This window comes from Peromyscus maniculatus, chromosome X (assembly GCF_049852395.1).
Source record: "Peromyscus maniculatus bairdii isolate BWxNUB_F1_BW_parent chromosome X, HU_Pman_BW_mat_3.1, whole genome shotgun sequence".
Taxonomy (NCBI): Eukaryota; Metazoa; Chordata; class Mammalia; order Rodentia; family Cricetidae; genus Peromyscus; species Peromyscus maniculatus.
The window spans coordinates 45,711,754-45,855,932 of NC_134875.1; positions in this window are offsets into that span (position 1 = coordinate 45,711,754).

Genomic DNA, 144,179 nt, shown 5'->3' on the forward strand with positions numbered 1-144,179 from the left:
CTGGAGCTAGGCCTGTAGATGTGGAGATGGCTTAAGGTAGAGGCTGGTGTTGGCAGTGAACTGTCTCATGTTAAATTAGAAGAGTAACTCAAAAGCTACCCAGATATTTCTACTTCCTCCTTTAAAATTGCTGGCATTCATATTAGGAGTTTTGCCTTGGAGATTTTATATACATATCTATTTAGATGTGAAATGCATATCCCTGAGGCACTCCCTTATTGGTACTTCTCCCAAAGGAGAATTTGGCTAAGTCAGTAAAATTATACTGTTTGTTACAATATTTAAATAGTTCATCTTGGGGTACTCATAACTACTTCCACAAGCCTCTTAAGTGTAGTGTGGAACTTCATATTTATCCCTTCCACGAGACTTCCAGAGTTCCTCATGACCTAAAGCTAAAGTGTAAATAAGGAGTCTAATACAGAATCCTCCACATATTTAGTAAGTACTATTAATTCTCTGGTGTTTTATTGGAACTGCTTTAATCCAGATAGACCTGGATTGGTGTTTATATGCACATTTATGTTCAAAGTATTTTTGTTTACTTTCATTTTTATTAAATTATATTTAAAAAATTTTATGCTTCTTTTCTGTATTTACATCACACCGCCTCTTTCTCTATATTCTCAATTAAAAAATCATTATTGGCCACCCAAAGGTATCTTTGATATTACAGCACTAAGCATCCTTCTGAGGATATTTCATATTCTTTGGTTATTCATCATTTTTGAAGAAGCATATTGGAGGCATGGACTCATACATCCCAGGATGTTCTAGAATTTAACTTTTAACTTGATTCTCTTTTCTTTGATTTTCTTAGTTCTGGAATTACAGACATTCAACACCACGTCTGGCTCAGTTATAAGTCTTTTATTGAGTAACAAAAAATTTTGGTATGTGATTAATATACTTTCATCATTCATCTTGTTAATGAAACCTAATAACTCACATAAGAGTCTATCTGAATTTTTTGAAATAAAATAGAAAATATAAATCTGAGATATTTTAGACTATTTAAAAAAGTCTGAGATATGTTACAAAGGAAAAAATAAAGTTTTTTCTCTAATATTATTTAGCTTTATTTATAAAACTTTAGGTATAATGTACATCAGAGAAAGGTTTTATGTGGAAGTATAGACAAGCTTGAATGGCCTTTTCTCATTTATGGGTAAGTTTCTTAGTTGGTTGTTGTTCATTCATCAAATGAAGTAATTTATAAACCATAAATGTGGAATACACTCATAAAAAGAAAGCCTCCCATTCAAATTTCATCAATTAGAAGATTACTTATACTTCTATTATATAAGAAACAGCATGTTAATACTTAAGAGCCCAAGTGTTTTTGAAAACTGTCAAGCAAGTAAGAAAATTGAGAAAGTCGAGATAATTGAGAGCAAATATCAGTAAAGGGCAATCCATAGATGCTTGCAAAAAGAAGCTTTCAGGTTCATTAATTCTTCTTCCATGGACTAATGACTATACTAAACTAGAAATGAATCACTTTAAACAAAATCAAACTTCTGTTGGTAATAGAAGTAAAAGCCTAATGCATAATAATGAACAGATGGCTATTTCTGTCTTTGCCATCGTCTGTCCTTGCTCCCTAAAGTCTAACATAGAGAATCACTCATTTAGAATGAGCACCAAGCTAAAAGATATTTCCAATGTTCCCAATGATAGGGTTGTATGCGTAAGAATTGTAAAACACTTAAAAATCACAAACATACCAGTTGTGGCTCATACCCCATCAGAATTTATGATGTAAAGGACTCAAATCTGATGTTTGAGCCACAATCACAAATTATTCTAGTGAGACTCCTGATCAGGAGCAGCTAGACTAGTCTAATTTTCAAAACAAAAGACAAATGTCTTCTATAACAGAATTTGATATACTTTTCCTGTAAAGAACATGATAATGAACATATTTTATACCATTCAGAGCACATGCCTATCATGACTTCACAATTCTGTCACTGTAATGACATACTTACATAATGCACAACCATAAAACCTGGTGGTGTACCAATAAAACATTATTGAGAAGTCGTCTGAGGGGAGCCAGCAAACATGGTGAGGTAAATTCTCTCCTCCATAAGAGCAGGGAGAAGGAGGCAGAAATCCACATAATCAACTTTCTTAGAAATATAGAGATCCCTCAAAAACCTGTAGCAATTGAAATATTTATTCAAAAAAATCAAAGCTGTGTCTTAGCAGCAGCATTGTCTCTGTGGCATTTTAATTTGCCTGTTGTTCCCCTCCTGTCCTCTCCCTGTCCAGGCAGAGAAAGCTGCAGCTCTCACTGTTGGTGAGAAGAAATGATCTCACAGTTAGAAGCCAAATGCAAATGGAGCCCCTTTGATGTTTCTTCCCTGTGACTGGCATTAGTCAACTTTTCTGGAGGTTCTTTAGAAGTTTCCATGTGTAAACATTTACTTGTCCAATTATTGAACTCTTCCAGAATAAATAGAAATGACCCCTGAGCTGGGGAGATGACCCTAAGGTGTGGTCAATAAAGTTCATGTGACATGAAAATCAAGGGGATAAGTGTAGATGTGGAAAGATTTAAACAGGGGTGGGGACTAGGTGTGAGAGAAAAACTGAGGTTGGAGTTGGCTAAACAAAATTAAGGATATAGGTGATAAAGTCCATATAGAAACCTATTACATTATAAACTAACTACAAAATGTAATTAAAATAAAAGATTTTGACCTGAGGTATCCTGTATGATTGGATAATTCTCCTTCTCAGAAGCCATAGGTATTTGAATAAAAATCCAAGTGCTAGGTGTAGCATAGATCCCAATGAGTTATTTGCAAAGGAGGCCCCAGAGGCTCCAAAACTGTGCTATTATTCTTGGTTGCACATTAAAATTCAGTGATAAGAAACTATTTCTAAAGTCACAATACACTTTGGATATAGGACACACAGGAATTAAACTGGAACTAAGCCCTATTGTTCTTCCTGTTGGTTATATTTCAAGTATATAGGAAGGGCTAGTTAGGCTTCTAGGGAAGGAAAAAAATCCATCAATAGCCTTACCAAACTGTGGGCCCACTGTGACACAAAACTGACCTGCCAAGCAAGACAGGCCAACTGTTGTAATAGAAGCATGTCTGAATAGGATGTGTGCAAGTTAGCTTTAATTGCCAAGGTGGCGAGGCTTAGGATAACCTGGAAAGAGAGTCTTAAAAAGAGTTATCTAGAACAAGTTGTCCTGTGAATATGTCCGTGGAGAATAGTTTTTATTGTTAATTGAGTGTGAGCAGCATCATTTCATGGTTCAGTCCCTGAACTGTGTAAAAGTGAATAAAGCTAGCTGAGCATAGCAAGTAAATGATCAAGGACACACTTTTTCCCTTGCTCTTGACTGTTGATGTATGTAACTTGCTAGCTTGAAATGAACAGGTTTGCTAGTGCACACAATATCATTCAAGACTGCCAAAATGTGTAAATGACCAAAAATATCCATTAATGGATAACCTTGAAGACATTACATGAAATGAAATAAGCCAGATATAAAAAGGCAAATGAGATACGATTTGATTAGATATTTTATTAGAGAGTAGATATGATTCTACTGATATCAAGTTTCAAGTGAGCAGGATTTGTACAGGCAGTAAAGAGAATGATAGTTGCTGGGCAGTGGTGGCACACAGCTTTAATCCCAGCACTCGAGAAGCAGAGGCAGGCGGATCTCTGTGAGTTCAAGGGAAGCTGTGAGAGTGAGTTCCAGGACAGCCAGGACTATTATATAGACAAACCATGTCTCATAAAACCAAAAAGCAAAGGAGGGAGGAGAGAGAGAGAGAGAGAGAGAGAGAGAGAGAGAGAGAGAGAGAGAGAGAGAGAATGGTAGTTATGAGGATATATGTTTTTATATAGTCATAGCATCTATTTAAAATGAATGAATCTTTATGCTGTAATAAATAATATTTTTCTTTGATTTTTTAAAAATGTTTATTAGTATATGGGAGTACATTTTATTTATTTATTTGTAGAATTATTGAAATCTGGTGTTGGTGATGGATCTGAAGACCTTGAGTATACCATGCATGCATGTTACCACTAACATATACCTCCAGATCAAACACCTTATTTGATTCTGTGTCCTGTAAATAGTTTTCAAGCCGCCCTTAGACAAGTTGGAAGATTGTAAAATTGTCACCTTGTTTCTTTAGTGTTGAGCAATTGATGAGGGGGACGGCCTGTAGCTTGCATTCCTCTGTATCATCTTAGGGGTGAGCACATTTCCTAGGGCCTTTTTAAAATGCATTTAATTTTTTTCATTTTACATACCAACCATAATTTCCCATCCCTCCCCTTCTCCCACTTCCCCACTCCCCACCCCCCTCCCCCATCCATTCTTCATAGAGGGTAAGGCCTCCTTTTAGGGAGTCAAAACAAACTGGTGTACCAAGTTGGGACAGTACCAAGCCCTGCCCCCCTGCATCAAGGGTGAGCAAGACATCTCACCATAAGGAGTGGGCTCTAAAAAGCCAGTTCATGTACCCAGGATAAGTCCTGGTCCCATTGCCAGAAGCCCCACAAACAGATGAAGCCACACAATTGTCACCCACATTCAGAAGGCCTACTTCAGTCCCATGCAGGCTCCCTAGCTATCAGTTGAGAGTCTGTGAGCTCCCACTAGCTCAGATCAGCTGAATCTGTGGGTTTCCCCATCATGATCTTGACCCACCTTGCTTCTATAATCCCTCCTCCTTCTCTTCAACTGAACACCAGGAGCTTGGCGCAGTGCTTGACTGTGGATCTCTGTATCTGCTTCCATCAGTTACTGGATGAAGATTCTATGATTACAATTAGTGTTTTCATCAATCTGATTACACAGGAAGACTAGTTCAAGCACCCTTTCCACCATTGCTTGGAGTCTTAGCTGATGTCATCCTTGTGGGTTCCTGGGGATATCCCTAGCACGAGGTTTCTCCCTAATTCCTTTATGGCTCCCTCTGTCCAGATGTCTCTTTTCTTTTCTTTAGTCTTTGCGTACAATGTTGTTTTATCCTGTTGCTAGTGTTTTTTTTCTTTTCTTTTGTTCTATTTTGTTGTGTTCTTTTTTTCTTTTTTTAAATTGTTTATAAATGTTTTTTTATTATTATTTTACACCATTCAGTTCAACATAATAGCCACAGATTCCCCTGTTCTCCCCCTCTCGTCCCCCCCTTCCCCCCAGCCCACCCCCCTTTCCCACCTCCTCCAGATCAAGGTCTGCCCCGAGGACCGGGGTCTACCTGGTAGACTCAGTCCAGGCAGGTCCATTCCCCCCCTCCCAGACCGAGCCAAGTGTCCCTGCATAAGTCCCAGGATTCTAACAGCCAACTCATGCAATGAGCCCAGGACCCGGCACCAATGCACAGCTGCCTCCCAAACAGATCAAGCCAAATGACTGTCTCACGCATTCAGGGGGCCTGATCCAGTTGGGGGCCCCTCAGTCTTTGGTTCATAGATCCTGTGCTTCCATTCATTTGGTTATTTGTCCCGGTGCTTTATCCAACCTTGGCTTCAACAATTCTCGCTCATATAAACCCTCTTCTTACTCACTAATTAGACTCCCAGTGCTCCACCAGGGGCCCAGCCGTGGATGTCTGCATTCAGATTCCTCAGTCCTTGGATGGGGGTTATGGCACAACTATCAGGGTGTCTAGCCATCCCATCACCAGAGTAGGTCAGTTCCTGCCGTCTCGCGACCATTGCCAGCCGTCTTTTGCGGGGGTATCTTTGTCTATCTCCGTGGGCCTCCCTAGCTCTCTGCTTCCAAATCAACAAAATCAGAAATGAAAAGGGGGACATAACAACAGACATTGAGGAAATCCAGAGAATTATAAGGTCATATTTCAAAAACCTCTACTCCACAAAACTGGAAAACCTAAAAGAAATGGACATTTTTCTGGATAGATACCACATACCTAAGTTAAATCAAGACCAGATAAACTATTTAAATAGTCCAATAACCCCTAAGGAAATAGAAACAGTCATTAAAGGTCTCCCAACCAAAAAAAGCCCAGGACCAGATGGTTTCAGCACAGAATTCTACCAGATCTTCAAAGAAGAGTTAATTCCAATACTCTCTAAATTGTTCCACATAATAGAAACAGAAGGAACATTACCAAACTCCTTCTATGAGGCTACAATTACCCTGATTCCTAAACCAAACAAGGATACAACAAAGAAAGAGAACTACAGACCGATCTCCCTCATGAACATTGATGCAAAAATACTCAATAAAATACTGGCAAACAGACTCCAAGAACACATCAGAACAATTATCCACCATGTTGTGTTCTTTTAATTTCTGTGAGAGAAAACATTTCCATGTTACTGACATCCTCCCAAATTTTGAAAACATATTTTAAAAGCTCTGATGTTGCTTTATACTTTCTAGAATACATATCTCTCCTTTTGATTACTTTCTAAAACTACTCAGAATTTATTTAGCTCCCCCATGATTCCTGAACCATGAAAAGTAAATTTGGATGATTCCACTGATATGTTCCATAAAGATGGATAGAAATTCCTTCACGCATTATGATCTTGAGTTTCTTTCTATTCTCTTTAATTATATTTTAAAGTTGTACAATTATGATATATCTGAAGAAGCAGGACACAGCCTAAAGCTGAGATATGTTCATTCTTTTCATGTACTAACAGTTTATGCTCTACCCAAGATTTCAATTAATTTAAGTCATTAACTACCTCAGCTCTTTTCTTCTAGTCACCTTGATTATACAGTCACAAAACTGTAAACCAGTGCTCATTTAGAAGATTCATTTATAGTAAAAATGATTTCTCTGGAACTTGATATTAATAATCATAGCTCCTGTTTATGAGAATATTTAGCCTACCCTCATTATCATTATTTTAATCTTTTAGTTTCTGTGAGGGGACCAGGGATCATTTGGCTTCACCACAATGCTCCCTTTCTGACAACTAGAATACATAGGGGTATCTATAGCCCATAATTGAATACAAATGGACAGTTATCTCAAAATATAGCCTACTTGTGGTTTAGAATAAAATAAAATAACATCTATCTCACCAGAGCTAATTACAAATACAACTTTCCTATATGAAATACTGTGTGTCTTAAAAGCATAAAGTTACAAACTTCTCAGCCTCACACAACTCTCTATCTTAGAATTGTCAATTTTTTTATATTCTTAATTGTGGTGATATTTTATTTGTGCTAAAATGTGATTATTTTATATTTATATGTTAATAAATAAAGTTGCCTGGAGATCAGAGGTCAAATAAACAGAAGTCAGGTGGTACTAGCCCATGCCCTTAATCTGATTACATGGCAGACAGAGTCTCTGTGTGATCAAGGACACAGCCAAGCATGGTGACATGAGCCTTTCATCCCAGTACCAACCATAGAGACCTGGAGGTCTGTATAGACAGGCAGTGATGAGGAAGTCATAAGGCTGAACTTAGAGCCAATGAGAAGGCAGAACAGGAAGGTGATAAAAGCACAGGTCAGGTAGGAAGAATCTCTCTCTGTGGAAGCTATTGCTGGTGGTAAGCTAAGGCTAGTCATGGCTATTTCTCTGATCTCTTCAGCTATTACCTCTATATTTGACTCTGTGTTTCTTATTTAATAAGGTTGTTTAGAAATTCATCTACTCTTAATTTCCTTGAAGGAAAACATTTATGTACCTACTCTCATATTAGTTTAGTGGGATGACTGTAAGAAACTACTACAAAGTGTACCTGAGAACACTACAAATATATCCTCCGTGATTGACAAGGGTGGGTGTTTGAAGTAATATCAACAAGACTACTTATATGGATCTTCCTGTCATGTTTGCAGCTTCTGGTGGTGGACAGTGTGCCCACAGTATGGCAATGTGTTCACTGAGATTTAGTTATATCCAATCCAGTCTTCGATTCTATCATCACATGGTGTTTCTCGTTGTATGCCCTTTGTTTGTTTCTTTTATAAAGAAATCCATTATTTTGGATTCTAGCCCACCATAATGAACTCTAACTATAAAGACATCAATTCTAAATATGTTCAATTTATAGGTATTCGGGCATTAGTACTTCAACACAATTTATTATAGGGGTTTCTTGCTTACTTTTCTAATGTTGTGATAAAACACCATGGCCAAGGTTTCCCTAGAAAGTTTGGGTTATGGTTTCGGGGAGTTAGAGTCCATGATGGTAGCAGAGGACTCACATCTTGATCTACAACCACAAGGCAGAGAGAGAAAAAACAGGAAGTACATGAGTCTTTTGGGACCTGAAAGTCCACTCCCAGAAACACACCTCCTTCAACACATCTCTAATCCTTCCCAAACAGTTTCTCTAACTGGCCTATGAGGGCCATTCTCACCTCAATGACTACATTCCACTCCCTGACCTCATAGGCTCCTGACCATATCAAAATGCAAAATGTGTTTACCACAACTTCAGAAGGCCAGCCCTTAACACAAGGGAAGTCCCAAATCCCTTTTGAAACTGAAAGCACCCTCTTCACTGTAAGCCCCTGTAAAATAAAAAAGCCAATTATATCCTTCAAACATACACTCTCATGGAATATACATTACCATTCCAAAAGGAAGGAATCAGGGCATAGTGAAGAAATACTGCAGCAAAAATGTTCAAAATCCAGCAGAACAAACTCCAAATCTTGTAACTCCATGTCTGATGGGCTTAGATGTCTCCACTATTCCAGCTTTGTCTCATGAAACATACTTTTACTCTCTTGGACTGGTACCATTGCCTATGTGGAACTTTCTTTGGAAGATATCCCATGGCTCTAGCACCTCTGACATCTTTGGTCTTCAATGCAGTTCAGTCTTTTATAGCTTCACATAATAGCCTCTTAGGGCCTTCATGAAGGGACTTTACTGCCACATGACTGACCTCAACAACTATCCTTCATCATAAAGAAATATTCTACAACCCCATTACTCATATATCCTTCATGTTTAAGGACGCTGAGAGCTCACATCTTGAACCCAAGTAGGAGGCAGAGCTGAAAGCACTGGGAATCATATTTGTCTTTTGAAATCTCCAAGTCCAACCCCGGTGACACACCTCCTCCAAGACTACATCTGCTAACACTTCCCAAACAGTTCCACCAACCGGGTTCCAAGTATTCAAATATCTGAGCCTATGGGATCATTCTCTTTCAAACCACCATACAGATACACACCAATTAATAACAACTACCAAAGTAAAAATAAACAAATGATTAATTCCATAAAAAGCACCAACTTTTTCAACTATTTTGAGAAGCATTACTGCAGACATCTTCATTAAACTGTATATTTCAGCCATATAGAAAATTGGTAAAGGTTATAAGACATCTTAGAACAAATAAATTCTAATTACCTTTGTCATCAGTTATTAATGTCAATGCTTTTCCAAAAAAAAAAAGGAAAGAATTTACAGATTAGTGCAGATTGTCATATCTGACAACAGGTTAGGACCCTGTTGCTCACAATTGCTTTCACACCTCCGTAAGGATATGGGGAACATTTGAGAAAGCATATGGTGGAACTGACTTACTGAAAACTTCTCCCTCTTTCTACCTATATGGTAGTAGACTCATAGGAAAGAGAAATAAAATATTAAAGAAAAGAAAATGAATTTGATTACATTTCTGAACAAAATAAGCTTTGCTTTAAACATAGTATTTCCAATAAGCATGAGAAGATACTAAAACTTTATCAATTAATGAAACATGTATGTAAACTTAATAGTATGGAATTTTCCACTTGGTAATTTTATATGGCAAATTATAACAATTCCTTAAAAATTTAGAGGATTTCTGGCCCCTTTGCCAGGAATTGCTTAGAAATGAAAACTTAAAATGTAAATCTAGGCTTCTCCAATATTCAAAATTCCAGAGTTAATAAAAAGTGTTTGTCTTAGTAGTAGCAAATAATCTATTTATTTAGCTATTTTTTCTTCCCAAAGAGAAAATAAAATTTTAAGACAGTAAGAAGAAACAATTTTATACTGTCTAAAATATTTACCAATACATTTAGAATTATGACCAAACAGTAAGTACTCAGAAAATGTCTCCCTAATAACTAAACAAACTATGGAATCCTGGGAATAACAGCTATTTACTCCATATTAAACTTTGCACGGTCTTAATATTTAACTAGACTTTAAATAACTTTTTCTTTTAATTAAAACAGGATAACAAATATAAAAGAATATAAACTGTGAAGTCCCTTTCAAATGTAATTAATATAATTAATGAGTTGATAAATGACATTTTCAATAAATGAATGCTTTTAAATCCTTATGGGTCATTTATTCTTCCCCTTCTGATTATACTACAATATTTGATTTTTTCACTATTATTGTGGCTTCTTTTATTGTTTTCTTAATCAATAAAGCTTGGGAGTCAAATATTAGGGAATAAACCCGATTGATCCATGCAGTAATGGAGAAATGATCACCTGATCCTCTTCTCTACTTTCCCCAATTGAAAAGACTTTGCATCATTTAAGACCCTCCTTATTATCTTTGTGCCCCTCTATCCTTCTTGAGTCGGCCAGAAAACTCTATGATGCATGCCATTGGCAGTCTCAGAGTGACAACACAAAGAAATCTTCTGAAATACACTATATTAATTTTTATTATAAAATGACTTTCAAATGTCTTTAAACTGAAACATATGGGTAGCTGTAAGAATAAAAAATTCCAATTGCAGTGATAATGTAGGACTTGTTTTTTTTTAAATCAAAGCTTACCATAATCCAAATACATTTTATGAATAATCTATTTAGTAAAATTTTATATAACAAATCTGGATGAAATATAAATTAATGCGTTTTAAGTGATGATCCCTTAAACCTAGAAACACTTAAACTTTTTTTCAGTGAAATCTAGATAATTTCAGAAGAATTGACACTATGATAGTAATTATCCTGAAAGTAAACCAGAGGCATGGCTGTCAGTTAAATACTGGTTTTATTTTATTTAATTTTGGGACTGGGGAAACACAAAGAAGCATGAGCAGAAGCAGAGGTTACATGCAACAGAAATAGCTGGGAGTTTATTATCTTGTTCCCAGGCTCATGACATCACCCATATAGACTCTTCATTTTCTTTCTTTCTTTTTGTTTGTTTGTTTTTTTCACATTTTTAATTTTTTTATTTTACAATTTAATTTAATTTTACATATCAGCCACGGATTCTCTTATTCTCCCCCCCTCCTGCTTTCCCCCCAGCACACCTCCCATTCCCATCTCCTCCAGAGCAAAGACTCCCCTGAGGATTGAGTTCAACATGGTAGATTCAGTCCAGGCAGGTCTAGTCCCCTCCTCCCAGGCTGAGCCAAGCGTCCCTGCATAAGCCCCAGGTTTCAAACAGCTATCTCATGCACTGAGCACAGGACCCAGTCCCACTGCCTGGATGCCTCCTAAACAGATCAAGCTAATCAACTGTCTCCCCTATTCAGAGGGCCTGATCCAGTTGGGGGCTCCTCAGCTATTGGTTCATAGTTCATGTGTTTCCATTCGTTTGGTTATTGTCCCTGTGCTTTATCCAACCTTGGTCTCAACAATTCTCGCTCATACAAACCCTCCTCTTTCTTGCCAATTGGACTGACCATGGATCTCTGCATCCGGTTCCCTCAGTCATTGGATGGGGTTTCTAGCACGACAATTAGGGTGTTTGCCCATCCTATCACCAGAGTAGGTCAGTTCGCCCAATGAGAAATGGATGAGATCTACATGAACAACATGGACGTGAGTGGGGGTAGTGAAGGGCAAGGGTGGAGAGAAAGAGAGCTTAGGGGAGCAGGAGTTCCCAGCTGGATCAAGAATAGAGAGGGAGAACAAGGAATAGGAGACCATGGTAAATGAAGACAACATGAGAATAGGAAGAAGCAAAGGGCTAGAGAGGCCCACAGAAATCCACAAAGATACCCCCACAATAGACTACTGGCAATGGTCGAGAGATTCTTCATTTTCTAGTCGTGCTCCCTCCACTCTTTTCTGTGAAGACAGGTGTACTCATGTAACATAGATATGAATACCGTATTCATGTTTTATACCTTCTAATGATGTACTATTTGCTTAAAAATGAGGATCGAATTTGTTACTGTGCCCTTTAAGATGCCTCACAGTCCTATTTCTTTGCTTCTAATCCCTTTTCTCAGTATCTTTTTTCATCACTGTTACTATTCCTATTAGACTGCCAGGCTCTGGTTATGTTAGCCTGATATCATTATCTTACCTTTCTCAGTAACTCTTCTCCTGTTCATATGATAAACTGCAAATACATTTTAAACAGGTTTAGACCATAGCAAAGTTTAGCAGAACTATGTTCCAACATAGTTGTCCCCACATGCACTATTTTCTCTACTGTCAATATCCCTGATAAAGAATATTTATTCCAACTGGAAATCATACATTTAACATGTGATCATCTCTACTGAACTATACTTTACATAGGATAAACTCTTGATGTTACAAATACTACATAGTATGACACAAATATAACAAAAATCTGCAATTGTCAGAATTTTCTGGTTTCACTGACCCCAAAACTCTCTGTGCTTTCCTTACTCACCTCTCCCCAAGAGCTCTACTTTTGATTACTTCTAGACTTTTATTGTCTCCATGTTTTCATCTTTAATGGAATATCATGAAATTAAAATTATTCAGCACTATTGTCAATTTAGTTTGGCTCTTTTTTGTAAGCCTTATATACATTTAACCTTCCTTTTTGTTTTTCTTGGGACTCTTAACTGTATTCCATTATCTGAACCTACACACCACAGTTTCCAATTTAGCTATGAAGGTCATACTATTTGTTTCCAAGATTTGGAAAGCATTTATGGACAGACATTTATGTCCACATGTTTTTGATATCACTGACTAAGGAATATGATTATGCCATAATATGATAATAGCATATCTAGTTTTTAGGCAGCTTTCAAAGTGGGCACACCATTTACATAACCATCAATAATGGAGTTCTCATTGCTCTGTATCCTTGCCAACAACTGGTGTTGTCAATGTTTTGTATGTTCATCATTTGAATAGATATGAAATACTATTGTTTGATTTTGTTCTTTGCTGATGACACCTTATCTGGGTCATTTCTTCACATATTCATATATTTTATGTGTATGCTTATTGATGAAGTCTCTTTTAGTCCTTTGGCATATTTTGTTTGATTTAGGCATATGTTTTGTGGTGTTTGAAGACAGAGTCTCACTCCATAGCTCAGTTTGTCCTGAAACTCACTGTGGAGATCTTCCTGCATTAGCCTCCCAACTGCTTGAGTTGTAGGCATAAGCCACTATGATTGGCTCTTTTGCACATATGAAAAAGATATATATTTTTGGTGAGATTTAAGATAATCTTTGTGTAAGTTAGATAACATTCTGTGTTATGAAATATACATCTTTTATGAATACCTTCTCCTAGTTTCTATTTTGCCTTTTTCATTCTGCTGATAACGTATAGTATAAACAATAAATGTTTAAATTTTTCTTCAAATTAAAATTATGACTATTTCAATCTTTGGTCATGATTTTCATAATGAAAATGAGACTTCTTATTAATTAAGAAAGTTTAATCTATGATTTAGGCTTGCTTTTAGCTAGCTCTCATAACTTAAATTAACCCCTTTTCTATTCATCTATGTGGTGCTCTGAGGCTTGTTTACCTCTTCAACATACTGCCCATTCTTCTTGCTCTGAATCTCATGGTGTCTCCTCGTGACCCTACCCTTTTTCTCCCCAGCATCCTATGTGCTTTGAAATCCTGCCTAGCTATTGGCCATTCAGTTTTTTTTATTAAACCAATCAGAGTGACACTTCTTCACAGTGTACAAAAAGATTATTCCACAACATTTAACTTTTGAACATTTTGTTCATTCTTAATTTTGAATTCATGCCAATGATCTATTTTCAATTTATCTTGTGAGGATTGTGAAGTATTTATCTAGGTTCAATTTACTGTATGTTTATGCCCAATTTTCTCTGCTGCCTTTGTAAAACTGAATGATCTGTTAAAGATATCTGAATATAGAAATTGGTAATCAGTTTATGGGTACTGTAGAATTTAGCAGATGCAAAATTGGCAATAGTAAATAAAACTGAAATTCTAAGGCTAACTACTTTAAAAACTTTCTTGACTTTTCTAGACAAAATTAGAGTCCTTTTTTGCTTCATTTACATTATACTCATTCCTCCATTATGGCTTTACATTATTGCATTTATTCATTCTCTGTTTATTCATTCTCTTCTGTATATACAATATAGCAGCAATGTTCTTGTTACAAACATGACGATAAATATTTGTCCAATGACTAAATCTATCAACATATCCACCAACAAATCTATGCCAGTAGGTATTTAAACAGTGACGAAATATCAAAGCTTTTACTTTAAATAATTACCCAAAACATAAAATGTAGTACATTTATTACTTATATTATGTGTATAAGCTCTGTTATCCATAGTATAACAGAAAAGGACAAATTAATATTTGTGTCTACAGTACACATATCTCATTTCTTAAGATATTTTTACTTAAATTAATATACCATAGATAATGTTAATTGGTGTTCATGTAAATTTCATATGCCAAAGTGACTACACACAAATTGTTTTTAATGTGATATGCAAATATTTATACTTACTATGAACATACATTTAACTATAAAATGAGCTGGAATAATTGTCGGAGCCTGCTGACAGTTAGCTGGATAGCTGGGTAGAGGTGTGTGAATTGTAGAGTCTATGAAGAAGACAGAAAAGTGTTGAGAGGTCTACCAGTCAATGCCAGACAGTCCCGAGTTTATTTCACAGCCAGCTTATATACAGTCTTGAAGGACAGAGGTAGAACAATGCACAGCACAGGCATTCAACAACTATCTATCTTGCCTTGCATCAAGGAGCAGGCAGTTTCATTTTCTATTTCAATGTACCTCTGGCTGGCATCAGGAGCCTGCATCTAGCTAGACAGTATATTCCTTCCTGTGGGCTAATCAGGACTTTATCACAGCCCTTCAAGGAGACTCTGTTGGCTAATCAGGACTTTCTCACAGCCCTGGAGCAACAAAGCTTGAACTCTATTGACTCAGAACAGATTTCAGATTTAAACTGGGACACTGAGTCAAATGTGGGCTCCCACAGATAACAAAGACAGAATACTTACAGAATATCAGTTCTAGAATTTATGGACTATGTTGTTTGGGAACAATAATGCATTTGGCAACATAAGACTATGTCATTCTCAAATAAAAAAGCATCTGATTAAATGCAGTGAAATGTACCAATGTTATGTAAAATGAGATATGTGACAAAGGGGAAATCCAAAAGGCAAGTTTGATTTGTGACTTTTCTCAAAGCACCTAAGTGTTCATAGAAAGAAGCTAAAATGGTAAAAAACTGTTTTCCAGATCTCATATTTAAAGGAGAATATATGGAAATATGTGCCCCCCAGAGTAAAATTCCTAGTAAACACTCTAAATTAAAACCCTGAAGGGTACACATAAAGAGCTAGTGTGAACTTGGAAGTAGACTTGCTATCATGATAATTTAGGATCAACTTTAGACAAATTAAATACATCACACTATAATCTACTCTTGGCCTACTTGCTTTCCAGAAGCAAAATTAAAATGTCCCTAGATCATAGAAAAATCCAAAGCCTCAAGTAATCTCAACTATTGTTCAAATACAGTCAATATTCAGTAAAAAGGCCGAAGTTAAAAAATTGATGAGAAATGAATAAAAATATATCATATAAGTGAATTAACATATTAGCTAGATATTTACTTGTAAGACATAATCTGAAAATTGAAACAAGTTTAAGCAAGGACTGCACAATAATAATACAAATAGATCTGTTAATGCTGAGGTCGAAATCTTATGAGGTTCCTTTCCTAAACAAAGAACTACAGGCACCTAATGACCACTGAGAAGGGGAGAATCAGCCCTTCAAAGTAATTAGGCTCTAATTGGTTATCTAATCAAAAGTGGTCAACCCTGAAATCATATACACACAAGCCACAGTATGTGGACATGTCAGGTTGTGTTATATATTTATGTTCGTATATGTCTGTCTATCTATCTATCTGTCTGTCTGTCTGTCTGTCTATCTATCATCTATCTATCTATCTATCTAATTTATATATATATATATATATATATATATATATATATATATATATATAATTATCCAAAAGAGATGATAAATTTGAGGGGAAGTATAAGGAATGCATAAGAAGAGTTTGAGGGAGGAAATATGAGAGGTGTTGTAGGTAGGGAAGGTAAGGGGCAAAGTGATATAAATGTACTTTAATATTAAAAGATAAATTCAATGGCAAAGCAAAGAATTCAGGAGATAATTTGGAACTGAAACAAACAAACCAAAATCAAGTAATAATCCTAGAATGGCCGGGCGGTGGTGGCGCACGCCTTTAATCCCAGCACTCGGGAGGCAGAGCCAGGCGGATCTCTGTGAGTTTGAGGCCAGCCTGGTCTCCAAAGCGAGTTCCAGGAAAGGTGCAAAGCTACACAGAGAAACCCTGTCTCAAAAAACAAAAAAAAAAAAACAAAACAAAACAAAACAAAACAAAAAATAATCCTAGAATGAGAAACAACTAAACCTAAGAAATTTTGAATGAGTTTACCGGCATTTAGACATAAAAAATAACAAAATAAATAAATTGAAATATGAGTGAGAGTTGAGGATAAATTATTTTAAAAACTAGAAGCAAATGAATAAAAAGAGTATGTGATACCTATTGGGTACAGGGGAGAAATCTAATGCATATGCAATTGTCACCAAAGGAGAACAATGCAAACCTGGGATAGAAGCAAGGCTTGCAGAGACAATGGCTAAGAATTTGCCAATACCTATAAGTTGTATCAAGGTACAGATTCAGTCTGCTAGAAAGTACAAGCTGGGCTCATGTGAGATAAATGAATAAGCATAGCTTGACATATCAGAGTCACAACTTCTGAAGATGAAATATATACATATTTTTATCTTTAATTAAATCTGTTCATTTGTTTTACATCTGTCTGCAGTTATTCCTCCCTCCTCTCCTCCCATTCCCTCCTCCCTTCTCTCATCTGTCCAATCCACTCCTCCTCTGTTCAGAAATGAGTAGGCCTCAAATGGTATCAACAAAACATATCAAGTTGAGGTAGGACTAAGTTCCCCGCCCCCACCTTTTGTTAAGGCTGTGCAAGACTACCGAGTGTGAGGAATAGTTTCCTGGAAGCCAGTGAATGCTTTAGGGACAGGCCCTACTCCAACCAATAGGAGTCTTACAAGTAGTTCAAGCTACACTACTGTCACACATATGTAGAGGGCCTAGGTCAGTCCCATGCAGGCTCCCTAGCTGTCGTTTCAGAGTCTGTGACCTCCTATGAGCCCAGGTTAGTTGTTTCTGTGGGTTCCCTTATGATGACCTTGGCACTGCCCTGGCTCATACAATCCTTCCTCAGTCACTTCAACAGGATTCCCCAAGCACAGCCCAGTAGATCTCTGCATCTATTTCCATCAGTCACTGGATGAAGGCTCCTTGATGACAATTAGGGTAGTTAGCAATTACAGGAGACAGTTCAGGCTACCTATGCATTATTGCTAGGAGTCTTAGCTGAGGTCATGCTTGTTGATTCATGGGAGTTTCCCTTGCACCAGGTCTCTACCAAATGCCCCTCACATCAAGGCATCTCTTTCATTACTCTCCCCCTCCATCCACCCCACAACTCAGTCCTTCATATTACCATCCTTGATGGCCCCCAGTCTACTCAGTGTGTTACCCCTTCCCAGGGAAATCCATACATCATTGTTCCCCTTTGGGCCCACCTTGTTTCCCTAGCCTCTTTGGGTCTCTTGATTATAGCACGGTTATCTTTTACTTTACAGGTAATATCCTCTTATGAGTAAATACATGCCATCTTTGTCTTTCTGGGTCTGGGTTATCTCACTGAGGATAATTTTTTCTAGGTCCATCCATTTGCCTTCAAATTCCCTGATGCCATTTTTTTAACAGCTGAGTAATACTCCATTGTGTAAACGTACCACTTTTTTTTTTAATTCATTTTTGGGTTGAGGGGCATCTAGGTTGTTTCCAGGTTCTGGCTATTATGAATAAAGCTGCTAAGCACATAGTTGATCAAGTGTCCTTGTGGCATGATTGAGCTTCCTTTGGGTATATGCTGAAGAGTGATATAGCTGGGACTTCAGGAAGCTCAATTCTTAATCTTCGAGAAACTGCCATATTGATTTCCAAAGTGGCTGTACAAGTTTTCACTCCCACCTGTAGCTTGAATTTTTCCTGTCCTGCCTAGCCCATGGTCAGGACAAATCTGTCTCACCTGCCAATCCCCCAGCCGCTCAGACCCAACCAAGTAAACACACAGAGACTTATATTTCTTACAAACTGTATGGCCTCAGCAGGCTTCTTATTATCTAGTTCTTCTATCTTAAATTAACCCATTTCTATAAATCTATACATTGCCATGTGGCTTGTGGCTTACGGTACCTTACATCTCCCTTGTCATGGTGGCAGCTGGCAGTGTCTCTGCATCAGCCTTCCACATCCCAGAATTCTCTTCTCTGCTTGTCCAGCCTATACTTCCTGCCTGGCTACTGGCCAATCAGTGTTTTATTTATTAACCAATCAGAGCAACACATTTGACATACAGAACATACCACAGCACCTACCAACAGTGGAGAAGTTTCCCCCTTGTTCCTCATCCTCTCCAATACAAGTTGTTTTCAGTGTTTTTGATCATAGCCATTCTGATAAGTATAAGATGGTATCTCAGAGCCATTTTGATTTGTGTTTCCCTGATGAGCAAGGATGTCCAACAGTTTTTTAAGTGTCTTTCTGCCATTTGAAATTCTTCTGTTGAGAATTCCCTGTTTAGCTCTGTAGCCCATTTTTTAATTGATTGTTTGTTATTTTGATGTCTAGTTTCTTGAGTTCTTTATATATTTTTGGAGATCAGCCCTCTGTCAGATGTGGGCTGGTGAACATCTTTTCCCATTCTCTAGGCTGCCATTTTGTCTTATTGACAGTGTCCTTTGCCTTACAGAAGCATATTCAGTTTCATGAAGTCCCAATTATTAATTGTTAATCTTCATATATGGGCTACTGGTGTTCTATTCAGGAAGTTGTCTCCTGGGCCAATGCGTTCAAGGCTACTTCCCAATTTCTCTTCTATCAGATTCAATGTAACTGGATTTATGTTGAGCTCTTTGATCTATTTGGACTGGAGTTTTTTGCAGGGTGTTAGATAAGAATCTATTTGTAGCCTTCTACATATTGACATCCAGTTATATCAACACCATTTGTTTAATATGCTTCCTTTGTCCTCTGTATAATTTTGGCTTCTTTGTAAAAAAAAACATCAGGTGTCCTTAGGTGTGTGGATTTACATCAGAGTCTTTGGTTCAATTTTATTGATTCACCTGTCTGATTTTATGCCAATATCATGCTATTTTTATTACTATACCTCTATCATAGGGCTTGAAATCAGGGATGGTGATATCCCCATAAGTGACTTTATTGTACAGGATTGTCTTATCTATCCTGAGTTTTCTTTCCATATGAACTTGTGTATTCTTTCAAGGTCTGTAAAGAATTATATTGGAATTTTGATGGGATTGCGTTGAATCTGTAGATTGCTTTTGGTAAGATGGCCATATTTACTATGTTAATCTTACTGAACCATGAGCATGGGAGATCTTTCCATCTTCTGATAACTTTTTCAATTTCTTTCTTCGAAGACTTGAAGTTCTTTGGAAGTATTTTTTTAAATTATAAAATTAGTCAGAAATAAAGCATAACCTTTATAGGTTGGTTCATGTTGTGTCTTCAGCTATATCCCTTGAGATAGTTTCATTTTATAGTGTTAACATAAAATGTTAACCTGTGAGAAATTTGAGGAGATCATTTATACATACATATATAGTTAATATTATACATATGTCATATGTGTCATAATTACATATTCTTAATTATTGAATTTATGGGCTATTTCTGAATATCTGTGTTTGTTTTGTATTCTTAATTAAATACCTGACACAGCTTTCCACCTTTAGATTTTTAAGATATGTGTCAGCTTGTCTCTAAGATTTTACATGGTTAAAGTACATATTTATCACCTCTGAAATGCCTGTTTTATGTTCTGGTCAAGTGACTAAACCCTGCCCTGAATGTTAATGTTAAGGAAGTAGATAAAGGCCAAATCAGCCATTTTCAATTCTTCTGCTGAGGATTCTCTGTTTAGCTCTGTAGTCCATTTTTTCATTGGATTGTTTGATGTTTTGATGCCTATTTTCTTGAGTTCATAATATATTTTGTAGATCAGCCCTCCGTCAGATGTGGGGATGGTGAAGATCTTTTCCCATTCTGTAAGCTGTCATTTTGTCTTATTGACCATGTCCTTTGCCTTAGAAAAGCCTCTGTTTAAGGTGGTCCCATTTATTAGTTGTTGCTTTCAGTGTCTGTGCTACTGGTGTTATATTTAGGGAGTGATCTCCTTTCCCAATGCATTCAAGACTGCTTCTTACTTTCTCTTCTATTAATTTCAGTATAGCCCGATTTATGTTGAGGTCTTTGGTCCACTTGGACTTGAGTTTTGTACATTGGGATAAATATAGATCTGTTTTTATCTTCTACTTGTAGATATCCAGTTATGCCAGCACCATTTGTTGAAGATGCTTTCTTCTTTCCATTGTGCAGTTTTGGCTTCTTTGTCAAAAATCAGGTGTTCATAGGTGTGCAGATGAATATCAGGGTCTTCAATTCAATTCCATTGGTCCACATGTATTGAGAGCTGCTGGTAGCAAAAGACCATGGGAATATATAGCAAGTGACAGCTAGAGTTCAGAAGGTCATCCTATCAGAACTAAGGGTTCTGTTAGAGGAAACCATCATGCAAGGCAATGTGGAATTACTGCCTTTTGAAAGAATTGGCTGTTTCTTGTTATAAACTTTTTGTCCAATAACAACTATGATGATCCTCATTTACCGTTCATTTTCATGTTATATGTACATGTAATCTCATAACTGCATCTCAATCTTATAGGCACACATAATTGTGGACAGTCTAGAAGATGGTTTCATATTTAACTGTACAAGTTTTATGAATAGAAACATACTAAAACATGTTTCATACTAGGTCTATTGTCCCATGTGGACTGTAGACATTTAGAGGTCTTGTTCTCCATCCTTAGCCACTGACAAGGCAAATATTGGCCAAATGAAATGTCCTTGTGGAAGTTTCACAGAGTGAAACAGCAGGTGCCTGGCCTTGTTGGATCAAAACTCTTCAGAAGAATTATAGTGAAGTAGAAGTGACAGTGCCGCTGTCTGGCCTTGGCATATCTTAGTCCTTCAAGAGATCAATAGCGTCTATGTTGTTCTAAGCATCCTCCACCGGCACCTCCCCCCTCTGATTTGAAAAACAATTACCATTTTGTATTTATTCTACACCAGTTTTTAATGCAAGATATTAGGCTCAGTAGACTAATTATGTATAGATCCTGAGATTTAAGTGATTAAAAGAAAAAGGCTGTTAACTGACTAACCATGTCTGGATATTATTAATTATATAAAATAGTATATGTATTCCTTGCCTTTTACTTAAATCTCTCATTGGTTTAATTTCTTCCCTTGTAACCCTTGTAGCTATCTCTTTAAGAGATAGCCAGAACTTTTTACAACCTACAGCTGTTGTCAGTCACCAATTAAGCTGACTAAGTCTTTGCCAAGTGTGACTCTTATCAGAATACATGTCCCTAATAAGTTGTTAATGAACAGATTATATATATATATATATATGTATATATATACATATATATATATATTGTGTGTGTGTGTGTGTGTGTGTGTGTGTGTGTGTGTGTGTGTGTAGATGCATGATTGGGGGAGCAAAGAGAGGATGAAGATGGAAAGAACTAGGTAGAAACATGAGAGAACAGCAAAAGGGATAGAGAGGAGATAAGTATGTGAACAGAAAAGAAGCTGTATAGATAGAATTGAATTAGAAGAACAAAATGAAAAAAGTGTATTGTAGCTAGAGTTTTCCTGCCTTGCCCACAGTCAGGACAAATCTTTGTCACCCGCCAGTCCCACAGCCGCTCAGACCCAACCAAGTAAACACAGAGACTTATATTGCATACAAACTGTATGGCCATGGCAGGCTTCTTGTTATCTAGTTCTTCTATCTTAAATTAACCCATTTCTATTAATCTATACCTTGCCACGTGGCTGGTGGCTTACCGGCATCTTCACATGCTGCTGGTCATGGCAGCGGCTGGCGGTGTCTCTCTGCCTCAGCCTTCTGCTTCCCAGAATTCTCCTCTCTCCTTGTCCCACCTACTTCCTGCCTGGCCACTGGCCAATCAGTGTTTTATGTATTGACCAATCAGAGCATACAGACCATCCCACAACAGTGTATGGACTAAAGGACTCAGTGTGGTTAGATTCATTTGATATCCCTCAGATGAGTATCCTAGCCACTTGTAGTTTTTGTTTTGGACCCTGGCAGGCACCTGTGAAGAATTTGATACACACGTCAATTTTTATGCCAACACCAAGCTGTTTTTACTACTATAGCTCTATAGTAGAGCTTAAGGTCAGGGATGGTGATGTCTCCAGAAGCTGCTTTATTGTACAGAATTGTTTTAGCTATCCTGAGTTTTTTTTTCCATGTGAAGTTGAATATTGTTCTTTCAAGGTCTGTGAAGAATCTCAAATGGCTGAAAGATATTTAAGGAATTGCTCATCATCCTTAGCCATCAGGGAAATGCAAACAAAAACATACCATCTTACACCTGTCAGAATGGCTAAGATCAAAAACAGTGAGGACAGCTTATTATGGAGAGGATGTGGAGCAAGGGGAAGTCAGTATGGCGGTTTATCAGAAAATTGGGAATCAATCTACCTCAAGACCCAATGATACCACTCGGGCATATACTGAAGGGATGTTCAATCATATCACAATGACACTTACTCAGTTATGTTGATAGCAGCATTATTTGTAATAGCCAGAACCTGGAAACAACCTAGATGCCCCTCAACTGAAGAATGGGTAAAGAAAATGTGACACATATACACAATGGAGTACTACTCAGCAGTAAAAACAATGACATCATGAAGTTCGCAGGCAAATGGATGGAAGTAGAAAATATCATCCTGAGTGAGGTAACCCAGACTCAGAAAGACAAACATAGTATGTACTCACTCATAAGTGGATACTAGATGTAAAGCAAAGGATAATCAGACTACAACCCACAGCTCCAGAGAAGCTAGCTAACAAGGAGGATCCTAAGAGGAATTCATGGATTACTCTGGGAAAGGGAAATAAATGAGATCTCTTGAGTAAACTGGAGATAAGGGAGGAGCAATAAAGGGTAGTGGGTGAGGGATGAGAATATAAGGGAACAGGTTGGTCAAGCTGGAACAGGGACAGAGTGGGAGAGCAATGAAAGAGATATCTTGATAGAAGGAGACATCATGGGGATAGGGAGAAATCTGGTGCTAGTGAAGTTCCAAGTAATCCACAAGGATGACTCCAGCTTAGACTACTAGCAATAGTAGAGATGGTGCCTAACTTGGCTTACCCCAGTAATCAGATCAGTGAATACCCTAACTGTCATCATAGAGCCTTCATCCAGTAACTAACGGAAGTAGATGCAGAGATCCACAGCCAAGCACCAGGCCAAGCCCCAGGAGTCCCTTGGAAGAGAGAGAAGAGGGATTCTATGAGCAAGTGGCATCAAGATCATGATGGGGAAGTCTACAGAGACAACCAAACCAAACGAATGGGAACACATGAACTTTAGACCAACAACTGTGAAACCTGCATGGGACTGGACTAGGCCCTCTGCATATGGGAGACAATTGTGTAGCTTGGTTCTTTTGAGGGGCTCCTGGAAGTGGGACCAGTATCTATCCCTTGTGCATAAGATGACTTTTAGAAACCCATTACCTATGGAGGAACACCTTGCTCATTCTTGATGCAGGAGGAGGGAAGGGTTCTGCCTCAACTGAATGTACCAGGCTTTGCTGACTCCCCATGGGAGGCCTTACCTTTTTGGAGAAGGGTATGGGGTGGGTTGGGGGGTAAGACTGGTGGGGAGCAGGAGGAGGGATGAGAAGGGAATCTTATTGAGTATGTGAAATGAATAAAAAATTTCTTAATAAAAATATGCCCGATCGCTTACTCATTCATAGACTATGGTAAAGAATATATGTATACATAAACATGTGTGTACGTGTGTGCGTGTGTGCGTGTGTGTGTGTGTGTGTGTGTGTGTGTGTGTGCCTTGAATGACATTAAGAAGTAGTATGTTTTTAAATCATTTATTTTTGTATGTGTACATATGTGTGACTGTGTAAGTGTGTCATGTGTGTGCCAATACACACAGAAGCCAGTAGAGGTCATTAGACTCCCTGAATCTGAATTTTCAGGTGGTTGTGGGCCATGGTGCTGACCTGGGTGCTGGAAACAAAACTTACGGCCTCTTCAAGATCATCAGACATTTTTAACCACTGAGTTATCTCTCCAGCCCTAAAAATTTTAATTTTGAAAATATCCAAGTGTAGTTTGTAAATAAGGCTTTATTTATCCCATAAAAGATAATTAGGAGGGAATGAAAGTAATTCAAAGTAAATAGTTCAGTGACATTATCTTGCATGGCGATGATAAGTGTAGTGATGAATTATGAAAGTATTTTGCATGATTCTCTTTGGAATGTCCATTCATTTATGATATTCTGTCACATCTGTTGTTTTCTCTATCAGTGTATTCTAGCCACTTTGATTTCTACCCCTGTAATGTAGAATTCATGATTTCTTATGCCATATGAGCAAAGGTAATATTTCTGGGGATATTATAATGAGAGCCACCAGTAGTTCACAATCTTTTCTCTAACTTTTTAAAAGTTGCTGTATACAGCCCTTTTCTCTAATCTGTTCTCAAAAGGGGTTATATGCTTGCTGAAGCCTTATATAGTAAGGCTCATCATTAATTCATTTCATTTGTTGCAATCACTATTTGCTTCCATGAACACTTTTCAGAGACAGAATGCAGAAAAAATCAGTCTCTTCAGTATTAAGTGAAGGAAAGTGCATTTCTCTACCCAGTAACTGGCTTTCTGGTGTTTGGATGCAGCCAGCTTTTAAAAATATTTGGACACTGTCATCTTTGCTTATGTTTTTCAAAAATCTGTATTTGCCCTTGGGGCATGATAGTATAGCATTCCTAATCATTATTGAAGCTAGACAATATATTTTCACTTGATCAGCAATATAGTATTTCATTTACAGGGAATCTTGGAAGAGCCATTGACTGGCTTAGCACCCATGTTTCCTTCCTAATAGTATACTGATAATGCAAGTTCATGTTGAAATAAAGCCACTACTACCTGTGCTCCAAAGTACTAAGAATGAATAGAGCCAACTGTGCATCCCTTACAACCTTCTTTAGCCTTTAGCTTGTGGCAAAACCTTTATTCTTCTTAGTCTATTTCAGCATTCATTGATTTTTGTGGTAGAACCTAAATTGTCCCTATACAGGTACTTGTTTATATCAATTATTCAGTCTTGCATATTTTCCCTATGTAGCAATTGAGTCTAGATATTTAACACTGATTGTGACTGAGAACATTTTCTTTTGAAGTACTATTCATCAATTTAAAACAATTAAAATTATTGAACCATCTTTGTTTTGAAGCAAATGTTACCTTTCTATAACTTCTACTCAAGAGCTCGTTTATGTAGTGGGATTAATTAATTAAGGAAAGGCACTTTTCTAAATTTCCTCACTGATATTCTGCAACTTGAATTTATAATTGCCTTAGGAAGTGTTCTGCTAAAACTATTTTTTGAAAGAGCTGAAATCTCAAACAACAGACCATGTTGAATGTAAATTAAACAGTGCTCTTGAGCAGAAAATTAAATTGGTTCCATGACATGGGTTTTAAGCAGCCCACATAATATAAAGAGTGCTGCAAGTGACTGATAAACCTGCACACCCAATTGACACCCTACCTTACTGATAACCAGTGAGAAAAATTAGAGTAATGTGCATAAGCATATCTCATCCACATTCTTTTATTCTATTATCTAAACAGGCCAGGAAATATTTTCAAGTAATTAATGACACATAAGTCAGGAAACATCAACAGGTTATATACTTTTACAATACTGTTATTTAGTTTTTATTGGAAAAATAACCTACTCACCAACTCACCACAATCTTAGATTTAAAACTCATGTTTAGTAGTTCATAGTTGCTCATTATTAGAGTATTTTACAATGAGAATAGAGAAAAATATAGTGACCAACCTACTATAACTTCAAAGCACTAAAACTTGACATTACCCCAAATTGGCTTCTCAAGGCTCATTCACATTTCCTGAACTTATAATATAGGTTATTAATTTTTTATATTATAAAGTAGGGAAATATTCTACAGAACAATTAGGAAAGGAAATAAACATGGTCTTCTCAAATATATATCAAAGAATGATTTTCTACCCCAAAGTTAACATACCAATACTCAGAACCTTGCTTTATAGAAGAATGGAGTAATACACACAGTACCCTTATCCCACCACTAATTCACATAGCATATTCTACCTGTTTGTCAATTTCTGACATTGTATTAATTGCTGCAGCCTGTTGTTCTTTTCTCAACTCTGAAAAGGCAAGTTCTAGGTTTAATAAGTGATGATTATTTGTATTCCCAGCAACAACCATATTTCCTAGGGAAAATGTACTCAACCAATAAATTGATAATTTAACATACAGTGTACATTATGAGGAAAAAAATAGAAGTTAACCAGTAACCAATGTCTTAAAGAATAGACATTTATGATTTGCAATTCTGGAGGCTGAAAAATTTAAGGTCAAAGTGCAGGCAGATGCATGATCATGATTGTGCTGTCTTCATCATATACAGAGAGTAGAAGAGTTAGAGGAGGGAGACAAGAATGAGACAAAAAACCCTCTAGTTTCATGAGAACCCTATGAGTCCATTGTGAACTCAATTACTTCTCAGAGGCTCCATTTCTAAGTACAATTGTGTTGAGGTTTACAGCAAAAACTCAATTTGTATGGAAAATAATTTAAAAATAAACTTAAGGATGTTTTGGTTTGGTTTTTTTCAGTAAAGCACATTGAACCCATCACCTCATACATGATAGATAAGCACTCTACCTGTAAACTACATCCTCAGATAAAAAGAAATGTAATTTCTGATTGAAAGATCACTTCAGGACTCTATGATCTTTCATATTATTGGAAAGAATGCTGATTTTTAGGCACCCCCACAACCTGAGAGAAGACAACATTCTGATCAGTAACAATACTGGTAATCTGAATTTACATAACTTAATAAAAAACAGATTTTGATTGCCTCTGAATCCTGGAGACAATGACAAAAGGTATTTCCCTGAGTTGTAATTTTTTGCCAGACTTAATTTCAAATTATTTTCTTTTGTAATCAAGTCTGTCTTCTGTATTTCATTTACCTATTGCTCTTTTTTTTTTCTTTTTGGTTTTTCGAGACAGGGTTTCTCTGTGTAGCTTTGCGCCTTTTCCTGGAACTCACTTGGTAGTCCAGGCTGGCCTCGAACTCACAGAGATCTGCCTGGCTCTGCCTCCCAAGTGCTGGGATTAAAGGCATGCGCCACCACCGCCCGGCCTACCTATTGCTTTTTTAATTGGATTTGTAGACATCATCATAACTGTTGACTGTAAGTGGATATGATATGTCTTCACTTTAATTTCTAGACATATATTAAAGAACAAGCTGTTATTTTTCTTACTTTATTGGGATTGCCAAATGCTCAAGTAATCAGAAAAATAAAATGATGGAAATTAAAATTATAATTGTATTCAAAACACTGTTTTAATATATATAATAATATATTATGTAAATCCAGAACAAATGATCTCCTATGGACTTTAGTCATCTGAGTCAAGTAATAGGAAAATAAAACTTTGTTAAGACAGTTTGGGAATTAGGCCATGGGACACCCCTAAAAGTATTAATTACTCATTTCTAGTATAGTCAACCAAGTTCCTCCATGTAATTCTCTAAAGTAAGCTAAGTAACTTTATTTGACCCAAATACATCTTCATTTGTATGAATGGTTAATTGGATGATTCAGTTCATTTACTCTTCTATTTAGCTGACAATTACCATACATACTTGATATGGATTACCTCTTTTCAACAAAATGACATTTCACTGTAAGGCAACACTGAACACAATTTATATTCTTTAATTACTGAGAAGGCACCTCATGATCTATTTATAGGACCTCAGGGATATCAGTGAATATCAAACATCACAATGATGGATAAGTGATGGTTAAGGAATCAATTCATCAGAATTTCTTATGATTTCAATACAAACTATCAGTTTGAACATATATTACTTGGTCTGAATCACTGTAATATAGTATGTCAAACTCTTTAACAATATTTTTTATTTATTCTTTGAGAGTGCCATACAATGTACTTTGAACATATTCATACCCATCAACTTTTCCTCTCACCACTTTCTCAACATTCTTACCCTTTCCCACACAAATTTGAGAAATTTTTCTTTCCTCATTAACTCCAGTATCTTTTGCCCAGCTAGTTTTGGGTTTGGGACATATTCTAATATGATACTCTGTTCACTCAGGATTCACATCATTACAAAAAGCAAGCAAGCAAACAAACAACAACAACAAACCCCCAAATCCTCCAACTCTTTCTCCCTCTCCCAGAAGCTATCTACATCAGCTAGGGATCAGATTTCATGTCTACCTTCTTTGCTTCTGTGCTGGGATTTTGTCTAGCTGGACTGTGTGCAGGTCCTGTGCATGCTGTCACAACTGCTAGGAGCTCATATGTTCACCAGCTCTGTTGTATATGGAAAAAACTGTTTCTTTCCTATTATCCACCACCTCTGGCTCTGATAACGTTTTGGCCCCTTTTCTGCAAAGGGCAGGGAGTATGATGTTAATGTCCAGTTTAGATCTGAATACTCCAGTCTTTTGTTCTCTGTACATTTAGCACCTGAGTATCTCTGTGTTCATTTTTGTCCCTTGCAGAAGCTTCTCTGATGAGGACTGAGAGATACTGCCATGTATGGTTAGATCAGTGAGTCAGTAAGACTCATTATAATACTACATCCATGTAGCAGAATTGCATTGAGTGCTCTCCTAGAGCCTACAACCTGTCTAGACACAGGTTCTTCACCTCTTTAATAATGCCAGATATTGACTCCATCTCATGGAGTATACCTTTGAGTCAATCAGAAAGTTGTTGATTATTCCTATAACATTCATGCCTCTATTTTACCAGTGGGCTTACCCCATCATGCCAGTCGTTGTTAGAGCTTGCACAGTTCACAGGTGATTGAAATTAAGAATTTTTTCTCTCCTCTGACAGCATGCATGGCACCTTCCAGCACCATGGATGCTACCCAGTAGGAATGAAGCTTGCATATAAATACCATTGCTATGTTCTGTGAGTGATATCTTCCACTATAGGGACCATCATGTTTTGGAGGATATCCCGGAATATTTCAAATAGCCTGTATTTTTTGGGAGTCTATAGGACCCCATTAGCTAATAACTCCAAAGAGGTAACTTATTCCTGGTACTGGGGTTTTCATTTATTAGATGTGATGTAAAGTTAGGGTATTGTCCCTGTGTCATACAGTAAGTCGATTAAACCTCCTTTCATACTTGAATGCATTTTATGAACTTCACTAGTAGCAGATTTCTGATAACTAGTAGAGGCCAGCCTGGTCTACAAAGGGAGTTCCAGGAAAGGGGCAAAGCTACACAGAGAAACCCTGTCTCAAAAAATCAAAAACAAACAAACAAACAAACAAAAAGTGATTCAGAGCATAGTGGGAAATTTTCTCTCACCCCTTTCCTTAGTTTAAATATAAATAAGTTTAGATGTAGAAACTAGTAAATTATTTGTTAAATAGTCTGGTGATATCATAAATATGATGACTTTTCTTAAAATCTAGTATGTATAAGTTTAAATCTAATAACTTGCATGTTTTTTTAAATAGCATCACATAGAAAGTCACAAATATATTTAGATATCAAACCTACCATGTATGTTCTGTGTGTTTGTGGTTGTTATTCTTCAAAGTTAATTGTAGTGGGTAGCCATTCCAGCTTGGTTCTGGAAGTTCCAACCCCCATTGAGACTCTGGCAACTGTCACGCCTACGAGGCGGGGCGAGGGGAGGCGCCGGGGACCCGAGAGCTGGATGGGTCAGCGCTCTCTCGGTGCTGGGACGCTGACCGGTGCAGATTGACTGTGCAGAGCTCCGGAGAACACCGCTGGACTGCGTTACACCTTCCCCAGACCCTGCGACCTACCCATTACTTAATTTGTGAGTTACGCCATTAAATAAATATTCTTTTAACTATGTGGAGTGGCCAAAATAATTTCTCCAATAGTTAATTAATTAATTAATTTTACATTCTAATGGCAGTTTCTCCTCCCTCCTTCTCCCAGTTGCTCCCCCCCTCCCTGTACCCACTTCTCCCTTTCTATTCAGAAAGGAGATGGCCTCCCATGGATATTATCTACAAAACAAAGCATATCAAGTTGCAGTAAGTCTAAACACCTTCCCATGTATTAAGGCTGGGCTAAATGACCCAGTATGAGGAGTAGGGTCCCTAAAGCCAGTAAAGGAGTCAGAGACAGCCCCTGATCCCACTGTTAGGAGTCCCACATGGAGACTAAGCTACATAACTGTCACATATATGCAGAGAGACTAGGTAGGTCCCATGCAGGCTCCCTGGTTGTCAGTTCCGTCTCTGTGAGCTCCTATGAGTCCAAGTTGGCTGATTCTGTAGGGTTTTTTGTGATATCCTTGACCTCTCTGGCTCCTACAAGCCTTCCTCCCACTATTCAGCAGGCTCTCCCAAGCTTGGCCTAATGTTTGACTATGGATCTCTGCATCTGTTTCTACCAGTTGCTACATGAAGCCTCTCTGATGACTATTGGGCTAGGAACCAATCTATGAGTACAGCAGAATATCAGTAGGCATCATTATATTGATATTTTGTTGATATTTTGTTTTTCCTTCCCAGTGCACCAAGGCTGTGCAAGGTGTCACACCACAGGCACCAGATTTCCAGAAGCCTGCCCATGCACCAGGGACAGATCCCGATCCCCCTGCCTGGGTGCCCCCCCAAACAGTTCTAGTCAAACAACTGTCTTCTGTGTCCAGAGGGCCTAGTCCAGTCCCATGGGGGCTCCACAGCCACCAGTCCACAGTTCATGGGTTTCCACTAGTCTGTCATCTCTGCGCATCTTCCCATCAATAGACCTGCCTAGGCTCAGTGAGCTGGGCTCTGCTGACTCCCCATGGGAGACCTCGATTTGGAGGTTGTGGGGATGCAGGGTGGCTTGAGAAAGAGGTCTGGGATGTGGAAGGAGGAAGGAGGGAGGAGGGGGGTTTGTAGATAGCATGAGGAGTGAGTAGATAATTTCTTAATAAAGAAAAATAAAATAATATAAAATAAATAAATAAAAGATATTTTGTTTTTCCTCCAGTCGTGTTTGGTTCTGTCCTAGGTCTCTAGGCCTAGTGCTCCAGACAGTGTCACAGGCAAGTTCATGCTTTATGGCATGAGTCCCAGGCTAGACCAGTCATTGGCTGGCCACTCCATTAATCTCTGTGCATTACCCCAGCACATCCCATAGGCAGGACAGACTGTATGTTGAAGGTTATATGGCTGGGTTGGTGTCCCAGTCCTTTCAAAAAAAGCCTTGCCTGATTATAGGAGATGGTCAGTTTAAGCTATATATCTGCAATTGCTAGGAGTCTTAGCTGGGGTCATCTTTGTAGGTTCCCTGAGAGTTTCCCTTGTACCCCGTTTCTGCCTGACCTCCAACTGCCCCCCTTTTCCAGTCAGCTCTTTAAGTACTCCCCCTCCACTCGATCTCTCATGTTCCCATCCTCACCTGCCTCCAGTCTACCCACAAAATGTCTTGTTTCCCCTTTCCAGGGAGATCCCAGTGTGTCCCCTTGGGCCCTCCTTGTTACCTAGCCTCTTTGGGTGTGCAGATTGTAGCATGGTTATGTAAATGGAGGCCCTTTTGTCCCTTCCATTCCTGCAGCCACTTTTGAAATAATAACTCAGAGGCTTAATATTAATTTCAAACTGTTTGGCCTATTGCTTAGGCTCATTACTAACTAGCTCTTACAACCTAAATTAACCCATTTCTATTAATCTATGTTTTGCCATGTGTCTCAGGGCTTTACCTGTGTTCTAATACATCGTGTTCCTCTGGTGGTTGGCTGGCTTCTCTCCTGACTCTGCCCTTCTTCACCTTGGGCATTGATATAGGCTAAAGCAGCTTCTTTATTAGCCAATGGCAATAAAACATATTCACAGCATACAGAAGGACATCCCACAGCATGGTTAACTTTTACTTTACGTCTAGTATCCATGATGTCATTGTTTTTAACAGTTGAGTAATACTCGATTGTGTAAATGTACCACATTTTTATCCCTAGTTTGTGAATTCATTATATTATTAAACTTGAATAATTTGTAAGGAAACTCACCAATTATGAATAATAAATTGGTATTAATAACAGAAAGGACCTGAAATGGCTTCATACAGCCTAATAAATTTAGTGACTATGAAACAACTGTCCAATCACTGTTTATGAAACTTTTTTGATGATCTTTAAAATTGTGCTCTGTTTGGGACATGATGGTGTTGACACATATAAGATTATTCCAGAGTAGAATTAGTTCTTTCCTATTTCTTTGATTTTTTTCCCAACCTCAGGCTTCTCTCATAGTAAACAGATATCATAACATTGCTATTGTCTTTCCTTAAAAATCTCACGTTTATGCTTATTCAAGTGTGCAGTAAAAATGCACCATTATAACAACTCATTTCTTTCTTTCCCAGAATTCAAATCAGAATGTGTTTGGAAAGATGTTTGGTGATTTTTTTTTTTATATTTTTAAAAATTCTTACTTTTAAGAGTTTCATAGATGTATACAATGACATATTATCATATATAGCTCCAATTTTCTCCTCAAACTGTATGTACCTCCCCAAACTTTATGTGTTTATTATTTTTAATAACTTACTAACTTCAGTTAGTATTGCCAATATGTGCATGGGTATGGGACCGTTCGATGGGCCATGGGAAACCTACATATAGCCACATCCTCAAAAAAAATCTTTGATTCTCCATTCCCAACAGCTATCAGTTTCCACCAGCTTCTAAGAACAGCATGGTGCCTGATGTTCCTCTATCCCAACTATGATACGATTTTTGCTGGCTTGATTTTGGACAAGTCTTGTGCATATCACTACAGCTGCTGTGAGTTCCTTAGTAGCTGTGTCATGTCTGGAAGAGATTGCTTAACAACACCTTTCTTCATTTTCTAGCTCCTTCTAGCTTCTTTTCCATAATGTTCCCTGACCCTTGGTAACATGGGGCTTAATATTGATGTTTCATTTAGGGCTGATCCCCTCAGGCTCTAATTCTCTCTACTTTAACCTACTGTTTATCTCCATATTGACTTTGTTCTTCTGCAAAGAAGTACTTCTCTGCCCACAGTTGTGAGTAGCCCAGATTTATCGGAACAAATGCAAATATTCAGAAAGCAGTTTGACTGCATGGCCATTCAGCAAAATATCATTAAGTTCTAACTCCAGCCATGAGCTTTTGACCACAATTACAGTACCAATCCTGAAATCTCTTCCTATAGAGCAGGCTACAAATTTAATCAGAAAGCAGTCAGTAACTTCTAAGAGTTGTGCCACTATTGCACCAGGGAGAACATCTTGCCTGGCATTGCAGTATTAAGCATGAACAGTTCAGTGATAAGCAAGAGCTCTGATATATTTTCCATGACACCAGTGGTTGCATATACCTTCTATTATCATGAAAACTTGGAAGCAGGCAGGATGTTTCTAGGTCAGTTTGAGATTGTGTTCTTTGTATCCTGCAGTGGAAGTGTATGATATATTCAGTGACAGGTCTTACCTTATAGCTGTGATGGGTAATCAATGGCAATAGCTATAGCCTGTGTTGTTTTAAAGATGTCTGGTGCCTCCCTGACTAACAATTCACAGGGTCATATCCTGTGGCTTGTACTGTGATTTCCATTTAATGACACATGTCTTCTGAGAGAACCCTTGTCCATCCGTGCAGAGTAATTTCATTCAAACTCTTTCTTAAGTTGTATTTGTAAAGTAGCTTGCTACCTAGTGTTTTTCCATAGGCTTTTCATAACTACTTAACTTTGGTTAACCCATCCTCTATTCCTTCCTCTACTCCATCCCCTCATTCTCACTTCCACTAAATCCTTTAACTCCCTTGTCATCCCTTCCTTTACTTAACATATGTCCTACTTTACCTCCAATTATTTTGTTAAGTTGAATTGTAAGATAATAATATTTCACAGAGATTTTTGTAGGGGTATTTACTCTGCCCATGACCCTGGGCTATACTGCCCAAAGGAGGCGGTGCTTCCTGCTGTTGTAAGTGACCTCTGAGGAGTTGAAGGGACACATGCCCCTTCTCCCTGCTCCTGCCTGAAAGGTGGATTCACTCCCATTTAGATCAGAGAATGACTTCTGCTGTCTATTACATTCTGTAATTGTGAGTATATTTCCCCAATTTATATATTAATTCTGTTATCCATTTAACAGACTCATGTGGATTGATCTTAATAGCTTTTCATATCTTTGCCTTCAGTTTATCCCTCTCCTTCACACTCTGATTTCCTCCACACTTCTGTTGTCTTCCTGGTTAAGTTTTTCCATCCCCAGAATTCCACCTTTCTATTTTGGTTTTACCTATAATCTACTATTTCCCTCATTTAAAGTACCTTCCTGGCAAAAGCCCCCTTTCTGGTTTCCTGTCTTGCAGTTGTGTTCCAATTAAAGTTAGGAGCTGCATATGAGACAGAACATACAATGGTTGTCTTTCTAGGCCTGAGTTTATATATATATTCCCAGTTCCATCTATTTACCTGATATTTTCATTATTTCATTTTTCTTTACAGTTGAGTAATATTCCATTCTGTATGTATACCATATTTTTATCCATTCCTCTGTTGATAGAAATGTACATTAATTCCATTTCTAGCTGTTTTGAATGAATCAGTAATGAACAAGGATGTACAAGTGTCTTTGTAGTAAGTGTCCATTAGATTTATGTCCAGGGGTGGTATATCTGGACGGATCACATGGCTGCTCTATTTTTTGTTTCTGAGAAGCCTTCAAGCTGATTTCCAATGTGGCTACACTAGTTTTCACCTCTGCCAACAATGTGTAAGAGATCCCCTTTCACCACATTTGTGCTGGTATTTGTTCTGATTTATATTCATGGTAGTGTTCATTTTGACTGAATGAGGTGGAATATTAATTTTTAATTTGTATTTCCCTTATGGCTAAGAAAACTGAGGCCTTTGAAAAGTATCTTGTGGGCTGTTTGCATGTCTTCTTTAGAGAAATTTTTATTCAGTCCAAAAGCCCATTTTGAGTTAAGTTATTTTCTCAATGATTAGTTTATTTTAGGTCTTTCTACATTCTAGACACTAATCCTCTTCAAAAGCAAAAGATGTCTCTCCAGTCCCAGGATTTTTAATATTTTACCCTTTGGAAATAATAAATGCTTAAGAGACATGTTTAACCCAATCTAAACATTATATATGATATATACATGTATGCATCACAGGGAGTTAAGAATAAAAAATAATATAAAAGAAGAGTAAATTTAGAATTGTAACTGTATTGTAAAACCAAAATAATTGGTTTTTAAAGTTCACTGTACATGAACATTATATAGAGTTTTTAGTAAATTGCAGATAATACTTTTTGGATTGGGATGAGCATATATAATCATAATCATCACCACAAGTGAGTCAACTAAAGGTGTGTTTTATTGATTCCAAAAGTGGACCCCAATATCTCTAAGAGAAGAGCTTTACCTGAAGATGCTCCTAAATATAAGCATATTGAACTGGAGAGCTGAAGTAATTCAGCTAAAGCACCACTTGTGTCTACTACAAGGTCTATGAAAGACATTTGAAGGACATGCTATTTACATATATTCCATTTATCAAAAGCAATGATCTGTAGATGAGATAAGATTTGCGTGGTATTTGCACTTTATCATTTAGAACAATGCCATTTAGAATCAAATTAGAATCAAAGATGTATTCTAAAGCTTTGTAGTGAGAGTACAGGCTAAAACAAGACATATATGGATTAGGTTATCTGCATAGCTAAATTAGTACCCATTTTTCCTCTAATAACCTGTCAGTTTGGGAATAATAAACATTTTCTGGTAAGAGCTACGACTTCCAATGGAGTTTTCAGTATTTCACAGAGACCTGAGACAATTTCTATTATTTATATTTTGCACTCAGCTGACATAAAGTTAAGACAAAAAGGACTGAAGACTCCATGCCACTAAAATATGCTGCAGAAATATATTCTGTAACATATTCAAATCAATTTTGTGCAAATTTCCTTTGAGTTTTAAATGTTTCAAAATATTATCAGTGGTAGATTAGTAAGAAAAAGCATGTTTTTCAAATCTTTGCGGGAATAAGAGAGTTAAATGTGATCTTGAAGTATAAAAAGATCCAGAAAGCTTAACTAATGGGATTTTGTGACAGAATACATTTAGATGGGAAAGCAGACAGTATTTTTTTTAATTTTTAAAATGTCTTATTATTACATGGTGGTGTGGGAGAGGCAAGGGCCTGTGCCATGGCCTGAGTGTAGAGCTCTGAGAGCTACTTTTTGGAGTTTTTTCTCTCCTTCCACCTTTAAATGAGTTCCAGGAATTCACCTCACATCACCAGATTTTGACCTTTACCCACTGATCCATCTTACTTACTGAGATCAGACAATTTAAGTGTAACTTTTTCCTCATCTGATATATAGGAGGCTTGCCATTCCACATAAACATAAAAACTGTCCGTTGTATATGGAGAATTTATCTGCAAGTAAACATGTGTTAATAATTTGAATTTGACTACAGCTGCACCTGCAATTCAAAGTAGAGGGGAAAATAGGGTGAAATTGTGCAAAAAATTAGTCAAAATACGAAAATGGATATGAGAATTTCTTTTAATTGTATCATGGCTCTCTTCCAGCAAGGTTCACTTGTTTCAACTAGTAAGTACTTTATAGCACAGGAATCTAAAGGTATTTAGGTTTATACTTATGAGCATTCATGACCAGTCTATAAAAATGTATGTTTAGGAATTATAGACATATCATTATAAATATGTGCTAATAGGTGAATCTTCAGGTAGAATAGCATTATAGCATTATATTTGTCACAAGTTCCTAAGGGAACTAAAGGAACATATAGTATTTGGCTCAAGGAAAAAAAATCTTTCCTGATGAGATTATCTCCTTAATTTCTTATTGACTTTTGCTCTGCACTAGTAATGAAGATAAATTTCAGTTCACCACATTGTACAATAACTTAACTATGTGTGTTGTTCTTATATTCCTACATAAAATTAAGTGTGTTTTGTATTTCTTTTTTGTTTGTGGTTTTGTTGGTTGGTTGATTGGATAGTGCTTTGATGCTAAGAACTCATTGTTTTTGAACTTCTATATTCAAAAGATTCTCCTGCCTCATCCCTGCAAGTAGGTGATATTTAGGTCCATGCTGTAACAGCTGACTTGGGTTTTCTCTTTTATTCCTTCCATTCTTTAAAATGTCTATTTTTCACAATGGGATATTTTAACTTGTCCATTTTCTCTTAAACATCACTACATTGATCTCTTACTCTGTGAAATTGACTTGGCTTCCCCACTGGGCAGGTAGCACAAAGGGTAGTCAATAGGAATCTTCCCTTCCACTTGAAAGTTTTATTGCTTAGTGTTAAAAATATATTGATTTTTTAAAAAATCACTCTGTAAGAGTTTAGCTAGCAATTCCCAAGAGTCAAGTCTCCTCTGGAAAATTGTTCAAATTGGGTGTCTGACTTAGAAATTGTGAAGATCGTATCAAAGCACAGATAGTCATGGATGTCCGTTTTTAAGACAGTCAAATTTCTGTCTCTACCCCAGCACTTCTATATTGTTGCAGCTCCTTTCCCTCTGACTTTGCATATAGATGTTTCTTGGATTTATTTAAAAATAAAATTCTTGTTGTTTCCTTTAAGTTCTTATGTGATACTCCACATTTCCTGGGAGTCAGCTGTCCTTTCCTCCATGTCACTGCAAGCCTAGCTCAAATCTTCTGATACCACCTGACACTCTCATGGAAATAAATAGTTACCACCAAACCACTTACTGGAGTTTCAGAATTCAAATTAGTTGACATGTATTCATAGTTGATGAAACTTTTGTCTCCGTCTACATCAGTACTTGTCAAGCTGTGGGTCTCAACCCATTGAAAGGTTCATATATTAGATATCCTGCATATCAGATATTACATTGCAATTCATAATAGTAGCAAAATTATAATTATGCAGGAGTAACAAAATAACTTTATGTTTGGGGGTCACCACAGCATGAAGAACTATGCTAAAGGGTCACAGCATTAGGAAGGTTGAGAACCACTGATGAGTACATAATGAACAATCGTATATTTGTTAAATAAATAGGTGAATGGAAAAACTTCTCATAAGAATTAACTATATTATGTATGTTTATTTCACCACAGTTCTCTTACTCCTGATTTTTGCCAGAAATCATTTTGAACCAATTCCTCCAAAGTTGTTCTGTTCAAGATAATTATAGTAGTCCCCCTCATCAATCAGAGATAGGTTCCAATACTCCTAGTAGATTCTTCCAACCACTAACAATACTAAAACCATATTAACTATGTTCTCTATATAGTCTATGTATAAAATAAAAGTTATTACATGCACTATAATTAGTATATTAGATATCTACATACTGTGTCTTTAGCTTATTCAATTAAAGATGAAACAACAAAATAAGCATAGATTTATTTCCAAAGAATTTCACTAGTAGATTTGCTCTTACCATGTATCTTGGCAGCAGTGATGTATGACTTTCATGTTCCTTATTTAAAATTTTCCTTATTACATAATAGAAGCACTTTATAGTTTCTCTCTTGCATATCTAAACTGCTAGGCTTGGTCCTTTTGAATTTTAAGAGCATGATTTAATAAAATAAAGATTACTTGCATACAAGCACAATGCAGCCCTACAACAACCAGACAACCAGTAGAACTACTAAGTCACTAGAGATCAGGTAGCATATATGGTGTGTGTAAGGTGTATATATGACTCATGTCTCAGGTGAGACAAAAGAGGACAATATGAAATTTTATGACGACACACAGAATGGCAATTTGTGGCTTATGAGTTACTTCTGCAGTTTTGCATTTAGATTGTTCAGATCATAGGAAACCATAGGTAGAGGTAAAGAGATTCCTCTAATATGCCGTCTCCTCTCCACTCATTTTTCTTCAATTTTTTCGTGTGTGTGCATGTTCTCATACTGTAGCACAGGATGTCTTCAAACTCACAATTTTTATGCCTCATTTTTAGCTTTTTGGTTTTTGTTTTATTTTTGTTTACATTTTGGAGGGTTGTAAACCTGCCCTTAAATTTAAAATACAATTAAGAAACTAGACATGAAAACATACATATAAGTAACGGTATATGGACTAAACATGTTATATCTAGGAATATGCAAGTAATAACAATTAGTGAAAGAAAGAGACCATGGATTTTAAGGAGAGTTGAGAAGGCTATATGGGAGAGTTTCGAGGGAGAAAAGGGAAGGGGAGATGTAATCATATAATCTCAAAATTTAAAAAGAAACTGTACTTGACCTCCTTATTTCCCTGCCTCTATCTCCCAAGTGCTGGAATTACAACATTCATTCCCATGCCTACCTAGGCTATTTCTGCTTCTCATTTTGTTTTGTTTTAGTTTGATTTGGTTTTTGAGACAGGGTTCCCCTATGAATCACATTAGTAGATTCTTTGGGTTTTCTTATAATGTCCTTGACTCCTCTGGCTCCTACAATCCTTCCTTCTTTTCCTCAGCTGGATTCTCTATGCTCCTCCTAATGTTTGGCTGTGGTTCTCTGTATTTGTTCCCATCAGTTAATGGATGAAGGCTCTGTGATGACAATTAGGGTAATCACCAATCTGATCACAGAAAATGTTCATTTCAGGCTCCCTATCCACTATTGTTTGTAGTCTTAGCTGAGTAATTCTTGTAGACTCATGGGAGTTTCCCTTGTTTCTCTTGTATCAGATTTCTACCTGACCCCAAATGGCCCCTTTCCAGTCATCTGTTTCAGGACTCTGACCCTCCATCCACCTCCAAACCAGATCCCACAAGTTCCCATCCTCACCTGCTCCCAGTTCACTGAGAAGATCTCTTCTATTTATCCTTCCCAGGGAGATTCATGTGTCCCCCTCTTGGGCCCTCCTTGTTACCTAGCCTCTCTGTTCTGTAGATTATAGCATAGTTATCCTTTACTTTACATTTATTATTCACTTATGAGTGAGTACATACCATGTTTGTCTTTCTGGATCTGGGTTACCTCACTCAGGATGATTTTGTCTGGTTTCATCCATTTGCCTTCAAATTTCCTGATGTCACTGTTTTTAACAGCTGAATAATACTCCATTGTGTAATGTACCACATTTTTTTATTCATTTTTCTGGAGAGGGATATCTAAGTTGTTTCCATTTCCTGGCTATTAGGAATAACACTTCTATGAACATAGTTGAGTAAGTGTCCTTGTGGAATGATTGAGCATCCTTTGGGTATATGCCCAAGAGTGGTATAAGTTTGTCTTGAGGTAATTTTCTGAGAAACAACCATATTGATTTCCATAGTACCTGTACAAGTTTGCACTCCTACCAGCAATGAAGGAGTGTTCCCTTTGCTCCACATCCTGTCCAGCATAAGCTTTTATTACTGTTTTTGTCTTGGCCATTCTGATAAGTGTAAAATGGAATCTCAGAGTCATTTTGATTTGCATTTCCCTGATAGCTAAGGATGTTGAAAATTTCTTTGTTTTTTTGCCCTTTGAGATTCTTCTACTGAGAATTCTCTGTTTAGATTCTCTGTACCTCATTTTTTAAAATTGGATTATTTGGGTTTTTACGTCTACTTTCTTGAGTCCTTTGTATATTTTGGAGATCAGCTCTCTGTCAGATATAGGGTTGGTGAATATCTTTTCCTATTCTGTAGGTTGTCATTTTGTCCTATTGATAGTGTCCTTTGACTTACAGAACCTTTTCATTTTTGTGAGGTCCCATTGATTGATTGTTTCTCTCAGTGTCTGTGCTACTGGTGTTCTATTCAGGAAGTTGTCGCCTGTGCCAATGCATTCAGGCTATTCCCTACTTTCTCTTCTATCAGGTTCATTATAATTGGATTTATGTTGAGGTCTTTGATCCAATAAGACTTGACTTTTGTGGTATGTGATAGATATGAATCTATTTGCAGTCTTCTAGATTCCTACATCCAGTTATGCCAACACCATTTGTTGAGGATGTCTTCTTTTTTCCATTATATAATTTTGGCTCCTTTGTCAAAAAAATCTATGGGTGTATGGATTTATGTCCATGAGTGTATGGATTTATGTCAGGGTCTTGGATTCAATTCCTTTGTTCCACCTGTCTGTTTTTATTCCAAGACCATGCAGTTTTTATTACTATAGCTCTGCAGGAGAGCTTGATATCAGGGATGATGCTACCTCCAACAGTTCTCTTAATATACAAGATTGTTTTAGCTATTGTTTTGCCATTTGAAGTTGAGTATTGTTCTTTCAAGGTCTGTAAAGAATTGTGTTGGAATTTCGATGGGGATTGCAATTATTCTGTAGATTGCTTTTGGTAAGATAATCATTTTTTCTGTTAATCCTACAGAGCCATGAGCATGGGTGATATTTCCATCTTCTGAAATCTCCAGTTTTTTTCTTCAAAGACTTGAAGTTCTTGTCATACAGTTCTTTCACTAGCTTGCATAGAGTTATCCCAACATATTTTATATTGTTTGTAGCTATTGTGAAGGTTGTTGTTTCCCTGATTAGTTTCTAAGTCCTTTTATTGTTCATAGATAAGAATGTTAATGATTTTGTTTTTAATGTATCTTGCATCAAACCACTTTGTTAAAGGTGTTTATCAGCTGTAGGACTTCCTTGGCAGAATTTTTGGGGTTGTTTATGTAATCTGCAAATAGCGATACTTTGACTTCTTTTCCAATTTGTATCCTCTTGAACTCTTTTTGTTGTCTTATCATTCTAGCTAGAACTTCAAGTGCTATATTGAAGAATAGATATAGAGAGAGTAGAAGGCCTTGTCTTGTTCCTGATTGTAGTGGAATTTCTTTTAGTTTCTCTCCATTTAATTTGATGTTGGCTGTTGGTTTGCTGTATATTGCTTTTGTTATATTTAGGTATGTTCCTTGTATCACTAATTTCTCTTTATATTGAACTATTTTGAAGAATAAGGTCTAACAAACTAGAATAACTAGTCATTTTTTTTAAAGATTATTTGTTTATTATACAGTGTTCTGTCTGCAAGTATGCCTCCAGGCCAGAAGAGGGCACCAGATCTCATTACAGATTGTTGTGAGCCACCACGTGGTTGCTGGTAATTGAACTCAGGACCTCTGGAAGAGCAATCAGTGCTCTTAACTGCTGAGCCATGTCTCCAGCTGCCAAGAAGCTAGTTTTAATCAGAGGACCCAATCAAGTAACCCAGATATTTGCAGAAGTCAGTCTGGGTTTTGGCATTTATAGTTGTTACACATTTATTCATCATTCTCTGGAGTCCAGTGCCTTCAAGATTCTTGCCATATTGAAGACTTTCTTCCCTTTCTGGTGATGCTGACACTGAACATTGGCAGTGACAAATTCAACTATTTCTCCATAGTTGAACTTTCTATAATTTTGGATTATTTGATCTCTTTATATCCTCTTTTACTTACAATGATAATTCTTTTCTTTAGGACACTGCCACCAAATACTAAATGATATATTTTTCATCCTGCCCTATATATTGTGTTTCCTTTCCATGACAATCCATTAAGCAATGTTGAGAAAAAAGAATATCTTTTCTGTGTATTTTAAAAACTTTATTGTGTTCATTTTGCCTTGAAATTCAAGAGAAAGGGGGATATATTCATTACATGCACACCTTTGAAGTAAGAAAATAAAAGATCCGATGATAGAGGCTATATCTTATTTTGAAGCCTGTGTTGATGTGGAGTGGAACAGTGTGTGTGTGTGTGTGTGTGTGTGTGTGTGTGTGTGTGTGTGTGTGTATAAGAAGTCAGTTACATTTATCAAGATTAACATGTCACTGGTGGAAGTGATTAAGTTCTAAATTTTTCCATCCTGGACATTAGTGAAATATTCATATCCTGTTTGCTTGCTTCTCTTAGTTTTCTCTTTCTACACAGTTCTACTCTCAGAAGGAGGAAGAGATCACTTGCAACATATGTTCATAGAATTATAACATGTAACTTCAATTTGAAGAACTTTTATTAACAACTTAAAGATGTTTTCTAATTTTTTATCTTACTATAAAAATAATTTCAGTTTTTTCTAATACTGCCCTTCAGAAGCCATGAGATGATGGAATTTTAAATCAAGTTTTTATAAATCATCCAGAGTCGTAAGTGTTACTATCTGTTTAAAATATGACTGGATGGTTAAAAAAATTGTGATTCCCAATAATGATGTTCAGAGTACAGATTGATACTTTGCAAAGTGGTAACTTAACAAAGTGGGTCAAATGACAGTATGTGGTCACACAGTCACAGCAGTTGCATACTTTAAGTGCTGGTACTTTTAATGCTGGTTTCATCATTAACGTCTGTAGAGTCAGACTCATAAATTCTTGTTATACTGAATCTTACCAAAAAGAGAAATAATTTTAATATGTAGTTTGTCCATGTCCTGTGAAAATTCACCTAATCTACATGTATAAGAGAGAGGTATAAGTTTTAAAGTTAATGGCTAATTAGGAAGCATTTTAGTACAATGATAGTACTACCTTCATGTTTATTGTAAAATATCTAAATTGAATAAGAAACCAAATGGCAAAGACTGAAGGAAGTAGTAATATTTGCTTCAACCAGAAAATTGAGTATGATGCACTGTAGTTAAAATTAAGATAAAAATGATCAATACCAAGAAAACTTTAATATAGTTCTTCATAATATCATCTGATATATTATAGAGTGAACCTACATAGTGATATTTATATATTAGAATATTTGTGTTAGAATTTCATGAATAAAATGCTTAACAAATTGAAAAACTGCATGGATAAAATTTTGGAATTTATCAGGAACAAAAGTAAGAACAGCCAAGAACTGCAGATCAAATGATAGGAACAGTGAAAGAATGTATTTTGAGAGCTTAAAATGACTTTAAAGATAATCTACTTAGAATCTTTCATTTACAGATAGAAAGTTGAAAGCTAGTGAAGGGATTTGATTTGCTCTAGGCTATGTGGCCTCTGGTTGGTAGAACTTCCACAAGGACATCACTTTGTTTTTCTCAATTTGCTCCTGTTTCCAGAAGATCAACATTTTTCATTTTATAGCTGACTAATTTCTTCGTAGTTGATTTGGTTTTAGGAATTATATTCATTATATATGTGACAATTTAGAAAAAAGGCATTTCTCTTTCTGTTTTCCAGTAATTCTCTATGTATTTTGTACACATATAAGTTGAATAAGTGCAAGATGTACAGGAACAATTAGTAATTATTAATATACTTAGTAGTGTACCTTAGTTATTATATCCTGTCAAAAGCTGTGTTCAAGCTCTTACAATTACCAAGGTATTTACTTTGATAAGTATGCATAAGATTTAATTTCATGAATAAATATAACACTGTTGTATTGGGTAATAACTGATACATTGAGATTCTTTTTATTTTATTGACAATTTCACACATGTACATTATATATTTAATTCATTTTTTATCCCAATTCTCACTTTCCTTTCTTTCTCACTAAAATCTTTTTCCCAATAAGTCTCTGTTCTACTTTTATATCTTGTTTGACTCATTAAGTTTAGTTAAGGTTTTATAATATACTCAAGCATGGGTAGGAAGCTATTGACTGTAGTGAGAACACATTACCAGTAGATATACCACAGAATAAAATGTGTATTAATATTCTTGAGATGAATGTGCCGGGCGGTGGTGGCGCACGCCTTTAATCCCAGCACTCGGGAGGCAGAGCCAGGTGGATCTCTGTGAGTTCGAGGCCAGCCTGGGCTACCAAGTGAGTTCCAGGAAAGGCGCAAAGCTACACAGAGAAACCCTGTCTCGAAAAACCAAAAAAAAAAAAAAAATATTCTTGAGATGAAATGTTGATTTTTTTTATCTGTTATTCTTTCAATAGAAATTCAGGTATGATGGGTTTTCATCTTATGTTCTCAAAGCCACTGACTATTTTCTCATCATCGATTAACAATTATAAACTTCACAGTGCCACAGTCATCAATAACAAAACACTGCCACTGTCCTCCTTGCATTCTGGGTAGAAGTGTGATGTTGATGAAAAACATTTTGAACTTTCTAGTTGTCTATCAGGTCTGAGGTTTTCTTTTTAAGCTTATTCTGTGTCATTTTTCTAGAAGGAAAAAAATGGATGTAATCATAGAGAAAAAAGTAATTTTGGATAAGAATAGAAGGCATAATGTAAAACCAATGAAAACTGCTTGTGAGAAAAATAATAAAAACATTCCCAAACAGCAGGAATAGAGGTAAAATACAGAAGAGACAGAGAAAGCCAGTTAATTATGTCCATTTTAATTTGATATCTAGTTAGAGGAATTATTTGCTTCATTTTGTATATTCAAAATATAAGGGGTGAAGGACACTGATTGCAATGAATGAAGTGTTAATTGAATGAAGGAGATGACTGTACTGGGATGCTTATGCAGCTGAGTTTTTGGCATTTGATTTTAATAGGTTTTATTGAGTGAATTTCAAAATGCACATTTAAGTGTTTATAAGTATTCATTTGTATGGTAAAGATCATGGCATTTTATGATGTCTTATTGATTTTCTTTCATTTCTTTCTAATTTAAAATAATTGTGTCATCTGTGAAAACATTCACTGTAGGCACAAGTTGAATTTAGATGATTTCAGTAACTCTATAAGGGAAATATTATGTTGTGGTAATTTGTTACCAACTTAGTCCATTGAGTGGATTTATTTAGGGAAATTTCTAACACCCAGGAGCTACTAAGTACAAAGTGTTTGAAGTGATTGTACTAGCAGACACTGAAAGAGTGTGGATTCTTTTGAAAAACATCATGACAATGATACATTTTCTGATAGTTAGTACTTCTTAAAATTTTTACCGTGCAGCTACAGTCTAAGCAATGCTGTGTCAGTCATGAAAATACTTATCACTGGGGCAGGCTAGTGTCACTCTGTCTCCTTCTGCTGGTATGCTACTGTCTAACGTATCTACAAATACAACCTGCAGCTTCCATTAGTGTTGCTTGTAAGTGTACATGTTTAGGAATGACCATTTGGGGTCACATAAACTATCAGGGGCTCTCATTCTTGGAGAAGACTAAATTGTTATTTCTCAACAGTCATTAACTATTTGTAGTTCTTCATCTATGATGGGGCCTTTGTGCTCAAAAGTTTTTTTGTGTGCAAGTGAGGAACAAAACAAAAAATGAAACATGCAACCAGTTTTTGACAGATTCTCATTTTCTATGTAGCATTTATTTAATTAAAAAGTTGGAAATTCTATAATGTTAAGTCGTCTTTCCCATAAACTTAAGTTCAGACTACTTTTAGGCTTGAGATAGGGCAAAACATTGATGAAAAGTCAAAATTTAACTACATCTCTGGGACTTTATGCCAGATGTTGAATTGAAATTAGTATCTATCTTGTTAATGAACACCAACAGAAGTTTGCATACTACAAATTACTTGCAGAACAGGCTCTATTTTACTTCGGATAAAAATGAATGATGCATGAAATACCCATGATATGGGATATGATTTTCAGCTACATTTAATGAGAATATTTTTTTCTCATTAGCTCTATTAGAAATACTTGGTACCTTAGACTGAATTTAATATTACTGCTGCTAATATAGTTCATATAATTTAAGAGAAAGGAATATTTTCTTTTTTTTTTTTTTTTTTGGTTTTTCGAGACAGGGTTTCTCTTTGTAGCTTTGCGCCTTTCCTGGAACTCACTTGGTAGCCCAGGCTGGCCTCGAACTCACAGAGATCCGCCTGGCTCTGCCTCCCGAGTGCTGGGATTAAAGGCGTGCGCCACCACCGCCCGGCTTTTTAGTCTTTTTTTTTTTTTTTTTTGAGAAAGGAATATTTTCTTTAGGTAAAAAAAAAATTTAGAGGAAGTCTCATGTATGTATTTACAAATGTGCTTTAAATGGCCAGTCTCTCTCTCTCTCTAAATTTATAAAACAAGGTACTTCCATTTTCATCGTTTAAGACAGCAGCTCTTCCCCACCTACTTTCAATAACATAGATTTTCTGGTCCTTTCCCCTCCCATTTGACATTTTTAAAGGGCAATGTGGAATGCCTGGCAACGAAGCAGGTCAGACATTTCATTTTAGACACCTACAGCTACCAAAACCCAGTGTAACTTGAAGAGTACAGGGACATAAACATGTAGAGAAAGTAGCTATCTAAGGGCAATTACTTGTGACTTTCCCCTCTCCTATCTTACCAACCTCCTTCTGATTACTGGGAGCTTGTAAGGACAGCAGTTTTCTCACTATTAACCATGCATCCTTTAGGAAGGTGACTTAGCTTCTTCTGTGAGCTCTACATGTGATGGTTTAGTTTAGTGAGGTAATGTTGGCCCAGTGCAAATAACATGACAGCATGATTTCAATGTGTGTTGGGCCAAAGAAGGGAGATGAGCATTGATGTCATCAGATTTTGCCAGAGTGTTCTTCATTATCATGACTTGATACTTTACTTATCAATTTTCAAAAGTCCTCTGATTCTTTCTGTATTCAGAGATCACGTTACACCTCAGTTTGTTATTCTACTTTTATAAGGCTAGAGAAGAAAACCTGACCTCATAGCTCTCATTATTAACTAGCAACAGTTTTACTACATGAAAATTAATAGCTTTGTCACTCTAACACTGTATATATGTGTTTGTGTAGGAATAATCTAATTCTTGCTTTTATTTTTATTTCAGAAATTAAATACTAACACTGGCTTCTATATTGTAAGTAGCTATGTATCACCAAAAAACTGTAAGCCTGTTTCAAATAGCTGGTGAACATCAGTGGCATTGTGGTGCACACAGCTGCATTTTAACTCTCTACCCAAGGCTAAGGGGGAATTGTAGAAGTGGTGTCAAGAGACTGTAAGAGCCAGAGGCTCAGGAATTTTGCTGTGAGATAATGTCTCCTAGGAATGTCAGAATCAACACCCATGAAATTCATCAACTTGACTGCCTAAACATAAGTTAGACAAGGACCATAATATGTATGTGTATATATACATACACACAAAGATTTTTGTAATAACAATTAATGAAAAAAGTTCATTAATTTAAAAAAGAACAATGGAGAGTTTTAGAAGGGGAAATGATATAATTATTTTATAATCTCAAAATAGCAAAATATAATTTTCCAAAAAGAAAAGACAAGAAAACCAACACAATTTAAACCATTTAGTTTAATAGATCATGACCTGCTTACTACATAAATAAAAGCTTCAGACAAAGCTTATAAATTCAGTGATTTTTCCTCATGGTCTACTTGCAGGGAATGCACCATTTTCTAGGCACAGTTATTGTCTGAAGACATGATAGAATAAGAAAGTTATGAATTTCTGATAGTGGCAAGTCACTCTAAAATTGGGAACAAAAGGACTGATTGAAATAAGGATAAGGACAAAATATCTATATTTGTACTTCCTCTGTATGCAGTCATTTTTTGAGGATGATAACTAAATATTTAGCTAACCTATGAGTTTCTTATTATAACCAAACAGCAAAAATAAGGAATTATAAAAAGATAGACTCAAGTCCTATAGAAAAAGGTAGATTATTGAATCTACTCTGAAAAAAAAAGATATAGAAATAATAAGAAAAAGGGTATATTTTTTAAATGGAGATATAGAAATGATAAGCTAGAAGGTAGACTTTTGAATTACTCAGAAAAGAAAAAGGAGGGAATATGGATAAGATAAGATAAAAGATAGATTATTGAATCTACTTTAAAAAAGGTACTACTTATTTTAAATAGCATAAGAAGTGAAATTTTTGTCTGAATTTGTCAAATGTTAATGGACTGGACATTGTTAATGTATATAATGGTTTTTTGTCTGAATCTGTCAAATGTGAGTGGACTAGACATTGTTAATGTAATTCTTGACTGTATATATTGTATATACTTATTGTATGTACTTTTTCTTATATTTGTTATAACTTCTATATTTTAAACATAAAAAAGGGAAATGTGGTTGATGTATTGTATGCCCCAATAAACTTATCTGGGGGTCAGAGAATGGAACAGTCACTATATTAAACATAGGTTTAATGGTAGCAGTGGTAGCACACACCTTTAATCCTAGCATTCAGGAGGCAGAGATCCATCTGGATCTCTATGAGTTCAGTCACACTGGAAACCGCCAGGCATGGTGATACGCGTCTTTAATCCCAGGAAGTGATGGCAAGGAGGAGAAAGATATAAAATTCGTGAGGACCAGGAACTAGAGTCTTTTAAGCTTTTACCTTTTAGCAGCAGTTCAGCTGAGATCAATTCAGATGAAGACTCAAAAGCTTTCAGTCTGAAGATTCATGGAAACAGGATAAGCTGAGAAGTTGCCTAGGTGAGGTTGGCTGTGTCTTGTTCTGTTTCTCTGATCATTCAGCATTCACCTCAATGCCTGGCTCCTGGTTTGTTTTTACTAATAAGACGTTTTAAAAATTTATGCTACAAAGTCCTGAATCTATAGAGCTCAGGGTCAGGTCGCTTCAGACTCTAGGGGGCCACTCTCCTTCACTAGAACTGCGAAGAAGAGGCCAATGCTGAGTTCCTGCACGTGCTTGGAAGCCATGCGGCTGTCATTGCAGTGGTCAGCTTGCTTTTGTAGGGTATCAGGCTCCACATCTGGCTGCTCACTGTAGCCCAGCGCAGCAGGTGGTGCACTATGACGTCAGCGAAGCGGCGGATTGGAGAAGTGAAGTGTGTATAGAGGGGGGCATTGAGAGCATAGTGCAGGAACTGTGCCTGATCCTGCAGCATCCCAGAGCAGAAGTACAGTGCCATCTGCATGGGCCGGGAGTACATATTGGTAAGCACCTCTTTCCGGGCCAGAGAGTACTTGTCATCTCCAAATGTTTTGGTCAGGCTTTTATTGAGGCCCCTACAGAGCTGACATCCATGGAGAGTCCCATCTGGTCACAGAACTCCACCAGGTCACTGAGCATCTGCAGGCAGAGGCCACAGCCCTCAAGCACAGTGCTGTCCTGACCCTGAGCGTTCCCTGGGCCTGGAGAAGGAGTCTGATTGGGAGCCTGAGGACTGAATGCTAGCCCAAGCCAGGCCTGTGCCTGCCCTGCCTTGCTGGCTTTTAGGAATAGGACCTTTTGACACCAAAGGGGATTTTTAATTTGGTTTTTAACAACTCAGGGGTTTGTTTTTATTTTTTATTTTTTTCCATTTTATTTTACTTTTGCAGCTCAGTTTTTAAATGAACTGGGAAGGACACAGTGCAGTTGGGGGTCAGGGGAGGGAATGCTGAGACCTGGCCAGTCCTTCCCTGAGCAGAGAGGGTCCCAGTCCTCCTGGGCAGGCAACCTCCCTTCTGCCAGGCCACCCACTGCCCTTCCCTGACCAGGAAATGGGGGTTTTCAGCAAATCAGTGTCATGGAATAAAATCAGGTGTGAAGTGCAAAAAAAAGTGGGTAAGAATAAATAAAAAGCAGGCAAAATATATGAAGAGAACCATGCTGTTTCTTAATAGTAGTTGTAGATGAATTTCTGAACAGTCTTATTAAATAAAAGCACAGAGCCAAATATAGGTTGAAAGCCTTAGAGATCAGGGAAATAGTGAGAGCCACCAGCTAACCTTAACAGCCAAAGAGAGGAAAGGGGATTTGGGGTCATTTGCATTGCATACCTAAGAGAGTAAGTTGATCCTAAATAAACAGAAAGAATTCAAAGATATCTGAGTTTTAAATATACATAAAGAATTTCACAATAAGTTTGATTTTAAGTCCTGATGGAACTTAAAGGAAAATTGAAAGATTTTAAAACTGCAATTCAAGGGGGCAAACTACAAGAAAGATGTATTTTGTAAAGCAGATGGATGGTAAAAAGGGAGAAGAGAAATGGAAAAGGGGTGATGACAAGGATCTTTAAAATAAAGTATACGTAGAAAATGAAATATTTGCACACACGCTTCTCAGCAAAATTTACCAGACCAAAAAAAAAAAAAAAAAAAAAACAATTCTTGCTCAGTCTGAGTTGATAATAGCCAGTCAACTTGAAATTTTGTTGCTTGACATAGAAACCCGAAAATAAAGAAGAGAAAGTTAAAATTCATAGAGAAATAGTTACAAAATCAAGAAATAAAATTCTGCCATAAATGGAAGGTAAACTCTCAAAATATCCTCAAAGCAAAATAAGTCTGTAAGTCTACACTACAGCAAAAATTATGTATATTATGACAAACACTTAAAGGATATGGATGAACCTAAAACACTCAAAGAAATAAATAAAGGATTACCATGGAATCTCATTTTTTCTGTTTCCCTATCTAACTTATTTTAGTGTGGTTTATGAGGCGACATGGAATGATAAACCTATCTGAAAGAGAATTGTACATTTTTCACTATGCCAGTCATAGCTACACCAATTATATCATTGAACAAATCATGTTCCTAAATACTCTCCCAATCTCTACTATAGTTCATTTGCACAAATACCTACACACAAATGTTTATGGAACCTTCACACAAAACATTCAATTGGAAATATGCAAGATGCTTTTCAGTAGAAGAATGGCTAAACTACATCCAGACATTATGAAGAAATGATAGCTGGGGATAATCTCATGGGTGTTTCTTTCTTTACATATTTATTTGTTTATTTTTAAATTTTAAGAATTCATTCTTGGAGAATTTCATAGATTTTTAACTTGTTTACTTCCCCTGCCTCAATTCTCCTGATCTAATTTTGTGTGAAGTATTTTCTTAACATGAATGAGTCCCTGTGTTTTATCCCCAACCCTAGGGAGCTAACCAAAAACACAGCAAAATTGACCAGTATGTAAGAAAGTGTGTATAGACCATAAACACACATTGTAAAAAAAAGCGATCTGAGGTTAGCTACAGTAGGGTTCCAGCTATGTGACCGTCTAGAACAAAATAAAGCTCTGATGGTGGTAACTGAGTCAGCAGTTGTGGATTCAGTCTGAGCAAGGGAAAATAAGTGAGCATTGGGTAAGGTTTTTAAAGCAGAAGAAGCTACTTACCTAGCAGGTTAACAATAGAAGAATATTGGTGAAATTACTATCACTGCAAATAACTTTTAAAAACATCTTCTATGGGAGAATAAGCTAATGATTCTGAAACTATAGTTCATGTATACTGGAACTGAAATATTCTTCAAGAGAATGGTAGATGAGGAAAAACAGATTTCTCTGCTGGTTCCAGACAAGAATGGTACCTGTGGCAATGAACAGGGTTAGGGCCATCATTATGGAGTTAAGATTCCTTTACTATTGATGTAAACAATTGCATATAGAATGTTAAAGATATGTGAATATTTATCAGCTAAAAACATGTTTTAAGAAGAAGAAATTTCCATATAGTACAATGCTCAAAATGGATGGAATAGCTTCAATGGAGTAGACAATTATTGTCCTGCTTAGCATCATATATCCATTGTAACTATTATGAATGGGCCCAGTATGATGTCATTCTGAATCATTTTTCTCCCAATACTGCTAATCATTCAGATCCTAAGACTAGAGAAGTTGTTGAATATGCCCTCAGCCACCCAAAATGCAACCCATGAAGAAGCCCATATTCAAGTCATCGAAGAAGTTGGGCCCACAGCCATCCAGTATTTAGCGCTCCTTCCTCTGTTGCTCAGGTCTGTCTCATGCCAAAAGCTGATTGGAGGGTACTCATAGTCAGGGATACATTTTCCAAAATATGTATCTTTTAGCTCTTTCTGCCATGATAGCCAAGTAGATGATACTCAAGAGAAATGAGTGTAATAATTATTTAAAAATTTATATAAAGGTAATAGCCAATAACAGAAACTATAGTGCTGTGAGAATGTGGCATATTAATGGACTAAGACATAAAATATTCTATATTAAGTCTAAGCTTCAGAAAAGAAAATAAGTACTCAAACATATATGCATAAATACATGGACACACGTATGTGTGTGTGAACACACATACACACAGGATATAAAGTTATCAAGTGGACATAAAAGCTAAATGAGAAAGATGACACCAAAACTATAATAATTTGAGCAGCAAAATAGAAAAGATTGAATTTTAATGTAAATTAAAAACAACCTTGCCAGGCAGTGATGGCGCACACCTTTAATCCCAGCACTTGGGAGGCAGAGGCAGGCGGATCTCTGTGAGTTCGAGGCCAGCCTGGTCTACCAAGTGAGTTCCAGTGAGTTCCAGGAAAGGTGCAAAGCTACACAGAGAAACCCTGTCTCGAAAAACCAAAAAAAAAAAAAAACAAAACAACAAAAAAAACCCTTAAGTTCATACTAGTAAAAGTAAGTGTTTGAATAAATAAACATAATAAGGGACAAATAAACTATGCATAATAATTCTAAATAATTTATATAACCATTTCACCCTGAAGGATAAAGAAATTAATCTTTTGCTATTCAGTATGGACAGCATATTGTGACTTTTTCCCCCCACAAAGGATACAAACAAAATAATTTACCAGGAGAAAATATTTATGATTAAAATAATATATCTATGTGGTAGTATATAAAGCTAAGAGTTGGAATTATATTGGTATTATGTGGCATTAACCTAACATGTTGAGAAATGGTACTTTACCTTGTACAATATTCCTGTCGTAATCTTATAATGTTTCTCTGAGAGTGAGAGAGATGCATCCCAACTGAGGGGCAATCTGTAATATCACAATCATTGAAAACAAGAGAAATCCAAGAAACATCACAATCACGTGGAATATAACCTACCATATCAGATAGTAAACAGCTAAATAAGAAAATAGGGACATAAAACTTAATTCTTAAAAGCCAATACTAACAGTTATTATTAATACCCTTTAAGAGGACATACACATAATGACCACTTGGTAGTTTACCAAATGCTGTTGTTAGATCTTAGCTCATAAATATTGTTTTCCAATTAAGGAAGGCAGAATCAATTGGATGAAGGTTAATTTTTAGGCTGCAGCAAGCAAAAGATGAGTTTGCAAATTGTTCAATGGAGTTCCAGAAAGGAAGTCTGTGCTCAAGAAATACAAGGATGTAATACAAACAGAAAGAAAACAAGAACTCACTGTAAAATAATCAAATTGATGTGTGGGTAGGGATAAAAAGAACAGAGAAAAGTTATCTGTAACAATTTTATACTTGTATGGAATGAATTGTGATCATATTCACCCCTCATAACCCCCTCCACTTTTACCAACTCCCTTCTTTTTCCCAACTATGGCTCTCCTATCCACATTCCTTTTTCCTTTCCTTCAAACGTGCAGAGCTTCTGCAAGTGAACATAGCCATGATGTATTCATGACTATATCAGCCACAAAATATTCAGAAGACAACATTAAACATCATTCCTCCCCATCCTTCTGTTCCCACTTCCTCTTCTGCATTTCTCACTGGTACTTGGAAGTTATTACTAAAACTCTGCACTTTTACCAGTTATGAGTCTCTGCTTTTACCAGTGCCCATTGTTGCAAGAGCTTTCTCTGACCAAGGTTGAAAGCTGCACTAGTCCATTGGTCTAACCATGAATAGGGCACTTCAACTGCATGTCTGTTTAGTAAAAATTAGCAATAGAATCTCCCATAATGCATTTCACCTCCCTATCCATAAGCTTTTGAGCAGGTATACCATAACATACATGTATTTCTTACTAATCTGGAAGTTGCTGGTTACTCACAGAACACTCATAACTTTTGTGCCAGTTAGGCATATCTTGTCAGGCATTTGAGAATTATGGCATGCAAGGACCATAGCTCGGTGTAATCACTGACAATTTCACTCTCCCAACAGCCTGCATAGCTCCTTCTGGCTCATTTACAACTTGATTTTTCTGTGTCCTGAATACAAAATGTGTAATGTCTTCAGCAATAGGGTAGGGTATCTTCTATCAAGATTATAAAGTAGTAGGTTCTATCAAGATTATAAAGTAGTAGGTTCTCATGATCAGTCATTATTTTCTATATTAGGAACTAGAGACACCACGAAAGATGAAGACTCAGCTGAAAATTGCTTCCACGATAATGGTTTGTGGGCATGTTGTGAGGTGTTTTATTAATTGCTATTTGTTGTGGAAGGGCCCACAATATTGTACACAGTACCATCCCTAGGCAAGAAGGACTAGGCTACATAATAAAGGCATCTGAGCAAGCCAGAGAGAGAAAGCCTGTAATCAGCATTCCTCCATGGCTTCTGCTTCAATTTCTGCCTCCAGGTTTCTCCCTTGAGCTCCTGCCTTGACTTCCCTCAATGACGGACTGTACCTGGAAGTATAAAATAAATGATTTCTTACTTTAATTTGATTTTGGTCAATGTTTCTCAGAGCAACTGGAACACAAACTAGGACACTAGGGTAAGGAAATCATGATGACTCTGGAATATCCTGTGGAACCAGAAAGGAAGAAAATGGCCAAATTCTGGGGCTTGTCAAAAGGGCACAAGGCCTCCTTTAAAAGTCACACAGATTGCAAAGGTAGCAAGGGAACTATTTTTTTAATTTAATTTTATTTTATTTTACAATACCATTCAGTTCTACATAACAGCCACAGATTCCCTTGTTCTCCCCCTTCCTGCCCCCCTCCCCTTCCCCCCAGCCCACCCCCCCATTCCCACCTCCTCCAGGGCAAAGCCTCCCCCAAGGACTGGGATTGACCTGATAGACTCAGTCCAGGCAGGTCCAGTCCCCTCCTCCCAGATTGAACCAAGCGTCCCTGCATAGGTCCCAGGTTTCAAACAGCTAACTCATGCAATGAGCCCAGGATCTGGTACCACTGCCTAGATGCCTCCCAAACATATCAAGCCAATCAACTGTCTCACCTATTCAGAGGGCCTGATCCAGTTGGGGGCCCCTCAGCCTTTGGTTCATAGACAGATGTAATGCAGACACTAAGAGACCATGGATGTCAGTCCAGACTAATATACCCAGGAAAACTTTCAATCATAATAGAGGGAACTTTATTTAAAGTAAAGAGATAGCACAAATCAGACAGGAAACATGCTCTCAAGAGTGACAGAAGGCATTAGTGAGAGTTCGCAAGGGTCTTGATTATTTCATGGGGTTTAACACAAGAATTTGCTTGACAAGTATTGTGGTATTGGCAGTTCTTTGTTTGACAGAGTTGGATTATATAAACTTTTGCTCAGTCCACACACCCTTTCCCATGATGTATCTAATTTTAATCAAATGCACACATAATCATACGTTAAGTATATGACTGGTAAATAAGGATGACTTCCTAAAAAGTCCATCCTAGGGAACAATTTATCTTATTGAATGTGGTCTCAAAACCAGTCTAGGCCAGGTCAGGCCATTTACTCATGCAATCAGGCATCATTGGAATATGACTGAATAGACTCTGCCCAAGATTGTTGGTTATTGTGGGGAGGAAAATCTTTCTGAATTCTTAGAACTGGGGTATTCATACATATTTGTGGAGGTTGGGATTATAGGTTGTTAGAAGGTTGCTAGCTATATTGTTTGAAGAAGGGGGTTCATGTGTAATACACACAGGTAAAGATCTCAAGCTATGTAATGCATTATTAGTAGAATGGTCTACGTGTAGTGTAATCCCAATGGAGTCTTAGTTTGTTATAATTCATATGATTACCTACCTAAAGTAAGTTAAGTTTTCATATGTAAAAATGGTCACAGAACAAAATAAATGAAATATAAAATAAGTAATAAAGATAATGGAAGGAATAAAGAAAACTACATACTCACCAAAATCAGATTTTGAAATTTTGTAAACATTCATAAGTTCAAATAGTTTTAGGAATAATTAAAAACAACATAAAAGAAAAATCCATTTACATGAAGCTTTCAGGTCTACATTAGTTTTATTTCTCCATGTTTTATGTCTCAAATATGTGGGTCTTACCATCAAGTTCTGGAGGGTAGCTAAGACTAACAGCACCAGCCTGCTGTGGGATTGTCTGTATGTCAAATTACTCTGATTGGTCAATAAATAAAACACTGATTGGCCAGTGGCTAGGCAGGAAGTATAGGCGGAACTAACAGAGAGGAGAATTGGAACAGGAAGGCAGAGGAGACACTGCCAGCCACATGTGAAGATGCCGGTAAGCCACAAGCCACGTGGCAAGGTATAGATTTATGGAAATGGATTAATTTAAGCTATAAGAACAGTTAGCAAGAAGCCTGCCATGGCCATACAGTTTGTAAGCAATATAAGTCTCTGTGTTTACTTGGTTGGGTCTGAGCAACTGTGGGACTGGTGGGTGAAAGAGATTTGTCCTGACTGTGGGCAAGGCAGGAAAACTCTAGCTATACCAGCCTGTAATGTTTGAGGTTTTATGGGACCTCACTGAGCAACAAATACAAAAGCAGCAACCCATGTCTGGGACTGGGTTTTTCATTTGTTAACACCTAGTGGGATCATTATTGTCCTGTTACATGATAACTCCATTTATACTCTTTTTATGTACATGTATAGATATATTTTAGAAAGCATCTACACTAGTAGGTTTTCATACAATATTTTTTAGGTCCAACTTGGTCATTTTTAATGAATTTTCTTTAGTTTTCTTTTATTAAAGACACATTTTTTTCATATACTATATAATGATTATGTTTCCCCTCCCTCTACTCTTCCCAGTTCCTCCCCATCTCTCCTCCTATGTGGATCCACTCCCTTTTGTCTGTCATTAAAAAATAAATAAACTTATAAGGTATAATAACAAAATAAATTACAATATAATAAGATGAAAAGTATCAAAATAGGACAAAACAAACTCAAGTAAAGTTCCCCAAAATAGATATAGACACAGAGACCCCCTCATTTACATAGTCAGAAATTCCACAAAATCACAAAACCAGAAGCCATAATATATATGCAAAGTAACTTTAGGGTAAAATGAGAGAAAAAATAAAAAGTACGAAATTTTTAGAAAGAAAAAGCCCCAACACTACATTATGTGACAAAGAACATCCAAAAATGCTTTCAAATTAATTTTCTGTTGGCCATCTACTTCTGGGCATGTGCCCTACCCTAAAGAGTTGTTTGTTTCTCCAGGTTCAGTGTATGTGGTTTTATGTTGAAATCTTTGATCCATTTGTACTTGAGGTTTATGCAGGGTGATAAATATTGATCTATTCACATTATTTTACATGCAGACATGCAGCTTGACCAGCACCATTTATTATAGATGCTGCCTTTTTACCAGTGTTTATTTCTGTCTTCTTTATCAAAAATCAAGAGTCTATATGTGTGTCAATGTATGACTGAATCTTCAATTCCATTCCATTGATCAATGTCAATGCCAATGCCATGTGGATTTTATTACTATGGCTCTATAGTAGAGCTTATAATCAGGGATGGTGATACCTCTGGAAGTTCTTTTATTGTATAGGATTGCTTTAGCTATTCTGGGTTTTTTGTTTTTCTTATGAAGTTGAGAATTGTAATTTAAAGTTTTGTAAAGAAACATGTTGAAATTTTCATGCGGATTCTTAGTGTCTGCATTACATCTGTCCAGGTCCTCTGGCTTTTAAAGTCTCCATTGAGAAATTGGGTGTTATTCTGATGCATTTGCCTTGATAAGTCACTTGGCCTTTTTCCTTTGCTACTCTTAATATTCTTTCTTTATTCTGTACATTTAGTTGTTTAATTATTATGTGGCGAGGGGATTTTTTTGGGGGATCTAGTCTGTTTGGTGTTCTATAGGCTTCTTGTATCTTCATAGACATTTCCTTCTTTAAGTTGGGAAAGTTTTCTTCTATGATCTTGTTGAATATATTTTCTGTGCCTTTGAGTTGGTATTCTTCTCCTCCCTCTATCCCTATTATTCGTAGGTTTGGTCTTTTCATGGTGTCCCAAATTTTCTGGATATTTTGAGTCACGACTTTGTTGGCTTTAGTGTTCTCTTTGACTGATGAATCCATTTCTTCTACCGTATCTTCAACGCCAGAGAGCCTCTCTTCCATCTCTTGCATTCTATTGGTTATACTTACATCTGAAGTTCCTGTTCATTTACTTGGATTTTCTATTTCCAGCATTCCCTCTGTGTCTTCTTCATTTTTTTCTATTTCCCTTTTCAGGTCTTGGACTGTTTCCCTCATCTGTTTCATTGCTTTCATGGGTTTCTTTCAGGGATTTATTGTTTCCTTCTGCTTTATTTGTCTTTTCCTCTAGTTTTTTTATAGCATTCTTCCCATGTTTTGTTTGTCTTTTCCTCAGTTTCATTTTTTATAGGTCTCTAGCATCTTTATGATGTTATTCTTAACATTGTTTTCTTCTGCTTCTTCCATTTTATGATGTTCAGGTCTTGCTGTTGGAGGAGGGTTAGTGTTGCTGTATTGCTCTTTATTTTGTTGTATGTACTTCTGCCTTGTCGTCTGCCCATTGCCTTGTGGATTCTTTCTTGGTCTTATCAGTGCTCTTGGTCCAGACAGAGGTGTGGTGGTATTGTGTTCCCCAAAATATTGTGTACCTTAATAAATTTATCTGGGGTCAGAGAACAGACAGCCACTAGATACAAAGGCTAGAAAATGGTGGCACTCACACCTTTAATCCTAGCATTCCAGAGATAGAAATCCCTCTGGATCTCTGTGAGTTCAAGGCCACATTGGAAATAGCCAAGCATGGTGACACACGCCTTTAATCCCAGAAAGCCAACCTTTAATCCCAGGGAGTGGTGGTAGAAAGCAAAAAGATATATAAGGCGTGAGGACCAGAAACTAGAAGCATTTGGCTGGTTAGGCATTTGGCTGGTTAAGCATTTGGCTGGTTAAGCTTTCAGGCTTTGGAGCAACACAGTTCAGCTGAGATTCATTGGGATGAGGACACAGAAAAGCTTCCAGTCTGAGGAAACAGGACCAGCTGAGGAATTGGCAAGGTGAGATAGCTGTGGCTTGTTCTGTCTCTCTGACCTTCCAGTATTCACCCCAATAACTGGCCTCGGGTTTGATTTTATTAATAAGAACTTTTAAGAATCCTTCTACACAGAGGTGACAGATTCAGCATTTCAGGAAGCCTCTCTGGTCCAGATGGGCGCCAGGGGCTGGTCTCCAATTCTCAGGAAGTAGGGGTGGGTCTCAGCTGGATGCTTGGGGGCAGGGCGTGTAGACTGCAGGGTCTGCCGGGGGTCTTAGAGATGGAGATCCCTCCCAGGGGCCCCGACCAATGGCCAGAAACTGGGGCTAAGTTGAGTAGGGCTTCCCTGGAAGGGCTGGTGCTCAGGGATGTGACCTAGGGGCAGGCCTCTCTGGGTATGACCCCAGGCACTCACCTCTGGTCCAGATGGGTGCTGGGGGCTGGTCTCCAATTCTCAGGAAGTGTGGGGGTGGGTCTCAGGTGGGTATGGGGGCAGGGTGTATAGACTGCAGGGTCTGGGGGGCGGATCTTGGAGAATGGGAACCTCCCCGAGGGCCTTTTTTTTTTTTTTTTGAGACAAGATTTCTCTGTGTAGTTTTGGTGTCTGTCCTGGATCTCTGTAGACCAGGCTGCCTCACACTCACAGAGATCTACCTGGCTCTACCTCCTGAATGCTAGGATTAAAGGCATGTGCCACTGCTGCCTGGCGGAGTACAGGTTTTTAAAGTATGACCTACACAACTGTCTCATTTATGCAGAGGGCCTAAGGGAGGCCCTGGCAGTAGGATCAGGATATATCCTTGGTGCATAAGCTGGCTTTTTGGAGCTCACTACCAGTGGTGGGACTCCTCACACAGTCTAGATGTAGTGGGAGGGGCTTGGACCTGCCTCTACTGAATGTACTATGCTCTGCTGACTCTCCATGGGAGGCCTTACCTTCTTGTAGGAGGGAAAGGGGGGTGGGGGAAGGCTGAAGGGCTGGGAGGAGGGAAGAGGGGTATCTGTGATTGGTATATAAGATGAATTAAAATTTTTCTTAATGAAAAAATAAAGTATGTCCTAATAACCCTTTGGATTTTCTTGGTGTCTGTCATTATGTACCTTTTTTTGTTTCTGTTTTGTTTATTTGGATAGTCTCTCTATATATTTTAGTTAATTTGGATAGGGGCTTGTTTGTCTTGTTGATTTACGCAAGGGACCAACTCTTTGTTTCCCTGACTTTGCACTGTTCTCTTTGTTTCTATCTGATTGATTTCTGCCTTCAGTTCAATTATTTAATGAGATCTACTTCTCTTGTGTGTGCTTCTTTTTTGTTCTAGAGCTTTCAGGTGTGCTTTTAATTAGCTAGCATGGGATCTCTCCACTTTCTTTATGTAGTCACTTAGTGCTATGACCATTTCTGTTATCACCGCTTTCACTGTGTCCCATAAGTTTGGGTGTGCTGTGCATTAATTTTCATTGGATTCTAGAAAGTCTTTAATATCTTTATTTCTGTCTTGACCCATTTATCATTCAGTAGAGAGTTGTTCAGTTTCCATCAGTTTGTAGACTTTCTTTTGTTTCTGTTGTTGATATCCAACTTTAATCCATGGGGGTGTGATAGGATACAGAGCATTATTTCAATTTTCTTGACCATTGAACTAAAAGCAACTTACAGATACAAAGCAATGCCAGTCAAAACTTGATGACATTCTTCACAGAAATAGAAGAAAAATCCTTAAATTCACATGAAAGCACAAAAGAAGTAAGATAAATACAGCAATCTTGATGACAAAGAATAATGCTAGATAGATTGCCATTCCAGATTCCAAGATATATTACAGACCTATATTAATAAAAAACAAAATGCTTCTGGTGAAAAAATACAAATGTAGACTAATGGAAAAATATAGAAACCCCCCCCCCAAAGAGTACATGTTACTAAAGCCAACTAATATTTAGTAAAGATGGCAAATATACACACTGGGGAAATGGCAGAAAATGGTGCTGGGGAAAGACAATGTCCACAAGAGGAGAAATGAAATAAGACCCATGGCTATCACTCTGCATAAAAATTCAAAGTCAACCCTAAGATGCCGGAACTGCCAGAGAAATGCACAGGCAGTACTCTATACAATGTAAGTGTTGGACTTTCTGAATAGACTCCAATTGTCCAGGAATAAAGGTCAATAATTGACAAGTGGGACCTCATGAAAGTAAAAAGTTTACGTACAGCTAATGAAACAATTAATCAAGTGAAGCAGAAGCCTACAGAATAGGGGAGAATCTTGCACCTGCTAAACTTCTGACAGAGGGTTGGTATCCAGAATATATGCAGACGCTTCAAAAATAACAAAGAATTAAAAAAACAAACTATGCAGTTAAAGGAAATAAAAATGACTGAGCAGTATTTCTTTCTTTTTTTTTTTTTTTAAAAAAAAAAAGCTCTTCAGCATTAGCAGAAATTTTGGATACAAATTAAAACAACTTTAAGATTACATGTCACCCTGGTCAGGATGTCTAAGATCAAGAAAACAACAGGAAGTCCTAGACAGAAAATGGTGAAAGGGAAATTCTTATTCCCTTTTGGAGGGATTGCAAACTGATCCAGCCACTAGAGAAGCCAATGTGGAAAATTCTCCTGTTCTACCACCCCTTAGCACATGCCCAAAGGAATTGATATCCTAATCCACACACTTCCTTTGCCATGTTTATTTTTCCTTTATTTACAAAGTCTAGGAAATGAAACAACCTAAATATCTTTGAAATGGTGGTGAATGGATAATAAAAATGTGCTACATATTCACAATGGAATCCTGTGCAGCTGTATAAGAAAAATGAAGTAATTGTATTTGCATGTGAATTGACAGATCTGGAAAATATTATATTTAGTGATATAACCCAGAGAAATGAAAGCTACTTTGCTTTCTCTCCTCTCTGTTTCCAAGCTACAACCTGCAGATGTGATAATATAGCATGGAGTAACCACAGAAAGTAGGAAAGAAAAAGGGAACCACGTAGTAGGGGAAAGACCTCTAGAAAGAGGAATACCAGAATAAAAGTTGATATAATAAAGGAACTGGTAAAGAATGTGGGCACAGTTGTGACTGGGAAGAAAGGAGGGAGGACTATCCAGAAAAAGATTGTAACAACAGGTATAAATAAAGTTAAGGATATTTGAAAAAGCTTTAGGGAATCATAGTTAAAATTACACAGAATAAATGTAAGTACATAAGAATACATAAAAGAATCCAGTATAGAACACTATATATGTGTATGTGCATGTGTGTGTGTGAGAGAGAGAGAGGGAGGGAGAGAGAGAGGGGGAGAGAGAGAGAGAGAAAGAGAGAGAGAGAGAGAGAGAGAGAGAGAGAGAGAAAGAGAGAGAGAGAGAGAGAGAGAGAGAGAGAGATTCCACTTGGGTTGATAATTTCCCCAAGAGCCATAGAGTACCTAACAAAAATCCCAGTAGTAAGCAGGAAAAACCTCCTTTCAAGTTGTTGATTAGAGGGGTCCAACAGATCCCTAAAACAATGTAGGTTACACTGGGTCCTTTGCTGCCTCCTAGAAGTTGAAGGTAAATCCCTGTTAATGAAGAAATATTCTCTTTTGACATGTGACTTGGAGGAGTCAAGCTGGCTTATATGGAAGGAAAAATATTCCTCCTTGAAATCTAGTTTTCCTAGTACTATAAGGATCTATGAAATCTACCAATGTAGAAAAGTATTCAGTAGTCTTACTCAGTTGTGAGGCCCATGAAACACAATAATGAGAAGCATGACATGGATGTCATGGAGGAAACCAACAGCTGTTTAATTAGACTTAAGCTGCATTCAATCAGACAGAAATCAGGCCTGGTACTGGAAACTTTGTCAACTACCTATGGCTACTGAGGTCATGATTCTCCTTTAACCTATTACTGTAAATTTCCTAAACCAGTAAAATTCCTAACTACATTCTGAATCATTGTCCTTATCTACACAGACATGTGTAGCTCTCACTCGTCATCAAAGAATTTTCTTTCTGCGGCAAAGACCTTCACAGAAAGCCACAAGTGGTGAAAACAGAGAATAATTAACCATGGAGTTCCCAGACTCATGTTACATCATTAATCCAACCCCTACACCAGCATTTAGGGAACAGTATGTAAGAGGGGGCAGAAAGATTCTATGAGCCAGAGGACCAGGCAGTCTGCTATAAGATTGTGTGTAAACAAATTTCTAAATGATCTTATTAAATAAAAAAAAACATGGAGCTAGAATTTTGGATTAAAGCCTTAGTGAGATTAGGGAAATAGAGAAAGCCACCAGCTAACCTCACCTCCTCACCAATTGTGTGTTTTATATAACGCAGGGAAGCTACAGACATGAAATCTCAACAATATTGCTGTCTAAATAAGATCTGAACAATGACAAGACCAACTTGTATGCCAGTGTGGATGGGGAAATCTCATGGTTCCTATATGAGGAGTTATAAACAATCAATGACTGCAGAGGGAGGGAGAATAAGTCCTCCCCAGGTATGAGCCACATAATTGGTTATCCAGCCCCAGATAGCCAGTTCCCCCATATATATATATATATATATATATATATATATATATATATATATATATATATATATATCACTAAACAGCCTCCTCAGCAGATTTGTGCTTCTTTTCTGTCAGTGTATTTTATCACAACAGATATAAAACTAGTGCAGTATTTATATATGGTGTTTCCCAATGACTTGCCAATTCCACTTATAAATACATTTCTACAAAATTATCATAGACATCCTTAAGATGACATACATTGTTTTTAGTGGTACAAGCTACAGTAGTCAGAAGTGTCATCAGCATTAGACTGAAATGGTTAAGAAGATTAACTTTGGAATACGCTATGCCACTTAGAAGCAACAGATGACAGGTACATGTTTAGCACAAACCTTGGTTAGAACCTGAAACAACAATGAGATCCACAATGCAATGGCCCTTATTTAAATTGCAACCACATGAACAAGATAAATATATACTTTACTAGAATACAATAAAAATAGTATGCATTAAATAGATAGCACTTTGACTATATAAGAATTTATGTACACTCCTTAAATAATTATTTTTAAAAATCAGAGTTTTCATTTTTTTCTTCTAGGGCATGGAAACTGTTGTAATGCAAAGTTTCCCATATAATTCCTATAAAATAATCATGTAATTATTGAAATGCTTTAATTTTTACCTGTTTTGTTTAGATACTCTGCACTGATAAGGAGTATATTAGTCTAAATATGCAGGCCATGCTTACTACTATGAATGTTGCATTGCTGTTCATGTGTTTCTAAAGAAAAGCTGTTTTTTATTTTTACAGCAATTAAAATTTATGCAACACATATAGCCTTCCTCTGGGTACTAGATAATGGAAAATAAAATAGACACAACCTTGGGCTTTCAGGCTAAGGCAATAGCTCAAGCCAATGGAAAGTTCGATAATGTGTACATGCTTTTGTTCTTCTTGCTTTGTCCTATGGCAACTGTGAGCAATTCACTGAATGTTGGTACATGTGAAGAGAAAAATGTCACTCCTGCTGACCTTTGAAAGTGGTAATTGACTTAGCCCAGCAGCAAGGTAGTGATTTTGGAAACACTGTGAGAGTCAGGGGAGAATACTTGCCTGCAACCAATCTCAAGTGTTTTCCCAGCATGAATTCAGGCTTTGTGCAATATCACATTCATAAAGACAGTCACTGTTAAATCAATCATTCAAGGATGTATCGATTGCAGGCATTGCATGAGGCATCACAGACTGAATACTCTCATTTGTTTCTGTGAAATTGCCATATCATCAAAGAGTGTGCTTTTTAGCTTCAAATGAAAGAGCATCTAATCCAGAGAAATGCAAAGCTGTCATCAAAAAAACAGTCAAAACTGCTGGGAAGAAAGCTAGGCTGAGCAAAGGTAAACACTCCAATTTAATTATTTTCCTTCAAAATCTTCAAAAGCTAAATGCTGCTATTGTAGAACATGATCATTTCCAACAGCAGTTTGTTTAATGAAGCAGAGCAAATAAAACTATGATTGGAGGTTGTGTGGGGGGAATGTAATCAACACAAAATTAGCAATCTTTCTTATCAAAATGGCATATTCTAAGATTGACCTGACTAAAGTTATAGATGAATAGCTAACCTCGAGTTTGAATACATCATAAAATGTGTAAGAGCAAGAAATTGGCAAAGCACCAAGCCAAGCATCACACTCAAGCAAAATGTTTAGATGATTAGTTTTTAAATTAGCATACAAAGTAATGGGTTTCATTATAGTTTTTTCCTACATAATTTGTTCTTGTTCTTTCCTCTCATCCAGTGTTATATGCTATTCTCCTCAAACTTCCACTCTTCTGATAGTCCTTTTATGTTTTCAAATCACAAATAGTTTATTGTGTTGTTTGAATGAGACTGTCCCTCATAGGCATGAGTATTTTAACATATGTTCTCTAGTTTAAGGTACTATTTGAGGCTAGAGGAAGAATGCCACCAGAGGCAAGCACTGGGAGTTATATTCTTCTGGTCTTACTTCTAGTTCAAACTCTCTGCTTCATGCTTGCAATTGAACTTGTGATTTCCTAGTTTCCTGTTCTACTTCCTGCTGCCATTCATTCAATGTCATTAAGAGGTCTTCCTCTGAAACTGTATGTCAAATAAACTCTTCTTCTAAAAATTGTATCGGTCATAGTATTTTATTAGTGAAAGAAAAGAGAATGAATATAGAAGTTGGTACCAGAGAAAGGGCTGATACTGTAAAGAATCTGATCATGTGTTTTGGACATATGTGGAAGACTTTGGAATTTTGTTGGGTTAGAAAAGTGATTGGATGTTGAGAGAAACACAGTCTGTAGATACCTTGCTCCAGAGGTTTCAAAGGTAAACAAGGACTTAATAGCAACAGGGACAGGGGCCATTCCTGTGATATTTTGTCAAATAATTTGTCTGCCTTCTGCCTATGTTCTGACAACGTGTCTAAGGATCAATTAAAGAGCGGTGGGCCTAATTTCTTTGGGGGAGAAAACTGAGTCTGTGGCATAGCTGTTACTGATAACATTTAGGCTGACAGTAAAAAAAAAGAAAAACATGAAGCAGAAAAAGACACAAAGTGCACATTTTAGAGAAGAGAGAAGCATAGGAAGCTGTATCATGAATTACTAAATGGTGTTTTATTAAAAACCTGAAGCCAGATATTGGGGTAAATGCTGAAAGATCAGTGAGACAAAGGAACAAGGCATAGCCACCACCTCTTGCCTCACCAACTCCTCAGCCTGAAAAAACCTCTGGTTCCTGTCTCCCCATGCCTTATATACCTCTCTGTCCAGCCATCACTTCCTTAGATTAAAGGTGTGTGTGCTTCCAAAGACATAAGAAATTATTATGATCAACCCATGTGAGTCTGTTAAATGGGTAACAGAATTATTAAGATATAATTGAGGAAATACACTACAAATACAGAACGGAGTAGACAGTTGAAGTTGTCTTCTGATCTGACTGGGAGTGAATCCACCTCATAGGCAGGAGCAGGTAGTAGGGGCATATGACCCTTCTCCAGCTCCTTATAAGAGGTCACATACAATATCAGGAAGCACCACCTCCTTTGGGCCATAAAGCCCAAGGTCATGAGTGGAGCAAATACCACTACATTTCCCCTTTTTATCTAAATAAGAAAGTTCTAATCTTAATGCAAACTATATACAATAAGAATGATTATTAAGTATTGTCCAGGAAAACAAAGGGTAATAACATAAACAAAAATGAAACTGCTGTGGGATGTTCTCTATGCTGTGAATGTGTTTTTCTGATTGGTTAATAAATAAAGTGCTGATTGGCCAGTAGCCAGACAGGAAGTATAGGCAGGACAAAGAGAGAGGAGAAATCTGGAAACAGGAAGGCTGAGTGAGGAGATGCTGCCAGCCACTGCCATGAGAAGCAGATGTTAAGATATCAGTAATCCACAAGCCATGTGGCAACTTATAGATTAATAGAAATAGGTTAATTTAACATAAAAGAACAGTTAGCAAGAAGCCTGCTGCGGCCATACAGTTTATAAGTAATATAAGCTTCTGAGTGATTATTTTGTAAGTAGGCTGTGGGACTGTGGGGGATAAGCGGGACCTGGAGAGAAACCCTCCAGCTACATGAAACTACAGCCAAGAAGAATACCATTAAACAAGAACGACATGCTAAATATCCATAAATTTCCAGAACATAAGTAAGTGCCAAATTACCGAGATTTCTCCAATAGCTCTCCTGTCTTGAAGATTCTAACTCTAGTACTAATATGTTCCAGCTAAGACTCAATAAGATTGTAACTGTGACTATCTAGTCTTCAACTCCATCAAAGACCTGAGAAGGAAAATAATAATAACAGAGAAAATGGAAAATGCAAGCAAGCAATTTCTGAAATTCTTGTGAGAATAGACAGATACAGCTGGCAGCCTGGACAGTCACCTAAAGTTTCTCAGCATTGTTGAGGCATCCATTCTGGCTACAGAACTAGAGTATCTGACAGACCATTTTCAGAAGCAGAAATTGTGAAAGACCATCTTACCCTGTCTTGGCAAGTTTCAGTAGTTGCTCTTCCTTGTGTCTTGCTCATCCAGAAAGGACAGTGTTCATACTGTCAGCAGTTGAAGCAAGGGCAGTTCTTTGCCCAGCAGGCCAATTTGTGCCAAGAAGACAAACTTCCAAATGGAAATGTCATAGAAGCCCAATCTTCTCTTGGGATCAGATTGCTGCTACCAGGAGCAATTGTGTCTTGTGTCAACAGAATTCTAAATTATCGAAACATTTAAATGCCATATTCTCTAGGTCTATGAAGTGTTTGAAGATTGCCTATCCATCTGATATATGTTTCTGTAAATCTGGACAACCTGACTAATGTCGCTATAGAAATGACAAGCATGGGTGACTATAATTCTGTAAGATTATCTACCCAAATAACTTAAGGACTAAGGCTTCATATTAACAAGGTAAACAGTCTGTAAGCAGATATACCATATAAGGACAATGACCTCAAAATTTTGACAATACACAAAATATCTTAAACAGAGGTAGAAATATATAGTGCAATATGCAATATGACAACAATATCCTTAATATGTATCAATATAAAAAATATCCTGAACAGAGGTGGAACATACATATACTAAGATAAATATAATATTATACTTGTATCAATATACAAAACACTTCAAATGGGAGTAAGAATATGTGTACAATACAACAAATACAGTTTTGTATTTGTATGAATATATAAATTATCTTAAATAGGAATATAAGAATAGTTTACATTTGTATCAATATACAAGAACCCATAACTGCAAATTATCTATGGCTGATATTTTACTGAATTAGTTTATTAGTAAATACAATAATCTATCTTAATATCCTATACCTATCCATCCCCCTTTTTCTTTTTTAAAGGAGACTACTCAGTCCAAATTTTATTGTTCCACCCCCCAACCCTACAACCATCCATCCATAATCCTGAGAAAAATGAAACGTTTGGGAGAGGAGTGTCATTTTCTTAGAATTACTTCCTGTTGTTTAAGGGCAACAGTATCTCTGTGTGGTCCTGTAAGAAAGCTTAGATAGTTAGGTCTCAATAGAGCTAGCTGTAGAGTCTGCAGCCATTCTCAGTAATGGATAAGATTATCTGAGAATCGTACTAGATGTGTAGTATGATGGACCATCTCATCTTAGAACTGTCCTGAAGAGTTTTCAGTCCAAAGCTGATCATTGAGTTATGTTCCTTTACCATGGCATCTTTCTAAACCATGTAGAGTCATTGTGGAGCCCCAACTTCCTATGGAGACATCAGAGATGCTCTTGAGAAGACTTGTTTTCAATGTGGAAAACTTGAACATTATTAATATCCAAATGTAAAGTTTGGATTTGTATTTGAAGATGACATGACATGTAAGGAAGGATTCTGAGAAATCAAGAATAAGCATGGAGAGAAATAGAATCTTGACAACAATGGTCCTTAGATTATTAGTGTTCTTCTGTCTCACACCAGTTGGCTCTTCAGATATGAGAAAGAATCTCTTAATTTTTCTCTTTTAACAGCATGCATAGGTTTAGAGAAGGAGAGAGCCACAATCTAACTCTAAAGCCAGCTTGATTTATAATTGAATTGGGACCAGTACTATTCTAGAGTAAAAGAGATATTGATGTTAGGCAGTGAGATATTACCCTGTAGAGTATATTGGTACTAATAGGTCCTTCCCTTCTACTGTAGATGTCTAGGTGTCCAAGGCCTTATGATTTGTTGAAGATGGGTATTCCCATTACCCTACAAAAACAAAAAACACAATTATAATTTTCCTTGATTATGATAAAAATGACTTAGATATGAAATTTTAGCCTTACAAATATAGGATAGATGACAGAATATTTTCTTTAATTTTGTCAAATACAAACATAATAGATATTGTAACTATAATTCTTACTTGATAGCTGTTTTATTATATATAATTTTACTATGTTACAATTAAAACTTTTTTTTGATTAGACATAAAAGGGGAAGTGCTGTGGGATGTCTTTCTGTATGCTGTGAATATCTATTGGATAATAAATAGAGATGCATTGGCCTATGGCAGGGCAGGATGGAGCCAGGTGGGAAAATCCAAAAGAGAAAGTGAGAGAAGAAAGGCAGAGTGGAGAGACGCCAGCCTGCTGCTGAAGGAGCAAGATGCCCACAGACATGTAATGCCATGGCCACATGGCAACATGTAGGTTAATAGAAATTGGTTAAGTGATAAGAGCTATCTAGCAAGAAGCCTGACCCAGAGGCCATACAGTTTATAAGTAATATAAGCCTCTATGTGTTTTGTTGGGACCAAGCAGCTGCAAGATGTAGGTGGGAGAGATTCATCCTGACCACAGAACTGGGCAGGACCTGAGAAACTACAAGATCTCAAGTGCTGGGATTAAAGGCATATCACTCCCAAGTATTGGGATTAAAGGTGTGTGCCACCACTGCCTGACTCTGTTTCTCTCTTCTCATGTAGTCCAGGGTGGCTTTGATCCAGATAGATCTCTGCTTCCTAAGTGCTAAGATTAAAGGCATGTGCCACCACTGCCTGGCCTCTGTGTTTTATCTGGTGGTTTATTCTGTTCTCTGATCTTCAGGCAAAGTTTATTAGGATACACAATATATCACCACAGGAAGCTTAATGATGTAGCCCAGCAAGTAGTTAAAGAAAAGCTGGAACTGGTAAAGAGATTAGGACAGTGAAGAGGTTTCCTGCTCTTCACTGGAACAATCATAAAGATATCCCAAGGGCAAGCACACAACCAGCTAAGCTTCCAATTTGTGAAAGGAGAAAGACTGCTAATGAGTTTTCTGCTCCCTAGAAACAACTGACTAAAATAGTTTCTGCTAATGTGATTCAAAGGTCAGAATTTGTTCCCAAGCTAGAAGTTGAAGTTGGCAACGTCTGTCATGCACATGATATGGTCTACATGTGAAAACTTGGAGTGGAAGTGTATTGTTGACTCTTCCTCTATGGTTTTAGAAAGCCTCTTAGTCTATGCAGTGTGTGTTGAGGGAGTTCCTCCAAGATGGCCCAGAGAAGAAAGATGCTATGAGATTCCAGTGTGAATGGAGTGAAAAACAAGTCAAGGTTGTGGAGACTCCAAGATATTTGAGATCCAGAGCTCTGAGATACCTGCCAAGGAGACCTTCATACAAGGAGTAGAACAAGCCCAAGAGGGAGACATGTTATAGGCAGTGAAGCTAGAGGGGAAGAACCATATAAGCCGTTTGAAATTGAAGTCCTAGAAATCAGATAATTGAGCTATGGAATTTGGTGTCTGCCCTGCAAGCTTTTGGTCTTGATGTGGTCTAGCAGTTCTCCATCATGCCCCCATTTTTCCTTGCCTAATGTGATTTTCAGTTATACCCATTTTCATGAAAAAAGTATGATTTCACTTTACCTTATGGCTGTAAGTACCATATTTTTCTATTCATTGATGATGAGCACCTAGTTTGGTTTCATTTTTAGCTATTATTACTATAGTAGCAATCAATATAAATATGTATCTTTATAGTACACTGATTTAGAGCCCTTTATGTAAATATTCAGGACTGATACAGCACTGTCATATGATAGTTCTCTATTTTATTGAGGAATCACCACAGTGATTTACATAGTGGCTCTTCTAATACACATTCACCCCAGCAGTATTTAAAGGGTTCCTCTTTAGCCATATTTTCACAAGCATTTTTTGTCATTTGTTTTCATGATGACTGTTTTCTGAATGGAATGAGATGGAGCTTTTTAAAATAAAATATGTTTACTAGTTATTTGAGAATTTTATATATGTATAGAATGTATTTTGATAATATTAAACCCCAATCTTCCTGTAACTTTTCTCTCCCTACTTCATGTCTCCCTTCTACTTCTATACCCTTTAGTCCAATGTGTGCTGCCTGGATATTAATGGATGTGTGGCCATTCACTGGAGACATGGTGTACTTATCACGGACCACACTTTTTAATTGGCTTTTTCTTTTATATAATACATTTTAATCATATTTTCTCCCCTACCACAGCTCCTCCCAGATTCTTCTGATCTTCCTACCCATCCAACTTCATGCTCTTTTTCTCACAAACAGTCAAAACAATCAATTTCTTTAAAAAGGATCAAAACAAAATAAAAAGGGTGTACATAAAATAAATATGGTGTGCATTTTGTGTTCATAAACAATTGTCAAGCATGGAGAGTAGTAGATATACCCAGTGTCACCCCACTGGAGGAAGCTGATTTCCCCTTCTCAGCTTGAATCAGTTGCAAATAGTTTGGTTAGAGGTGGGAATTTGCCATTTTCCCTTCTCTGTTCTCAAGTTTGATCTTATTTGATCCCATGATAGTCTTGTGCATGCTGTCACAGTCTCTGTGAGTTCATATGAACATTACCCCTGTTGTGTCTGGAAGACATTGTTTCTTTAGACTCATCTATCACCTTTCACTCTTACACTCATTCACCTTCTCTTATATAGAAATCCATGTGTCTTGGGTGGATGGGTTTGATAAAAGGTATCCCATTTAGAGCTGAGTAGTTCAAAGGGTCATATTTTAAAAGAAAACCGACGTTCACTCCTCAGCTTAAAGTGGGACTTGTGAGGCATTCTCCACTCTATTTTCTAATATTGGTTGGCTTGATCTTGTGCAGATCATGTGCAGGCAACCACCAATTCCATCAACTCATGAGTACATCCAGTACTTTCATATCCAGAAAGTACTGTTTTGAACCATTCACCAATGGCTTCTGGCTCTTGTAATTGTTTTCAGTACAACCCTATCAAGAAAGTTGATAGCCCCCATACCTTTAGATGGAAGAAGTATGACACAGACATCCCATCTGGAGCTGAGAGTTTAATAGCTTTTCTCTTTAATTTGAACAATTGTTTCTACATTAACCACTACCCAATATACAACGTATCATCATAACATCTGAGAGCTGAACTAAATTTATAGATACAGGATATATATTTATAGGAAAGTTTGACACTGTGTCCATTTAGCAAACTAATGGCAGTATGTTCTCTCCCCTCTGTTCCATGAGCTTCCAAGAACCCCAGTTGCCCAAGAAATAGGATGAACAATCAGAAAGTGGAACCTTATGAAATTATAAAGTTTCTGTAGTGAAAATGTAACTGTTAATCATTCAGCAAGGCAGCCTATAGAATAGGAAAAAAATATTTACCAGATACACATCTGACAGAAGGTTGTGGTATAGAATAGCAAACAACTCAGATCATTAAACACCAAGAATACAAATAACCCAAATGAAAAAATCGCCTATGCAACTCTTAAGCAATTTTCCCTATTCACATTGGCATGACAACCAGTGTTACCATCATGCATTCCTCCATGGTTTCTGCTTCAAGTGTCTGCTTAAGTTCCTTCCCTGAGTTGTTTCAATGATGGAGCAGAACCTATAAGCCAAGAAAGCCCTTTTTCTTTGCAAGTTGTGTTTGATCGGTGTGTTTCACCATAGTGACAAATAGAAACTCAAACAAGCACAAATTGGGTTGCACTGAAAACTCTGATCTTGTACAGATAACATGATACTACAGTAATACTGGCTGCCAAGCTATGATCTCTTAGTTCTGTATCCTTCACAAATCCAGGATGATCACAAATGCTCTCATGACTTGTGTCAGATTACACCACAAAAACATAACACAATGAAAAAAATAACTCTTAAAACAAGGAAATATTGATCTGAAAAAAATACTGGATTTTTATGCTGATTAATATCTATGTTTAATAGGTCCTTGGCTTTCTTTTATCATTATTATTAATTAATTTTTTTTCATTTATTTTATATCCCAGCCATAGCTTTCCCTCCCCCTTTTCCCATCCCCTCCCCACCACCATTCTGCCCCATCTCTTTCTTAAGCCTATATTTTAATAGTTATGTTAAGCTCCTGGCCTGAAATGTTAGTAAAGTTTTCTATATGAACAGAAGACAGGAAGACAAAGTAAAAGAGAACTCTGCTGAGTATAAAGCCTAGCTGTCCAAAGAAAATGCCTCAAAATGACCTAAATATAGAGCATCCCACATGACCTTTTATGAAATCGATAAATGGCCAAGTCTTTTGGCACACATTTTTAAAAGAATATCTCTTTACTTCTTCCCAAGGGGATATTTTTATTATTATAAATTCCCTATCTTATTTTGAACACGCAAAGCCAATATGGCATGCTTCCTCCAATTACTCAGAAGTAACAGATACATGCCACAAAGGAATGTCATGCAATTTGCATTATTCTGACAGTCACATGGATTATATAATTTATCTGATGAGAAATTTGGATTTTTATGAAAGCTTTCATATATCCTCTTCAGAGTCTTTAAGTACAAACTCTCCTAAATAGAGACCCTTGCTGCTTGAGAGCCTCAACTGATAAAGGTTATTTATATAGACAGTCTGCTGCTCAGAAGCAGCCAAGCATCTCTAATTAAAACAAAAGGAAAAGATGATCATAGATTAAAACCTCTGGCAGAAAGTTTTTATACTAAGAAGTGTCTCAGAATCAAAGTAATGATCAAGTCCATTTCTTACCCAATCACATATTTTTAAGTGGAAAACAAAGACAAAATATATACAAAACAAGTATTTTTGACTAATTTAATATCCAATTTAATTTCCAAATATTCTTCACATTCTGAATTTCCTAATTCTCAAAAAACTCTGTATTATATGAAAGAAAACTATAAATATGCAAATATAATAATTTTATGTTTAACTCTGACCAATTAAATGTAGTCATAAATATTTCTGCCTACTTAGAATAATACTTCTTAAAGCCAGGTACCTATTTTACAGTTACTATAATAAATACTCATACATGTCTATATAAGTAATATAACTATTTTTATACACATAGAAAACTATTTATCAGTAAAGTCATACTACAAGATACAGAACAAATTCAATAATAATTATGATAAGTTTGTCACTTGGTTAATATAATATGCTGAATTACATAATTTTTATTCCAAATGTTGAGATTGGAGGATAGATCAGCAGTGCAGTTGACATTTTCTTTAGACTACCCAAACAAAGACACAGAGACTTATTATTAATTATGAATGCTCAGCCTCAGCTTAGGCTTGTCTCACTGGCTCTTTTAACTTAATTTAGCCTGTTTCTATTCATCTACATTTTGCCTTGGGTCTTTTTACCTTTCTTTCATTCTGTATATCCTACTTTCCTGCTTCCTCCATGTCTGGCTGGCTGGTCCCTGACATTTCCCTCTAGTCTCCTTTTCTTTCTTCCTCTTTTTTTCTCAAACCTAAATCTCTCCTACTTTTTCTCTCTGCCTGGAAGTTCCACCTATACCTCCTCCCTTGCTATTGGCTATTCAGCTTTTTATTAGGTGTTTTAGGCAGGCAAGGTAAAATAGCAAAACATCTTTACATAGTTAAACAAATGCAATACATCTTTCCATAGTTAAACAAATATTCTGCAACACAGCAGTTAGGAATACTTGGCTCTCTTATAGAGGACCTGAATTTGCACCCATCCAGTGGCTTACATTTTTCTGTACGAATGAATGTATGTCATATCACAAACTTAACTCTAAACTTGTCTATGTATATTCATATATCAAACTCCAATTTTTTGGCAAGAAAATGTTATAAACTATACTTTTGTGGGAATTGTGAGTTTTACATTTTATTTTTAGATTTATTCAGGGAGAATTGGTATCGCCTATCCAAAATACAAGTCTATTTATATATTTTTAAAGTTATTTTCATTGTAAAGTATTTACACACAAATCTTGTTAGCTTTATCTTAGGTTCTTTATTATTTAGACATTGAGTCAATACACTGGTTGTAAAAACTACCTTTTAGTTTAAATACAAGTGTGAAATATATTACTTTATCTAAAAGCAATGGAAAACTCAATAGTGGAGCTGACCTCTGGGAAAAATAATCCAAAGTGTAAAACTTCACAGTTTCTCTACACTCTCTTATATATAGATATACACACAAATGAATAAATGAGAAGAAAAAAAGGATATACAAGCTGCATTCATCAGGGAACACAATTCTCATGTGCTTTATTTTCACTACAGCGATATCATCAACCTTTCTATTTCTAATATTTTCATCATTCATACTTTTTTTTGGTTTTTTGAGACAGGGTTTCTCTGTGTAGCTTTGCGCCTTTCCTGGAACTCGATTGGTAACCCAGCCTGGCCTCAAACTCACAGAAATCTGCCTGCCTCTGCCTCCCGAGTGCTGGGATTAAAGGAGTGCGCCACCACCGCCCAGCTCATTCATACTTTTTTATGTGATGAACTACAACCATATATATGTTTATTACAACCTAAGAGTGGCTAACAAGATGACTCAGTGACTAAGAACACAGACTGTTCCTTTAGAGTAGGCAGCCCACAACCACTTACAACTTCAGCTCCAGGGAAATCTCATGCTTCACTTGCACACACCTATACAACACAAAAAGAACACACACACACACACACACACACACACACTTAAAAATAATAAAAAAAAATAAATCTTTAAACAGACTTTGAAGAAAATTAATTTTAAAATTAAATAGAAGTCAGTGACAGAGCTCAGTGTCAAAAGGATATCAACTCTTAAATTTAAATTTCCAGACCATAAAAATAAACAAAAACAAAACAATAGATTGGAATGATATGTGTTTTTGAGGGTTTTTACTCTTTTTTCTTTTGGAGGCCTACCACCCAAGTCACTAATAAATCACCCAGAGGCTTATTTTTAATTATGAATGCGCAGCCTTAGCTTGGCTTGGTTCTTGACAGCTTTCTTTAATTTAACTTAGCTTGTCTTCTTTGTGCCTCCGGGCTTTTCCCGTTATCTTACTTCTGTAAATCTTATTCTTACTCCATGGCTTGCTATGTTGGTGGGTAGCTGGCCACTTTTATCCTCCTCCTTCTCTCACTGCTAGCTCTCTTGATCTCTTTTCTCCACAGATTTCTCTTTTTATATATTCTCTCTACCTTCTGGCCCTGCCTATCCTTTCTCCTGCTTTGCTATTGGTCTTGCAGTTCTTTATTAGACCATCAGGTGTTTTACACAGGCACAGTAACACAGCTTCACAGAGTTGAACAAATGCAATGTAAACAAAAGTAATACATCTTACAATATTATTCTACTACAGATATGGATGAGTAACATGAGTGAATAGGAAGCTCCAGACTCTCATTAGTCATTTCAAATACTAAGAAATTAAAATGGGGGGTGGGGTAGAGGGACAGTACTGAGAGAGATGACTGGAATTGGGGGGCATTTGGGGATTAAGGTAGAAACCTAGTACAATGGAAACTCCCTAGAATCTACAAGTGTGACCCTAGCGAAGACTCCTAGTAATGGAGATATGGAGCTTGAATAGGCCATCTTCTGTAACTAGGCAAGGCTTCCAATGCAGTGATTAGGACACCAATCCAGCCTCTCATAAACCTGTGACCTACAATTTGTCCTGCCTGTAAGATGTGCTGTGGTAAAGGTGGCACAGAACTTGTGAGAGCGGCCAAGAGATGACTAGCCCAACTTGAGACCCATGCCACTAGAAGGAGCCTATGCCTGACACTGCCTGGAGGGCCAAGAACCAGAGGCTAGATAACCCAGAGATCCAGGATAGAACCAAACAGAACTGGCAAAGCAAGCCAATGAAATGTTTCCTAATAATACTCAGCTAGACTCATAAATTGGAGCCTAGCATAATAATCATCAGAGAGGCTTCATCCAGCAAGTAATGGGAGCAAATGCAGAGATCCACAGCCAACAATTAGGTGGAGCTCATGGAAACCTGAGGAAGAGGATGAGGAAGAATTGTAGGAGCCATAGAGGTAAAAAACACCACAAGAAAATGGCCTACAGAGTCAACTAACCTGAGCTCATAGGGTCTCACAGAAACTAAACTCACAATTAGGGAGCCTGCATGGGTCTGACTTAGGTCCTCTGCATATATATTATGGTTATGTAGCTTGGTCTTCTTGTGGGATTCCTAATAGTGGGAGAAGGAACTGTCTCTGACACTTGCCTGTTTTGGAACCCTTTTCCTCCTACTGGGTTGCCTCATCTAGCCTTGATATGAGAGTATGTACCTAATTTTATTATGCTCTGCTTGGTTGATGTCCCTGGGAGGCCTTCTCTTTTCTGAGAGGAGGCAGAGGTTGGGTGGATCTGGAGGAGAGGGGAGGTCACTTGGAGGTACTGGGAGGAGAAAAGGGAGGGGAAACTGTGGTTGGGATGTAATGCATGAGAGAAAAATAAATTTAAAAACTGAAATTAAAATAGAAGTCAGGACTAGTGGTACAGGTAGGTAATTCCAGCCACAAAACAAATGCAAAAGGATCATAATATCAAGGCCAACCTGTTAGCATTCGGACTTGCTCCTGGGGGCCTGGTCAATATGCAGGCAATAACTTGGCCTGCTCAGGGTCCTGACAATGTCATGAGATCATCTGTCCATGGTCTCTCTGTGAATGTGCTATGTCAGAAAGAATGATAATCAACACTGGTTACCGGTTGGAAAGGTCAAGGTCATGACAGAACCCAGACTTAGTTTTTAGAGCTTTATTAGGAGGGAAAGAAGAGAGCAAGGCCTAGAGAGAGAGAAAGATGGTGGGAGGGAGCAGAGCAGAGACAGAGCAGAGAGAGTGTGGGGTCTGCATCCAGCTTTTTAAGGCATGTATGTAGTCCCAAGCCCTCCTGATGATATATGATGCAAGACCCCAGTTGCGCATACAAGAGTGAGGGCAGGATCCTAACAATGTCCCCTCATAAAAAGGCAGGGCCATGCCTGCTTTCTCTCTCTCTATCCCCTTGAGGTCGTAGGTGCACCTCCTCTCTCCCACTCTCCCATCTTTTTCTCTTCTTCCTCTTCTCCCCTCAGCTCCCAGTAAAAGTCTCCACATGAGTGCGGTCTGCATGGAGACTCCCACCTGCTGACTGCCGTGTACCATTTTAAAATGCAGCACAACCTAAGCAAGTTGGTGAACCTTGCCTGAAATAACATGTAAAGAATTTTTTTTTTTTAAAAAAAAGCAACACATATTGTGTAAGGTGCATTTTGGACCACATCTGCTTGATCCAGAGGGGAAAACAGGGGAGGAGGAACCAGGAGGAGTAGAGGGAGGGAGAACTAATTAGGATGTATTGTATGAGAAAAGAATCTATTTTTAGTACAGGGCAAAAAAGAATAAAAAAGACCCAAGAATAACATAGAAATATAAAATTCTGATTGGAATCTGGGTGACCTTCTTAAAAATATTTAGTCATTGAGAAATTTTTGCAATGCTTTATAATGCTCCTAGCCCCTAGAAGCAGCACTGGGTATGCTCTTTCGGAAAGAAGATATAACCACTTGCAATCCTCTTATGTCTCAAAACTCCATCTGTGGTTTCCCCATCAGTGCCCACTCTTCTGACCGGGGGCTCTGTGTGTGTTCTGCAAAAGCCACTCCAATGCATTAGGCATCTTCATGGCGAGCCTGCTGACACCCGAGACTCCAGAGGTATGATCTCAATATATGTATGTGCTTTAGGTAGTAGCTTAGCTTAGCTCCATACAGAACTACTTTCTGCCTTTAACCCTGTGCACTGTAGCTATCCACACAGTCTTTCCTACTGTGAAGTCCACTGACTATCTGTACTTCATGTACAGGTAGCAATGGGGCAGTGGATGTGACCACACTCTAGACACCAGTGTCATTACCACCCCATATTCTTTCTCACACATGAACTTGTGCCTCAGATCTTTGCTCTATAGCCACTCATAAATATCATTGATTAGATGCAATTGCTATCACACTATAGGAGTGTTGGCAAAGCAGACCTGGTAACAATTGCCATGCTTTCAACAATAAATCCCCAATTAATAGAAAAGAGAATCAGGGAGACCTTAACAGCCATCATCACAGAAGATACCAATGGCTTTGGCCACCAATGAAAATACCCAGTGTGACTACCTTGTGTCCTTTCAGTCTTTGTCAACAGTAATGCTGCAATGACATTTAAAACTGTCAGACAAGAAATCAAAACATATCACAAGATACAAACCTTAAACTGAAAAAGAAAACAGTAGGGAAAAAAAATGATGTATAACAACCTGCGCCCCCTATAATTTTCAGCTGTTTACAAAATGGTGATAGTAAGGATTTGACTCTGAGTAGTTGAGTTTAAATGTTTTAAATTCTCCAATGAAGACACAAATTGGCTAAGTTTGTTTGGTGGTATATACTTACAATCCAAATGCTTGTAATGGAGAGACAAGAATCTAGACTGAGCTGGTCTGGGCTACATAGTTTGGTCCTCTGTCAGGCAAAAAAACAAAAAAAAAAAACATAAAACAAGAGAAAAATTTAAAATATATAGAGTGACTAATCAGATAAACTGAATATTATCCTATTATATGCTGTCTATAAAAAGAGTCCATTTGCATATTCTATGCAAATGGAAATGAATAGAAAGCGATAGTATATTTATTTGAGAAAAAGTCAATATTAAATGAAAAAAATATAAAGTAAGGAAAAGAAAGTCAGTAAGATAAAGAGACCAATCACTAAGAAGTTATAATCAAGAACATACAACATTGAGATACCTAATTATAATAAAGAAATATTAATAGATTTTAGGAAGATATGCTATCATATAATAATAGGAGAAGTTGATACCCAACATTTTTTCCTGCTGCTTCTTTTTTATTTATTCTTTAAGAATGTCATACAGTATTTTTCATGATATTCTTTCCCATCCCTTAATGCCTCCCTCTTCCCCTGTCCACGCAAATTCATGTTCTTTCTACCTCAAAAAATTAACAAAAACAAAACAAAACAAAACAATTGGATTTGGGTTAGTCAAATACTACGGAGGATGAGACCATCCTGGATTGTGTCACTGTATTGTTAAAAACTGATCTTCCTTTTCCTGCAGGTACCAATTGTGAATAGCTTCTTGGTTAGGGGTGGGACTTAGTGTGCACTTCCCCTTCTCAGTGCTGAAATTTTTGTCTTGTCTCAACCTGTACAAGCCTGTTAAGTGCTGTCACAGTCTATGAGTTCATATGTGTATCAGGCCTGTTGTGTCTGGAAGACACTTTTTCCTTAGAAAAAGAGCCATTTACCCTTTGGCTCTTACAATTTCCCACTTTCTCCTCTGCACATATCCCTAAGCCTTGAAGTGAGGACTTGATAAAACTATCCAGAAGTTTTAATAATGAACAGGTAATCGAGACAGAAAATCATTTTGGATGTTTTAGACTATAACAAACATTTAAACAAAATGGACTTACCATACTCACATAGAGTAAAAGAATACATATTATTCTCAAGTGCACAGAGAATGTTCTTTATGCTGGGTTGGTGTTTACCTTACTCCTCTGGTAGTGTGCAGAGTATATTATAGTAGCATGAACATTAGTCTGTAGGGGTCACAGCTCTACGTAAGCATTAGCTTCACGTTTCTGTGTTCATTGTGATATATAGGCATTGTCTGCAGCAGCAGAGTCTTACCATCAGTTTGTGGAGAGAAACCCATAGCCTTGGAAACAGTCCGAGCTGTTTGGGGCTTTCCATTGGATCACTTTGGACAAAGCCCAATTAGTTATAACCCATTCCTGAAACTGGAAGTTTCATTTGGTGGTGAGGTGAAGGATATCTAGATGAGGCTTTGTCTCCCTTGTTATTTGTTGATTCCATTTGGATTTCTTTCATATGTGCATATAGTTTTAAGAATCTTCTACTGTAGGTTTCCATATGTGCCCTCAAATAGCACTTGGTTTTAGCTGTCCCTTCATGTATTCCCTTCTTTACTCCTCCTTCCCTCCCCATCCCTGTTTGACCCTCCCTCCTGTTTCAGCCCATACCCCCATATCCATCCATGACTCAGTTCTATTTCCCATTCTTAGGGAGATCCTTCCCTCTCCCCTAGTTCCTTACTCTATGCCTAACCTCTGTGGTTATAAAGATTATAGCCTGCTTACTGAAGACATAGTATCTAACATACATATATAAGTGAATACATACCATATTTGTCTTTTCTTTTGTCTGGGTTACCTCATTCAGGATGATCTTTTTCTAGCTCTATCCATTTATCTGCGAATTTCTTGATTTTACTTTTTAACAACTAAATAATACTGCATTGTATAAATATACCACTTTTCTTCATCCACTCATCTATTGATGGATATCTAGGCTGTTCCCAATTTCTGGCTATTATATATAGAGCAGCTATGAACATGATTGTCACCTGTCTCTGTAGTATGATGTGAACTAAAAGTGCTATAGGTCGATCTTAATCTATTCCTAGTTTCCTGAGAAACTGCCACCCTGTTTTTCATAGTGGCTGTTCAAGTTTGCACTCCCATCAGCAATGCATGAGTGTTCCCCTTCACATTCTCACCAGCATGAGCTATCATTTGTTTTATTGATCTTGGCCATTCAAACTGATTTAAGATGCCATCTCAAAGTAGTCTGGATTTGCATTTCTCTGATGAGTAAAGATGGTGAACATTTCTTTGTTTCTCAGGCATCTAGCTTCCGCTTTTGAAAATACTATTTAGATTGTTACTCCATTTTTCAGTTATTTTTTTCTTAATGTCCAGTTTGTTAATTCTTGATATATTTTAGATATTAGCACTCTATAGAAAGTGCAGTTGATAAAAAAAAATTTCTTATTCTGTACCCAACTTATTTGTCTATATGATGGTGTCCTTTGCTGTACAGTTTTCAGTTTCATGAGGTCTCATTTATTAATAGATGTTCTTAGTACCTGTGCTATTGGTATTCCATTCAGAAAGTATTTTCCTGTGTCAATAAATTCAGCGATATTCCTCACTTTTTATTCTATCAAAATCAATATATCTGGCTGTATGTTGAGGTCTTTCATCCATTTGGAATTGAGTTTTGTAAAGAATAGATCTATTTGCATTCTTCAATCTGAAACAATACAGTTTGACCAGCACCAGAAGATTTTTTTCCAGTTGTTATTTCTGGCTTCTTTATCAAAACACAGTGGCCCCATAGGTGTGTGAGTTTATGCTGGAGAAACAGATATCAGAAGATAGGAGTACTATAATTTCATCTCACACAATATTCAGAAATCAACTACAATTATTTGGATTTAAGCATAAGAAATAGCTCTTCCTTTCTACTCATACTACCAGCCTTTTCTGGCATTGTCAACTTCTATAAAAATTGAATTCCTTGACATATTTATCATGGTCACTATTGTAGAATATTATTTCAAGGTGTGTTACTTTTGTTTATGTTGCATTTGTTTAAATCTGTGAAGCTGTGTTATTGTGCCTCTAAAACACCTGATGGTATAATAAAGAGCTGAATGGCCAATGGCAAGGTAGGAGAAAGGATAGGTAGGGCTGGCAGGCAAAGAGAATATATAGCAGAAGAAATCTGGGAAAGAAAAAGAAGTAGCCAGAGAAGGAGGAGGACATCAGGGCCCAGCCACCCAGCTACACAGCAAACCAGGGAGTAAGAAATAATGAAAGCAACACAGAAATAGAGAAAGATAAAAGTCCAAAGGCAAAAGGTAAATGGGATAATTTAAGTTTAGAAAAGCCAGGCAGAAACAAGCCAAGCTCAGGCTGGACATTTATAAATAAGTATAAGCCTCCACGTACAATTTATTTGAGAGCTGGGTGGCAGGCCCCCCAAAAGAGTAAAGAAAACAACCAACAAAACTCACTTTACTTTGATTTGTGATATCTCTATTAGAATTGAGTTCACATTTCATGCTTGCTTTATCCCTCCAAATGTTTTTCCTTTGGTGGTGGTGTTTTTGAATTTTATCCTATCTTGTGGTTTTTGTTGTTGAAAACTAAACAAGATATTTCATGTAACAAGAACGGAGGTAAAAGTCCTTCAAAATGAAGTTTTATTTTAATATATCTAGAAGATTGTCTTTGCTATAACTAAGGGTTGCTATAACTATGCATGTCACAGACTTCTAATTTGTCTCTAGTCCCTTTTAATTAGAATGCAGTGAATATTTCATTGCAAGTACAATACTCATCATATGTAAAATTTCTATTTTGTTCATCTATATAATTTATTATTCTGTGATTGCCCATCTGTTACCAAGCACATCCATTGCCTTTTAATTCCATAAGCATATTCATAGCAGTCACTCTAATGTCCCTGAATGCTAATTCTGACTCAGAATCATTTTCTTTTGATATGTTTTTTGAAATTAGAGTTCATATCTTTTTACTTATCACTTGTAGCAACTATAATATTCTCAATATTACAAAAAATTAAAGCATATAGGTTATGTTATTTTCCATTAAAAGACTTTCACTTTCATTTATGCAGGAAAATAAATTATTTTCAGTTTTGTTTATTCTATAATTCTGGGTTCTGTTCTTTTGTTTTATTTACTTGTTTTTCTATATTTTTGTCAGGGGACAGGGTGCTTCTCTGTAGCTCTGGCTTTCCTGGTACTCAATACATAGTCAATACTGGCCTTGATATCATGACAATCCTCATGCCTCAGCCTCCTGAGAGCTGAATTTACAGTCATGGATTACAAAGTGTTGGGATTTGGTTTTCTTATTTCTTAGACTATTTTACTATTATCAAAAGTCCTGGGATATTTTCAATTTGTTACTATTAAGTGGATACTTGTTACTATTAAGGTAGGGATATTTGGGATCTTCACATACACGATGTACTATTTTATAATTCTCTGATATTAAACTTCAACTTGAAAATTTTCATCCTTATCATCTCAATTAAGGTCAGCCTTTGTTTCTACAAGTATGCACTTACATGATCCCTATTTAGGAGTGCTTAAAAATAGGGAGTACAAAATCACTTGAATTCTCTACACTAACCTATGTTGTTTCAAGGACTATAATGCTTTTCTGATTGATATATAGTACCTGAAAAGAGTTGAATTATTTACTGTGTCTACTTATATAGATGTTGACAGAATGATAAACCAGCTAAAAGTTGTTTCATAAAGTAGACATGAGACTGACTTTCTTTTAATGGCAAGCTTGTCTTTATCACCATGATAGCTGATATAGTTTGTCATAGAGAGAGCAGTCAAAGCATGTTGGATAAATGTGTACACTTAGAATGACATTGTCTGGCATAGATTCTTGGACAGACATTCATTACTGATTTGACCTTGGGTGAATCATTTACTCATGATGAAATAGAGAAACATTTTTTAAAATGAGATTGAAAATTTTATTATTGATGTCAAACTGTCAGGATTTCAGGTTTGTCCAAATGTTTGAATTGTTTCATAACATGTTTCATAACATCTATGAAGTTCATACTTGAGAACTATACAAATCTGAAAGTCCTCAAGCTTATTTCCAGGTAAAAATGCAAGAATGGTAAGACAATAATATTTACCATTATGTAATGTATTTTGAAATAAATTTAGAAAAATTCAACATTACTATGATTTTACAAAAGTTACTTCATTCTTGACTCAGTATTATCTACCCCGGAAAAACCACACACACACACACACACATACACCAAAAAATTCAAATACTTAAAGAAAACTTTGTAAATTAGAACAAACGAAGCCACCATACTTCTCAATTTTAAAATCTATTATGAATTTATAGTAACAAAAAACATTATAAAATTATGGGAATAGCAGGGAAGGAGACAATAAACAAATATTTATAGGTCCATTGATTCCTTTTTAAAGATTTATTTTTTAATTATGTGTATGTATTTGTGGGTGCGGGGTTATTTCATATTTGGATACAAGTTGCCACAGAGTCCAGTAGAGGACATAAGATGACCTGAGTAAAATTTACAAGAGCTATTTGATGTCCGTGCTGGGAATCAAACTCAGGTCTTCTAAAAGAGAAGTATATGCTAGTGCTGGAGAGAAAGCTACTCAGCTTACAGCGCTTAGCAATTAAAGCTGCTCTTCTAGAGGACCCAGTTTTGATTCCTAGTACCCACTTATGAGTGAGTACATACCATGTTTGTCTTTCTGAGTCTGGGTTACCTCACTCAGGATGATATTTTCTAGTTTCATCCATTTGCCTGCAAACCTCATGATGTCATTGTTTTTTCTCTGCTGAATAGTACTCCATTGTGCATATGTACCACATTTTCTTTATCCATTCTTCAGTTGAAGGGCATCTAGGTTGTTTCCAGGTTTTGGCTATTACAAATAATGCTACCATAAACATAGTTGATCATTCAAACCATTTTCCTTAGTACAGCAAGCAAAGCAGAGAAATATAATACTGCTTGATTTCATTTCTGTGTGAAATATAAATTTAACACATGGAAGCAAAGCATAGAATGGTAACTTGAGCACCAGGGAACTGGGGAAAATGAAGAGATTTCAGTTATGTAGTGTAAATAAGTTCCTAGGATCTATGTGTAGCAAAGTGAATACAGTTAGTAATAATATACTATGTATTTGAATTTTATTATGACAATTGAATATAAATGTTGTCTCTGTGCTGAAAACAGCCATACAAGTAGCATCATAAACAAGTTGTATTTAGGAATGTATATGCATATAAAATATGTATGCAATAATAATCCAAAAAGAAGCAGTGAATTTGGAGCAGAGTGAGGAACCTACACACTTGTAAATTTACATGTATTACTTAGTTGTTATAATTTTATATCTTGGAATACTCATATAATAAAAATACTTAATATGAGACATCTAGAGTAATGGAATTTATATAGAAAGTAGAATGTGCTTTAAAAAGCCAAGAGGCAGAAAGGGATTTGCATGATAAAGTCCTAAAAATTCATTTCCTGATAATGTACATATAATTCCTTATTTCTATGCTGTAGTCAGAAGATTACCTGTGGCCTAGCCTGCCGGACATTGGAACAAATCTCTCCCGCTCTTGTCCCCCAAGTAAACACACAGTCTTATATTAATTATAACTGCATGGCCATGGCTCAAGCTCTTGCTAGCTAGCTCGTATATCTCAAATTAACCTATTTCTATTAATCTATGTTTTGCTACATTTTCTGTGGCTTTACCTGTGTCCCATTACATATTGCTCCTTGGGCAGCTGGCTGGAGTCTCCCAACTCAACCTTCGTCTTCCCAGAATTCTCGTTTTCTGCTTATCCTGCCTATGCTTCCTGCCTGGCTACTGGCCATTCAACCAATCAGAGCAACATATTTTCACAGCATACAGAAAGACATTCCTGTCATTATGCCGGAAATTACTTAAGATGATGCATTAAATTATGCCAACAGAAAAATATAATTAATACCATAACAAGATCTGACTATATATATCCTTAAAATCAGCAGAATCCATAACTCTGATAACATTAAATGGTAAGAAATGTGTGGCATAACAGAAATTTTCTTTTATTGCTGATATAAAAGTCAAATGGTACAAGTACACTGGAAGGTATTTTTTAGCAGTTCCTTAACAAACTTATGAATAGAATTTCAATATTATCCACTTTCTTTATATTTACCTAAATGGGGTGAGAATGTACATACACTTTAAAGCCTTCCCAAGGATGTTTAAAGTAGCTTTGTTCCTAATTATAAGATCCAGAGATAACCAAGGTATCTTCCTTAGATAAAATATTTTCAATTCATGGACTGTTATTTGATACTCAAATAAGTTTTGAAGCTGTGAAAAAATGCACATGGATGAAACTTAAGTTTAATTGCATATCAGTAAGTGAATCAAGAAAAATCTGGGGAGGCTATATGCTATAAAATTTCCAGTTATATGCCATTCTGTAAAAGATGAGACTGGGAACTGTGAAGAGATCATTGGTTTTTAAAGGTTAATCGAGAGAGGATAACTATGTGGTACACAGAGGATTGGAGGGATAGACATGGGTTGTTATCATCAATTTGCCCAAGCTATAAAGAATCTAACACAAAGAGTCCACTTTCAAGTAAAATCTGATCTTTTGGTGGTGGCATGAAAATAAATGTCCAAAAGTAAAGCAAATGCGCTACTCTGTAGAGGCTATTGATAAAGGATAGGTGTGTGAGAGGAGGTATGTTTGTGTGTGTGTGTGTGTGTGTGTGTGTGTGTATGTCTCTGTGTGTGTGTGTGTGTGTGTGTGTGTGTGTGTGTGTGTGTGTGTGTGTGTGTGTGTTAGGGAGAGAGAGGGATATCCATACCCTCTCCGTTTCCAATGAACTTAAAACTACCTTACAAAAAATACACAAATACACACAAATAAAACTAACTTACAAGGCTAGGGAGATGGCTTGATTAGTAAAATGCTTGTCATACAAGACGGAGTTTGGTCCCCTAGAGCCCACAAATAAAAGATAAAAGCCAAGCCCAGAAGTAATCCCAGCATAGAAGACCAAGAAATATTAGGATTTATTTCCTAGGGGTATATTCTTAAAGAAAAGTGGTTCTGGTTCTCCCAGAAGCTATCAGTTACCAACAGCTGCTTAGCTAGATGTGAGACTTCATGCCTGCTCCTCTCTCTGTGCTGGGATCGTGTCTGACTTTAGCTTGTGCCGCAGTTGTGCATGATGTCACAACAGCTTTGAGTTCATGTATGCAACTGCACTGCTTTGCCCAGAAAACACTGTTTTTGTAGCCATACACCACCGTTGTTGTTATAATCTTTCTGTCCCTACTTCAACAATGGTCCCTGAGAATTCCACAGTCTTAATCTTTACAATTTGGTTAGTTGGGTGTCTTTTTGTTAATTGTCATCTACTTCAAAAAGAGAGCTGAATGATACAGTGCTCTAATCGTGTAACAGTAAGTCTTGGTGCCAGGGGTGAGTTATTTCTCTTGGGATTGTTGCCTGGTTGGGGTTCCATAGATACTCATATGTCACATGCTATTCCCAAAACTCTTGGTCGCCCTTCAGAACCTAATGGCAAGAATCTTTTGTTGAAGATACTGCATAATTAAGTCATGGAACACAGAGAAATCAAACTAGTATTCATTGGTAGATTAGTGTCACGAATGCCCTGTAAATAACAAGCCACTTTCCAGTTGGATTTAAATTTGAAACCACTCTTCCTCCTGGAAGAGGGGGATCTTAGATTAGTATGTAAAACAAATAAATAAATAAATAGATAGATAAATAGATAAATAAATAAATAGGAAAAAATTGAAACCCATAATTGACATCAGTGTGGGAGCATGAGCCTGTGGCTAGAACTGTCATGGGCCCTAGCAGAGAAAATAGTAGTATTAGTCTACTAAGTTAGCATAGTATTTAACCAAATCCTAATGACTTATTAAGATACTTTCAATTTTATCTTTCAAATATTCCTTCTTTTTTCTCCAGTCTTTTCTGTAACTCAGTTAAGCCCTTTATATTAACATCTATGCATACTTTCTGCTTAATTTGAAATTATATGCATTTCTCTTTTTATAATGGATTCTGAATAGTTCCTTCTGATTTGACTTTTATTTCTTGCTGTATCTTCAATTTATGTCTAATATAGTCCATATGTATGTCTTACATTCTCAATATTGGTTGTCTTTTAGTTCTTCTAGATAAAATAGCTCTTTTTGAGTCTTATGATACCTCTTAGTTTCATATTTGTGACATATATATATTTATATATATATTTCATTTCTTCAAACACAGTAAGGATAAACTTTTATGTGATTCTGATAATACAATTATCTATACTTCTCTTTTGTATTTCTCCTAGATTTGGGCTTTATTTTTGCAAGTATCTCTAATTAATTTGGATTATATTCTTATCACTTAAAATTATCTAAGTAGTTCATGTTTTGAATTTTATAGTCTTCTTCTAGGGGAGATTTTAATTTGTTCTTCTCAAATACTTTGGAACTACCTCCAGTCAAGATCAAGACTGTACCATCTAAGTCATGGATTCAAGCTACAAATCTATAGAATATCTGACTTATATCTGGAGTGTTTCTAAGTTAGTTTTGTTGTGAAATTGCAGTCTTTGAAGCTTCCTGTTTTAAATTGAGAAGTGATTGCTTGTCATTCTCTATCCATTGTTTACTAGACTCTCTTTGACACCTACTGAGAAACATCCTGCTAAGATTTAATTCCTTACATCTATACTATAAAACATCTAAACAACAGAACCTCATCTCCCTGGGTTGGAATCATCTGTTTTATCTTAGGCCATTTTTAAAAATTATATTATTAGCTGGGCGGTGGTGGCACATGCCTTTAATCCCAGCACTCAGGAGGCAGAGCCAGGTGGATCTCTGTGAGTTCGAGGCCAGCCTGGGCTACCAAGTGAGTTTCAGGAAAAGGCGCAAAGCTACACAGAGAAACCCTGTCTCGAAAAACCAAAAAAATAAAAATAAAAATAAAAAATAAATTATATTATTATTATTATTATTATTATTATTAGAAGTTTTAAGTATTACTCAAGGTCTTAGTTTTCATCAATGGAAGACCTAATTATGTAACTTAATTTAATGAGAGTGAAACGATTTCTTGTACTCATTCTTATCTGAAAGCTAGAGCTGAGTCACAATGTATTTAGAATGCCTCCAGGTTTATAAAACACAGTTTAATGCATGTACATGTCAATGAATATCTAGATAGAGAGGAAAAGCAAAATGAGCAAGACAATAGGAGAGTGGGGTTATGGATAGTAGAAAGCTTATGCAGATCCATTAAGTCACAATAGAGAGGGGAATTTCGATTTTTACTTTACAGCTTTCTTTCTATTGGATTTTTTCAAAATAAAAGAGCAGTTAGTACAAACATACATCAGTAAACAGTGGTTCCATTTTTGTTTGCTTGATACCTATTCAGTTTGGCCAAAAATTAATCCAAGTTTAATATACTCTGGTTTCTGTGGAAGCATTCACAATATTTTTCCTATCCTTTGTCCCAATGTTTTAACCATCTTTAGGGTGCTATTAAGCCAATCCATCATATTTTGGAAGTCACTGATAATAACAAACTTCTTATATTTATTGTCTAGCAAAATATTTGTTATGGAACTTTGATGATCTTTAACAAAATTGTCATAATTCTCTTCAGAATATCATTTTCTCCATTCCAAGTTATATATAAAACTAGTTGAAATAAAATGGCTATCTCTATGAGAGCTGCAAGTGACATCTATATGTCATTTATAATTTTCAATATATGAAAAATTTGAATATATTACAATTCTTATACTACAAACAAAATAAAGAATGAAGTTTATTTTATATAACACTGATCCTTTCCTGTTTTTCTCAGATATTTTTTCAAATATAAGCTTCTGCTATCTTTAACAAACCCCTCCCTAAGATGATTTGCTGTTTAAGTAACATTATAGTGGCTAACCAAAGAAATTTTCAAATAATTGAATTTTCCTTTCTTGCATTGCAAAAATTAGAATTTTATATTATTAATCGTGTTCTTATTGATCAAATAATCCTTACAGAATGAAAGAAAATAGGAATATTTGCAGGAAGACTAACATTATTTGCTTAAATGTGGCCATAGCTTTGATAGACTGTATCATGAAGTCTATTAATTGGTAATATATTCTCACTAACACATCAAGTAGGTTTACTAGATCCAGGTTTCTAATATTATTATCCTTAGCTATAATAAATCTTGACTGTTTCAATTGTCTTCACTCTTTGTATCAAAGTAATCTGTTATCTGATCTGTTTCTGTTATGATTTTTATAAATATATTTCCTTAAATAAAATCATGGTTCAGTTCCTGAAATAAAACATCTGGGTTATGGAACATTAATCTTTAACAATATATTGCTAGACTCCATTATCTAATATTTTATTTAGGATATTTGTGACTATATTTATAATTCATATTGGTCAGTACCATATGTGCTGCATGTGCTAATTTTTATATTAGTAATGCATCTTCATTTTATTACTTTTTAAAAATATCTACCAAGAGTATGGCACATCTTTCAAAATACAACTTGACAAAAATAATCATCACTCTTAGTTATATATACCTAAAGGACTCTAAGTCAACATACTTGTACACCCATAAATAACTATACACTTCATAAAGTTCAGAAAATGAAACCAGTCTAGATGTCCACCCATAGATGAATGGTTATAGAAAGTGTTGTACATGTACACAATGGAATTTTATGCAGCCATAAAGAGAAATGAAATTGCATCATTTGCAAAAACTATGTACGCAACTGGAAATAATAATGTTAAGTGAAATAAGCCAGTCTCGGAAAAAGAAATATCATGTTATTTTATTTTTAAATTTAAAATTATATATGGCTCTATATATTTGTATCTATTTGTGTGTGTGTGTGTGTGTGTGTGTGTGTGTGTGTGTGTGTGTGTGTGTGTGTGTGTGTGTGTGTGTGTGTAGATCATGAAGCTAAAAAGAGGATCATGAGAGCAGAGGGATGGATTATAAGTGAGGGAAGGGAGATAGGGTAAAGGACTACATATGATAAGAAAACATAAGGGGAGATGTTTGAATAAAGGAAGAGAATGAGATGAGCCAGAAAACACATTATATGTCAATAGAGAAGAGGAAGGAATCAAAACAAATTATAATCACACACACATACACACACACACACACACACACACACACACACACACACACACATATATATATATAATATATATATGATGAGATAATGTGGAAATCCATTACATTGTGTTCTAACCCAATCAAAACAGCTTATGATGTTGAATTAGCACTGTTATAGGAAATTATGAGATTTTACTGGGTTTTCATGTTATTTTCTTTGCCTTCATAACTGAAAACCAGTCCCCAGATAGAAACTTCCATGATTCTTTTCCATTTCATTTTTGTAAATATAGGTGTTAAGTATTTTATTATTAAATATATTTTTATCATTTTTTATGTTTCTTCCTAAGAAACAACTATTCTTCTTAAATGACCAATGTATTCTGTTTTCCTCTTAAATCTTATTTCTTGAAGTGTTGATTTTTATTACTTTCTTTTATTGTCTGTGACAGTTCACTTTCATTGTTATATAAGTCTGACATTGTTTTATGTGATTCAACATGAATGTGAATTTTATTCTATTATTATTGCACAGTTTCTTCTTTATTTCAGTCATTTGGTTAAAATCTGAATTTTATTCTTCATATGATTGCAAAGGCCATACTTCCTTGTAAAATTAGTTAAGAATATGGAATACTTTCTTTAGAATTATTCAGCAAAATTATTTATATGCTTCCTTTGAAATTATGGGTTTACATTCTCACTCTTAACTTCTGAATATTTGCAATCAACCTAAAGTACTCGTGGTGGCAGTACTGCTTGTTTAATCATTTTTATCTCTACTTATTTTTCCAAGAATAAACAGGGCTTTAGTTGGATTTTCTTGAGAATCTCAGTGTTGATTTTCATTTATATCAATTATAAATAAATCCAATTTCAGCAATGATTGCTACAGTTTTTATATTCTGAAATGGAATAAGTTTCTACCATTTGACCTAGTTTGGGCACAGAACCAATTTAATATACTCCTCCTGGGACCACTTCTCTCCATCTACTTCTCACTATTTCTTAACAGCCAAACAAAATACAGAATTTTCTACAAACCAAATATCCATGTTCTTCACAACTTATATTTTGATTATTGTTTCTCAATGCTCCCAATGGTGGGAAAATATATTACTTGCTTTCTAGTTTCTTCATGCCTTTTAAGAGAAAAATCTGCTTCATGACGTGAAATCTATAGGGTTTGTCAGGCCAGGTCCAGGGGCTTTTATTTAATCCAATTCCACATAATTCTAGGTAATGGAAATTTCTTCTCAAATCTAGCATTAGATCAATATTAATCTTCACTGGTGGCAAGAGACTTAATAGTAATCTCTACTTAAGCTGAGTTTTTATCAGGATGCTGGAAACATTGAATTATAAGCCACTCATCAGACATTAAGGTTAACAAGAATAACTTCTGTGCAAAATATTAATGGTTTATTTTCTTACATGTGACTTAATTCATAGATCCAAATAGATAGACATACAGAACTAAGATGTTCTCTTCCTCCCTCCCTCCCTCCCCCCCTCCCTCCCTCCCTCCCTCCCTCCCTCCCTCCCTCCCTCCCTCCCTCCCTCTCTCTCTCTCTCTCTCTCTCTCTCTCTCTCTCTCTCTCTCTCTAAGGGTTTCTTTATGTAACAGCCTTAGCTATCCTGGAACTCACTTTGTACACCAAGCTGAGCATGAACTCACAGAGATCTCTCTGCCACTGCCTCCAGAGTGCTGAGATTAAAGGAGTGTGCCACCACAACTCAGCTCCTAAAATGATCCCTTAAGGGTCCCACATTTCCACATTTATGTTCTTCTATTTATCACTGTCGTCTGCATTTCCAAATTCTTTTATCTGTAAGATTTCTCATTTTCATCAGTTATTAGGCTGAATAGAGGATATTCTAAAACTTCCCCATCAACTAATTCCCATAAACTAAACCAGTGTTGTTTCCAATCACCTCAGGGACAGTCAAAGCATTAGTTCATAACACGTTTTTGTTAATGAACACTTCTTGTCTCATGCCTCATGTTTTATGTTGCTAAATTCATGATATACTTCTGCGACTTTTTAACATGGAACAATCTACAAAATTGTTAATGTATCTCTGTATAAAGAAAAGAGAACAGCTTTCTATGACTGCAAAACTGCTATAATTTCTCAAAGAATATTAAATAAATTTCAAGGTAATGAATACAGAATATAATAAATTATAATAAATTCCAAACATTGTTCACTTCACTGGCAAAAATAAAATTGATGAAATTTTGTATTTAGAATTTATTATACCTGGATTGTAATGTTAAAATATAGAGAGAAATGGATATTTTGAAATTATAAATTCCACAAATTATAATCAACTCTTTATTTTATAACCATTTAACACACACATTCCATTTAAAATGTCAATCCAAAACCAAGGAATGTTGTCTAGAGAGAATTATTTATACCACTTACAAAATAATGATTTTGATAGAAATAGCTAAATGGTACACAGAAGAATAAAATCATTATAACCTTATCCCAATCATATTGAAATAATCTCGTATGAATTCACTAAAAATAACACTATTAAGTTTATTACAAGTATATATTTTAAACTAAAGTAATTGAAATGCAACTGTATCATCTCAGGCTCTTTAACTATTAGTATTTACTGTACATTTGCTTTATGGATGCAATTATTTTAATGTGTATGTATTCATGTGAGATAACGAGACAGTTTGATATATGTATATATAATAAAGTAATTAAATCAAGCTAATTAACATATCCATCACCTAATATACTTAACATTTTTTGTAGTGAAGACATTTAAAATATTCTTTAAAAAACCAGTTAGAAAATAAGTGCTACTTTAATGTATTATCAAATTTTCCTAAGAAAATTAGAGAGAGAGCAAGAGAACAAATTTGACCCAAGAAAAGCATGTCCTTTGTAAACATATTCTGTTGTGTGCCAGTTCAATTTCTCTAATATTTGGGTTCCCATATGTGAATTCTTGCTTAAATTTCAGTGTTGTATCCCAACACACCCTATTCTGCATTACAAAAACTTATGAATTGAGAATTCTCTCAGATAAAGGGACCATTTTCTTCATCTATTGCAGAGTTTCTCAACCTATGGGTCATGACCCCTTAGGGGTCAAAGACATTTATAAACAGGGTCACATAAGAAGATCTGCATATCACATATTTATATTACAACTCAGGACAGTAGCAAAAATACAGTGATGAAGGCTGGAGAGATGGCTCAGTGGTTAAGAGCACTGGCTGCTCTTCCAGAGGATCCAGGTTCAATTCCCAGCAACCACATGTTGACTCATAACCATCTATAATGAGATCTGGTGTCCTCTTCTGGAGTGCAGGCATACATGCAGGCAGAACTCTCTATATATAATAAATAAGTAAATCTTAAAAAAATTAGTTATGAAGTAGCAAAAAAAATGATTTTATGGTTGGGGGTCACCATCACATGAAGAACTGTATTAAGGGTCACAACATTAGGAAGATTCAGAACCATTGATCTATTGGATGATTGTTCCAACATGAATTCCTTTAAAAAATGGTGAAACATTAGTGGATTCTCTCCTTTTGGGTCAAAGTTTATTTGGAATTATACAGGCACAAAAGTTTTTGTTTGGTCTCCTAGTCATGCTTGTCCACATAACAAGTTAAGCTTCAAATCTATAAATTCAAGAAATAGAGCTCTGAGTCAATGATGCCATGCAGGGAAAATGGAAGTGTTATCTCTGCTTAAGGAAAAGGGTCGTTTCCTGTTAAATTGATCTAGTAATGATTAGATTTTGAAGAACTATAATTAAACCACCACCACCACCAAAAAAAAAAAAAAGTGAGAGACAGCAAAATACAGCTGAATGATGTTGGACTTGGAGTTTGACCTTGCCTTATATCCTTGCTCCTTTGTTTACCAGTCATGGAACTTTAGACAGTCTTCATTTTCTCTCTGAATCTGTCTCCTCTTCTATAGAATAAGAACACTTGCCGGGCGGTGGTGGCGCACGCCTTTAGTCCCAGCACTCGGGAGGCAGAGGCAGGCGGATCTCTGTGAGTTTGAGGCCAGCCTGGTCTCCAAAGTGAGTTCCAGGAAAGGTGCAAAGCTACACAGAGAAACCCTGTCTCGAAAAACCAAAAAAAAAAAAAAAAAAAAAAAAAAGAACACTTGCTTCAGGGGTTATTATGCTTTGTGTAGATGCACATCTGAAATAATAACCTGAAACTCTTGACTTTAAGTAAGCACTAGATAGTTGGCTAACAGCCACAATACACTGGGATAGATGAAAAACTCTCAGTAGCATTAGGAAGTCTGGAATCTTAATTAAAATAGGTCAGAGCTTGTCTTTTTTTATTACTTCTTTTTGAAATTATAATATAATTGCAACATTTTCCCTTCCTACAAACCTTTACTTTTACCCTTCCTTACTCTTTTTCAAATCCATGTCCTCTTTTTTCACTAATTGTTGTTATATGCACATATGTGTATGTATATACATGCATGCTCAGTCTGTACAGCTACGTTTATGTGTTTTCAGGGCTTATCATTTATGCTCTGTTCTTTCCTCTCTAGTGACTTTTTGGTAAGTCACATGAATATCTTTCAGCTTCTCAAATATTTTATGCTTCCTGTGTATTAGCACATGTTGTTTCTTTTTTGGATATTCACCGTACACATCTTTTTCCCCCTCACATTTTAAGTTTTTCCTCAGTGAGTCTTTTATGATGTCTTAAACTTGGTTTGATGGCCATTTTAATGTGTTACAGCACTTATTTCTTATTTTATTAACTTGTATAGTCCTTCTCTTATATTGTAAATGCTTTGAGTGTCCAATTCATATCTCTTATTTAGTGGCCAGCACAGTTCATCCGTGTGTAAAAAGTGATAGATTCCTACTTGGATCATTTTGAGAGAAATATTTAAGACTCCATTGGTGGAGATTTGAAAAACTACAACCACACTAACAACAAAAAAACCCATCAGGAATGGCAAAGTATAGAATGTAATTGTGGGCAGTTTTCATCTTATCTCTGAGTCTATGTTGATAGATCTCCCCTTCTTATTCTGCTCACAATTGATAAACATCTGTATTATCTATCCATTTCTTTCTTCAGATAAAACACATGCACCACATGTACCAGTTATAATTAAAGAAAAGACAATAAAATTTGGGTGGAGGGGGGAATGTGGGAGTAATTGCAACAGGAAGGATGAGGTGGGCAGGTATAGATGTGCTCATGTGTCTTAGGGTTTATTTGGCTTACACTCAAATAGGGCAGGACCCCTGAGGCAGGAGCTGATGCAGAGGTCATGGAAGGTGCTGCTTACTGGCTTGCTTTCCATGGCTTGCTCAGCCTTTCTTATAGAACCCAAGGACAGCACCAGCTACCATGGGCTGGGCTGTCCCTCATTGATCACTGAGAAAATTCCTTATAGCTGGATCTCATGAAGGCATTTCCTCAACTGAGGCTCCTTCCTCTGATGATTCTAGCTTGTGTCAGTTGACATACTGCAGTGATACATTGTATGCCATAATAAACTTATCTGGGGATCAGAGGACAGAGCCAGCCATTAGATTAGACATAGAAGCCAGACAGTGGTGGCATACACCCTTAATCCTATCACTTGGGAGGCAGAGATCCATTTGGATCTCTGTGAGTACAAGGTCACACTGGGAACAGAGTCAGGCATGGTGGCAGATGCCTTTAATCCCAGCACTTGAAATCTCATGCCTTTGCTTGGAAAGCTCACACACCTTTAATCCCAGGAAGTAGCATGGCTGGGTGGAGCATGGTATATAAGGCTTGAGGAGACAGGAACTGTACAGCAGTTCAACTGAAACCCTCATGGGTGAGGACTCAGAGGCTTTCAGTCTGAGGATTCATGGAAACAGGATCAGCTGAGGAGATGGCGGGGTGAGATTGGATGTGGCTTTTTCTGCTTCTCTGATGTTTCAGCTTTCACCCCAGTATCTGGCACCAGGTTTTGTTTTTTCTATTAATAAGACCATTTAGCAATTCATGTTACAACACACAAAACCAGCCAGTGCATCATGTATGAACTTCCCAACAACACTTAAGGGTAAGCACCATGCTTAGCAGCAGTTGGCCAACACGAAACAATCTCAATGGTGTTTTTATTGAGTTTTTCTCATATTGCTTTCTTTGGGCATTTTTTTTTTGCCTTACTGGTTATTTGCTCATATATTATGGTTTCTGATTTTGTGATTTTATGGGTAGTGTGTGTGTGTGTGTGTGTGTGTGTGTGTGTGTGTGTGTGTGTTGTCTTTAATATTTTTGAATTCCGGATGTTTGATTTTTTTTTTCTGTTTACCTATTTTGTAAAGAGAGAAAGAAAGAAAGGGTGTGGAGTTGAATGGGTGGGGAGAATCTGGTTGGAGTTTGGGAAACGACAATCAAAATATATTGTATGAAAGAATACTGTATCTATAAAACACGTACGATTTAGTAGCATTGGTGAAGCTTCACATTCTTGTGATTGGGGGAAATACACATGTTGAATGATGGTCTGCGCATGAAAGTAAAAAAGAAAACTGTAAATGGAGTTTCTCTGTCCTGCCCTGTTCCACTGCCACTTCCAAATAATTACTCAAAGGTTTATATTAATTATAAATGCTTGACTGATGGCTCAGGCTTATTACTAGCAAGCTCTTACATTTAAATTAACCCATTTCTTATCTTTGCTTTACCACATGGTCTATGGCTTATCACCTCATTTTGTACACATCTTGCTTCTTGGAGGTTGACTGGCATCTCCCCAGACTCTACCCTCCTTCCTCTCTGCCTTCAGTTTGATTGTAATGCCTAACATTATTCTGCCTGAATATTGGCCAACACAGCTTTATTTTCCTAACAATGAGAGCAACACATATTCACAGCATACAAAAGGACATCCCACAGCAGAGAGCACAGACATTCCCTGTCCCAGCAGGTATCAGCTGATGGAGGGGAAACATGACCACAATGTTTCCTATAATTTTTAAATAAATAAATAAATAAATAAATAAATAAATAAATAAATAAATAAATAAACCCAAAGAAACCATAAGAATACTGCATTGGAATGCGAGAATTTCAAGTGTTGACTTTCCCTCTTCAACTTATGATGCATGTATTTTAATTTGAATCCTGTTAGTAATCTGAATTTCTGTTTACTTATCTATCATCATACATACCATTTTGAGTTAATTCCTACAACTCTTGAAAGGCTCAAATGATAAATGAGAAAGGGAAGCAGTTTGACTACATACACTTTCATTACACAAAGAATCTGATTAGAGGATAATGGGACCTCGAATTAGAAAGTTTGTAATATAAGAAAAAGTAAATGTTACAACACAAAATCCATATTTTAAATATATATCAATATGTACTAGTGATATTAAATTTTACATTCACATTCCTATAATTCATATTAATACATTTGTGGAAAAGAATAACAATCTTAGTAAGTTTTTCCAATATATGTGAACAAAAATCATACTTATGAAAACTACTCTAATGTATATTTAAAATTTCGACAAAGTATATTAATCAAATATATCTTGCTTTCATAGCCTTGATATTTAAGGTATTCATAAATTATATCATAGAAATTTCCAGTATTTAAATTTAAATACATGGCTGAATACTCTTTTTGATGATTTTATTGTTTCATTAGTATTTTTGTGTGAGCATCTGTGTATGTCCACATGCATCTGAGTCCCCGCAGAGGCAGAAGAGGTTGTCAGATCCCCTGGAACTGGAGTTACAAACAGTTATGAGCCACCAAACATGGGTGATGGGCACTGCACTCAAGTCTTCTTAATCCCTGAGGCATCTACCCAACTCCATGAATTATATTTTAAAGATTAATTGCTCTATTGAAAGGTTGACTTTTCCAAGCACTCCAAAAACCACAGTTTTTGGCCTTATTCAGAAAAGAGTTAACCCCTGAGATCATTGTTTTACCAGAAGCTTTCTGCTTCTCTTTTGTAATTACTGAAGTTTGCCTTCAACCCCTTAAATCACTAGTGTATATTGAATGCACAGAAAGACAAAAATAGTCATGTCAGTGGCAACATTTCTGTGTGTAGTTAACCAGTTTTTTATTTATTTTTGATATTTTAAATTTTTATCAAGCCTCTAACTACTTAAGGTAGAGAAAACTGGCATCTCTTAAGATGAGGTTTTCAAATTTAATTTCATGCATGCTTGACACTGGCTTAAATAGCATTCCAATTTCAAATGAGTTTGAAATAGATACCAGAAATTTCCCATTTCCTGTTTACTTCAAAAGTACACAGATATTTTCACAGATGTCAAGCTTAAAAAAATACTGTTTTTTGTTTGTTTGTTAACTTTTATGATACATAGCAATACCCCTTGTCAATGAGACAAGGTAGATCCCCTCTATAGATGTAACTAACCATCTTATTAAATAAGAAACACAGAACCAATGTAAAGAAGAAAGCCAAGAGGTCAGAGCTCAGAGCTAAAACCTTACCCTTCCTCCTGCAGTGGTCCTACCTCTCCGAAAGAGACCAAATTCCTGTGTGTTTGTCTTTATATAGTCTTTCTGTTCTGCCTTCTCATTGGTTGTAAACCCAAACACGTGACTGCCTCATCACTGCCTGTAAGTACAGCCTTCCAGGTCTTAAAGGCGTGTGTCTCCAATGCTGGCTGTATCCCTGAACACACAGAGACTTCACTAGCTCTGCCTACCAAGAGCTGGGATTAAAGGCGTGCACCACCACCGCCCTGCTTTCCTATGGCTTGCTAATAGCTCTGACCCCCGGGTAACTTTATTTATTAACATACAATTAAAATCACATTTCGATACAAATAAAATACCACCATACCCCTCAACAAAAGGGTTACCAGCTGAAAAGATCTTCAGACATTCTTTGATAAACTAAAAAGATGGCTCAGCTGTCAAGGCCATATACTGTTCTTGTAGAAGAGCACAGAGCAGTTCAGTTCCAAGTGCCAATGTCAGACTGCTCACAACTGCCTGAAACTCCAGCTCCAGGGGATCTTGTGTCTTCTTCTGGCTGCCCTGGGCACCTGTACTCACATACACACAGTCAAGGAAACACACACATACACATAATTAATAATAAAAATAAATGCTTAAGAAATTAAAATTAACTGGTAAATTAGTGAAGTGTTGGATAGGGTTGTCTTTCTGGGCCTTAAAGAAAGTGCAAAAGATTTCTGACTCTAAGTCTTTCCTAAATTTAACCATAACACATCTTGAAATGTCTGTGGTACTTACTTATTTTCCATCTCCTAGCTTTATCTCATAATACTAGTCCTATTACTGTCAGTAATACAGTGACAGTCACCCTTAATCTGTATATTGTTACATGTGTTAAAACCATTGAATAAAATCCTCTGCTAACTTACCCTCAAAAATCTTTCAAATGTCTTATTATTTCTGTTTAATAGGTTTTACTACTTTATTTTTATTTTTAATGCTCAACCTATTCTTTGATATTTCATATATGAACATAATGCATTCTAATTTCTCTCTCCACATACCTTCTCTTTATTTTCCTCCTGCCTTAGAGTATCTTTTGCTATGACAAAACACCATGGCAAAAAAGCAAGTTGGGAGGAAAGGATTTGTTTGGCTTATAAGTCCACATCACTGTTCATCTTAGAAGGAAGTCAGAGTAGGAAGTCAAGCAGGGCAGGAACCTGGAGGCAGGAGCTGATGCAGAGGTAATGGAAGAGAGCTGTTTACTGGCTTACTCCCCATGGCTTGCTCAGCCTGTTTTCTTATAGAAGCCAGGACCACCAGCCCTGGGATGACACCACCCACAATAGTCTGGGCCCTCCCCTGTCCATCACAAATTAAGAAATACCCTACAGCCTTGCTTGCAGCTGGATCTTATGGAGGCACATTTTCTTAATTGAGATTCCCTGCTCTCAGATGACTTTAGCTCGTGTCAAGTTCACATAAACCTGTCCAACACACCTCCTATCCCTACTACCCTCACTCTTCCCAAAAACCCCTTCTCCAAAACTAAAATTTATTTTTAATTCATTTTGTGACCAACTGAATGTAACTTGGCTCACCTGTGTGACCATCAAATAGGAGGTTGTCATTTGGAATCTGGTGGGCTCAACAGTTGGTTGACAAATGAAGATAGTAACTGTCTGTCTTGCAGAACATACCTGTAGCCATTAGTTGTCGCTGCTGATTAGTAATCCACGGTATGCTTCCCTGTCTGTGTCTGACTGCTCATAGAATAATTCCTGCACAGACCCAGTCCATACAATTGCAGTTAGCATGAGTTTGTGATTGCATTTTTTATGTCTTGCTGTGAAAATGTCATTTCACAGCATTTATTCTTATACCCCAACTATTTATTCACCCTAACCCTTCTTCCACAGGGTTCTGTACATCTGAAAAGGTGTGACAGATATGTGCTGTTTAGATATGATGATAAATTGACAAGGTATGAAAAGCCTCACAAAGATAACTCAAGCTAATTCACCAGAGTTTTAAAAACACAAACTAAGTTATTATTTTTACGTAATGACTCTGTGCCTGAATAAAATAAAGAATACATCGTGGTATTGGTAGAATAACTTTCAAAGAAGAAATGGCTCAACATTGGTTGAATTATACATAAAAAAAATTCGATAGATATAGGACTATCATGTGGCTAACAAACTCTGAGAACTTGGACATATGTGGAAAGAACAGACTTCCTCAAATCCAGGGTCCTGGCATACTTTTTTTTCATTAATAAACTGACAAGCAAATAGTGAAAGTATAAATGGAGAGATACAATGAAGGAATTGCTTATCAGGGAAATATTATATCTTTAGAACGATGCTGGTTCTCATGATCGACTTTTTAAAAAAAAAAGTACTGATACTATCATGTGATGATATTCTGCCTTTAAAACATTCAATTTGTGGTCATCATTTTCGTGTGACACTATTCCTTGGGAGACATGAACAAGTGTCTATTCACCCCAGATAGGGACACAATGAATTTTCAAAGTAATAATACAACCAAAGTAAAACTTGATCAAGCAATATGTTTTATTGGGGTTTTATACAGGAGTTACTTTCAGGTTCAGAAATGATTAAAGACAGGAGCATCACCTAAAGTACACACTAATATGGGTGATGATTCTTGAAAGCTGGAAACATGGAGCTTACTACACAACTTGCAGGTATCTTAGCAAGTGTCTCTTTCAGGCCCCTCGGCTGGTATGAGCCTTGTCTAGGCATCTTGGCTTGTGTGGGAATCTACTAGGAAGCTCAGTTGGTCCTTACTGTTTATAGACCCATATGTGTATGTGGGGTGTGTGTGTGTGTGTGTGTGTGTGTGTGTGTGTGTGTGTGTGTGTGTGTAATAGAGGGGGGGAGGGAGGGAGACTAGTGTGCTTGGCAAATTTTAGGGATTTCCTGAGGCCTTTGAATTGTTTACATCCTGAATTTAAGAGCTACCTTGAAACATCCTCTGTCTTACTGAGCTTCTTTACAAGTTGGAGTTTTATTTTAAAGGAAATTAATTTCTACACAAGAATAGTGAAATTGCACCAGAGTATAACAATAAGCCTAAAAGATGTTCTTGTTGTTTGTTTGCCATATTAAATGGGAGAGACACATCCGAAGGTTGATTTTCTAGGAAGGAAGCATTTTCTTTATTGATTACCATACTTTCTCTAAGGCTAGTTTCCTTAACCCATAATGACTGACTTCCTTTTTTTGTTAGTGTCTGAGGGATTTCCTGGATATCTGACTCTCAGTGCTAGAACCAGTAAAATCTCAAAAAAAAAAAAATGACACTATAGCCTATTTCTTCCAATTAGCCATTAGTTCATGATTAAGACTACATATACACATATATACTACACACACACACACACACACACACACACACACACGATCATCTAATTCCTTTTTGGAGGATGAAATTCCTTGGAATCTATACCAAAATCTCATGCTATGTATATTCTTACTATTATTATATTTTAGGGTTCTATATAAGGAATCCATATATACTTGTCACAATAGAAACGCTTAATTTAGTGGATTGAATCAGATGCCAGACAAAAATTGGCTTGAAATATTTCTATACCTCTCACTAAGTAGGCAACATTGATAAAAATCATTTAAATCTACAGTTTTCAGTGTCTATGTATAAAGCAGAATGATACATCTTACTTCATAAAATTGTTTCTTATAAAGGTGGGACTTCATAAATTTTTAAAAATACTAGTTTTACCTTCAAAAGTTCCTTTGGGGTATCAAAACAGGAAACAAACAAACATGTGATCTCTACTTCTCAACATTTCAAGAATTATTTCGGTAGGTTTAACTGCTGTTTATGGTTCTGGAGTGTTAATAGTCAGAGCTCTCCAGAGATACCAAACTAATAAAATAATGTGTGTGTGTTGTGTGTGTGTGTGTGTGTGTGTGTGTGTGTGTGTGTGTGTGTGTGTTAAGATATATTTATTTTACAGAATTGTAGATGAATTTTTATTAAATAAAAAACACAGAGCCAGAAATTTGGGTTAAAGCCTTAGAGAAATCAGGGAAATACGGAAAGCCAAGAGCTAACCTCACCTCATCAATTCTGTATAATTCCTGTCTACCCAGGACTTATATGCCTTGCTTTTCTGCCCTCTCATTGGTTCTTAGCCCAGCTACCTCACTTCTTCTTCCTACACAGCTCTGTCACTGTCGGTCTGTACAGACCTCCAGGTCTCTATGGTTGGTACTGGGATTATAGGAGTGTGTCACCATGCTTGGCTCTGTTCTCTAGTATGGCCTTGAACACACAGAGATCCTGCCTGCTAAGGGATTAAGGGTGTGTGCTATCTGATTTCTTTGTTTACTTAAAATGGCTGGCCTTTTCCCCCGATCTCCAGGCAATCTTTATTTATTAACACACAAATAAAATATCACCACATTTCAGCACAAATAAAATATCATCACACAGAATGCATTCATATGTTATGGAGGCTGGCAATTAGCAATTCTCAAACCTGTATGCTTGACTGACAGGATCAATGAAACTCAGTGAAGAGCTGAAATTCAGGTCAGAAAAGTTTCTATTGGCAAATACTCTCTTCAATTTATTCTATTAAGAGTAGAAGGCAGAAAAGGGAGAGTTATTCCATGTAGGTATATTGATAAGAGGAACATGGAGATCCAGTGGCACAATCCTCCCACCCCCAGCACCCCCAGCCACCCAACAAATTCATCTCAGTTCTCTATTCTTTGAATGAGGTCTCATTTTTCTTAAGTACTTCAACTCATTGAATGAGGCTCATTTACATTTTCAATAGTAATATGTATCGCTCAAAGTCAATTAACCTAAATATTAGTCCTATTTTAAAAATACATTTAAAGAAACATATAAATAATGCTTCACCAAAATATCTTGATACTATGGTGTAGCTACATTAATACATGAATTTAAATTTGTACTACATGTGCAGAAAGATAGTTGTTGCACTGTAGCCCAAATCCTTGCATTGAGTTTTGGAAAATTAACATTGTTTACCAATATTCAGAAGGGCTAAAATAAGTTAAAACAACAACAAAACTAGTTAATGAAATAATAAAAATAGTGGAGAAGCTAAAGAGTCTAACATGGAACCCTAGGCAAATCATGATCAAAAGCTAGTTCTCCAGGAATACTATACTATGTCCATCAAAAAAGATTTAGGAAAGTAATACATGGCAATATTACACAATTTTTAAAGGCACTATAAATGTGCAATGTGTTGACACATTCTTGGTCTAACAAAGAAACATGATAGTTAATCAACAATAATTAAGAATATAGAGAATTAAGCTTTATTTCAAAGAGAATACTGAAATTAATGTGCATGCATTGAAAACCAGTTTAGCACCCCGAGTATACATTACAATGAAGCTTGATTGACAAAAAAACCAATCCCTGAATAAGAAAGAGTCTTTAGATTCAACAATAAGCTTCTTAGTTGTCTCTTATACAGGGAACCTGTTATCTCTCCAGTAGAAGATAAGACATAGCTTCAAATCAGGAAAGTTAACAAGGTCAGAGAAATGAATGACTGAAGAATCAAGAAAGGCCATTCTGTGGAAACGATCTGAAAGTAATGAGAGAAAAAGAGGTCTGGAAAAATAACAAAGACAAATAGGGTCTCTTTATATTTTTATTTGCATTTTTAGCAACATTTTGCACATTTAAGAAAATGTTCTTGCTGTAACTGAGCTTTCCTCTGTCATGAACACCATCATCACTCATAGAAACCTAATGTGCATTAGACCAAATTATTCCAACTGAGCAAGGTGTTAAATGTTATCACAGGTAATGAGATAAATGAAGCAAATTTGTAATGAGTGAAGCAGTCTCCTGGGGACTTAGTACACTGACAAAAATATAATCTTCTTTCATGGTAAAGGTTAACAAACACTTAGATTGCTTCTGCTTGTCACATCAAGGCCATTTTTTTTTTCAGGTAAATAGTTCAAGTGGTGTTATATTTGATCTATTTCAGAGAGTATAGGGTATCTTTTGTGAGAAAGATCATTTTATTAGTATCATCAAATTCGAACATTTGCTGAATATTTTTGTCTTTTTTATGCAAAAAGAGTAAAGCAGTGTGCTGAGGTTCTTGAAACACAGAATAATGTCATAAGACACAATCCTTTTGTTACATGGGTAAGTTTCTTCATATCACAGTCTACAATGTTTTTCAGAATATTATTTTCTAATAAGATGAGGGCTCTATGCTTTTGAAGTAGTCTCCAGAACATTAAAGCCAACATAAAATCCAAAATAGGCCAAATAATTTAAAACCTATTTAAATTACTATTTCATTGTTTTACAGTAACTGTGATTCTAACATATTTATTTCCTGGAATCAGTGAGAATAGTAAAAGAGGAAAACTACATCTCAGTTAAAGAGCTTCCTGAAATGATGACCTTTAAATGTATTTAGTTAAATCTTTATCTTTCATATTAACAAAGAAGACAGGCAAAATGCCTGAGAGAATTAATGGGTCAAAACCTCGTTCATCATTGATACAAAGGTCCATTCTCTGGTAAGTGTCATATTTTCCTAGTGTATCCATGTCATCTTTTGTTATTCTTATTCATAATTCATATTAAAATCTAGAATGCAAACACCATTGACATCTCTTTAAAAACGAGTTGTCAGAAAATTAAAAAAGAAACACCTTACTTTATTATACCAATAATGGCTTATGTAAGCCTTTCTAAAAGAGCTTATGTACCCAGAGGGCTTGGATCTTCATCAAAAAAAGTTGATACCTCATTGCCAAGGAATAAAGGTCAAACACATCTCAAATACCCTTCATAATTACACATTAAATTTTGCAGAAGATATGAATGTAGATATTTACTTTTATATTAGTTTTATATACTCTACAAAATCTCATGTTACCATCATAATTTTGCAAAATAGAAGAAACATGCATTTTTATTTCTTCCTCTCTGAATAAAACTAAATACTTTAGACCTAACTCAGTAGTCTCAAAGGGTCTCTGAATGATGGAAAAGTAGCATACTTTTTCAAAATATCAAGACTGAAGAAATGGTACCATAGTGAGGCCCCTGACTTATACTACATATTCTAGATGAGGCTCTGTAGATGTCTTTAGTCTGAAATCTTCTATGGGAATAGAACACGGCCAACCGAAAACAAGGCCTTTCTGGCCAAACATCCCAAAATAACCTTGTGAAGAAACAATAGAGAGATCAAATCCATCCAATTCTTACAGCAGCACATAGCTCAATCTTTTGCAGCAACATTACCAAGATCCATATCAAAATAAGGCAAGCCAACTTCATTCTTAAGCTGAGAAATACTTAATGAAGTACAGCAGCAATAGTATTAATACTGTCTGCTATAATTTTAATGCTATGATCCAAAGACCATATGTTAAAGACCCAGGAAGGTACAATTGAAAGGTGCTATGGGCATTATGAAATGTGTCTCCATGGAGGAGGACCTTATGTCATTGAGGTATGCCCTAGAAAGGAAGTGGGAAACTTCTTTTTTTCTGCTTCTTCTCTCCTGTTATACATATTACACCCCAGTCTTTTCCCAAATCATTTGAAATTGTAAGCCAAATCAATTTTCTCTTATAAGTTAATTTATTTTACATGTTTTATTGTAATGACTTGAAACTGACTCACTCAATATCTACCACACATTAAAGCAGGTGGCCTGTTCTGCCCAGAGTGGCTATGGCAAGGATTCTCTACTCAATACTCAGAATGTCAGCAGCATCAATAGGACGCACTTCACAAAGTGTACTATATAATATTTAGTAGCCCAATTTACCATGGTAGCAAGAATATAAGATTCCATATCCTACACCCACAACCACAGAAATTGTATCTTCTATATTGTGTCATAAAGACTTTTCATAATCTATCATCCAGTAAATACTAACATCATTAAGAGTTTCATAATTGACCACAGCATCAGCATGTGTTACACAATAAAATCTCACTTATGACATTACTATGGGAGCATTCAATGGACAACTCATGCAACAATTGAGTAGAAGGTATCTATTGGATCCAACAGTACAATGCCAATCAGAATAAAAACTCAAGGCTTTGAAAATGAAATTGATATTTGGCCAACAGCTTACAAAAGCAGTCAAAGGGATGCTCCAGTGGTACAATTGGTTAACATGCAGTACTTATACAAAAGCAGTCAAAGAGTATTCTCAAGTACTCAAACAGGATGACTTACTACTAAAGACAATGGTAAGGAGAATCACTAGTTCCCTACCATAAAGATACAGATTTTTACCTACATGTGAATATTATACCTTGAATAAAACACGGATAATTTTGTGTCAATTAAAAATTCTCCCAACTAAATACACAAATAACAATTAAGCAATCTCAAATGAAATTCTAGGAAACTGATAATGTTTACAAAATATGGACAACACTAAGAAAATATGCTCCAAAATTTTAGACCTCAAAATCGTATGTGATATGTTTAAGAATATACAAAACTTTTAAAGTTTGGAGGATGTTATGTTATGTAGCAACACGTGTTGATTAATATGAGTTTCAAACTATGATAATCTACTATAAAAGGCATTATCTCCTAATGTTATACTGATTATATCTTCATTTGATAACCATAAAGATGACACTGAATTAGTGTGGCTGCTCCTTGCTTGGTTCCACTTTTACCATAACATTATTTTAAATCTTTTCCTTACTTCATTTATGGTAAATAAAATATAACTTGACACACACAAAAAAAATAGTTGTCATAGAAAGAGAGACAAAGCATAGAATTGAAAAATATTTTAAAATAGTGGTTAAAACTTTTGCAAATTTGGTGAAGCATTTTACTTACAGCTTCAAAAAGACAAGCAAAACACAAAAAAATGGTTAGCAAATTTACATTATAGAAATCAGTATGAAGTTGTCTCAGAAAATTGAAAAATCTATCTACAAGATCTTATTATACCACAATTGGGCATATACACGAAGGACTATATGTTTTTCTACAGAGATACTTGCTCATCTATATTTATTACTGCTCTCTTCATAATAGCCAGACACTGGAAACACTCTAGGTGTCCACCAAGTGATGAATGGATAGTGAAAATGCAGTAAATTTATACATTGGATTATTTAACAGTTAAGAAAATGAAATTTTCAAGTAAATGGATGAAAATAGAAATACTCATCCTAAGTGAGATAATTCAGACCCCAAAAGACAAATATCAAATGTTTTCTATTATATTTGGATGTTAACTTTTAAGACTTAAATATATGTGCTTCAATCATAATAAGTACAGAGGTTAGGCAGGTAGTGTGGGAAGGAGGAGAAATTTTGGAGAATGGGAAACAGAATATAGTGTTAGAAAGAGAAATTAGAATAGGAAGATTAAATGGAGTGGGATAATAAAAGACAGGGTAAAGGATAAAATATGGTGAGGGATTACTAACACAAAAATGCTTGAAAATCCATGTAGAAACCTGCAAATGTAGAAGCTTCCATATATATTTATAAAAGGAATTTTAATGGAGTCAAGATATAATTGGGGAGAACATACTCCAACTGTAGATCTTATGCCACCAAATAAAACCTCCAGTTCTCAGAATGGGATGCATTTATGGAGTCAGTGGCCATAGGGGTCCCATAGATCCACACCCTCAAACATCACAGGTCATTACTACAGATTTTGGTTACCTTCCACAACCTTATAGTAAGGGCCCATTTCTAAAGATATCAGTAACTTACTTCATTGAACACAGAAAAATAGATCCTTTGCCCAAATAGAAGCTTCACCCCTACTGACAGGAATTCATGGTGCTGGAAGGTATCTTGCATACTACTAGAGAAGAAAAATAACCAATGATATCACCCAACTTCAAAACTTGCAACCTGCAGGAGCAAACAGCCTGCAAGATGTATTGGTACAATAGTGGCAGAAATATCATTGGAGTAACCAACCACTATGTGATTGAATTTAAGACACACTTCTCAAGATGTAACCCACACCTGACACTGCTAAAGGGGCAAAGAACTTGATACTATACAGGTCATGGAACCTAAGGCAAAACCTACTCCTGATATTATGCTAACGAAAACATCAATAAATTTACTCCTGAGGACACGATTCTATATTAATAGATCAATAGATTACTCTACCTTGATCAGAGAAGCTGCTTCTTGCAATGTGTTGTAATTAACACAGAGAGCCACAGCTGGAAAAATATGAACCAAGTGGGAGACACTGGATTACTCATCCCTAAATATGATTTATTTATCAAATACCTTCACTCTGGTGTCAGTTTTTGTACACTGCACAAAAGAGGAAAAAGAAAATTGTACAAGGCAGAAGTGGTATATGACTCCACGGAAATAGTGTCTTCCAGACATATGAACTCACAGAGACTCTGACAGCACCCATAAGACCTGAGCAGTTTCAAATCAAAGTCTTAGAACAAAGAAGAAGAAGTGGACACAAAATCCAACCCCTAACCCAAAATCTGATTATAATTGATACCTACTGGGAAAGGACATATCAGTTTTCTATACTGGAATGGCACAGGACATATCAACCACATTCCAGGATAAGCCACATGCCTAGTAATAGTTGCCCAACACAAAAATAACTCCATACTTTTTGTTTGTTTGGTATATGTGTTTATGTGTAGTTTTTGTTTGTTTTTCTAGACAGGGTTTCTCTTTGCACCTTTCCTGGAACTCGCTTTGGAGACCAGGCTGGCCTCGAACTCAATGAGATCCACCTGGCTCTGCCTCCCGAGTGATGGGATTAAAGGCGTGTGCCACCACCTCCCAGCACTTTTGTGGTTTTTCAGGGGTGGTATTCTTTATTATTTTTATTTAATTTATTGTTTATTTTATAATACTTTTGCTGTTTTGATTTTCATTTTTTGTGTTTGTTTTTCTTTTGTTTTGAGACAGAGAGAGAATATTAAGTTGAGTAAGTAGGGAGGTGTGGAGGGTCTGGGAGAAATTTGAGCAGGGGAAAGTATACTATCAAAATATACTTTATGGAAACAATGCTTTGAAAAATCTACAACAACAAAAAAGAGAAAGGGATCTGAGCAAAAGTATTAATCACCCACTGGTTCTTGACTATGGATGCAATGTGACCAGTTGCTTTGGGCTTCTGCCACCATAGCTTCTGAACAGTGATGGACAGTATACCTGAACTTTGAAGCAAAATAAACTCTACCATCTATAATTTGCTATTTCTAGGTAAGTTTTTCAGCAATGAGACAACTAATATAGACACACAGAATGGAAAAGCAACAAAAAAGCATTCAGGAAATGAGGATATTAGGGATGAAATGTGAAATTACCAATTTAGTGATATGGGTAAGAATCAGTCTTTATGTATTCCACATGCTTTCTGGTCTCAAGTTCTTTTTGTCCACTCATATATGTAACACAAGGTCTCAACTAAAGAAAGACAGTAGCAGACCATGTTTTGTAGAAAGCTTTCAATTTGTCTAGAAGTACATGAGCTTTTTTTGTGGATATAGAAATGTACAAAATAGAATTTAACCTTGAAATTCCTTGTGAAATTTTTATTCAACAGACAGGTATTCTGTTTGTGAATTTCCTAGTGTATCTTAATGTATAAAACCTTCTTAAGACAAATATTTACTTATACCTTGACTCTGATTCATCAACCATCCTTGACAAAGATGTATCTAATTTATTAGTTCTGTCAACTCCTCATTGTCTCAATTTTACCCTCAGCTCCCATTTTATTAATTTCTGTTGTTATCTTTAATATCTATTATGTCCCCATTCATTAGGTTTATTCATTTTCCCTGGATTTTCGAGTTGAAAATTTGACATTTTAATTTTAATCCTTCTTGACTTTTAAACTGTATTGTTTATTTCTATCTTAAATGTGTATTTAAAAATAAATGTTTCAAAATTGACTCTTTGGAGACACAATTACAAATTTTGCAACATCCATTTTAATTGCTTTTTGATAATTACATTGCAATATAATAATATATTTTAGTTTCACTGTCAACCATAATGATATGTTCTAAAGTAGATTCTGTGAGAGAAACAATTTATATGTTTTTATTGTTTAAAATTCCTTTTAAGTGACATTAAATTTTAAATAATTGCCATACTTTCAATGATAATGTTTAGTTAGTTTGATATGCATGTGTGTGTTTAGGTCAGAGAGAGAGACAGAGACACAGACAGAGACAGAGACTGACAGAGACAGAGAGAGTTACTGGGAATGAGGCCAGGGCTTTGTTTATGTTCACCAGGCAAAGGCAGTGCTGCTGAATTACAGTCCAGTCCTACTTGGGAATCTCTGTGCACATCTGCAATTCTATGTAATTAATTCTGTGGTTCAAACCTTGAGATTTTTTTCTATTTGAGTTAGTTTTTGTCATAAAATATATACTGAGTTTATAGCCTTGTACATTTCTTTTTTATTTTAATTTTTTATTTAAAATTTTTTTCATTTTACATACCAATCCATGTTCCTCCTTCCTCCCTTTCTCCTGCTGCCCCCTACCTCCCTCTATTCCATCCCCATCCCCTCCTCATAAGGGGTAAGCCCACCTTTGGGGAGTCATCACAGCCTGGCATACCAAGTTGGGCCTGGACCTAGCCCCTCCCCCCTGCATCAAGCCTGAGTAAGGCACCACACCATAGGGAATGGGCTCTAAAAAGCCAGTTCCTGTACCCAATATAAGTCCTGGTCCCATTGCCAAAGGACCCACAAACAAAACAAGCCATGCAACTGTCACCCACATTCAGAGGGCCTACTTCCACCACATGGAAGCTCCCCAACTGTCATTCTAGAGACCATGATCTCCCACTAGCTTGGATCTCTATGGTTTTTCCCGTTATGTTTACGACCCCTCCCCCACTTGCCCATATAATCCTTCCTTCCTCTCTTCAACTGAGCTCCAGGATCTTGGCCAAGTGCTTGGCTGTGGGTCTCTAAATCTGCTTCCATAAGTCACTGGATGTAGGTTCTATGATGACAATTAGGGTAGACACCAATCTGAGTACAAACACTTCTTTTAAAAATATCTCAATATTTTCCCATTCTATAGTCTGTTGCTTTGTCTTGTTGACCATGTCCTTTGCTCTACAAAAGCTTCTCAGTTTCAATTAAGAAATGGGCTATAGAGCTAAACAGAGAATACTCAACAGAGGAAGCTCAAATGGCTGAAAGACTTTTAAGGAATTGCTCAACATCCCTAATCATCAGAGAAATGCAAATCAAAATGACTCTGAGATACCACCTTACACCCTTCAGAATGGCTAAGATCAAAAACACTGAAGACAGCTTATGCTGGAGACAATGTGGAACTAGGGGAACTCTCCTCCACTGTTGGTGGGAATGCAAGCTTGTACAGCCACTTTGGAAATCAATATGGTGCTTTCCTAGAAAATTGGGAATCAATCTCCCCTAAGACCCAGCTATACCACTCTTGGGCATATTCCCAAGGAATGCTCAATCATACCACAAGGGCACATGCTCAGCTATGTTCATAGCAGCATTATTTGTAATAGCCAGAACCTGGAAACAACCTAGATGCCCTTCAACTGAAGAATGGATAAATAGAATGTGGCACATATACACAGTGGAGTACTACTCAGCAGAGAAAAACAATGGCATCATGAGGTTTGCAGGCAAATGGATGGATCTAGAAAAAAATCATCCTGAGTGAGGTAAGCCAGACTCAGAAAGACAAACATGGTATGTACTCACTCATAGGAGGATACTAGATGTAAAACAAAGATGACTAGCCTGCTACTCACAACTCCAGGGAGGCTACCTAGTAAAGAGGACCCTAGGAAAGACACAGGGTGAGTTTGAGGCCAACCTGGGCTACCAAGTGAGTTCCAGGAAAGGTGCAAAGCTACACAGAGAAACCCTGTCTTAAAAAACAAAACAACAACAAAAAAAAACCAGGGATCACTCAACAACAGGGAAATGGATGAAATCTACATGAGAAAATTGAATATGGGTGGTGGTGGTAATGAAGGGCAGGGGTTGAGGAAATGAGAGCTTAGGGGTGCGGGAGATCCCAGCTGGATCAAGAACCGAGAAGGAGAACAAGGAAAAAGAGACCATGATAAATGAAGACACCATGGGAATAGGAAGAAGCAAAGTGCTAGAGGTCCCCAGAAATCCATAAAGATACCTCCACAATAGACTCCTGGCAATGGTCGAGAGAAAGCCCAAACTGACCTACTGTGATGATCGGATGGCCAAACACCCTAACTGTCCTGGTAGAACTTTCATCCAATGACTGATGGAAGCTGATGCAGAGATCCATGGCCAGGCCTCAGGTGGAGCTCAGGGAGTTCAATTGGCGAGAAAGAGGAGGGATTGCATGAGCAAGAGATGTTGAGACTATGACTGGAAAAAGCACAGGGACCAATAGCCAAACTAGTGGAAACACATGAACTATGAACCACTGGGAGCCCACAACTGGATCAGGCCCTGTGGATAAGTGAGACAGTTGATTAGCTAGAACTGTTTAGGCGGCCCCCAGGCAGTGGGACTGGGGACCTCTCCTTAGTGCATGAGCTGGCTTTTTGGAGCCTGGGGCTTATGCAGGGACACTTTGTCAGCCTGTGTGAAGGGAGAAGGGGACTGGACCTATCTGGACTGAATCTACCAGGCTGAGCTGAATCCCCAGGGGAGTCCTTGCTCTGGAGGAGATGGAATGGGGGATGGGTTGGGGGAGGAGGGCGGGAGGAGGGAGGACAGGGGAATACGTGGCTGATATGTAAAATTAAATTAAAATAAAAAATATATCTCAATGTTTCAATTCCATATCTATACATCTATATACTATTTTCAAATTTTTCTATATTTTTAGCTATTTAGCACTTGGTGCATTACATACAGATTGTTGTGTACTGCCATGTGGGTGTTGGAAGTTTTGAACCCTGGTCCAATGGAAGAGTAAACAGTCCTCTTAACTACTGAACCATCTCTGCAGGTTCCCAAATATTTTTAAAGCAACCCTTATTTTGTTTTAGTATATATTTTTAAATAAGACACACAGTCTATATTGGTTATTCATAGTATAACCAATCTGAAACTTTTTTGGTGCGAAGGAATGTCTCGGCATCAGGATAGATGAGCTTGCCAGTGACAAAATGGGCAAGCAGGTAAAAACCAAAACCTTCCTTCTTCTGTGTCCTTTAATGTGAGCTGCCATCAAAAGGTATGTCCCAGATTCAGGATGTGTCTTCTCATATCAAATGATCCAATTAGGAAAAATGTCTCAAAGATGTGCCCAGCTGCTTGGGTTTTATGTGATTTCAGATATCAAGTTGACAACAAAGATTAGACATTACACTTTTGGTATTATTTTATGGCTTAACATCAAACTTTAACATGAATTCTAAAGTTTTAATGCCCCCCAAGTATAAATTAATTCAATATCTCTATTTTTCTTGCAAATGGATTTCATACATCGAGGAGAAAGAACACTACAATTATTCTTGGACTGTGGAATATCATCTCTCAACTAACAACCTGTAAATGGAGGCTAGAAACTGTACATTTCCACTTCTACTATTTGTTCTGTATGTTTGTGCTATCCTGTTGTTGAAACAGGGTCTCATCTATGAAAATTGGCCTGAAATTTTCTTAGGTTATTTAGTATCTGAGTTTGGATTTCTATTGCTGTGATAAAAGACCATGACCAAAAGGCGAGTTGGGGACAAAATAGTTTATTTGGCCTATACTTCCACGTTCCTGTTCATTACTGAAGGAAATCAAGACAGAAATTCAAACAGGGCAGTAACCTTGAGCAGGAACTGATTCTGAAGCCATGGAGGGGTGCTGCCTACTGGCTTGCTCCCCATTGCTTCCTTAGCCTCCTTTCTTTATTTTTTGTCTTTAAGAATTTTTTTATTCATTTTACATACCAACCACAGATTCCCCTCTCATCCCTTCTCTGGCTTCCCACCCCAGCTTTCTCCCCCCCAGACCCACACCCCATCTCTTCCTCCAAAAGAGTAGGCACTCGCATTGGGAGTCAACAAAGCCTGGTACATTCAGTTGTGGCAGGACCAAGCCCCTCCCCCCTGCATCAAGGCCAAGCAAGTCATCCCACCATAGGTAATGGGCTCTAGAAAGCCAGATCATGCACAAGGAATAGATCCTGATCCCACTGCCAGGGGCCCCTCAAACAGACCAAGCTAGACAACTCAGCTTCCTTTCTTATAGAACCTATGATCACCAGATCAGCCCCACCCACAAGGGCAGGGCCCTCCTACAACAGTAATTGACAAAATGCACTACATCTAGATCTTATAGAGGCATTTTCTCAATGGATATTCCCTCCTTTCAGATAACTCTAGTTTGTATAAAGTTGAGACAAAAATATCCAACACTCCCATTATGTCCTTAACCTCCTCATCCTTATTTCTCTTCCCAAGTGTTGAGATTACTAGTTACCTGTCTTATCTTAGCTCTTTAAATCTTTATCTTATCATTTGTATTATTTATTTTATTATTACAGTATTTTTCATTGTAAGTTTGAATGACATAGTTCTTAACCCATCAGAGTATCCTTTTTTTAACATTTATATTCAATATTTTATGATTACAAATCTATACAACAAAGATTAATTTATAAGGTTTGGCCTGTCATCAATCACTGCTACCAGCACAGCATACCCTGTTAAAGCAATTGCAGAACACAGGTATGTATGTCACGTATGATACACTGATAGCTATAAGCAAATCAGTGAACCACAAATATCTTCATGGTACCTTTGTGTGTCTCTTCTGGGAAAAGTTGTAACTGGAAGAAGTATGTAGGATCTCCAAACTTGAGGAAAATTTCATCAAAGAGAAATATTTAAGATGCTAAGGGAATTTCACAATTAGGCTACTGAGATCCACTGGAAGAAAACTTTTATAAGAGTCTTAGGTACTATTTTAAAACTCTAAAGCAAGGCTTCTGTTCCTTGATGATGAATCTGAAACTGTTTTTCTATTTTCTGCTGGTTTGTTACCTTGAGTAAGATAGCCACATGTCCTATGCTTCATTTCCTATTTATAGACTGCCACATTATTATTCATCATGAGATTCATAGCATCACCTTGAGTAGTATCTAATAAAAGTAGTCATAAAAGGCTGTCATCCATGAATACTGATCTAGATGGCAACATTGTAATTCACTACCAGAAATATATCTGAAAATACCCTGGAAAGGAACTGGCTTTCCATTTTATTTATACATTATGTCAAAACAAAATGTACTGAAGTAAGTGTGATTTTAAAATATCCTTGCAGATTTGTATTAAGAAGACCATGGGGTCAATTAGAAGTCCAATTTTGATTCAGACAGCAACATACAGATGTATGCAGAACATATTAATAATATACTATAAATTCTCATTGCTCACTATTTTATGTTGAATCACATAAAATAATAGAAGGGACCAAAAACCTTGTAACTCTTTAATAACTAAAAAGAAACTTTAGTTATTAACTCAGAAAAATAAATATTGAGTATATATATATATATATATATATATATATATATATATATTGAAAACTATCAACTATGGACTTAAAATGAAGAAACAGAGTTCCAATTAATAAAATTAAAATATAGGTCATACTTGAAGTTTTATGACATTATTTCTTCTCAATAAATATTATACCTATCTTATTTGGTAATAAAAATCTTAGTCTTAGCTGTTTCCTGAGAAGTAAAATTCTATTTCTGAGTTTCCTTTTTGTGTATGAGTCCAGCTAAGTAACTGTAGAAATCTGGTACGTATGTTTCTCAAAGACCATCCAGAAAGTGACTATACCTAGGGCTAATATATAGGACTTTTGGACAAAAATAATGGGCAGCCATTTTGTGTTTCTGTGGAATTATATCATAGACTTGCACTGTCTTCATCTAAATAACTTTTATGTGGTATGAAATAAGACTTATTTGTTTTTTGTCATAATGATTTTGGGTTTTCTGACTGATACAGGCGATCCTGATCTTAAACGAAGCAGTTATATGAAAAGTCAGTGGCAAGCCATAAACTCAGCAAGAAAAATGCATTCCCATGGATATTCAAGAGAAAAAAATCACTTTTCTCTACCCAAGACCTCAACTTTCCTACTAGTTTGAACCATTTTGTTTATAATAAAATTACAGAAAGAAAGGAGTTACCCTAGCTAAGACTATCATTGTAAATAATTCAGAAAGAACAAAAATGTTATCAGAAAGAAAATGTATATAAAATACTTAGATTAAAAGTAAAATAAAACAACAGGCATTCAAAGAAATAATATGGAATAAAGTATGACTACGGCATGCGGCAAAAAAACAATAGAATATTAAAATATTCAAATAAAAATTCTTAGAAATAAAGGTATAAGAAAAATTAAAAGCATTTACAGGAATCATGCTTCCAATAATGAAGTCACAATTTAATCATCCAAACTTTTTAAAATAATTTTTAAAATATTTTTATTCATTTTACATACCAACCACAGATTCCCATTTCATCCCTCCTCCCTTTTCCCTCCATCGCTGCCTTCCCCCATACAACCCATCCCTCATCCTCTCCTCCAACAGGGTAAGTTCTCCCACAGGGGCACAGCTAAGCCTGGTACATTCTGTTGAGGGAGGACCAAGCCCCTCCCTTCTGCTTCAAGGTAAACAAGGTGTCCAACCATAAGTAATGGGATCCAGAAAGTCAGCTCATGCACCAGGGATATATCCTGATCCCAACTACCAGGGCCATCGCAAACAGACCCTGTTACACAACTGTCTTCCGTAAGCAGAGGGTCTAGTCTGATCTCATGCAGGTTCTACAGCTGTGGTTCTAACGTTCATGAGTTCCTTGGAGCTTGGTTCAGTTGTTTCTGTGGATTTCCCCATCATGCTTTCCTACCATTATGTACAACTATCCCTCTAGAACCCTAAGCCAAAACTAAAATTTTGCTTCAGTTAATTTTGATTCTGTGGTTGTAATACAAGGACAGAAAACTAGCTAATACAATATGCCAATATTGTGCATGTATATTAGTTTTCCAAATTGATATAACACTGAAAGAAACAGATAATCTTAATTCCAAAATATTTCTAAATATGTCAGTAGATAAAACATGTATAATATTTATCAACAATTTAAAGTATCATTCTGTACAGACTTGTATTATGAAATACTAAATTATATTAAAAACATAATTTAAGTAATGCATTAATGCCATGAATATAGAGGGAAGGGTTTATGAAATAAAAACATTCACAAACATATCAAAGTTAATTTGTAAAATAGTGGCATTTTAATTCCATGGCAAAATAATGTTCCTCTTCAATTGTGCCAGGAATTGATTAAATAATTATAAAATATTAGTATATTTTGTATTTTATATAATTTCATAACAATTCATGTTTAAGAATAAATTAAATTTCATATGCATGTGTAAGAATAAATTATATATAAAAACTATAATAAAACATAAAAACTATACTGTCATTGACTTTATATACTAAAATATGAAGTAGTAATTTTATTACATTTGTGTGTGTGTGTGTGTGTGTGTGTGTGTGTGTGTGTGTGTGTGTGTGTGTGCATGCGTGCACATGACACACTGTGTGTGTGGAGGTCAGAAATCAACTGAAGGAGTCAGTTCTTTCCATCTATTGGGTTGTCAAGCTTGCCAGCAAGTGCCTTTACCTGCCAACTCATATTGCTGGAATCAGAACTTGATGTTAAAAGGAAAATAATGTACTTACAGAACTCTTTATTCTGGCTATAGTAAATTCATTTTCAGTTTTTCCTAAATGTATTAAATGTATTACTATTTGAAAATTCTCTATCTCGTTCTAGATCAATTTTCCTAGAAAGTAGAGTAACTAAAATCCTATCTTGGAAGATCACATGAATTCTTACTCACTCAGTAAGTTCCTTCTGAGTCTTTACATTTGTGCCAGACATACATACATATATATATATGGGTTTATTCTGGATGTTGGTAAAAAGTAGAATAACTATTGTAATAACTATGTCATAGTCTCCTACTTGTATTATTCATTTCAAATTCAAAAACTCCATAGTACTTAAATATTAAACCTATACATCTTTGGATCTCTCCTGTAGCAACTGCTCAATACATGTTTTTTGACTAATTCTCTCAAGCATGTTACATCTTCAAGTGAAGGAAGTAAAGCTGTAAGAATACTCTAAGAGTACTGGCCTTATCCTTACTGACAATTAGAATGTGGTTACAAACAATGCAAATATTGAAGACACATGATTGTCTTCAGCTTTTCATATTTGTAAGCTGTCCTTGTTTCTCCACAACAAGCACTTTAAAAGGGCCATAAATGTCTCTCATGACACATTTTGTATAGCGCTCCCATGGGTTTACGTTCCTGAGCACATTAGGCTGTAAAATTAAAATACAAGTAAGTGCAAATGACACTTTTGGAATATGAAGCACTGACAAAAAATATAAAAAGTACATTCATTATTATTCAAATACCTGCCCTGAAAGAACAAAAATGACGATTGTATTTGTAAACATTAGTCCTTTCCATGACCATACAACACTTAGACTCAACTATAGAGAAATAAATAAATAAAGCAGTACTAGATTTAAACAATGAAAAAGCAGGTGGCATACTTTGCTTTGAAAGCAAATTAGCATGTTGTAATTCCAGCCTAGTTTAGAAATTTAGCTGGTGTATACTTACAAGCCACTATGATTTGAGTGAAGCTTTGTACCACAGAATTTCCAATCTACTTGCTAAATCAGAGATCTGAATGAGCCTCTCACTGTTAGCATAGCATTATCCCAGAAGGTAATACCATGTTATGAAAATACCTGAATACCCATTCTACTCAACACAGCCATATTACTCATGAACATACTTACTATATATTCTTTACCTGTCTTTCCAATTTCCTAAAATACTGGAGCTATTGCATGGTAAATAAAAATATCACATCCATATTTCACATCTTTTTCTGTCAACAAGTTTCCTCTCCAGTGTCCTCAACTATTACACTAATAGAAGATAGACTTCAACAAATAAAAGCCATAAACATTGCTCTCATCAATATTTCTTACCAATTCTTCCTGAAAGTCATTATAAAAATACTATAGTATGTCTTCTTCTCTGTGAGTTTTTATTGACTTGTACATCATCATCTTTCAATCTGCATAGAATACCAGAGCATCAATGCTTTTAAAGAGAGAGAGAGAAGAGGAATAGAAAAATTGAGCACCGTCAATTACTGTGGTAGAGATATTTTTGTTAATTATGCCCCTGAATTATTTGGCACATAATCATTCCCTGTAATGACATTCTAAAAATTTACTAGAACCTGGATTTCCCAACATCATCCAAGTTAGATGAGCAAATCAGTGGTGTGAATAATTAAGCAGGTCTTTCTTTGACAGTAAATTGTCTGTTTCTATTTTTTTTCTTTTCTTCTTTAACTTGGACATAGCAAATTCTGCTTCTTTCTCATATAACATCATGAAACAGTTTCCTATTCCATATGCAAAAACAAAGTCATTAGCCAAACTAAGAGGCAGCAAAAAATGAGTTTGTTCTGGGCAACCTCTTTTCTGTTCTCCCATTTGATATGATTGTCCCTCTCAAATTCCAACTTCCTGTTTATTCTCCAGTATTTATCCCAATTTTGATGATAACTTTTGTTTTTCTACTAGCTACAACTAAAATGCTTGCTGGAATTTCTATGTTCGGATTTATGAATGCCCTTCAAAAAATTTGAAAACGAATATATGTGAAGATGCAAGGCAAATGATCCAATAATAAAAAAAACAGAATTATGGGAAATATATTTCTGATGAAAAAATTCAGTCCAGCAAATCTGGAATCCGTTTTGGATTGATTGAGTGTTTCACAAACATAAGGTATGATTATCATGCTGGAAAAATATCAAGTAAACAAGTGTTGATTTGCACTGGATTGTATTATAATATCAAGTACCTGGCATCCCTAGCCAGTTAGCTCTTTGCAACCATCAATATAGAAAGCATGCCTGGCTAAACAAAATATTTGCAGTTTGTTTTTCTTCCACCATAAGCAGTTAGCAACGTGTGTTGTACTGCAAAATAATATCTGTGGATGTCCATCCTGAGGTCAGTGGCAATGTGGACATTGGATTTAATGAACCCCAAATGGAACATCAGCTTACTAACTAGGAAGAGAAAATACAAATTTAAGTCTTCAGCTGAATTTCATAAAGGGGAAAAGACGTTGTTAACTCTATATTTCTTACCATGAAATAGTCAATGGGTAACTACAACTCCAGTTTTCACCCTTGGCAAATTTTGATCTTAGAGTTGCATTTTATCTGCCTGAGGCAATATGGCAGAAGTTTTGATGGATTTTTTAGAACTCATAACAATTACTACCCATATTATAGATCTCTTCACTTTAGTCATAACCAGAATGAATATTTATATAGGGAAAGAAAACCCACAGATGACAAATGGTTATTAATGTTGGGAACTAGGCCAATATGCCTGATATTAAGTTTGTATCTTATCTGATTTTTAAAGTTTTCAATAAAGACTTTCTCTCACACTTAGGAATGAGTTTGCAAACATTGTCAGTTTGTGTGGCAAAGTATGTGTTATTTTCCATATTGACAAACGTCCAACAGAGAAACACAGTATTGCTTTTAGAAATTCAATTTATATTTATACAAAAGTCACAATGAACTATAAAAAGAATTGCATCCCTACTAGGAATTATTGGGAATGATCATACTTTGATAATTTATTATACATATTTGACATCTCACCACAGATGAAATTTCTTTTGTTTTATTCAAGATATCTAGGCATCTCACATAGTATACTTGAATAAATATGATCTTTTCATCACTTATTTTCTCTTAGGTAAATATAGGGGAAGTATCCTGACAAGTAACCTGTAAATTATATTTCACACAACTAAGATTTTATTACTCATGCAGTCCACAACTTATCTCAACTTATTACCAACAATTGATAATATTTTATTTTGATGATCTGCACTTCTTTTTTGTTTGTTTGTAGTTCTGGGTTTAACTTTCTTAGATGTTTCTGTTTTTTATTTAAATTTTTTTTTCATTTTACATACTAACGACTGTTCCTCCTCCCTCCCTTTCTCCCATTCCCCCTCGCCCCACTCCACCTCCCATTCATTGCTCATAGAGGTTATGGCCTCCCTTGGGTAGTCAACACTAGCTGCCACAGCAAGTTAGGGTAGAACTGAGCCCCTCTCCCCTGCCTCAAGGCTGAGTAAGGCAATTGCACCATAGGGCATAGGCTCTAAAAAGTCAGTTCATGTACCCAGGGTAAGTCCTGGTCCCATTGCCAGGGGCCCCACAATCACATCAAGCCACACAACTGTCACCCACATTCAGAGGGCCTAGATCAGTTCCATGCAGACTCCCCAGCTGTCAGTCCAGAGTCCATGAGCTTCTACTAGATGTTTCTATGTTTTAGATATTAGTTCACTGTTAGGTACATGAAGGTACAAATTTTCTGCCATTCTTTAGGCTGTCTCTTCAATCTACTAATGGTTTCTTTTGCTGTGAGAATTTGGAAAAAATCCACAATTGGCAAGTGACATTGGTGAAATGGAAAAGTTTCTAGAGAGAGTATCGCCCTTAGTGCAACATCTTTACTCAAAATTTATACAAAGATGTGTACATGTCACCTAAATTTCATACTAAGTCCTTTTAAAAAAAGCAGTAAGTGGGCTAAACCTCAAGTTACATTAGAATTGCATGATTCAAGATCCAAATCACTGAGTACTAAAAAAAAAAAATTAAAGGTCTGCAAAGGGCACAGGTCACAAGTGTGCAGTTGCAAAGAGAGCCATCATAAAACCAATAAAAGGATTTAAGAACTATAGCAATGGACTACTTATGAGAAAGTTATGTTTCAAAGATTTTACTTAATATCATGGAACATTTTAATATACACATATATGTGTATACACACACCTTATATATGTATGCTTATATATTTGCACATCAATTCAGAGAGTTGGTTGGGCCCTTAAAGTAGACTTGCCCCCTACTATTTTTTTAAATGTAGAGGAGGTATAAGTTCCTATATAGAATATTTGTGATATAGCAAAATTGTCCAGAGATTTCTGTTATTAAGTTCAATTGGGGGAGTTTTGAGGTAATCTGCACTTCTCTGTGCCATTATTTGATATAGTTCTAATCATCTTCATTATGTCTATGTAGGTTTGTGCAAGGGGCTTAGAAATATTAAAAAGATTGTGAAAATCACGACAGACTGATGTTCTCCTTCATCAGAGAGTAGAATACAGTATTTTAAGGTCAAATATGTGCTACTGTGGGAGGAATCTGAAATACACTGAAAGGTTCATTTACTCCACAACAGGAAATGCTGCACATAGGCCACTTGTCATCTCATTAACTCTCTCAAGCATCTGGAAAGTGAGGAACGGAAGTGAGTTAATATCGATCACCTACCGAAGAGACATGCAGTGTTCTCTTCTGCATTTCCTTATTCCTCACACCTCTCCAATAGACATCGATTGCCCCAGGAAGGCATAATCGAGACAGACTCTGTCCAACCTTCCCTTTTCTCATTTTGCCTCCATCCAAGCAAGGAATATGTTTTGACTTGCAGAAAAATAAGCAGGGTGTTTAAATTACGTCCTTAGGCTACACAGCAAAGAGGAAAAAGTATAATTGAAACAGGTGTACTGCTAGGGGAAGAGTGGGGGTGGAAAAGCTATTCAATAGCAACACAGCATTCAGTATGGGGAAAGAAAAGCCAGAAGAAATATCTTCAGCATAGCAGATTGTCAAGTCCAAAGTAGAAATGGCTGTGAAGCAAGGACTCAGGGTATAAGGAATTGTTCTCAGTCACATTGAACTTTGCCAGCATTTAGAGATTTTGTGAGGACATCTGGAGCACTCAAAATGGATTGAATAGAGAGTCTTGCTCAGGAATGCAGGGCATATTGCTAAGGAAGGCAGGTGAGAGAAAGACAGCTGAACAAAGCTTTCAAAAGTGGCCTTTATATTTGGCTCTTTGTACTTTGGCAAAAATCTTGGACAAAATAGTGAACACTCTCACTATGTGTTTCAGAGGAAGAAATAAACAAACTAGATATATCCTTATTGAGGAAAAACCCTCTTGCCTGTAGCTATAAATCCCACTCCAACTTTAGCTACCCTCTGCTCTAAGAAGTATTAAATGCCTTTCTGTATTCACTCTCCACAACTATAAAATAAAATGTCTTTGTTTCTGGAAATTCATAGAACCATGTGTATTAGTTAAGTTTCCCACTGCTCTGACCAAATACCTAACAAGAAGGGATTTAAGGGAAGAAGGGAGTAAGACATGGCAGTAGACGTATGAGGCCTTCTCTTCACCTCACATCTGCACTCAGCACTTAGAGAGAGAAGAACAAGTGTGGGCAGCCTATTAAACATCAAAGTCTACCCCAGTGACATAACCTTCTAAAGATTACATAACCATCTCAAACTGTGCAACCAGATGGGAACCAATGTTCAAATACAGGAGTGAGAGGAGGACTCCATTTTCCATTCAAATTTCACCATTGGAACAAGAGCAGATTTGTTGTTTACTTAGCCTCAAAGGAAAAGTAACAGGATCGAATTTTGTGGTCTGCCATTGTCAGTGTAGATAAAAATGAGGCCTCACTGAAATAAAGTATGGTGACAAAGGCTTTAAACAGTGCTACACTTTCTCATAAGCTTTTCCATTAGAGTTGAAAATGGAACATGGATCTTGCAAGAATTTCTTACCAAATTCTATAGGAGGCAAATAGTCATCTAATTTCAACATATCAGTTAATGATAGCTGAATACAAGCCTCACAGCTTTTTTCAAGGCATAGTGTAAAGCTTTCTGCAATGTTTTTGCTTATTATACAATCTTAATTGTTAAAAAAATGTTGAAAGCCATAAAAATATGTAGTGTATTGATTTAAAGGGGAAAGACAACGTTAATGAAGTTTTGCCTGGGGCACATAGGGGATGAATATGAGTTACATAATAAGGTGTAGGGGAAAATGTGAAAATTTCTTTATAATTATTTCTATAAATAGCAATCAAATTGATCATGGGTCATTATAAAAGTACTAGTAACATTTCCCATTAACCAGTCCTCATAAGAAAACCAATAGATTCTCCTTTCTGCATACTTTTTCTGCCTCAGTGACATCCTCTGCCCTTTGGAACCAACTTAAATATTTACTGCTGAACCATGCAATTTAGAATTTATTCTGAGGTAATGGAAAACGCAATGTTCTGTGAAGCAGGAAATTCTGGTACAGCCTCTGCCACCAACTAACTGTGGAAAATTGAATAAGCACCTAGCCTGTTCTGGCCTCTGCTTGTTACTAGGGAAAATGAGACACCCAACACCCATGACTTACAATGATATTCCTAGTCTACCTTACATATGTCTAATAACCTTAAGTCTGACAGATGTTGCCACAATCTAATCTACATAGTCACTTAATGATTAAAACACTACAATGCAATAACTAATGCTTAAATGCCCATTCCACCTTTGAAAAAATATTTCATGGCTCAGAAACTCACTGTATGCTTCATTTAATCTCTATCTAGCTGAGACTGGTTTTTAAAAAGTTCTGAAATATACCCATATTAGTATTTTTTTCATCACTGAAAGACATCATTGATATTAGTGGCCTGAAAACTGATTGATTAAAATACAATTCTGGTGAATAAAACTGACAATGAAATAGTAACTGATAACAAAATACTATTAAAAATGAACAAGAAAAATATTAAAATCACATTAGAAAACTGAACACACTGTTGCGACAAGAAGCTTACTGATGAGGTACTCCAAATATTAATGAGTGTAGACAGATTTTTCTTTGGGCCTACAGCTCACAAATAATGACAAAGAGAATTATTAATTATGAAATCTTGGCCTTTGTTTAGGCTTGTCTCAACTAGCTGTTACAACTTAAATAAACCTACTTATATTAATCTATGTTCTGTCACGTGGTGTTGCCTCTCTTTCATCTTGCACTTCCTGTTTCCTCTCTGTCAGGTTGGTAACTCTTCCCCTTTTCTTCCCAGAGTCCTCTCTGTCCTCAGAAGTCTGGCCTCACCTCTTTCTAGCTATTGGCCATACAGGTTTTATTACACCAATCAGCAATATATTTTCACACAGTATACAAATATCCTACAACATTTCCCTATTTGTCTAAATAAAAAGGAAGTGGTTTAACTTTAACACATTAAAACTATATACAGTAAGAACAATTGTCAGATATTGTCTAAATAAAAAGGAGGCGTTTTAACTCTCACATAGCAAAACAATATAAAATAATAATTATCTGGTAAAAATTACATTTATAATACGTGCCATGTGTATTTGGCAAATTCAGAGAAGGTACTGTATTATCTACCCTATCTTAGTAAGACCAAAGTATTATACCAAACCATTTTCTGTCATAACTCACATTATCATCCTAAAAATAACTTTTTAGACCTTAAAACATCTTCTTAGATAAACAACTTAAGCTTTTATGTTTCTCAACCTTATAAGCTTTACATCTTTTTTTGTTAGTTTCTATTCTGAATTTCGTGAAAAGGAAAACTGTAACTATAACTATATGGTTTTCAATGCCATCAAAGACCTGAGAAGAATATAAGTGCAGAGCAAGCAAATTCCAAAACTATAGAAATGACAAAAACATGTGGCTGTCCAGGTTCCTCTGTAAGATTGGAGTATCCATCTTCAGTCAAATGTTCTAGAATGTCTGACAGACACTTTTGTGAGGCAGAAAATTTTTGAAGGACTGTCCTACCTTGTCTTGGCAAAGTTCAGCAGTTGCCTTCTTTTGTGTCCTGTTTGTCAGTAGTTGGACAAGGGCAGTTTCTTGCCCAGTGGCTAGCTTTGCCACAATAAAAGCAAACTCCATATGAAGGTTCTTTAATACCCATCATTCATTTTTTGAAGTAAATTGGTGGTACTAGGAATAGAGATATCTTACTGTCATGAAAAGTCTTAGGTTATTAAAACATCTTAAATGTCATATTCTATATGTCTCTAAAGTGTTTGAAGATGATCTGTCTAACTAAACTATATCCCTGTTTGACCTTTAAAACACACCTAACATGGCCACAAATTTGATTGTTAGAAGACTTACTACTAATCTGTATTTTTTAATTATCCTAAATAGTTTGTAATAATAACTTTCAAGGACTAGAAATTCGTATTAAATGAGCTGCATAGGTACAATATCTTAAACAAGAATTTCATATCGAAATTGCAAGTATTTCATATTATTTATAAGTGCCAGAATAGATATATACAAGTGCAGAAAATTAGAACATAATGAGTGTGTCAAATATAGAGTAAAAAACAAGTGGAATGATGTCTATGGGAAAACACCATTTCTGTAAGAAAAGAAAAAAGCTCAAATATACAACAAAGCACAATTTACAAGAAGCCTTAAATCTTAAAACCATTGGAATGATTGCCTGTGGATGGTGAGATCTAGAAATAGAAACAACAACCAAGGATTCAAACAGCACTGTGCCACCATCTGACAGATATGAACAGCTCAAGTCTCCTTAACAGAAATGCAACAATCCAAATGCAATGTTCTTAAACTAGGAAGAATTCTGTTTCTAAATACCTTCTGTTCATTCTGGTCCCAGTTATATTCTCTATTACTTAGATAAAAGCTGTGTGATCATTTTTTTTTTTCAAATACATCCATGACAACTTTCACTCACATTTTTTGGGTCCTCCTTTTTTGTAAATATGTAGTTAGTGCCTCCAGCTGAATTTTACTTAGTTTGACAAGCAGGAACAGGCACATTATTCCATCTATAAGTTACCTTAGAACATTAGTGTTGCTTTAACAAACACTTTTATGTCACATTAATTTAAAACACAAGAGCTTTATTAATCACAATTCTTAAGACAGGGAAATGCAAGTACATATTGCCAGAAATATTTTCACTGGGAAAGGACTTTCAACTTTATTAAAACATCTGTTTCTCACATGTTCAAAGAGTTGAATGAGCTCTTGGAGGCTTCTTCTCTGGAAGCACTAATTCCATTCATAAAGAGCTGTGGGATTTTGTTCTGTCTGCTGTGAATATGTGTTGCTCTGATTAATTGATAAATAAAACTCTAATTGGCCACTAGCCATGCAGGAAGTATAGGTGGGGCAAGAAGACAAGGAGAATTCTGAGAAGAGGAAGAGTTGAGTCAGAAGTTGCCAGCCAGACACAAAGGAAGCTAGATGACAAGGCATAACTGATAAAACATACCTAGCCACATGGCTAAACATAGGTAAGAATTATGGGTTAATTTAAGTGTAAGAGCTAGTCAGTAATAAACCTGAGCTAATGGCCAAACAGTTATAATTAATATAAGCGTCTGAGTGATTATTTTATAAGCAGCTGCAGGACCACAGGCCTGGGCAGGACTGGAGAAACCTTCCGACTACAATAAAGGAGTAAGCCTTGTGACTTAATCATCTCCCTAAAGCTATACCTCTTCAAAACATCACATTGGAGAGGCAATTTCAACATGATAGATTAGGAGGACAAGGGTAGATACATTCATTCTGTAGTAATGGCTGTTCAATTTCGTTCCAAACACTAAACTATCAAAGGAGCTTACCCTGTATTTTGGTACAGAAACCATCTTACTTCACATTTGACATTGGACTAGACACACCCTAGGAATATTGTGTGGTGGTATTGTGTTCCCCAAAATATTGTGTATTCTAATAAATTTATCTGGGGTCAGAGAACAGACAGCCACTAAATACAAAGGCTAGAAAATGGTGGCACTCACACCTTTAATCCTAGCATTCCAGAGATAGAAATCCCTCTGGATCTCTGTGAGTTCAAGGCCACATTGGAAATAGCCAAGCATGGTGACACACACCTTTAATCCCAGAAAGCCAGCCTTTAATCCCAGGGAGTGGTGGTAGAAATCAGAAAGATCTATAAGGCGTGAGGACCAGAAACTAGAGGCATTTTGGCTGGTTAAGCATGTGGCTGGTTAAGCTTCAGGCTTTCGAGCAGCAGTTCAGCTGAGAGCCACTGGGATGAGGACACAGAAGCTTCCAGTCTGAGGAAACAGGACCAGCTGAGGAATTGGCAAGGTGAGATAGCTGTGGCTTGTTCTGTCTATCTGATCTACCAGCATTGACCCCAATAACTGGCCTCGGGTTTGATTTTATTAATAAGAACATTTAAGATTCCTGCTACAATATTGTAAACATTATTTGTTACTATGTGTTAAATGTTTTATATACTGAACATTATTAGAAATGCAATTGATTGAATACACATACGTGGCTCTTCAGTGCACAGAAATTATAAGTAAATCAAGCTTAGTTTCTTAGTTACTTACTAGATGTATTATTCTTGTCACACAGGTGATCAAATTCATGGAAATCTCACATGATAAATTATACTTGTCAACAGAGAACTGAAATTTTTCAGGTACTTTGATAAATTCAAAGAAGTAAAGGAATTTAGTACTTATAGAATCATATTTGCAGTGTTTGTGAGCTAAATTTGAAACAAGTATTTTCTGATGGATTGGGAGCTTGACATAATGTCAGTGAATGTCATGTCTATATGAATGAATATACATATTGATTTGCTTCTTTAGGTTGTAAAAATAGCTATTGTTCTGCTAATAGATCAATTATCTATCATTTCTGCCTTTTAACTCCAAATCCATCAAAAAAGGTTGATTCAACCAACTATGATTGATAATCACAGAACTGAGTTTACATGTGATTTAATGAAACTATAAAATTACCTCTTTAATCTTTGCAGATCTTTAATGTCAATGAACTGTCTGTGTGAAAGAATAACATCTTTTCAGGTTACAGTTTTCTGAATATGTTCTTCTAATGTTGAATTAAATAAATTTGCTGTGGAAAACTGGAATGAAGTCAAAAACTCAAATAAGGAATACTCTGAGCGTTATTGGCTTATTCACAGATATTATTTTAATTCTAATCTGTGCAACTCACCTAAAGTTTTTTTTTTTAAAAAATGCCATTCCTCTTCTCTAATCCACAACACTGAAAAATATTGTAAGCTTTCACTGTCTCTCTCTTCCAAGTTGAAATTTTACTTATGAGACCTGGCATTCATTTTTCAAGCTCTGAGGTGAATGTACCATGACTTCTTGCTGTGTATTTGCTTGTAAACTTTCCATTTCAGAAAGGAAGCACGCTTGGGTAAAGATAATTTGCATATCTGCAAGTCAACAGGGCCTCAAAGAGCTTCTACAATCAATGGAAAATACCAAACTATAAGAAAAACAGATGGGACTTTCTAAACTTCAAAAAGTCCCGTGAGCATCTGAAGATAATACATCTTCCTGACTTTTAATTGCCAGTAGGTTTATCTCAACTTGCACAGTTTGATTTTTAAGCAGGCTGAACTGTAAAAGTATTATAATTAGCTCACTCCAGTTTATAAGGCAAGTTGGAGAATTGTAATTCATTTCCTAGGTACTCAGGAAACAGGAAGTCAGTTAGAGGTGACTTTCATTTTTTTCAGACACCGGTTGGTCACAGGAAAAACTCAAGAATTTGCAATAACATTTACTTATGAACACAAAATATAGTTATATTTCTAACATGCTTCTTTTATCTCTATGTATTTATATAAAGGACATTTTGGAGTTAGAGAGGTTTAACTTATTTTAGACACCAGACTGTGATAAACAAATATTCTTATAATAGAAATTTGACTGACATACCAATAAATTTAGTCTTTGACAGGAAATAATATTCATTAGAGAAAACTCCATTAGAAAAATTGACTTTATTTTCCCACAATTTTCAGGAAGTTTATATCTTTATTCTAGTGGAAATCTTTATTCTAACAGAGGTTTATTGAATATTTAAAAATTGATGGAAAAGTCTTGAGAATCCTTTCCTCTACTATAATTAGTTCACTACTCAAAATCCACTTCACTCTTCTTGTAAAGAAGAAATATAATTCACTTCTGCAATCCTGTATCATGTGATTCAGGCACTTCAGACACTCTTCTTAATGAAGGTATAAATCTTGGTCAGTGCCATTGTCCCACTTTCACTGTCAGAGTTTGGCTCAAGGGTAATCATATGTACTTTAGTCAATAAAAAGAAGTTGTGATCTGGTTGGCACTTCCAGAAAAGTGTTCCTCATTTTGCCATAGCCTATCTTTAGTCTCTGGACGTTAACATATATGTAGCAAATATATGGAATCACTTCAGCCATCTTTCAACTAAAAAGGAACCCTTGGTAGTATAAAACTAGTCATTAGTTCAGGAAATTGGATTGGAGAAATGTAATGATTTACAGACTTGATCATTCTAATTTCATTCATTCCAAGCTATTAAAGAATCAGTATTTACAAAATTTCCTACAATTATTATTTTCTAGTCTTCTAAGATCTTAAAGACAAATAATGATAGTCATTACTTCATACATGTGGTGACATATTGTGTACCCCAATAAAATTTGCCTGAAAATCAGAGAACAGAACAAGCCATTAGATTAAACATAGATGCCAGGCACTGGTAGCACACAGCTTCAATCTTAACACTCCAGACAGATCTCTTTGAGTTCCAAGCCACCCTGGACTACATGAGATTGACTCAGTCTAGAAGAGAAAGAGCCAGGTAGTGGTGGCACACACCTTTAATCCTAGCACGTGAGAGCTCATGCATTTGCTTGGGAAGCACACAGGCCTTTAAGCCCAGGAAGTGATAGCTGGGCAGAGAAAGGTATGTAAGGCCTGAGGAGACAGGAACTAGAGATTTTTCAAACTGAGGAGTCCTAGAGGTTAGAGGTGGCACTGGTTTGTTCCTTTGTCTCTCTGATCTTTCAGCATTTACCCCAATATCTGGCCCCGGGATTTTTATTAAAAGACCACTTGAGAATTCGAGAAACCAATCCTACCACAAGGACACATGCTCAATTATGTTCATATCAGCATTATTCATAATAGCAAGAACCTGGAAACAACCTAGATACCCCTCAACCAAAGAATGGATAAAGAAAAAGTGGCACATATACACAATGGAGTACTAATCAGCCGTAAAAAACAATGATATCATGAAATTTGCAGGCAAATGGATGGGACTAGAAAATATCATCTTGAGTGAGGTAACCCAGATGTAGATGTAACCAACCATCTTATTATATAAGAAACACAGAACCAATGCAAAGAAGAAAGCCAAGAGATCAGAGCTAAGAGCCTTACCCATCTGCTGCAGCTAGCCTCTTCAGCCAACAGAGACCTACTTCCTTTGTTTTTGTCTTTATAGAGTCTTTCTGTTCTGCCTTCTCATTGGTTGTAAACCCAACTACCTGACCTCCTTGTCACTGCCTGTCTGTACAGACCTCCAGGTCTTCTATGGTTGGTATTGAGATTAAAGGCATGTGTCTTCATGTTGGTTGTATCCTTGAACACACAGAAATCCGCCTAGCTCTGCCTACCAAGAGCTGGGATTAAAGGTGTGCACCACCACCACCCAGTTTCTGCTATGGCTTGCTATTAGCTTTGACCCTTTGGCAACTTTATTTTTTAATATACAAATAAAATCACATTTCAGTACAATTAAAATATCACCATATTTCACCTTTTCTGTTTTAATAAAAAGAAAAAGGGAAAAAGGTTATAACTAACATAAGAAAAACTATATACAAAAGTACCATAACTATATACCATATATACAAGCAATAAATACCTAAACAATGTCTAGTCCATTTGTATTTGACAAATTCAGAGAAAATAATTCCATTATCTATCCTATTTTGGTAAGTCCAAAATGTACCTAATTCACTTTCTATCCTAACTAGTCTTCAACTATAACTAACTAATATTCAACTATAACTAACTAATCTTCAACTCCCTCAAAGACCCTAGAAGGAAATAATATTACCTAACAAAAATAAAAGCAGGAAGTGCTGCAAGCATGACCCGTCCAGCAGGCCAGGTTATTAGGTAAGACCCAAGGAAGCACCTCCTAAAAAACCAATGAGGGCGAGAGAAAGGAGACCAAGTGCTTAAAAAAGACAGAGTCAGTCTGAGTTGCGTCAAGTTCTCGTCTATTGCAAGGGGAAGCAGGTTTATATATGCTGGTAGAGAGGAGAAATGAATAGGGGGAAAGGGGGGGTGAAAGTTTGAAGAATAGAAGAATAGGGTCCGGGTGAGGTCTTTTTGAAGAATAGAGTCAAGGTGAAGTCTCTTTGGTCCACTGCTTGTGCAACTGACCAACCGAACATACTCCAGGAAGTTAATCTAAAAGTATATTAATCTAAAGGTACATTTTGTGTTTTTTTCCGGGAGTTATTGTTTTCTGTAACTTAGTAACAGTTGTCAAGGGTGTACTTACATAAGAACATCCAAGCAAGAAAGGTCAGAGTGCAGTCATCCAACTTTAGGCTCCCAACACATGCAACTTCCAAAAAATGTGTGAGTTGACAGAAACAGCCAGCTGCCTGGACAGTCACCTGAGGTTTCTCCACAGTGTTGGGGCATCATCTTCAGCCTATAAGCTTAGCATATTTTACAGACTCATTTGTGAACTAGGATGTACACAAGGTCAATAGTTTGACCTCACATTGGGTGAGAGCAGTCCATGTACCAGAAACACCTGAATTCCACTAGTGTCATGTCATGATTCAGGATTTTAAATTCTGGAAATTGTTGATATATTTTTTTAATTCAGCTGTCCATTCTTCTTGGCTATGTGTGTGTGTGTGGCTTCATCTCAGCATCCTGTTCTTCTCTACATCCCTCTATTAAATACCAGTCTACTATTGAGAGGCTTAATCTTAGTTACTCTTCAAGAATAACTGTTTCAGCTGCTGTTCCATTGCACATCAGAAGCCATTGGCCTACTACCTGTTTAGCTGCCTCGAAGAAAAGGGCACTGTACCTTTTCTGGATTGTGAAGGCCACTTCAGGGATGGTGCCATATTGTCCTGGCCTCAGAAGATGCCTTTTGATAAAGCCATAATCACAATTGTTTTGGCAAGAATCGGTAGTCCTTTGTTTCATGTTCTGTCTATCGTGTTTGTCAGCAGTTGATTCAAGGATACTTTGTTGTCCAGTGGCTAACTTTTGCCACAATGAAAGTTAACTCCATATACAGTTTCTTCACTGCCCATATTTTCTCTGAAGTAGATTGGTACTGCCAGGAGGTGACGAGTCTCATAGTCATAACAAAAAGAAAAATGTTCTAAGTTCTTAAAACATTTTAAATGCCATATTCTGTAGATCTCTGAAGGGTTTGAAGATGACCTGTCTATCTAAAATATATCTGCTCAATCTTGAAAACATACCTAATATGACTACAAGTTCTATTGTAATGTCTAACTACTAACTTTCATTACTTTTTATCCTAATAGTTGGTAATAATAACATTCAAGGATCAGAAAATTGCACTATTTGTTAAATGAATGGTATAAGTACAATTAGAAATATACATATAGCATTTTCTAACAATATCAAATTTAATATATATAATTTGTATATAATATAAAACAATCCAATCCAATGTAAAGTATTTAAAACTAGTAATTGTCTCTTAAAAAAAACAAGAACCTTAAATATAATTTCCTTTGCTTAACCCTTTTCCGTACCCTTGATAACAACTTGTAACCAACCACCATAAACAATGAAAATTATCCCAGACTCAAAACCCATTAAAAGACCAATAAACCACTCGCCCCAAACCACCTTTGGGAATGTGGGTGTCGTATTCTTAAAATTGCTTCCTGCTGGGTATTGGCAAAGGTATTTGTATCCTGAAAAGAAAAATTTTAGGTTAATTGTCAAATTCTAGGAAAGGTAACTATATCCTTCTTTATCCAGTCTGTGTATAATGCCAAAGTTCAGGGTTTATCTCAAGTCCTTATTCAAGTAGTCTTTGAGACTGGATCATCTCAGCTAGCCCTCTCAAAATTGCTCTGAGCACTTCGTAGTTCAAAGCTGATATATAGATGATGTTTGGCAGCTTAGTGATATTATTATTGTCCACGTGGAATTGTTGTTGTTGTGGGGCCCTATCTTCTTTCTGGAGACTTCAGTTGATGTTAGGCCTGGCCATGATTTCCTGCAGAAAACTGATGAAACTCAAACACAAAGACATATATATGCTAATTGAAGCCTTTTTTCTAGAATTAGTTAGTGCTCTATATGACCATTCATATCTTAACAAAGTTTAATATATATATATATATATATATATATATATATATATATATACTTATATATATTAATCTTGTAAATTTTGATATAAAATTTATACTTTAAGAAAAGTTTAAAGAATCAGAATAGAATCAAAGAGTTGAGATTAGTAATAGAATAGTTCCTTAATTAATTTGGTTTTTCTCCTGTCCCATAGCAGAAGATGGCTCTTTTCTTCTGACATGATACAGGGAGTTTGCATTTTCCTTTTAACAACATGCTTGAGTTTAAAGAAGGAGAGAGCCATTCTCCAACTCCAATGTCAACTTTAAATTTTAATTGAATTGGGACTATTAGAAGACCAATAGTATTAAATCTTTAGAGAAGAGCAGAAACAAACATTTAGGAAGACATAAAATTTTATAGATGATATATACCCATATGCCATTTCACTCTGTTTCCTGGGATAGATGATTTGTCCCTTTTCTTCAGTTGTCTCATTTGTCCAGTGTTCTTCAGATTCCTTAACCTTCATTCTCCTAAAAGACAAAAACAAAAACCTTTCCACAAGACTAATTTTGGGGATGTTCCTTTTTGGCAAGTTATTATCTGATTAAATGAAAAGGCATGTGTTACTGGTTTAAGTTAGTTTAAATTGGATGTTCATGCTGGTTGATGAACTATCACCTCCTCTAATTAAAAGGTCTCTCTTGTTCAAATCGAACCTTTATCAATTTTAATGGTACCCACAGCTTATCTTCTCCTGTAGAAACAAAAGCAAAACCTTGTCCCAATGTAACACATATCCTGGTTTCCATTCTGAGGTCAGCACATCCTTAAAGTATATAGGCTGATTTAATTCTGTAGTTTTTTTTCTATTATCCAATGTCTCTCTGCAGCTGTTTTTCGTTTCTCATTGGCATTCAGAAAATTCAAAATTGATAGAGCACTATGCAGTCTATTTCTGGGGGGGGGTTGTTTCCCCTTTCTGTTTATTTAGCATATCATTTAGAGTTCTGTTTGATCTTTCTATAACTGCTTGACCTGTAGGATTATGTGGTATGCCTGTAATATATTTTATATTGTAATAAGCAAATAACTGTTTCATTTTAACAGAGACATATGATGGAGCATTGTCAGTTTTGATTTGTGCAGGCATACCCATAATGGCCATAACTTCTAGCAAATGAGTGATTACAGAATCAGCTTTTTCAGAACTCAAAGCAGTTGATCATTGAAATCCTAAATAAGTATGGATGGTATGGTGTACATATTTCAGTTTTCCAAATTCTGCAAAGTGAAACACATCCATCTGCCAGATTTCATTCCTCTGAGTACCCTTTGGGTTACATCCTGCTGGTAATGGTGTTTGATTGTAGGAGGAAAAATAGGACATTTCTTTACTATTTCTTTGGCTTGTAGCCAGGTTATGGAAAAATCCTTTTTTAAACCTTTACTATTGACATGATGTTTTTTATGAAATTCTGAGGCCTCCAGCACATTTCCTATCAATAATTTATCAATCTCATCATTGCCTTGTGCTAAAGGGGCTGGCAGACCAGTATGAGATCGAATGTGAGTTATATATAAAGGATGACTCCTTTTCCTGATTGTGTCTTGTAATTGAATAAATAGTGAAGTTAATTCTGAAGCATCAGGGATAAATTCTGCAGTCTCAATATGTAATACTACTCTTTCAGCATACTGAGAGTCAGTTATTATGTTGAGAGGTTCTGAAAAATCCATTAATACCAACAGAATAGCATACAAGTCTGATTTTTGAACTGAATTATAAGGACTTTGAACCACTTTACTTAAATTTTCTGATTTGTAACCTGCCTTTCCTTGTTTTTTGGCATCTGTATAAAATGTATAATCTTCAGATATGGGTTTTTCCCATACAGTTCGAGGCAAGATCCAATCAGCTCTCTTTATAAGATCAATTCTATGCTTTTGGGATATTTGCTGTTAATTTCTCCCAAAAATTACTGCAAGCTCTTTGCCAAGGTTCACTTTCTGTTCATAGTTTTTCAATGTCCTCCTTAGTTAAATGTATGACAATTTCTGCTGGGTCTATTCCTGGTAATTGACGAAGTCTCAATTTTTCCTTTCTAAACCAAGTCAGAGATTTTTTTCCACATAAGCTTTTAATTTTTTATTTGGTTTATTTGTTAAAAATATCCATTCTAATATAATATCTTCCCTCTACATTAATATTCCTGTATGAGAATGCCTAGAAGTAAAATAAGCAAAATGCCATCCAGCTTTGGATCAGTACGATCCACGTGCACTTCATGTACTTTCTTTTCTACCAAGGTCAATTCTTTCTCAGCTTCAAGTGATAATTCTCTTGGACTATTTAAGTCCTTGTCACCTTCTAAGGTTTTGAACAAATTAGTCAGTTCATCATTTTTTACCCCAACGACAGTTTCTAGATGAGAAATGTCTCCAAATAATCTTTGAAAGTCATTAAGACTCTGTCTATCTCTCCTAATTTGCACCTTTTGGGGTCTAATTTTTTGTAGCTCTATTTTATATTTTAAATAATTAATAGAATCTCCTCTTTGTATATTTTCAGGAGCAATTTGTAATCCCCAGCAAGGCAAAATTTTCTTTACTTCTTCAAACATTCTTTCTAAAGTATCTGCATTTGAGTCAGCTAGTAAAATATCATCCATATAATAAATTATAGATTTAGGAAATTTTTTACATATCACTTCCAATGGCTGTTGTACAAAATATTGGCACAGAGTTGGGCTATTCAGCATTCCCTGTGGGAGGACCCTCCATTGAAATCTTTTAACTTGTTGAGAATTATTATAAGTAGGTACTGTGAAAGCAAATCTTTCTCTGTCTTTTTCTTGTAAGGGTATTGAAAAGAAACAGTCTTTTAAATCAATAACTATGAGAGGCCATCCTTTTGGTAACAGAGTAGGCAAAGGAATTCCAGATTGTAGAGAGCCCATTGGCTGAATTACTTTGTTAATTGCTCTAAGGTCTGTTACCATTCTCCATTTACCAGATTTTTTTCAATAACAAATACAGGAGAATTCCAAGACTCGTTGATGCTGAGTATTTAACTGTTCTTCTACCAGCTCTTCTAAAGCTTGGAGTATCTCTGTTGTTAAAGGCCATTGCTGAACCCATACAGGCTTGTCTGTTAACCATTTTAAAGGTAGAAGTGTTGGTGTCTTTGGGAGATCATGAGTTGTTGTGCTCTGTTCTTGTATAATATGGATGGCTGGTGACCACTCAGAATAATGCATTCTAATATTTCTCCCAGAAACATGTGCTAGTTTATGATTTGTTTCTGAGATTGGAGGGATGTTAATCTGAGTATTCCATTGTTGCAACAAGTCTCGACTCCACAGGTTCATAGCTATGTTAGCCACATATGGTTGTAATTTTCCTCTTTGTCCTTCTGGACTTATACATTCGAGCCATCTTGCACTCTGTTTCACCTGAGATAATGTCCCAATTCCTAACAGTTGAATGTTTACCCCCTGAAGTGGCCAAGTTGGATGCCAAAATTCTGGTGCAATTATGGTACCGTCTGCACCTGTGTCTATCAGACCAGGCAACAAAACACCATTTATTTTTATTGTTAATTTTGGTCTTTGTTCATTAATATTAAGTTTGCCTAAAAATTTTCTTTAAGTTTTCTCCTGAATTTTCTATTCTCTCTGTTTCATCATCCTGACCAGCATGATTAATTCCAATAGGTATTTGGTTATTTAGTTGCTCTGAGTAGGGGTTTCCTCTACAACTACAGGAAAGGTTTGAACTGGATTTGCTATGGGGGCCTGCCTGAGGCCCCTCTGGGATTTTCCTGAAGCCTGAGGCAAAGGATTACCTTGCCTGTCCCTTGTTGATCTACATTCATTGGTCCAGTGTTTTCCCCTACTATACCTTCTGCATACTCCAGAAAGAAGGGACATTTTGTTGCCAGTGTTCCTTGAAGAAACATTGTTTCTAGGAATGACCTGTTTACAGTCACTTTTCAAATGTCCTGGCTTTCCACATCCAAAACATCTAACATTCCTCAAACCTTTTGAAATTGCTTCTCCTACTCACATATCATCATGGTCATGAGCCTCAACATTAACTGTATCTTTAATCCGAACTTCCAAGGGTGCAGATCTTGCCTTTAAAGGCCTGATTATTGTTTTGCATGCTGCACTCGCATTCTCAAAGGCCGAAGATTCAATTATTATCTGACTAACTTCTGAATCCGGGACCATTCTCTTTACTGCTGAAGCCAGTCTTTGTAAAAAAAAATCTGTGAAAGATACTTTGGGGCCTTGTATAACCTTTGTAAATGACTGAATTTTTTTTCCTGGTTCCTCAACTCTGTCCCATGTATTCAAGGCTGTCGTTCAACATAGAATTAGGGTTTGGACATCATATAAACATTGTGTTTGTACTGAAGTATATTGGCCTTCTCCAATAAGCTGATCCTGGCAAACTTGTATTCCTTTATCCCTCCATTGTTTTTTTATGTTTTTAGCCTCCTCCTTAAACCAAGTCAGAAATTGAAGTCTCTGGCTGGGTTCCAGAACACCTTGTGCAAGGTCCCCCCAGTCCTGTAGTACAATCCTATGATATGTGGACCAAGAGTTTAACATTTGCTTTACATATTGGGAATGCATGCCATAAGATACTATTGCCTCCTTAAACATTTGTAAATCTAACATTTCAATTGGAGCCCAAATATTTTGTGTAGTCTTTTGATTAGGCAACTCCTGTATGGTTACCGTATAAATTAAGGGTGACTGTATGAAAATAGGCTTTCTTTTTGTAACCTTATGATCCAATCTTGAAACAACTTCACTGTTAATTTATTCTGTCTGAATTTGAATTTCTCTATAATTCATTTTTACAGGTTTAACAGGTTTTTCTAAAACTGTTATCCTGGCACTGAAATTGACTATCTTTTTAAATAGTAAAATGAGGATAAGAAAAGTAATAAACTGTATAATTCGATCAACATTAGTCTTCTCATATAGTTGTTCCATTGTCAGACTGCCTAAAATTTCAAACAAAGCCCAATTTTCTTTCAATGTACACATAAAACCCATTTTTTAATGTGGAAAAAAATTTTCTTTTAAATAGTTTCCTTTAAGATATTTGATAACTTAATTGACTTACCAAGTCTGCGTAGAACAGTAGAAATCCGAGGGAATTTCAAAACAGCCCCCTAGTGTCCCAGGTGTGTGTGTGTGTGTGTGTGTGTGTGTGTGTGAGAGAGAGAGAGAGAGAGAGAGAGAGAGAGAGAGAGAGAGAGAGAGAACAAGAAAGCATAGCCACCAGTTCTGGCTAAAGGCTTAAATCCAGCCACGTGTTCCCGCTTGAGCAGAGTCAAGTCTGGGCTCTGACTTCCTTAAGCTCTGACCATGTGTGTTGGCTTTACAGGCAGGGGCCCTGTTCAGCAGGGCTGGCCTGAGTTGTTTGTAGCACTGGCTTTACCTGAGTAGCAACAGCTGCGTGCAACCACTTGGGGCTACCGTCAGTCCAGCCTGAGACCAAGCCAACCTGGTCTCGAGCTAGGGTCTCGAGCTAGGGAGCCTGGCCGCCCAGGCCAGAACCCAGACCTGCTGTCAAGCCAAGCCAAGCTGGTTTTAATGGATTCTTGTCACTTTGGGTGCCAAACGTAGTAACCAACAGTCTTATTAAATAAGAAACACAGAACCAATGCAAAGAAGGAATCCAAGAGATCAGAGCTAAGGGCCTTACCAGTTTGCTGCAGCTAGCCTCTTCAGCCAAGAGAGACCTACTTCCTGTGTGTTTGTCTTTATATAGACTTTCTGTTCTGCCTTCTCTGGTTGTAAACCCAACCACATGACCGCCTCATCACCCAGACTCAGAAGGACAAACACAGTATGTACTCACTCATAAGTGGATACTAAATGGGAGGGAAGGGATGGCTAGACTGCAACCCACATCTCCAGAGAGGCTATCTAATGGGAAAAGACCCTAAGAGGGACACATGGATGACCCTGTGAAGGAGAAGTAGATGAGATCTATATGACTGTACTTGTTGTGGTGGGTTCGCAGAGGGCGAGGAGTGAGGGATGAGAACATAGGGAAATGGGAGGGTCACGCTGGAACAGGGACAGAGTGGGAGGGCAGGGAGGAAGATAACATGATAGATGAGGACATCATGGGAATAGGAAGAGGGAGGGTGCTGGGGAGGCTCTCAGGAATCCACAAGG